Genomic DNA, 144,179 nt, shown 5'->3' on the forward strand with positions numbered 1-144,179 from the left:
GCATACCAGGGATCATGGATCAGTTTGGATACATCAGAATACTTGAAGAGGTCATGTTACCTTATGCTGAAGAGGAAATGCCCTTGAAATGGGTGTTTCAACAAGACAACGACCCCAAACACACCAGTAAGCGAGTAGCATCTTGGTTCCAGACCAACAAGATTCAAGTTATGGAGTGGCCAGCCCAATCCCCGGACCTTAATCCAATAGAAAACTTGTGGGGTGACATCAAACAAACATCAAAAATGCTGTTTCTGAGGCAAAACCAAGGAATGCAGAGGGATTGTGGAATGTAGTCCAATCGTCCTGGGCTGGAATACTTGTTCACAGGTGCCAGAAGTCGACTCCATGCAGCACAGATGTGAAGCAGTTCTCAAAAACAGTGGTTATACAACTAAATATTAGTTCAGTGATTCACAGCAAAGCTAAATCTTGAAGCATTTTTCAGTTTATACAGTAAATGTTTGAGTTTGTAAAGACAAATGCAGACAGTTTTTTTGAACAGCCTAATATTCCTTTTTCTTCACTTTCTGTAAAGAAATAACAAATTTAATAAAAGTTTCGTCATGTTTTGATTTGGAATAGAATGTGCAGTGTTCCCAATGCATTTGCGTGTATGGAAATAAAAGCTATTATAAGGATTTTGAGCTTTACTCACTTTTGTAAACACACTGCTATTATTTTGAACACAACTGTACAGCTCCTGACCCCCCCCCCCCCTCACCCTCCAACACACACACACACACACACACACACACACTCCCCATGTCAAGGAAGCACAGCTGGGGAAAGTCTGTCGGTGTGTGGTCAGGCATGACCATGGTCGTGGTCAGTGTGTTCAGGGGGGTGGGCGGAGCTTATCATATCCATTACTACATTCAGTAGAGAGGATCATGTCCGGTCTGTTTGTCATCAGAGGGAAAGCTGAGGTGAATAGGAAAAAAAAAAAAATCCCACTAGATCTGTGGGATTCGAGTTTGCTTTTCCTCTGGATTCAGTCGGCTAGAGGAAAATAACACCAACAACAAGGGAATAACTGCAGAAAAATATCTGAATCTGATTCAGAATCAGGTTCCAAGATGCTCCCTCTGGAACCAGAGGAGCCTGTGCTGGCTTCTCCAGCCATGGTCGATGTTATAGGGAGAGTGAGACGGCTGCTCTGTGTTCCTGAGATACGGGTCTTTGATCTGACTCTTATCTGACCGCCAGCCCTGTTGAGTAGACCCAGCTACAACACCACACCACAGCTGTTACATTAGGGAGAGAGACTGTGGTCAATGAATAATAAAGAATAACATGAATATTCTGTGGGATGTACAATTGATAGGCCAGATTGTACTAGTTACTGTTATAAATGAGTAGTAGTACTAGTTACTGTTATAAATGAGTAGTAGTACTAGTTACTGTTATAAATGAGTAGTAGTACTAGTTACTGTTATAAATGAGTAGTAGTAGGAGGAGGAGTAATCTTCACCCCCAGCCCTGAGTAGTGAGGTGGACCACTGCTGTGCTGCCCTCTCTGCTCAGATGTTTATCACCCAGGGGACATGTTTTCTCACCACCGTCATGCCGACCCCCCACACCCCCCACACCCACCACACACACACCCTGCTCCTCCTCACCCACTCCCTCTGGAGCAGCCATTGTTTAACTTTAACATGAGGGACGAAGCATGGCACACAAACCACAACCAGCGCTCTTTGATGTGTTTTATGAGAGGGGAAAACCTTATGGGCTGGGTCCTCCTCCTCCTCCTCCCTGTGTAACCCAGTTACCTAAACTACTTCCATCACTCACACTGACCAATGTGTAAAGTGTATGTGTGTACCTACCTTACAGCTCATTACTGGTGTGTAGTGTGAAAGAGAGCCAAGCAGCAGAAGGGCAGGACTGTTTACAGATCGGGGGGCTGCATGAGACTGCTGACCTCGCCCGACACGGGGAACACAAAGCTAACGTGTAATTAGCCGTTGCTATTTTCATACAGCACAGCCCCCAGAGCTGCACGAGGCTGCTGTTTGAACTCCCAGTGCCAGGAAACTTTGAGGCTGTCAGTTTGGCTTTTGGTTATTATGCTTAACTTTAGACGCTCCTAACCCGCTCTGTGGAAAAGCCTGAGGACAGAGAGGGGGTCTGTCCCAGCCAGGGTCCTCTCATCCCTCTCAGCACCCACAGCAGGGAAACCCGTTTGGTCAAGGGAGCAATTTCCCAGAGTGAAAAATGAGTGGCCATTAGTAGAAAAATATAATTAGGTATATGAAAAACATGCATGTTGTAGTGAAGTAAGTGTACTGCTATTATGTAGTCTAAATCATAAGAGTGTGGTTCCCAACCGCCTCCAATACAAGACAACTGCTGTATCATCTGACTACAATTGCATGGTTTCACTCAGAAACAACCAGGGACCTCCAAAGTTTACTTCTGTAGTCTTTTTTGGAAGAGTTCAGTGAAAATTAAGTTTAAAGACAACTTAACTCTTCTTGCGCGACATTTGGGTAAGTTTGAGGTAAAAACTCTGTTCCCTCCTTCCTAAACCCTACATTCAACATCCTTTAAGCCGAGAGCTGGTAAAACCCTGGCAGCACATCAAAGCAGTGTGAGTGTCTGCCTCACTTCCTCTCTCCCCTTCCGTTTGTTGTGTCCATCCCTCGAGGTGTTGGAACAGAGACGGAGGCGTCGGGGAGGCCTAACCTGCTCTAATCAGATGGGCCTTGTTCTTCAGTGTGACGAGTCAAATCAGACTTGGCACTAGGAGTTGGCACCTTGTGTTATAGACAAATAAAACACAATGGCACACGTCACTGACAAACTTGCTGAAACTGTGTGAGAGGCAGGACTTGCAACTAACTTCACTGCAGTCATTAAATATACATTTTCGCTTTTCCTTCAACACAGATGTTGATATTTGCTACAACTTTTGCAACAATTATCTTTTACAAGTAATTACTAGCTGTTTATTTGACATCGGTGGCGGTTGTCTGAGCTACAAGACAAATTAAATCATGAATATAATCAGAAAATAATTGTGTAGAGCAGAATGTAAACCGTGACAGACCAGTTGGGCAAGTGAGAGTGTGTGGAGTGACAGTTGTGTGGAGATGACTGCTGAGAACTTAGTATGCAGATGTTAATAGATAGTATTTTATTTAAAATTAGGAAATTGACAAGCACTCATCAATCAACATATTAAAACATGTGTGCCATCAGTTCGAACAAGCTTACATGATGGCTCCTCAAAATAAATATTTTAAGAAGAAATAATACAGACAGAATAAGGTGAGATCCAAACCCCCAAAAAACAAACTAATAGCTCAGATATCGGAGGCGAAACATAAAAATGGTCCACAGAATTCCCAAGCTCAATCCTCCAACTAAATTGTTGTATAAAACATTTAAGTACTTTGCAAAATACAGAATCTTACAAAAGTTTTCTTCTTTTTTTAACTTCTTAAAATCACTGTAAAATGTTGGCTGGTATTATAGTTAGAGACCAGGAATTTCCATGTAGAATAAAAAGACAGAGAATGTGCTTCTGCATTTTTACATTTGTATTCACATACATGAGTGTGTAATCAAGGTGTATCTGACAGGTGTATTGCACAAGGCTGCTCTTCTTCAACCAATCACCAAGGCCCGCCTGTGTCTACTGAGGTGAAGATGCACACCTGTAACCACGGTAACCAGGGCCACACTGTTGAGAGGCAGTCAGTCCCGAGGCGCCCACGTGTCTTCAGAGTGACCAAGGCAGAAACCACTATCAACACATCCTCTGTGCCCAGGCTGAGGTTAAAAACAATTCACAGCCAAGAGATCAAGATCCTTCCAATGTTCTATCTAATTAGTACATGTTGTTATCAACAAAGTTGCTCACATTTTTCACATAAAAAAAGGATTTGGTTCCATTAAACAGTTCCTCCACTGCAAAAACACGAGAAAGCCCTCTCGGGGAGAGGATTTCAAGAATACAGGTTACAGTACAAAAATGTGGTCCAAGTTGTATCGCATGAAACATGCTTCCAGTACATCCCTCTACTAGCGAAACCCAGAGGAGTCAACAGGCCCAGGCCTCATGGCTTTTCCTTCAGCCTCAAGTACACATGTACCATATCTATTCTGATAGGACTGACTTGGCTTAGATGGTCAGCTCTTCACAAGCATCTTTCACTGACAACACTTAGGGAGCTTTCTGAGCACCCAACAGGTATCCACAACAGTATTTTACATGCAATCGCTTAGAGGTGTTTTTTGGGGGGGGACATTAGGGTCTCTGTATACAAGTCGTCAAAGACTGGGATATCAACTAAATAGTGGCTAGAGGATACTTCATTCACAGCTGTAATCTTACTTGCTTTAGCCTTACCAGCCATTTTGAATGTGCTAACCTGTAAGAGCATGTCAACAAAAGGCAGTTGGGCGTTGAGCTACGAACTGTATATGTAATGAGCTCTTCACTCCTTAGATCATTGTGATCAGATTGGTGATCCGATCAGTGGGATGTTTCCAACCGAATTCCACTATTCTTTCTACTGCAAGTGCAAAGGCTTAACAAAGCCCCTCACCCCCACCTCTCCTCTCTTCATCTGTACATCTGTGGTGCAGGAAAAACAAAACAAAAATAGAACTTAAAATAAACTCTTTCTAGGCACTGTTGATTTCCAAGGCTTTTTGTTGCAGATTGTGAAAACAAGGTTAGAAAACAAATATAAAAACTCAATCCCAGAGTGGTGGTTCTGCATACCAAACACTTTGTCCTCTGTTTCGGGATCCTCGCTGGTCAGCCAACACAACCCAACAGACTCGCGCCAAGTCCCGCAGTGGGGAGACTATGGCCAGTGAGTGTGTAAAGGATAAGTGTGTGTTGAAGTCCTCACGTTTTAAGTGTCCATGTCAGCCCTAAACCTGTCTTTCAGCCTTACTCTACAAAACCTGACCCTTTAGGCCATAATCTTCTGGGGGAACTCTATGGAAGCTTTGAGGAAGACGGAGTTGTCTCGGATGTAGTTCCTCTTCTTGATCTCCTCGTGGGAGATGAACTTGGGGTAGCCGAAGCCCAGGGTGCTCTCGTCCAGCGAGTTGCGAGCGGTGCTGCAGGGCTTCTGGAAGTTCTTCCAGTTGGGGTCGGGGTTGAAGGTCTCGGTGATGTGCTGGGGCTTGGACAGCGAGGGGTCGCTCTGGTCCAGGATGGAGAAGGTCACCTTGTAGGAGAAGGGCCACTCCAGCAGGTTGTCGTACTCCCCCGGCAACACGCGGATATAGATGGACAGGTGGGAGCCCTCCCCGCTGCCGTTCCCGTTCAGGAAGGCCGACACCTGCAGCTTGTAGCCGTAGCGGTGGGTGTAGAAGGGCGGGCTGAAGAACTCGTGGTTGTTCCGGAGCTTGGCCTCCTGGAGCTTGCGGGAGTAGTCGCTGAGCTTCCAGATGAGGACGCCGTCGTGGCTGACGGACAGCTCCTCCATCTCCCTCCGCAGCTCCAGGATCTCCTGGCGCTGGCGGCCCACCAGGTTGCACATCATGGTCAGGTGGGACTTGGTGGTGTCCTCCAGGTGCCGCCCGATCGCCAGCTTGGGGCACTGCCGGGGGGGAGGAGAGAGCGGTTAGGAGGAGTACACCGTGTGTGTGTGTGTGTGTGTGTGGTAGGTAGTGGTAGGGCAGCGGGGGTGGTGACTGAGCACATGTGCAGTGCATTGTCAAAGATGTCTGATTTCACACATACAGAACAGCGCAGTCATCTCGACGCGGTCGGCGAATGTTGTGTCTGTTGATCAGCTGCCCCGCTTGGAGCCTGTGCTGAACATCTGCACGCTTGCATGTGCCCTGCGCTGAAGCCTTCCCCGTCGGGGGAGGGGCACTTATGCATTTTGTCAGAACCATCTGCATTGGTAACACGCTCTGAGTGTTTCAGAAGCCTTGCTATTTGAAAAGCAGTCCTGGAGCTGACGGCAAAATGCCTGGTGCTCGTCTGCTCCTTCGCCATGAGCTCGTTTTGTATTCTCTCGTACTCACGTCGGTTTCAAAAATAGACAGAAATCTGCCGTCAGACGGTGGCAGAGTTGTGATTCTCGTTAAAATAAAGCCCACAGCCGCAGCTGCTGCTCGTCTGAGACAGCCAATAACTAACAGTGCAGTGCTGCGATGCAAAAAATGGCACAAAAGACAAAATAAAAACATGATGTGAGAAACGTTAAAACAAACAAGCTAGTAATGGAGGGAAATCAAACTTGATAACACCGTCAAGAACGATGACTGTAATCCAAAATAGAACGAAGCCTCATGTGAGCAAATAACAATGCATGAAAGAGGGTTTGATGGGAGCAGAGGTAGAGAGTGAAACTCTGGAGGAGGGGGGGGGGTCAACCTTACCCTGTGTTTGCAGCCGGCGTCTTTGAAGGGGCAGAGGACCAGGGCACTGCCACAGTTCTCCTTCACGTGGTTGGCCAGATCCTCCCTGGCGATGTTGGGTGTACCACACTGGTTTGGGCACTGGACAGGGAACCGTGGACAGTGGTACTGGTGGTTCTGTGGGGCAGAGAGAAAAATAATCGTTGAGATCTATTTCTCAAAGAAAGCCATCTCAGTGCCGTGCTTTTGTCACTGCCAATACGGTAAATTGACAAGAAGCCCTTTGGCGCCTTGTAGACATTATGAACCATTAACAACACACAGTGTATGTAGTGGAACAAATGGTCGTCTATAAAAACGTATGAATGGAATAATTAGGTGATTGTGGACCTGATCGAGGAACCATAAAACCTGGTCCCACCGAGGGGGGGCGTGGCTTGTCTGGGCTCATGAATCAGCTGAGTGTAGAGGAAGGGAGGAGAGTGTGATGGGTCTCTGTGCCTGCAAACAGGCTGTGTGTAACGGCAGGTGGTGCCGGAGTGAGCCCTGCCAGCAAACACAGCTGTGGGAGCCCGCAGTGAGCCGGCGCGGGGGGCAAGGGCGCCGTGAACGCCAGCGTTCATGCTGCCACCCCGCCTCTCTACAGAGCCTGGAAACCCTGCTTCATCTCCAACTGAGGCTTCAGTGTACCATCCACTAAACACAGCACTGACACCCCGAACCTTTGAGGTTCTCACGGCTCTGAAACGAGCTTTTAATAGCCCAGTCTGGCCAGTGGTTATTAATATACAATACTCATGGGAGAGAATCTACCCGTACATTTCACGTTATGCAATCTTAGAAGATTCGATTGTGAGAATGTGTGTGTGTGCGTGTGTATGATGTCTGACTGACCTGGATAGTGTCGAAGACAAACTCCTTGCCACAGTATTTGCAGGGCTGCGTTCGTTTGGGACACTCGGCCACGCTGTGCTGGGACAGGAGCCGGCGCATCATCCTCGCCCCGCACTTATTCTCACAGTAGACACTCTCCTGGGGACAGATGCCTTGGTGGTTCTGAGGGACAACAAAACACACACACACACTCACAGGTCACAATATTGGAGAGACACTACATCTAATAATAACTTAATGCATATCATACCCTTTCAGCTTTTTCTAATTAGTTGAATAAAATTGACTTCATAACATTCCTGGGGTAAATTTATGATCTGCGGCTGGGAATGGGTGAATAAGTCCTATATAAAAGCTGGAGGCACATTCATTATTCTGTTCCGGTATGCAGATAGAGGCCACGTTGGGCCTGTGTAAACAGAGGAGGGCCTGGCCTATTAGGACTAACAGAGGTGTTAGTGAGACCAGCCCTGGGGCACTTCTGCTCTGGGACTGAGAGAAAAACCCATACTGTACAGCATGAAAGGATCACAGTTCTGCTCTTTTCCCTGACGCCAACACGTGCGTGAGCGCGCTCGAAAACACGCTGCCGCCCTCCCGAGCCGGAGACACGAGCCCGCTGGGCGTCCTGCAGCTGACGCTACAAAGAGTCCCTTTCATTTGACCGTGGAAACCACGCGGCGTCCGCTCCTCTCCGCTCGCTCGCTCACCTCGTACGCCTCCCCGGTGAACTCGCTGCCGCAGAACTCGCACTTGACCTTGCGCTTGGGGCAGTCGTGCTGCAGGTGGTCGGGCAGGTCGCGGCGCGTCAGCTTGATGGGGCAGCGGTTGGGGCAGGGGATCACGTTAAAGGCGCAGGTGGAGAAGTGGCCCTGAGGGAGAGAGAGAGAGAGAGAGAGAGAGAGGAATGTGTGAGCGAGCGGCAGCCAGAACACCGTCGGCTCGTCCGTCATTTAACTAGGCAGGCCTCAGCCATGACGCACCAACGAGCAGGCAGCAGGAAGGAGACGAGGGTCAGAGACCGGCTGGACAAGAGAGTGAGAGAGAGACAGAGAGGGGAGATACCAGGACAAACAGAGTCTGGGAGAGAGGAGGAGATCCATGTTTTGTTTTGGGGAGAGTAAGAAGGGAAGACTTGACTTACAGGGACAGAGAGGCAGCCGGAGCGAGGACAGAGACGAGACACAAACCACCACCAACCTGCAGCTGCTTCATCTGGCCGGTCCAGCGACAGCCCTCCTCACTGTGGATGCAGCGGATGGGCAGAGCCAGGATCTGCTGCTCTAGCTCTGGATCTGGGTAGATCTGAGGAGCACAACCCACACCACAGGGTCAGCCCTGGGTCTGCGCACTGGCTCTCCTGATACCAGACTTTCAAGGTCTCCGCCTCCGAAAGTCTGGAGACGTCTCCATTGAAAATTGTTGCTAGAACAGCGTTGAAAGCAAATGCTACCAATCAGAACCACTGCCTACAGTGAAGGACCCGCCTTACCGGAAATGATGCCCTCCAAGAAAACTGGAGAATCATTAGGAAGGACCGCCTTTTAGACATTGGATTGGTTCTGCAATGCAGGTTTTTTTCAATCTCTCAAATTGTTTCCACCCTGTTTTAGCAACGAAACCTGGACTTAATGTCTTCAGTCTTTAATGTCTTCAGTCTCTAGTTGAGCGCAGCGTTTAGAGACTGACTCGTGAGTCTACTGTATGTACAGTAGGTCTGCGCAAGCAAGATCCGCACAACCTCTGGACAAACACCCTGGAGGTCAAACACCCTGGAGGTCAAACACCCTGGAGGTCAAACACCCTGGAGGATGTGTCTGGAGAGGGGGAATAAGAGGCTACAACCAGGTTGGTGCTCAAACTATAGGCTAATAGAATGTAGCCCTAGTCTTATAAAACGGAAGATCATCTGGTACCACAAGTGAACAACAAAGACGTTTCTACCAGTCCAGTACTGAGGAACATGTCAATGCTGAAATACATTGACTATTCAATAAAGCTTTAGGCAACGAGGGTCATGCAACAACGATATAACATTAGAGGACCTTCAAAAACCGTCATGAGACTGATGATTAATACATGCACCAACCATCAGCCATTTTATAGAATCATATTCGGTAAATGAGGGAGTCAGAGCAGAAGAGACATGTCCAATTCAATTCCCACAGTCGCTGATTAAGAGGGATGAGGCCTGTTTCTATCCAATCAAGCCAAATCCTCTCCCTATAGGACTGGATCCTCTGGATTTACACACACACGTGTGCGCGCGCACACATACACGCACACACACATGCGCGCACACACACACACACACACACACACACACACAGTATGTCAACACGTGAGGCTGCTCTGCATGCATCCCGTCCCCCATGGCGTACAGGCTGCCTATCACATGAGAGTACTGAACAAACAAGTAAAGTCACTTCCTCAAAATGTCGCGGCAGCCCCCAAAACAAACTGAACAGCTCAACTAGACACACAGCTCTTTCTTTGTAGCACATGGATCAAAGCATTGATATGTTATTTAAGTATTTACAACACACACTATATACATTGTGAATGAATAAGAGGATCTTAGGAAAAGGGTACTGTATACAGTATGTCCGGGCGCAATAAATATGACAATGAGAGTATCTATACTGGATCTCTGAGGTAAAATGTTTCTTGTCTAACTTAATTGTTCTGTTAACCATTCAAGTTTAAACAAATACAAAGAGGGTGGTAATTCTTACCGGTGATGTTTAGTTTAAATCTTTATGTTAAAATCTTCAGACTTCAAATCTGAGAGAAATTAAACAGTGATGTGTCTAGCAGCCTAGCCAGCCGGTTATCCAAATGGCAATGAAAGAATTTCCAAGCATAATCACGTGCTCTGAGGCAAGAAGACGAAGGAAAAAATCATCAAAAGTAAACCCCAAACACTCTTTCATTGTTCCAGCCTTGGAATCCGCAGGGACCGCAATAATGACATTTTAATAACATGGTCTTGGGCAGATCAGGGTAGTAAGCACTTTGGAGCTCAAACTTGGTTTTACTCTGTCTGTGTTGGCCAGTCAGCTGCAGCCAGGTCCATAGTAAATCCCCCTCATAACAACAGTCTTGCTTCTCTCTTTCAGCTGAGACATGTTTGAAATGCATGTTTTGCACTGGGTGACACCACAGCATCATTCTTACTGAGCCTGTTGATGGGAGGCCAAGGCCGGTGTGTGATGAGAAGTGCCCAGAGAGCTGCTCACCAGCAGGGGGTAATTTACAGGCGACTGGGAGCCTGTCAGGCCCAGGGTAAATAACAGTGTCTGACAGGTGTGCGCGAGCATTATCCTCTCTCTGTGTGTGTGTGTGTGCAGTGTGCTCCATCCTGACTAGCTCATAACAGTCCTCCTCAGGGCCCACGGCTCCACAGAGCGGGACAGGCTAACCAGCCCTAACCCACCGACCCCCCAGCCGGGCCAGATCCTCTCACTAAGAACCGCCTCTCAACTCTCAACACCTTCATTATGATAGAGGAGACTGTGTGTTTAACTGAGGAATCACTGGCATCATGGAACCGTTTGAAAATGAAGCCAGTGCAACCGCACACAATAACCAAGATGATAGATTACTGGTCATTGGCTCTTTGGATACTTTTGTTATGCTTGGTCTCATGCACAGTGAAGTATTAAGCTCTTATCCTTTCGCTGAAGGGAAATCAAGTCTGAAAAAGACGATTCTTTTTACATTTTCATCACAGTCAGCCACCATCAACTACAATCTGATTAAATGCTTAAAACAGAAAAAAGAAAAGAAGTCAAGAGTTCAATTAAAGAGATTTGGATGCGGTATTTTTACTCTGGAGTGGGGAAGAGATTTAGAAAAACCTCTGTTTGAAAGTGGTTTCCCAGATTATCTTTTGTACCAAACCAACCTAATGCTCAGCTTTCCCTCTGCAGTAAAATACGTTAAACTATTGTATTGTAATCTTTAGCTTTGGGCAGCGAGGAGAAATATTGCTTTTATACTCTACTCCAAATCAGCCACAACACAGTCTAGTGTTAACTTATACGTAGCTCCATATCCACACCAGTAAAACAGCCAAACCCCTGTTTGCTGTTGTTGTCCCAGAAATGGCTGTTTTGTCAAAGTCAGCAGCACCCAAAAATGGATCTCCATCGACAGCGACATTCCAGTGGAGATGAGCAGACCGTGGTCCTTCGTTAAGAAAATGACTGGGCCTCTCCCATAGGATGGCTAGTAGTCTGAACTCCCTCTCTCTCTAGGTCACTGTGCAGCCTGGGGCGAGGGACATGATGATGACTCACATGACCCCCTGATCTGCAGCTGCGGCCTCCTCTTAGGCCCCCTGAGCAGGATATGTGATGGGACAACATGTGACCCATTAATAATCAGAGTATGTATCCATGAGGATGTCCTGGGGACAGAATTTAAATTCTCTTTGGTTTTTGGAATGGCTCTACTGTCTTAAACATATCTTCCAAAATAGTATGACCAATTGTAACAGGGTCGCCAAGTTTGACCAACCAGCATGGAGTGAAATGTTGCTCTGAGGCATGTGTGTGAATGTGGGTTCTGACAGGCAGCTATGTGTGAATATGAGTGTGGTTTTGACAGGCAGATGTGTGTGAATATGAGTGTGGTTTTGACAGGCAGATATGCGTGAATATTGAGTGTGGTTTTGAAAGCACTACTGTACCTTAGCATAGTCTAGGGGTAACTGGTCCTCCGGGCACTTGAAGACCCCCTCACTGTAAGACACAAAAAGGAGAATACATGTTAATAACGTAATTGGATGTATTAATGTTATATTAACGGTCTGGTCAGCCTTCCCTGCACAGATCTGCAGTGCCCTTGCCTTTCCTGTTTCTACTGTACATCAGAGCAGCTCTGTGACTCAGTCCACGATGGACCCCCCCCCACCCCCCCGACCCTGTTCTCACACACACACACACACACACACACACACACACACACACACACACACACACACACACAATCCAAAGACATACAGCCAGATTACTTTCTCTGAGCCATTGGCTTTTATGTAGTTGCCCTTGCATCTCTCTTCCCTCCGAGGATTTATTTCCACAAATTCGGAGTTTTATTACTAGTGAGGAAAAGATCCCGTTCTGGAGCCTGATCTAATGGGGGCCCACGCTTCCCCATCCCTCCCTCATTCCCCCATTTTCCTGCTCTCATGTCTTAAGATAGGGGGGGTAGGGAGTCTTCCTGCTGCCTGTGTGGAGCCCTAAGCCCAGTCTTTGTACTCAGCTCTCCCCTCTCCCCCAGGACGGGAGATATTGATTGGTGATTTGTCTGTCTGTAGAGCGAGGCTGGTGGCGTCTGGGCAGCTCTCTCTCTCTCTCTCTCTCTCTCTCTCCCTCTCTCTCTCTCTCTCTCCCTCTCCCTCCCTCCCTCCCTCCCTCCAATTTCCCTAGCAGCAGCAGAGGCAGTAAAAGCCCAAATTAAGATCCGAGACCTGTTCTTTTATCCAGCAGCCACACAAAAGAGCAGCAGTCTAACTGCCCTGGTTTAGGGCTGTTTTTTGTATCTTTTTTTTCCTTTTTTTTTTTAAGAGGCCAGATGAGTCGGGCGGCACGGCTCATTAGGGCAGCCCCCTGGCAACTCGGCACGTCCCGAGCCCTGATGTCATCATGAAATATTCACTCTGGTAAATAATGGAGTTGACTGCAGTAGGCAGGCAGGAGGGGCGGGGGGGGGGGGGGGGGCAGCCAGGCAGTCAGCCAGCGACACGGAGAGAACGTTAAAAAGGCCATCAGCGGACGGTCCCCGGAGATGCATTAATGAGACTTCTGTCTGTGGTGCTGTGATCCTCTGAGGCCCCTGCTGTGTTGTAGGGCCCCGCCTGTTATATAGGTCAGGGGTCGGAGGGATCGAGAGGGGCGGTCAGCTGCGCAGACATGCTGACCTCGTGTCCCATAAGCCTATTGCGATATCACTGCGACAGACGGGTCCATCATTCCAGCACCAGAGTGAAGATGCTGTAACTCTGAGATCCTACTTCGCATACTGTAGCTTTTCATGAGCACACTGGAGTTACAGACTAGTAGTCGTAATGTATTTTGGGTTAACGCCCTATCTGTCCTACAATGGAGAGATAAACAGACAACATTTAATGGACCAATTTTTCCTGACCCCGCTGTCCCTGAGGTAAATAAGTAGGCTAATGTAAAATTCTAGTGTGTGGAGAGTAGGGCAGTGAGTCCCTATTGACCAACCAGGGAGCCATAGTGCCTTCAGCTGATTGGCCCCAGTGTCACCTGACACCGGGCCCCCGGAGACACACGGGTCATGTGATCAGACCCATGAGGGCGTGCGCTGTACTCTCTGGCCCAGCCCCCCAGCGGCTACCAAATCAGCTGCACGGAGAACAGACCGGGGAGCGGGCAGGGAGAAGGAATGGTGGAGAAGAGGGGTGGAGGGAGAGGTTAATGCATGAAGAGACAGCAGTCATTCTAGTCTATTAGGGTCACTGTGTCAGCAGGGAGCCGCGGACAAATGAATAACGACAGTGGGGCAGGGGGGGAAAAGGGTCAATCGATTAGCCGAAGGAAAAGCCCAGTCGGCAGGACGACTCACAGCCTGCCTACTGTGACATCATGTACTCACCTCCGCCGTTACAGACCCATCTACTCTACAGTGAGGATGACGGGACTAGTTACAGAGACACAGACCTAGTGTAGGAAGGGACCGAAGATTGGACTCTTCCCCCGATACAACAGGAAGTGGGCTCTCCTGTGTGTGAGCAGGGCTACAGCTGGAGGCCCCATCCAGCCCTGGTCCCCTCCCTGATCCACAGAGAGGCAGTCAGGCGAACCCCCCCCCCCCTGAGTTGCAGAGGACGTCCTGCAGCCACACACTCATCTAAGGCCCACTGTTGATAATCCCTCCTGACCCTGCTGCCTGCTCGTTAGTAGAGCTTGTTGCCTTTATGTGACAGCGCATTAGCAGTGAAAGGTGTGTGTGTGTGGGGGGGGGGGGCATGGAAGCGTCTTTACAATTCTTTACAGCTACCCTCTTCACTTTCTGATGGTGTGTTTGTGTGTGTGCAGTTCTATGAAGCACTGTGCAATTGTGAGCGGGTAAATCATACTATTGTCATGACGCTGACTCGGAAAAGGTAACGCTCCTTTACGCACAGCCTCATGGGAGGGACCTCGTACTTTATCCACTGAACTCAACAACAAGCAACAACTAGCAACAACGACGCTAGCACTGATATACACTTTCACAGCAGCTCCGGTGTCACCTCAGAGAAACATACGGCTGTGATACTTGGGACAGAGACAACGGCGCTCCCAGCCCAGTCAATGATTATCCAGGGAGAGAGGGGCTGATAAGACGAGCCAACCGATCACTCTTGTTGGGGGACACACTGCAGAGTAGCCTAGTTGTAACCGCACGTGTTTAATGCAGTCACCCAATTAAAATTTCAATGGCCTCCTCTGTCTTCTCTCACCGTGAGAGCAGGCTCCGCAGCTGTTGTGGCACAGCGCAGGCCAACGTGAGATCCGGACCCTCGGACCAACACAGCAGCAGGCTGGATGGGCACGGCCCAAAGCTAATTACATGTTCAAATCACCCCACTTTCACAGGCAGACTAAGGCTACCGTCATATTGGCCGAGTTAGCGCGTGACAAGGTACATGAACATGACACTAATTAGGCACATTTCCCTGCTATGGGGGCTAAAGGCGTCCCACAGCATGGCCGATGATGCCCCCCCCCCCCACCCTTCCTCCGCAGGGTGCATATTAAACAGCCATCCGTTCACCCAGTGATAGCAATGAGGACAGCAGTCCAAACACTGCTCCGTCACACCTTCTACAGCCCCTGACAGGCGAGACAGTGAGAAGGACAAATCCCCCAGGTTGGACCCTGGTGTGTTACGGTGTGTGAAGCAGAGGATCTCTCTGCAGTACAGGCATGGCAACCACACACGGCGAGAGCGTCGGAACGACTGCCTCCTCACCCTAGAGTGACTTTGGGACCTGCCATGCTGCCGAATCACAGCAGGGACTGCCAATCGAATCCCCAGTGTTTTTCACTGTAGACGTCAGGGCTGTGGTTGGAACGTCATCAACATCATGTAGAGTGTGAGCATGAGAAGGGCTCGTCTGTAAGATCATAGGACGGGTGTGTCTGTGACACATTAGCACTCGAAACAGACTTCAGCCAGCCTGGTCGTAGGAGGTATTTCCTCAGAGAAACTTTGACTGGGTCGTCTGGTGGGCTTGCCTATCTTCTCCGGGAGCTTACCACAATGTTTTATGTTCATCCTCTGGCAAAATCCCTTTCTTTTCAAGTAAAGAACTGGATTAACTTCTGTACACAAACAGAACCTTAAATGTCATCAGCTGTCTCCATTCAGGCTTCCTGGCTCTTATGTCTCCCAGCTGATCCCAATTCCATGCTTTTTTATTCTCAGGATGTTTAGAGAAAACGGGAATCTTGTTTCATCTCTGCAGGGGTTCCCATAATCCCTTAAACCCAACCATTTTTTCTGTTTATCTGTGTGTGTGTGTGTGTGTGTGTGTGTGTGTGTGTGTGTGTGTGTGTGTGTGTGTGTGTGTGTGTGTTTATCTGTGTGTGTGTGTGTGTGTGTGTGAAGGAGGGTATTCTTGTCTAATTCCCACCTTCTAGTTTCCGGCAGTAGTGAGAACTGCCTCTGTTGTTCTTCCCACAACTGAATTTCCAGCGATATCAATACATTGACGTCCATTAGTAGTCTACAAACAACAGGGTAATGAATGACGTTCTTATGTTGGAGCCAAGACAGGCAGAGGGTATTAGAGAAGCTGGGGGGTTGAAAGAAGAAGGGAGGGTTGTTCATCAGTGAGCAGGTGAAGGAGTGCACTAGCCTTCCATAAAGGGAGGAGTACCTGTCTGAAGTGCAGTGCAGAGTAGGGGTGTGCCGGTAGCCCACTATTTAGGGGCCAGGCAGCATAGCTGCCGGAACCCTATTGTATTTGCCTATATTATTATTCTCCATCTTCCACTGAAGTCTAACTTCCCGTGGACAAAAAATCACCAAAATTTGCACATAGCTCCAGTACTATACCCAAAGTCCTCAACCTGCATTGTAGGTCAATAAACCTCAAGGTGGCGCTACAGCAACAGTCTAAAGTTTAAAACTTTAAAAAATCATAACAAATCAGCCATAGGTGCTATCACTGTAAAACCGCCACGTGAATGTAGTCCCAATTGAGACAAAACTGTCATATGCTTTGACCTTGCAGGAATTTTGAAGTCCATCACTCTGATTTCTTCCTAAACTGTAAAACCTATCAAACCTTTCTCCTCCCACATTTTTTGTTCAATTGACACCAAAATTGATCTACTGTATCGTCAGACTGTCCTTACCAAACGATCCTCACAGACTTTTGAATTATGAAAAATTGAGCCCACAGCACATCAAAAAGTTTTACTGTTAACAGTTCTGTATACAGTTCCTATTAATTCTCGCCAAATCAATGTCTGATCATCCTCATAAAAGGTGACAACATTGGCCACATATCCAAGATGTAGTATGATTTTTTTCAGAATTTTTTCTCAAAAATTGAATTTTTTAAAATATGTTTAATTCTGTCCTCTGAAACCAACACTTCATACAAAGAAAACTGCGTTACCCACAATCCAACGCAAGCTCCACGAATCTGAGACATCGCTGTTGGCAATCCTACCCAACCCCCGCCGAGGATTACAATGACTAAATCGATTGATTGGCTACTGACTGAGCACACAGCTGCTGAAGTCAATGTTCAAATATGAAGAAAAGCAAACAAAACCTGTAAAGATTAATAAACATACCTCATCCCACATTTTTCAATCAATTAACACCAAACTTGCTACACTGGATCTTCAGACTGTAATTCACAAACTCATTGACCAGATTATTGAATTATCAAAATCGAGCTTACAATGCATCAAAAGGTTTTACAAATGTTTTACTATACCATATGAATGTACAAAATGAACATTGGAATGTCAACTTTCTTGTTGTCTTCCTATTCTCTCGCTTATTGCTCCTAAACTTGTCGGAAATTGCCTGGCCCCGCCTCATCGCTGCGTAGCAGCTTTAATTGTATTTGTATTTGACAGCTAATTATTCTTATTCGTATTCGGAAGTGGGCGGGGCTTAAACAGGAAGTCGTTTCAAAACGGTTTAAACTGAGGGGAAATGTCACTTCTTTAGCCTAATATTAATTGGCATTGTAATTGCTATGCTTTCAATGCATCAGAATTGCTGTTTATATATTATTATTATTATTATCATTAATTATTAAGTATAATTCCTCCTCATCATCATCCTGTATGTTTTTATTTTAACAAACTATGAAGTGTCAGAACCCCACCACCACCCTTAACTGGGGGACATTCTATATTTAGTTAGAAACTGAAAAACATTTTTCTAAATCAAAATATAAGTCCTCATAGCAACTTTGCTAGAACAGCTATAGTAGCTCTATTTCTCCCGTGTCATAATATCTAATATATTATCTGCAACCATGTGACACAGGCAGCAGTAATGGTTTTCACAAACCCAGCAATAAACATGTATTACTATACATATAATTGAAATTAATTATAAAATAAAATGTAGCCTAGGCTATAGGCTAATAAGCCGAGGAACATGACTATAGGCCTAATTGTAGGCCTATAGCCTACTCAAGTTTCAACAATGCTTAAACCATGGGTAAGGATATTGTAGTGAAATTATTCTTATTATTTTTTTACATCTGTTTAAATAGTTTAGTATTGTTATATCAGACATAAGGACTTTGATTATAGCCTATCTTAGGCCTACACTAGACTACTCTGTTGTGCTGATAACTGAACGGCATGGATCAAACATTTGATCAGTTGTGTTTCAGTTGTTAAAATGTACTTTCATAATTATTTCATATTTCAAAATAGCCGGATATTATATAGGCTAGTGAGAGGCTGAGCATGCGTAGCTGAAATAACTAGCGTTAGCTATATTACACTGAGCTAACAAGCTAGCTACCGATGCTCCTCTGCTCAAACAAACGCTACAGTTCACATAGGCTATTGCAGCAGGTAGGCTACGACAAGAAAACAAAATCCACTAACTGTCTCAATCAAGAGACTAACTTTAACTAGGGACAAAAGCCCTCGGTGCTGCTTACGGTCGCTGCCTGCCTACTATCTGGCTCCTCAGCGCGCTCCAAACTTTCTCTCCCTCTCCGCGTTGTCTAGACGTCACAGACAGCAGGTGCGAGACTGCAAGCGCGTGCGCCTGTCTCTCTCTCCCTCGTCGCGTCATGTCAACAAGCAAACAGAACGTGCGCGTATCGCTCGCTCATACAGTATTTGACTGTTCTCCCCCCTCCCAAATATTTATTACAATATTCGTACGAATTTACTATTCGGGAAAAAGCGACTATTTGTGCTCATCCGAATACCGTATTCGTATTCGGGCACACCCCTAGTGCAGAGGTCAAGCAATCGGCCCCTTCCGAACAGGCGTGTTTTGAACAGGCACTGCACTAGTATCATGAATGGGGTGGAGACAGAGGGGGCGGAGCCGGTGTTTTAACCTGTGACACGTGATACTCTGGGAGGGTAGAGCTCCCTGCTCTCTTCTGCAGGTTCAAATTTCAGTTGGGACAAAGGCTCCCTCACCTCAGCTCCTCTCATTTGTCTCTGAGGGGGACGGGCAGTGTCTTTCTCTACTTTCTCTGTGGATGATGTCACCCTGACACACAGGCGGATTAGCTCCCCCCCGATAGGTTGGGAGGGTGAAGGGGTGTTAGTTTGTGTTTTTGTTTTCTCACCAAGTAAGCTTTATTCCAAGCTGTGAATTCAGACGGTGTGTTTTGGACTTCTGTGTATCTGAAACTTGGTTGTTGTTTGATGGAATCAGGCCCCCTGGCTATGCTCTTGCAGAAAATGCCACCTGTAAAATCCTATCTGACTCACATCATAAAGGTTTTCCAATGACCACTGACAGCTTAATGTGAAGCCACCATGCCTGACTATCTGGAAGTCACGGTCGTCTACAGGAGAGCAGAAAAAATAAGCCTGAATGTCTGTCAACCATAAAGCAGGTGAGACACACTAAGATTAGTGCAATGGCTTAAAATTCAGTTTGGCCATGCCTGTCCAGATTGCATTAGGTCCCTACAGCAGACTGGCTTTTTGGAGGAACAGATGCTTTCAAATGTATTTTTACTGTTCTGCTCTGCCAGATCTGGCACAAAATGATGCAAGTGGAAGAAATCGTAATACTACAACGACGGGTGTGTGGACAATTGTCTGGCAGCCTTCTCCTAGCTCTCTTTCCTGCTCATCCTGAAACAAACTCTCCTCACTTGCATGAAATGACTGACTGAGAATGCTATGGGTAAAAGGTACAGCTGAGAGCTCGTACAGACACAGGATTCAGATAAACATCTCAAAACCAAGAGAAGAGCTTGAAATATGAAGAAAAGAAATAGGCAAGCAGGTTACCCATTTCCTGGTTCGGACGATGGCTAGCATTTGAAGATATAATTTAATAAAAGATCATAGAGCCTAATCTGAGATCATACAGAACAGGATTGGGGTAAAATAGTTTCAGTTCCATCAATTCAGAATTCACAATAACATATTTTTGGGGGAATTATTAATCTTCGGCGCTGAATAAAATTGTACAATTTGGTAATTTAAAGTGACTGTAAAGTGAATTCCAAGATTTGTTTATATGTGTTTTGAACTAGGTTTTCGAATAGTTGTGAATGTTTATTTTCACTCAGATTATTGTGGATGCTGAATTAGACACTAAACTTTGACATCATATGCACCAAGTTACAGTCACTTTAATCCCTAATTGACCTTAATCCTACTTTAGAATGTGCTTATTTTGATACTACAACCCAGGTTTCATTACAGTACTTATGGCTTACTAAATTATATTAATTTTTCTTTGCAGCTCTCCTCGCACTCACAGTGCTGACATTTGAGAGCACAAGCCATCTGTGAGCTAATTCACACAGTCCTGCCACGATCAAAAGGTTAGCAAAATATCAATTCATTTTTCAAATGTCAACTTTGTTTCTCAGCACTAACGCAGGCAGTTCTTAAAGGGTAATAATGTGTTAAGGTATACATATTCTCAGAGTATAACAATTACATTTCCATCAGGAATTTAAATTGCATACAGAAAAGTTATTTTATCTTGGGAATGCTGAAGGGAACAAGTTAACACATCAAAACATGACATTTATATATATATATATATAAAAATGTTGTCATGTTTTGATGTGTTAACTTGTATATATATATATATATATATATAAACCCATGACAAAACCATGTATGCTGATATTCAAGAAGGAAAAGGCATAGCCTACACAAATGTTCCTGAGGCACAGGCAATTGCTGTAAGAATAGGTTTTGGAATAGGTTTTGTGCACAGTTGAAACGGTGACCTGAGGTACACAATGTGGTGCTACACAACCAACACAATAATGACTCATCAAAATGCTAGTGGCCCTGCTCTGATTCAAGAACACCTGTGTTCTGCCCTCACACCAAACAATGTCTGACCCCCCAAAGAGGTGAGCCACCTGCCAGCATCAGGCACAAAAACAGAGGAGAGGGCAAAAGAGCACAGCAGAGGGTAAGAGCAAAGAAGAGGATAGAAGAGAATAGAGGAGAGGTGCGGCCATCTTGGGCTCAAGCCTCTGAGATGTCATAATCCATTCTAGAGTCAGAGCTTACACTCTCACAATCCATTTGGCCATTCACCATTAAATGACAGGACAGGAAGAAAGGAAGGTCCTTCAAATCAAAATCAAATCAGTTCTCAGCAAGCCTAGAAATATTAAAGGCATTCTTGTCGACTTCGTATTTTTCTAATGATCAGCTGGAGGAAAACATTGATATACCCTCAATCATTTTACAGTATGGTTTCCTCAAATGCCCTGACCTTGACTAGTGACCTATAGCTTACTGATAGGGTCATGTGCTCCACAGTTTTGACCCAATCACTGTCCTGCAGAAGAGTGAACACAAGACACAGAGTAAATGTTCCATTTTCACAGATTGCATTGTATCATTGCATACACACAGGCCTTGGGCGGTTCTCTTATAAATAAATGCACAAATGTAATGCATTCTCTGATAATTCTTCCAACCGATTCCATCCCCATGGATCATGCACTTCTTGCAGGAGGTACAGGAAAAAATCAATTCAATTTCATTAACTCCTGCTGATCTGGGCCCAGGGTGGGGGTGGAGGAGAGCGGCCCCATCAATCCCACAGGGAGCTGAGCTCGCCCTCACACTCACTGCCCAGATTAAGTAGAGGCAGGCTAGGAGACCACCGGAGCCAGCATCACTCCACTGAGCGCGTCAGATGAACCCAGGAGAAAGCGTCCCCAGAGAGACGGTTGTGGTGAGGGCTTTAAACAAGAGGGGTTTACTGTATGTTTGGATCTAGAGAGCGGTGGTTCCTCGTCACCCATTCGGGCCGTTGAAAGCCCTGCGGTTTTACATGACCCACACGTGGGTAGGGGACACTAGTGTCTGAGAAGCTGCTAAAAGCTGCGGTCAAGGTATTGGATGGATGGACACACACACACACACGCACACGCACACACACACACAGTGGCAAAGTGGAGCATGGATACGAGAAGAAGAGCCAGGCTGATAATCTTTAGTCATCCATGATGGGACTCAAATTAGGGTCTGCGCTAAATGCATTTACCCCCAACATATGTGAATTAGGGCCGTTTTAATTACAGATGGAGGATCTAATTTTAGCTTTGCTTTCCGGGGCCAGATGTCTGCTGGGGGGTGATCTGCTGCCACAGCTTCTGCCTTTCAAGAGCTGCCGTGCCGCCACACTAATCCAGAGGAATGCCAGCGTTTGGGCAGAAAGGCTTTGAGAGCGCCAGAGTGTTGACTAGCTTTTCAGAAGTTGCGCTCATCATGCAGACAGTCAGGTCATCCCTTCTCAGACACAGAGGGAGCGATATTAGCCGTTCTCCTCACGAGGCTGAGCATGAGATTCAAATACCGCATATCTGAGAGGAAAATGTTCTGTTTCTCCCCCAAATTTCACTGGACTGGAGGTGTTTTGTCCAACCGTCTCCTGACTCATGTCAAGTATTACCGGCAGGAGATCTGGCAGACTAGGGGGGTTCAGGTTGATCATGTTAATCCTGAGACGAGAGAAACGGGGATAGTCTTTCATCCCTGGAGGATAAAACACTGATTCCTAAAGCACTGCCTGGTTAACATCCTGCCTGAGGATTCAGCTTTGTACACAACCCAGAGGTACAGTAGGACTTCTGCTCTACACAATAAGGACACTATGGGACCTCTGGAGCCTTTAAAAAAAACAAAAACAAAAAAAAGATCAAATCCATGCACACTTTCAAAATCTTTTGAGAGTGGAATGGATTAAATATCATTACTTTCAGACCTCAGCACTAAAGTTACACAGGCCAAGTGGGGGGTAGCCTACAACATACAATTGGCACTCAATAAATAGCCTTGAATAAGTGTAATGTCAATCATTTATTGACATGATGAATGAAATACGTAAGTGAAATACAATCTCGACTAAGTCTTAAGTCAACAGCAATAAACCAAGCCCACTGATAATACACAGGGGACTGAGTGATAAATATGCCCCCGGCCAGTGAGTCTGCTACCTCAACACATTCCCAGAGAATCATCCTCCCTCAGCTTTCCCCAGCAAGCCTTTTATGAGTTTTAGAATCACTGCAATCTGTTACTCCCAGGAGCCAAGAGAGAAGGTTCTCTTTCAAGAGCATTACTGGAGGCTCTGCCACTTGAAGCAAGGGCTCAATCACTGGCCGTTTATCAGAGCAATTTCTCAATCTGGCATTCTGGAAGGGTCTATGGTAACTATATCTAAGGGTGGACTCGAGCAGTTAGCCACTGGACCAGGGCTGAATGCACCCTGGAGCTTTGTCCCCATTTACCTGCTCACCTAGATCACAGACCACATTTTACAGTCATTTACTCTTTCTGTTGGTTCAGCACACTCTTTAGTGAGTCCATTATTTTGTGCTCACTGAGGCACACGGCCGCCGGGCACAGCCCTTCTGAATGCATGGACGACCGTCCCCCGTGGGACAAGGCTGCACTAAAACACTGCCCCTCTCAGACATCCCTGAGATTATGCACTCATCACAGTGGCCGTCACTCCTATAGGGCTAACCGGCAGAAAAAGGAATGAGCCATAAACAAATGCTATTTCCACAGAGAAAGGAAAAATTACAGAGGAAAACATGAAACAAGATCTCACATGTCCCTCCCACTATACTCCCAAGGCCCAGGGACTTCCCTGGTTGAGGAAAAGCTATGCAACAACGACAGAAGCTGACAATGATTGTGCAAACAACAATTCCAAGCAGCCAGAAATCGCAGGTCCACGTTAGAATTGTGCTGTTAATCCAGGGAGTGGGTTGGGAGTGGCTAAATGCGGATTACGTGGCCAGCTCCACACTGCCTGTTCCCGCTCTCCCAGGGCAGCAGGTGGGCCGGCCAGATAATCCCTGCAACCAATAACGTCTTATAGACAACGGATCTTTTGATTAGCCTGCATCTGCCCTGTGCCGATACTAGTCATGATGTGTAAATGTCGACCAAAACACTATTGAGAGAATTCAGACAGGGACTCAATCAGACAAGCTTCACGGTGTACTTCTAAAGAATGTCTACTCTGTGAATACAGCAAAAGGTTTCAACTGAGGTCCTACCTGAGTCTGACAAAAATAATGTGATGTCTGGAGTAGAAAGAAGGAACAACACAGCTTGAAGCTTGAACAGGCTGTGACGCTTTCCAATGAATTACAGAACTGTGTTGTCGGCTAGTAATAGCTTTCTTTTTTCACATTTTCAACAAACAAGATATATATAAACAGGGCTGGTAAAGGCATCGTGTGCTGAGACTGGCCAATGATTCACCACCATAACTCTCCAGATTTATAATGAATGCTCACGCAACCATCAAAGCCTTTTGAACTCTGTAAAGACTGCATCTGCGTCAGCCTACAAAGGAGACAAGGAAATGTCCTCCTCGTCCCCCATGGCACTTCTCTGCCCACACAATGGCCTGTCTGGGTGCTCTGAATGGAGAATCTATAGATATTCCATGGCTAGTCATACTGAATAAAGTACCTACAAAGTAATGTGCCGCAAACTCTTGTCTTCCTTGCCCTTGGCCAAGGTAAGAAGAGTGTGTGTTGCTGTATCTCAATGATTTAACAACAGCGAGGCCATGCAGGGGTAGCTCTGCCTGCCCTTCCAACGCAGAGCTGACTTCCTGTACGACTGCCTGCGTAAGACAAGGTGTGAGTGCGCTACGTGGGCCCTGTGTGGGAGGCTTAATTTAGCTCACTCCCAATGGAACATCTGTGGAAAAAATCCTGCCACGCCCCATGCGGTGCCAAGTCTGTTAATTAGAGAGTATTTAGGAGAGATGTCTCAATCCCGCAGCAGTGACTGAAAGACTGAAAAATGTGAATAGCTCATAAACCATGACGCCTACTGTGAAATCGATCGTAGTACTTTGAAAGTAACTTGCAGATAAGCAGCAGGTTTATCTGTTCCCTCCAACTTCCCCACAGAGCTGTGAAGAGCGCGTGAGGAACGGAGACGACACGAAGAGGTGGAGAAGTTAATGATTTGATTCCCTGTAGATTCTCCCTTCCCTAACGGTGTGACCTGCCTCCGCATGAGTCATCATCATCCTCGGATGGCAGGAGACAACCACGCGTCTTACATGACTCACAGGCTTCCTCTCAGCCGCAAAACTGTCCAAACTTTCGTCCTCGTCTTTTCAAAAACACTAGTTAACTTGCGCCTTCAAAAAGATGCCTACTGCGGAAGTTTCCTAGGTGATGCTTCAAGAGGCAAGACGGCATAATATCATCTACATTTATATTTCTGCCTCACCTGCATTCCTGTTGAAGTGACAGGGCGGAAGCTCTTTTCCTTATTTGTTAGTCAGTTGGTTTTCCTCTGTGCCTCTGAGCTGTGCACCTTACAGACTGAAGTTTGGAGAGGCGCCATGTCTGTGTCCATGGTAACAGTGAAGTAAGGTGAGGTTCGATGTGTGATGGAGGGAGAGAGAGCAGTACACAAATGGGGGGCTGCAGTTTAGCCACCAGCGATTACACACACACACACACGCACACACACACGATAAGGCCCGGAGCTCGTCTCCAGACATGCTATGGCTCCCGTTCTCCTTATCAACCAGAATCTGAAGCCCACATGTAGGGGCGAAAACAATCTACCAGGGAAATACAATCCTATCCTCCCTGAACGCTCCTCCTCCTCCTCCTCCTCCCATCTCCGCCTCCTCTGCCGCGCATGTAGGCGGCCAGCCACGCCAGCATTCAGCTGCAGCTCGTGCTGCAGTCTGCTCCTTTATATGGCGATGCTTTTTCTTTGTTTAGCCAGGCGAGGCGATCACGTCCGGGAGGCTTCTTTGTCTCCTAAAGCCCGGGCTGCATCGCTCCTGTTGCATGCAGTCGTCAGCCTGCTCCTTGTTGAATGACGAGAGCTTTCAATGAGCCAGTGAACGAGTGCAACGAGGGAGAAGAGAGAGGACAATTAGCCATGTGGATTTAGCAAAACAAAAACAACCCACTGTGACCCGGTTTAGAGTGGTTGTCTGGGGTCGGTCTGTGTTTGTGTCTCTGTCACTCAGGGGAGAGCAGCAGAGAACGGGAACACACTTCAGCAGGTTCGCTCGGCTCAGATGAACAGCGTATTGATTGGGGAGTCTGGATGAGAGCGACATCCAGCCACAGTCGAATTGAAAGAGGGTGAGATCGGAAATGAACAGAACGGCGAGTGAGACACGGCAGGCTGCGAGCGAGACAAGCGCCCTCTCATCCCTAACGAGCCTGGTGAATGATGCATCTGGACACGCACGTGACCCAGTCACTTCCTCCGCTTGGTTGTATCAAAGGATCAATAGGCTGTTTGGGGGGAGCCGGGGCTCAGGGCTTTGTGCCTTGTTGACATATATGAAACTGAGCTATGCAAGGATAGCCCCCCCCCCCCCCCCCCCACACACACACACACACACACACACGCAGTGCAACTGGTGGAGCTAAGAGCGTCATTGAGCTGTTGGTCAGACCAGAGGGCTGGACAGATCTGATGAGAGGGGACAGAGGGTGGGTGAATGTGGGAAGCAAGGAAGCGATCCCCACAGGCCTTTCACTGGGCGGAGGACGCGACCGGAGAGGCTGGAAGGACCAGGGGTGAATGGCTAATGACCTTAATATTGATTGGGCCCCCAGGAGTAAAGACTATAATTCAGTGTGTGTGTGTATGTGTGCTTATAGTAAGGAGCTTAACTGCTCTGCCAACACCTGTTCTGCCCCATAGTAGGGCCTTTCACTGAAACAGGTGCCTCTGCGGAACAAGACGCCCCCCTCTCCCCATACACACTCTACTCGCACCGTGTATCTCTCCCTCTCTCTCTCCCCATCTCTCTCTCCCTCCATCTCTCCCTCCATCTCTCCCCCTCTCTCTCCCCCTCTCTCTCTCTCTCTCTCCCACTCTCACAACCTCCTTCTCGCTCCAACCCAGCTGCTCCCCTTTCAGATCCAAGACACAGATTCCTCACATGCCTGCTTGGCCACTCAGCAACCAGAGCCAGTGGTCACTCAGCTGCCTAGTTCTACTGACCCCTCTCCTAACATAATCCATCACACACCCTGCAGTATTCTAACAACTCCTTAAGAAGAGACAACTGTTTAGAAATACATTAGCGAAATGCATTTTACTCAATATCTGTGAGAATCTGAACGTGTGTGCGCGTGTGTGCGTGCGTGTATGTCTGTGTGACCATGTGTGTTTGTGTGCAGAGGGGCTTTCAGCTTTTCAGCCAGTGCAATGACCTGTGCACAACAGAGACAGATTGGAGGGAGTCAATTGGAATTATCACAACAGGGAGCAGTGCGCAGATGTAGTCAAGCTGAGCAGTGGGATGGTTTGAAACAGCTGAGCGCAAGCTGCGCCCCGGCAGACTAGGCCTACACGCTCCCATATCCGCCGCGTGACCTTGAATTAGTCGCCGGGTTAATCGTCCCATCCATCCACTCCCGAACAGCCATCATCGCTTCTTACAATCCTTAGCTCCAACTTCCTCGACTCCACATCGTCCATTAATCCCGATCTAAATGAGATGTAGAACCGTAAAATGTGCCGGCTTGGAGAAGATGACTCCCGCCGCACCAGCTGCTGGAGAGCGACTGCTATGGCGGGGCTACGGCAGATTACACACGTCACGGGGGTTCCAGAGTAGCCTGAAGGGGCTTTACAGTACATGTGTTCTGATAAACGCGGTGTTATCTAAAGTTCTTTCGCGTAACATACATTACCCATGCGCATGTAGGCACCGGCCAACCATGCGGGCGGCAGGGGGCCAGCTGGCTGAGCTCCAGGGATAGGGCTGGGCTGGGCTTCGGCAACCGGGCCCAAGCGTGCTCTCTCTGCGTGAGAGGGGCAAGGTGCTCCGTTGCATAGCTGGAATGTTTTCGACTTTTGTTTAACTCTCCAGGCTGGGAGAACCGTTTGAATAGGCCTCCTATAGCCAAGGACAAGTTGAGGCAAGTCTCAGTCTTATTTTGTTTGTAAACTCTCCCTTTGTAGAGCACAGACGACGTCACTAAGAGCTGACATAAGAGAGAACGGGGGCCTGACGCTGGAATGTGTCCGAAGTGTTGGAGGGGCTGGATATTTCAATGGGGGAGAAAATCCAGCCAAGAATTTTAAGTGCCCTCTTTTTTTGAGAGGTGTGAATTTCACCTGTTAATAAGTGCTTCCGCTCACATTGCATATGCCAACAATACACACTGAGCCCTTAAGCCTGGGAGATGCTGAAAATTGTTGATCCTGATCATTTATCATTTAAAAAGAATGTAACTGCCCGAAAACACACAGGCATGCGTGCACACGCGTACACAAACACACACACACTATAACAACTGGTTCATCCATGTGGTAGAGTCTGAGTGTGGGACCACCACAGCTGTGTGAAACGGTCAGAAGACTTTCTCTCAGCGATGTCATCCCTCACAGCTGGGTCTCTAAAGCCCCTCCGCTTCCTCCAGTGAGACCCTCACAATGACATCATCTTGCAAAAAGACCTGGCTCACATCCATCTCCCTTCCCCGTGGGACGTGGGTCCTCTGGGAAAACGGCTGAGGACAAGGGATTAGATTCTACCAGCGTCCTGAATGAGAGAAATGGTGCCCTGGAGTTAAAGTGACGTGTGACTTCTCCAGTTTCAGCACATCTATCATTCAATGCGATGTGAAACATAAACATTCATACCCCCGGAGTATACGTCAGTCACACAAACACTAGTCTAGACACTCACACTAGCACAAACATAAACACTGACACACACCATTGGAACCTTGGAACCATTGGAACACCTTGTCTGACGCCCAAACAGAAACCTCTTATCGGGGCAATAGAAATTCCATACAGGTTGTCAGATTCCAAGGAGGCTGACAGAATACAACCATCCGAGTTGGACTGTTATTCTTAGTTTACTGCCTTTTAAAACTCCCCACATCAAGAACATATGTTTTCCCTTGTTTATCTTAGGCATTCTCTGAAGCAAGTGCACATCAGCAGTATGCAAGGCATGGGAAAGGACCGTTAAGGACATATCCATTCATGTATGGAAACAGCCACTTCGTCAGTTGATTAGATGAATGAGCTACAGATAAGCAGTCGTCCTGACAGATGCACCATACCTGTAATTCAGCTGTTTACAGAGTTTTTTTTTTGTAATTCAGCAGGTGCTGCGTGTCCCTCTACTGATCTACCGTTGAAAGGGTGAAGTTTAACAGCCATGTTGAACTTTGAAGATCAGCAAACTGGCGCACAATGGGGGCTTGTTCAAAGTCCACGCACGTGTGAGGAAGTACAAGGTCTGCTGGGAACACACATGTCAATGCTGTCGACTTTAACAACCCTTGTGGCTAAAACAAGTGTAGGCTACAGCTAGGCCCCAAGTCATACAGACACAGGCAACGCATAGTCTCATAGGATAGTGCATTTCAAACAATACTGGTAGAGCTTGAGGCACAGCATGAAAATACAAACTTTAGGTACTTGGCTACAGACATACTGGTTGGGATGGATAATCGTTTCTGGGATACTCTTCAGGGCCTCCTGATGGTCTTTATCTTAACAGTTAAAGGTACTGTGCTACTACTACTTCTGCTGCTGCTGCCTCAGTGATTCCAGGCCATTTCCAACGATCACTTCCAGTAATACATCCGCTGACAGCAGCAGCCCTGGAGTCAGACTCTGAGAGGCCTACAGTACCACCACCAGCCGGAGTGCAGTCCAGGGGCCCGGAGCTCTCGCTCCGCTGACAGAGACCCCCTTAACGCAGCTCAGTGACCTCCCTTGTAGTCAGCGCTGGAGGGAGGATGGAGTGAAAAGCCTCTTCCTTCCGGACCGCCTCCTCCTAAGATCAGGTGCAGCATGAATGCCTTCGGACACCTGTGGGGGACTATAAGGCCTCTGTGATGGGAGCGAGGGCTGGATATGGGGATGCACAGACAGCTATTCATCAGGAACCCAAGGCACAGGTCCTACTGAGGAACCTACACACACACTCTCTCTGTCTCTCTCTCTCTCACACACACACACACACACACACACACACACACACACATACACAGACAAAAGGTCCAGCTGCCAGAGCACGCCTGGCGGACATACAGGGCGCACTGGGCACCAGTTCTACCGAACCCTATTTACTCCTTTAAGAGACACTCACTGTCTCACCAGTCAAAATGCCTCTATTCTGCGTTTGCCAATCAATTGCACAAACAATGGACAGAAGTCAATTCATCTGCCTTTAATGGAGAGAAATGCCTCTCAACTCAAGATTTCCCCGGGCTGACGAGAGCCGACCTCTCTCTGGTCCTCTGTCGTCTGAGACCGTATCAGTCATCCCCTTTCTTTCTTCCTCTAAACTCGTCTCCGCTTTCGCAATAAGGTCTTTGTGCACTTGCTGCAAAATCTCTCCCCCAGACAGCGGAGGAGACAGGGGGACGAGGAGGAGGGGGGAGCGGACCGAGGCGGCGGAGGCAGCGATGATGCCTTCTTCCTGATCAGAATAAAAATCTGAATCTATTTGTGAATCGGATGGAGCCTCAAAGGGCCTTCAGTGTTGCTCGGGGTGTGTGGGAGAATGAGACGCCGTGCAGGAAAGAGGGCAGATAAAACGACTAATAGCGCCGCATCAGCAAAAAACTGATGTTGGATGCGTCACCATCAAATGAATCATCATCCCTCCCATAACACACTCGTAAGACACATGCTGTACATTTCCTGGCCTGTGGGGATGAGTAATCGCCCCCCCGTGGATAATTCCCGTATTAGAGCTCTATGGGACGCCGGAGGAAGTCAAACGTTACAGTGGCAGTTTTGAGGCCCAGGAAGAAGTTATGGAGCAGAACAAACCAATTACAGCCCTTGTCAAGGCCGGGCCACCGCACTGGATCATTCTCACAGAGACGGCACACTAGCCCGCCTGACACTGCTTTGGCTCACCAGCACTAACCCAAGATTGATCTCTGTATGCGCCGTGGCATGTGCGTGGTGGGGTTCAGCCATGGCACCGGACCTGCACCAAGGGGAGAGTGGTTCTCAATAACCATTTGCGTGTTTATTCTCCTCTGCTAACGAGGCAGTGCGCTAACTCGCCCCTATGACGAGGCGGCGTTCGCGCTAGCGGCGTGGCTTGCTGAGGCATGTGGATCACAGTAGATTGTCAGCAGCGATAAGCTGCAGGGCTGGGCTCCCTCTGCCACATGACTTTCCCTCAGATCTGGGTGAGCCTTCAGGACTACTGTTGCATTTACACATTCCTCCCCCAGCGGAAACACAGCCTATTAGACTCACATGTTCACACACCTGACAGACTGACAGGCTGGCCAGGCTGAGGCATTTCTTAAAGGCAGGATTCTGCAGAATCACTCAGGTCAGCGTGTCTCCTGAAAAAGACTGGTTATTCCTGTATCAAGCCACAAAGCCACTTTGGAAAATGTTTCTTATAGGCAAATTTGATATAAAGGCGCGTTAATCCCCATGCATTCAATAAAGTGATTCATGTTCTTATTTTCCAGGAGGCATATTGCAAAAGTGTGGAAAAGGGGGTGGGTCCTGGAAAGAGAAGCTGTCAGAACTGTCAAGTGTGAGAATAAAAGCCGGCTGGCAAGCCTGGACTGGAACTCACACAGTCCTCACCACTCATGGGAGGGGATCTAACCATGTTTCACAATGGGGAAAGTCCTCTGCTAGTAGGAATCCTTGCGGATACAGTGCACTCTGTTACGGTGCACAGATGCTTTTTTATGCCGATCAATCGCTTATAACGTCCAACACGGCTACACCAGGAGTGCACTGTACTGCAGGCTGATCAACAAACAAATACTCCATTAGTCACTTAATAAAAGGCATTTGAGAGATGATTGCTCTTTGACATTGTCAGGCGTTCATGTCTTTTGAACACGCTGGTGAATATAGAGCTGGTTGTTCTAGTAGGCTCAGGAATGAGATTGTCACAACCTCTCAAAATGTCTGGTTATTCTTTCCATGCTGAACAATGAGTGCTCCTGCTGTAAATCTAACAATCAATGACTGTTTAAAAAAAAAAGAAAAGAAAAAAAGAGGCCTTGAGTCGGATGTAAAACATAACTTGAATTCACTTTTTACTGGGCATGAGAACACGCAGGGGCAGGCCTTTTATAAGGTAGACAAAATAATACTGCAGGTTATTCATTGATCAGAATGATCTCTCACTCTTCCCAGTCTCTCTCGTACTACTTGATTTTCTCCACATTTGAGCTTGGCATCTTGATACAGTGATAAAGGCTATTTGTTTTAAGCCTACTAAAATGATCTAAACATTGTGCAGTCAAGTGGGCTATGCCTTGATCATTTGATATGAGTGTGTATTAACTCTTTTCATAGGTATGGCATAAAAAATGTGTGCAATACTTTTTTGGTATGGGGTCAAACTGTCTGTGCATACCTGTAGAGCTATATTTTCTTGAACAAAACGATCAACATCTGCCATGTTTACAGTGTGCAGCTGACAAATCATCCCCAGACGGTCTAAATATGTGTGGAGGAGGACTAGATAAGACAATGGATATGTGAGAAAACTAAACATCTTTGGTGAATGAGGAAAATCATTGTCTTCTCAGATTGATGCGAAGAACAACAACATTTTCTTCCAAGGTTATGGAGCACAGTTCAGATAAACTGAACATTTGCTTTCTTTCTGCTGCAGTAATTGCATTTCAAGCAAGGCAGGCCAGAGGCTTGGGTGGTGTAGGGGTGAGCTCAGGTGGCTCACATATGACAGTCTCAGACACACAGGACCTCTGTAAGGACCCCCTGTTACCCTGATTCCAATAGAGGAATCTCTCTAATCCCCCATCTGAGACAGTCCCATACTGCCCCTGTGGCCCACCCTCCCCCTGACCCAAAACCCAGGCACACAGCCACAGCCTTAGGGCAAAAAGGCAGACAGGGCAGGAGGTCTGGGTCCCCTCCGTCAGAGTGAAAACACACACACATATTTATCATGCGTGTTTGCACACTTACATATGTGGACACTCGGTATTTCCAGACAGGCAAAAACACACAGGGAGCACACATACACAACCTAAACAGTAAAAACAGTAACTCTCCAGGCTATCCTTGACCCCAGCTTGAGATAACTTTACATGTGACACAGAACAGATAAACACGCAAGGTCTGCAAAAACAAGACACTTATATGTTGCTCCCAGTCCTCAAAGCCAAATAAACTTTAGATGCACACAATAATATCATAGCAATTTGCTAAATTACGATAGTAAGTTATTAATTTCACAAAAAAACAAGCACTAGCTCTTCAATCGTGTAGTATTCTTAATCTTCCTTTACACAGTGTGCTAAGGAAATAAATGATTATTTGTGATATGGTTACAGTGCTAATTATCAGAGGTGGAAATCTGCCAGTTGAAATTTGAATTCAGTTGTGAGGAGGGGTGAGGGTGACTATATATTAAGTTTGCATAGGAACATTGCCTTTGGCAGTGGGAAATTTGAATTCAGTTATGGGGTGGGGTGACTGTCAATATGAAGTTTGCATGAGAACATTGCCTTTGGCAGTGGTAGCATACTTTGATGTCAGGTGTTTCAGGATGAAACAGATTTTGCACAACACAGTATCAAGAGCAAAGCAAAACTTTAAGAGTAAATCTGCTAGTTCAAATAACAGTTAATGCAAACATTGCACGATCAATGGCGTGTGTCACCTGTCCCTTTGTTAAGGTAAAGGGCACACCTCCAGCTCCTCTGTTTACTGTTGCTCTACCGAAACTGGACATGGTTGTACAGCAGTTTCTGTGTATCCTCTCTGTTTACCTCCGTGTGGCTGTATCTCTGTTTATCTCACACACATGCGCGCGCACACACACACCTTACCTTAAAAATTCTTGTAGACAAGTGTCACAAAATCGATGGCCACAGGTTGAGACTTGAACAGGCTCTCGCATTGCTTTACTGCACAGGGGACATTGGAACCTTCTCTTCGGCTTCTCTAGAAACTTGTAATCAAACCCCGGCATTGCTGCGGGATTCGTAGAGACACTACAGGTACAAGTCTTAGCCTCAATGTCCTTAGAAATCGGGGGTATAATGGTGCGCTGTTGGTGCTGATGGCCGCCGTCAGTGCGATGCTTCGCTTTTCATGTCCCTTCGTTTGCGACCGATCGGTGTGAGACTGGGGGATTGACCGTTTTCAGCTCCGTCTCTTCAGCAACCGAGTGCATGGAAACAAAAGGAAGCCTCGACAATCCAAACGTTGTAGCAATAAAAACCCGGCCACAGAATGTAGTCTGTAATCTAAAGATGACTCGGCTGGTACTGGCTCCCTCCTTGGCGGTGGCAGTAGGCTACTGACAGATAGCAGACAATGCTTTCATCCCATCTGTTTAGGTATATCTATAACCCCGCCTACTGCTAGTGGGAGGAGTCTGAATGGGAGAGTGTGAAATACCATAGGCTACCATTCCATATTAACTGCCTCTCCTCTTCCTTTAAGTTGATATCAACTATCAATCTCCTTTATTGCTTTTATTTATTAGATGGCTGTTCAGCTTTCTGTAGACAAGCAGACATACGAAACACAAATTTGGACGTATACAGCTACGCAAGGATCACCTAATTAGAGAGGGCCTAATTACACTACTTACATCCCCTTGTAGCTACTCATCTTGTAAGTAGTAGTAATAGGCCTATATCAGATCTTAGAGGCTTTGCAAAAAAAAAAAACAGTGACTTATTGAATGTATGGACTTATATGTATGGACATATGATCTACAATTAGGGACAGATGCCCTCTGGTGGCCAGTATACTTCTGAATCAGACAAAGGAGCCAGATACCATGCAGGGATATAGATTGGCTGTATTACTTCACATTTAAAACAAACATCTGAATAGACATAATGACGAGGGACCTCAGAAAATGGCAGACCTAAAATGAAAATGAACATGTCCCTCTAGCTCTACAATCATTGGATGATTTCATCCACCTTGTTGCCTTAGCATTACATCATCGGCACACAGAGTGTGTGTGTGTGAGTGGGGGGGGGGGGGGGGGGGGGGGGGGGGGCTGTCGAATGGAGCATGAGAAAAAGCACGCAAAATGCAAATAAACCTACAAAAAAACATTGTAATAACATAGTCATTATAGTACCATTACAACATTGTACATGTTGTGTGCAATGGGTATGCATAGTTATACTCATAGGTATATAAATATCAGTAATTAGGATTATTCAGACGCATCATACTGAAACTCATTCATACTGTAACTCTTCAGAAAGTGTAATCATTGACTCTTGTGTGTAATCCCTGCCTCAGTTTCTCACACCGCTGTCATGCTTTGGATACACTTTCACATAGCAATGAGAGACCACTTGGGCTGTGACTGTCTTTAAAATGTCATTCAGTAAACGCCCCCAGACAGTCTAGGGAAAGTATATGAGATATAATGCTAGTAATAACATTGAACCAATGGTTTGCAGATCATCTGTATCTAAATTGACAACTGTGTATTTACTATAGGAACTGGTTTGACATGCCATCCTTTAATCAACAGCCACTGTCATGTAACACACTCAATTCAATCTCACTGATAAAAAAAAAAAAAGGTTAGGTTCCAAACATACATTTCTAATCCCACTGGATGTCACACAGCCAGAATGCCTGCACTACAACATCTGTAATGTGAAAGGACAAAACCTTTTTTGCATCACCACTATCAAAAAGCATGAATATATTATATATAAACTGAATACAGGAGTCACTATTCCATTGAGGAGGAGTGAAAAAGCACAACAGAGCAAATAGTAAATGTTCTTGAGTGTTCTAGTGGCCTGCGTCAATTGACGAATGAGTCAGTGAGTCAGTAGCACTGAAGTGTCAGTCGTAAACTATTGTTTCACCTCACTCAACACTTGGTCAATGTAGCTACCAAACCAGTTTGACTTCCTACGGGGAATGTTTCGTCACACTAACCTTTTCTCGCACGAGAGGACCTGGAAGCTCTTCTCATCACAGCTGTCAAATTTGAACACAATTTGTTTTGTACATTGCACTACTGTTACAACACCACTATTTCCTGTAACTCATACAGGAACTGGCTGTCTGGGAACTGGTTGGGAATAGGCTTGAGAGAAAGAGCAACTCAAATGGTTTTGGATCATCTGCAGTTTGAAGACGAATCTTTCAACTCCTCTATGGATGGGCCTCTGGGAGAGGTTATCCAGAGGAAGCTGTCCTTCACCTTGAACCAGTGCCTGGTCTCATATGACATCCACAGAGAGGGTGGAGGGGGTGTGATGGGGGCGGGGTGGTTGGATGGCTTTCATGACACAATCATCTGGGGACAGGCTCCTCCAGAAAGGCTGAGAAAGAGAGAGAACGGTAATCAGATGAGGTATCGACGTATCACTTACAGCAGCACCAAAGAAATACATGAATAAAATGCATTTGTGCCATAACACCATAAGGTGTCCCAAATTCATTTCTCTCTGGGAGTATAAGAAAAGGACCCGGAGACTAACATGGGAGCATGCTTGTCCTATCGTCAAGTCATACACATTCACTTCCCATCGCCAACACTGTTTATTTTATGGATTATTTTATTTTATGCAGTCATATCTAATGATATCTGGCTATCAGGTTAGGCCATATCTGGAATGATGTATTCATTCCACACACTGATCCCTGAGCATAAAACATTCAACAGAAAAGCTCTCTTGTACTGTAGAGTGGATGAAATGACCTCTACTCTGCCAGGGAAAACTGGCTCCCATGGTGCTTCTCAGGCTCCCGTCACGCGGTTCCAGGTCATCGTCCCATCCCACCGGGACAGCACCGTAGTCGGTGATAACCCTTCCAAGGATTATCACCTTCTCTCTTACTGATTCGATTCTCATGCCATTTAATCTCAACTAAATCTGTGTCTGTTTTCAATGTAGGAAAGGATGGGTGGTGGATGGGCGGAGGTCACATTAATCCAGATATCGATTCAATAGATATTGTTTATGTATATTGTACATGCCTCCTTTTGTTACAGTAAAGGAACAATGCTCAGTACATATCCATCCACCAACTGCATTCAAGCAATCTGATATCAATAATGAAAGATGATCTCATCACCAGGGAATATAGATGGGGAGGATTGACAACACAAGAGATTCTTATTAGTTCATCTGAGGCATACAGATGTAGCAGGAAGGGCACACCCAACTCCAATACCTAACGAGGGAACAAGGAAGGCCCTCTTGTTCATTTTATTGCCTGTAGAGAGCCAGGGACAACAGATTGCCTGATCCCCAGTTAATTAGGCGCTGTTAGTAGAAAGCCCCAGGCTATGGGGGAACACAAAGAGGCAAAGATCAGGCTTGGTCATTTCTGAATGGACTGGGCAAGCGAGACGGAAAGATCTGCATTGTAGGGATAATTATCAGGCTTTTTACAAATAGGCTATTTCAGTCTCTCAATCCTACACAGCGAAACATCCACCTCTGTCAGCATAGTCGAGGGGAGTTCGTCTCAAGCTTCACTTTTCCCTCAGCAGAGGATTAGTGATTCCTGTTCTATTTCACCACATACAGATCATACTGTCATTTCACAGCAGTTAACAAAAGGTAAAATAGGTAAAGTATTACGTTTCACTGCCAGCAGAGTGTTGCCATGACAACAGGCCACCGATGTCACCGTGAACGGGTGGCTCTCGTCGAGCTGCACTGCCTTCGGTATCCCAGAATCCTCTTCTTTCCTTCCGAGGCGGCCACGGGCCCCCTTTCCCCAGGTAAACACCTCCCCATCTGCCAGGAGGGGAGAGGAGGAGCACAGTAGTTAGGCTAACCGATTCCTCACTGCACCCCAAGGATTCATTAATCCACACAAGCCTTAACTGACAGCCCTTGCTCTCCTGCCGCGGCAGCATAACGGCTCCATCCCCGGGAGAGCCAAGCTGAACAAAGCCAGCCCTGAACAATGAGGCTCTGCAATGGCGGCTGGGGCTGCCTGCCTGCTATCTCCCAATGGGAGGCAGAGCTCATCTTTGACATCTTCGATTACTCATTCAGCATCGTCTCATCCACTGCTAGTCTTCTCTGTCTAGTTACAAAATATTGTATTAGTAAAATATGTATCTCGTAAATTTGGATAAGTAACATTTGTATTGTAGTCTGTGTACATCTTCTTCTGATGCTGTAACAATACAATCCCCCCCCCCTACTACTACTACTATAATAGCCACATACAGTACAATGAAGACTACTCTGTGATTGCCTTCTACTCACCTGGTCCAATGGCCAAAGTGAAGGCATCCCCACAGGCTGCCATGGTGATGCCCTGTAGCCCTGGCACTGGGTAGGGCGCACGGCTAGTACGGCGCGAGCTACAGCCCAGCTGTCCATGCTGGTTACTGCCAAAGGTGAAACACTGACCCCTGTCTGGAAATGTAGACGTGCGCATTTGAAGATGTTTAATGAAGTTTATTGAAATTCACTGATACAGGACACAAATCCTCTACATCAGTCTCAATATATATCACATCATGTACAAGATGTTGGATGACTTTCCATGAACAGCATTATTTTATACATGCTTTGTTTTGAAACAGTGAAATTTGGTGAAATGGCAGCTACTGTCTAGGACAGCTTACAGGAAATGTTGGAAGCAAGAGCCACTACTGAAACGATTGTGAGTCTGTGTGGCCGATCAGACAGGCACACAAAGGAGATGAGATTGACATTTATTTCACCTGTGACTGCAACCGAGTGGGCTGTTCCGATGTCAATGTAAGCAATCTTCTCCACGTTCAACGGTGCCGATTGGACAGGAGTGAAAGAGTGGACATCTTCTACCTGGTCAGACAGAGCGGGCTCCTCCCCAGGCTTGATCCTGTCCAACCCAAGCTTATTGAACCTATAATAGAAAATATAGCATTCTTTTGATTTTGCTAATGAGAGTAGGAAGAGTCCTATTCCATCCAATACACTGTATTCACTACTAATCAACTAATTGCGGTGCTGTAGAATAATAACAGTGACATTGTAAAGCCATTCAGCAAACCTCACCGACTTATGGCTTATATAAAACGAGGGAGCTTCCTGTTCTGTTCTGTGTACGATATAAGCAGCGAGTAAGCGATGAGAGTGAGGAAGAGCAGGAAGAAGCTAAACCACAGGTATCTACAGTACTGTTTCCACTCAGCTCTGGACTCCTCTCACCCACACTACCATTCAGAGGTCTTTATTCTGCCCACGATGTTGGCGGATGAGGGGTTAACAATGACAGCGTGTTTGTCATAGGGAGAGAATGCTGTCTCACTGGATGTGGACCTGCAAGATAATGTTACTACACCTCGAGGAATCCACGCACTGGCACAACAAAGCATGTCAATTACAAGCAATATTTGTGCTTAAGCAGAGTATTAGGCCAGAGGATATCAAGGTGTATTTTACCTTAATGTTAGTATAGCTTTGCAGATTGTGTCACATGCATTAATTACAGCCTCTTCGGGGTGTGTAGCTGTGTAGTGTCACAGCACTTTCTGTAAATAGGAATGTTAAATAAGTACTTAACTGATGAAAGAACATATTGGCACTCAGGCGAAATCCCAAGCATCGTAAAACAGTGTGGACTAGATCTTAACTGAGACTCACGTCTTGCTAGATAAGAATGTTCGGCGCCAATGTTGTAATTTACCGGTTGCTTCCGCTGGCCAGAATGCTGTGCTGGGTGCTAATAATCATGGAGCAGTCCACCCCACACAGTACCCTTTGAGCCTCAAACTCAACCGGCACAGACACTTGCTGAGGAGAGTTGTAGGAGTCCTGACTGCCAAGCCCAAGGCGGCCTGTCAGAGAGGAGAGTAGACAAAGGGAACATGAGGGAAGAGAAGTCTGAAAAATCCATTAAAATGTTAAGATGGCCCTCAGGCATTACTGTCATATATCAAGAGTGAAACGAAAGAAGAGTGAAACATAAACAATAAGTTGCTCCTTTACCATTATCCCCTCTTCCCCAGGAGAATACTTCTCTCTCATTGGTCACAGCGAGGACGTGGGAAGCCCCACATGACACCTGGATCAACTCATACCCCAGTAGAGCCTCAACGATCTTGGGCTGAGCATTAAAACATAACAACAAACCTTATGACCTTGATCACTTATCCTTACAGCCAAAATGTATTATATCTGTGATGAATGTCTTTCAGTGCAGTGTGTAGATATAGGTAGAGGATGCCTCACCTTCACACAAACTCAAAAATATGTATTCATTTTGAGTAGGTGTTTTGAAAAACCAAAGATAAAGTAAAAATAAAATATGAGGTTTTCGCACACTTTTTTTACACATTTTCTTCCTCTTTCAAGGGTGTTTTAAGTTCTTTTACTACAAAAACTACCAAGAAGAGTTGGAATCTGCATGTTCTGAGTGAACTGCGAGCAAGTAGAAGATATTTACCTGAGTAACATCATTAGTATTCCCATGTCCGAGACAGCCATTGCTTCCACTTCCAAACGTCATAATAATGCCTCTGTCTGAAAAGCGAAAAATAAATAGAAGATATTACAGGGACTATTAGTTGGGTGGGTGCGGACACATCTCAACATAGGCCATCAGGAAGGCTAATCCCTAACAAGGGAATAATAATCTACTCCACCACGGTGATAAATAGTGATGACTGAGAGGCAAGTGAGCTGGGAGACAGGTTTTTAAATCCTGCGTTATCTGCTTTTGGTGCTGGACTAATGATGGTTCCCTCAAGGCGACAGTGTGTAGAACAATGTATCACTGTTTGAGCCTTAGAGAAAGTGCACCTCCAGAATGCCAAGGCAGCATTGAGGAGATTAGATTTTGCACGGAGGACAAACACTGATGAATGGCTTCATGTCAAAAGTGCAGTAAAAGAGGCAATTACAGCCTCACTTTCAAATCCAGTTTACATTGGGATTCTGCTCCAGTGCTTTATGTGTCGAACTGTACTGCAGTGTGGTAGGTAAAAGCTGAAAATAAACATTGATTTCCAATACCAAAACTCCCTTCTAAGGCTGATTTTAGCTGCCCGGCAAGCTGAGTCTGGCAGAGCATGAGACTCTTAATCTCAGGGTCGTAGGTTCGAGTCCCATGTTGGGCGCAGCTCATTATTTAATTGTACATGGGTACCCGTATCATGTTACATATAAAAGAAACCACATTTTTATGACTTGACGTGGATGCTATCTCTATGATGGCTGTCTGAGGTGGCCCACCTGTCATACAGGTGGTGAAGAGATCTCCACAGGAGACAGACTTGATGGTGACACCAGACTGGCCCTCCAGGAAGCGAGAGATGAACTGGGGCTGCAGCTGTTCCACTGACCCTGGCAGACTGGGCTCTCCAGACCCTACTGACGGAGCCTAAGCACAGCACATCAGTGCACAGCGGTTAGGACATGTGAAAGCTCCTGATTTGAAAGACTAGATCCAGATAATGGTCTTGTTATTGTTAAAATGGGAAAAAAAACAATTATCTCACACTGCATAATCTGAGAAAATTAAAGGTGGGGTAGGTAGTTTGACGTCAACAAGGCCTCCGATTGGTCATATTTTTCAAAAGAACCCGCCCCTCCCTCCTGTCAATCATGATGTAGTCCCTCCCTCCAAACATGACTGGTGAGTGTGGCGAGATAGAGACCCTGATTGGTCAATACATTCGGGCACGGTGCATTCTTTGAATCCAAAATACAGAGGCAGCGGTAAACACGGTGGATGGAATTATTCTCAGAGCACTTCTGTTACTGATAGCTGAAAGGATATTTTACCAAATAAAACCAAAAGCAAACTACCTATCCCATCTTTAACAGAGGCACCTAATAATTAGATATGGAGTTTGATCTTCTGTGAACACATAATCAAAAGAACTAGCCATAATTAGACTGAAAACAGATAAAAAGACAAGCAGTCAGACAAGCACACAGACAAGACAGACAGCGAGGCAGACAAGTAAGGAGACACTTACCTCCCAGGTGATGAGCCGTCCTGACTTTGTGACTCCCATCTTCTGAGTGCGCCCCAGGGACACTTGCAGCACCTCTGTGTTGAGCATAGGCAGACGTAGAGGAGCAGAGATACCACTGCCCCACGTGTACACTGATGACAAGGGGAGGGAGTGCACCTTCCCTGACCCTACGCCCATCAGTCCATCTGGAACAGGACAGCAATATGCATACAGAAATAGTGTCATTACTGGTCGATTACACAACAGACTGAATGAAGGGTGAGGAGGATGGAAACTGTGTCTGACCTCTGGATCTGGTGCTGGTAACTCTCCCTCCTGGTCTGCCATGAGGACCAGACTGCACACTGTACAGTGGCTTCTCAATTCTGGGCCAAAACAACAACAAAAAACCTTCCTATGAATTTTATGGTCACACTGTGCAATGTGCCTGTGTTTAATGATGTTGTACGGTGAAAACTGTTAACAATGCTATTATTATTATTATTGAATTGAATTGAAACCTTTATTATTAATAATCTTGTCAAGATTACAAATAGAAATATTATTTGTATTTACAGTACCTGCGCATTTTGACATTGCCAATATCGGTGTAGAGGTTGAGCAGGGGCCTGATGCATATGGGCAGGGCCATGATCTCATTGAGCTGTGGCCGTTTGGATGGGTCCAGATTGAGCATGTTGAGGATGAGCTGACGAAGTTCTGGGCTGTAACGGTCTGATATTGGAGCAAAGGTACCACTCATGATCTTCAGGACAAGGGCAGGAAGGTTCTGAAAGACGAAGAAGAGTTGAGCTGAGCTCACATACCGTTTCTCTCTGCAGATCAGTCTGGACTTCCATCTATCTCAAACGATTTCTAGAAATTACATTGTGACCGGGCCAATCAGGAACAGTATTCTAATTGCTGTTCTGTCCCCCAGTAGAACGCAGCCCCTGACTGGTTCCCGTAATTGATGATGAGAGATACAGGCCGCTGGCAAATCAGTAGACTAATGGTGTCTCCCGTAGTGACGAGCGGTAATGTTAACCTTAGTAGAATAAACATAGCCATAAGTTCAGTTACTGTAGAAATACACGCAATAACAACAATTAAACAAGAACAAAAGTACTGTATGCACTAGCAGAGTTTCTCAAAGGAAATGACGTTTTCGCTGTTCGTCAGACTGGATTTGACAAACGTTTTGTTACACTGATTGGCTGAAGGAGTTTGCCTGTCAAGGAAATTACTAATGCCCACTGAAATCGATATGAGGAAGGCCAGACTGATCTACAGGGAGAAACAGAATGTGAGGTTGCAAGATCAGGATGGTCTCACGAGGCTAGATAAAACTGTTAAATAAAACAGATTATTTGAATTTACATTGAAACTTAGTGAGATTTTGAATTTACACCGGTGGCATCTTAAATGAGATTCATTTTTACAAAGAGATGAGCAGATAAAGAATCAAACGCTGTGAAAGACTGTCAATGAAATTAGGGAGACAGTCCTACAGTATGTATGCAGCAATTTGAGAAAAAAAAGTGTCTCATACAGCAGCTTCGAAAGCTCTTTTGAGGCTGGCCAGTTCATAGAGCACGCAGCCCAGGGCCCAGATGTCACTCTTCTGGTTGTAAGGCTTTCCCTCACAAAGCTCAGGGGAGATGTAGCATGGCGTCCCCACCACCTGGACAGAGAAAAGAAGGAGAAGAAAAGGTCAAATCAACACCACTGGCCACGGCATTAGTATGGCAACAGGTTAGCTTGTCAGGTGTATCAATCGACCACTAAAAAGCTGTGCACCCACAGTGTACGCTTTGCTCTTGCTGACAAGGATTTTGGATATTCCAAAATCTCCAACTTTGACAATCATTTGGTGCTTGTCGAGCAGAATGTTTTGGGTCTTCAGGTCCCTGTGTAAGATGAGCTTGTTGTGCACATGGTAGAGGGCCAGGAGGATCTGGACAAAGAAATGCAGAATGGTGTCCTCGTCCAGCAGGGAGTTACAGCGCTTCTGAATGTAGTCGGCTAAGGTTCCACCTACACGAAGGTAACAGAAGGAGCACAGATAATAGTCTCTCAGTGTTATGTTTATTGCAACATAGCCTACTGCATCACAGTATTCCCCAAGGCTTTCACACAGGAGATAAAAGCCCCCCCAAAGGAAGGGGAAAAGATACAATAATCTGCTGCCCTAAGGCACTGCATGATGGGAACAGTGAACTGTGCATTCAAGTCTTATGTAATGAACAAAAGGGCGTTAATGTAATGTGATAGCTCTACCTGGAGCATACTCCATAGCGATCATGAGTGCCTTGTCCTCCAGGAAGTTCTCATAGTATTCTATGATATTGGGATGGTTGAGCAACTTCAGCACCTGGCACTCATTTTGGGCCGCAAGGCGCTCATCACGAGACATCTGCTCCACTGGGATCTCCTTTAGGATGACAAAGGCCCCGTCACTCCGCCGCCGACAGAGGTGTACTATGCTGTATGACAGACAGGGGAGGGAGAGGTTATGGGACAGAATTCATCACGCTCTTTATTAACATAACTGTAGACTGCTGAGACCTCCAGTGCCATGAGTGGGCATCGTGGGTAGGCCTGCCTTGGGCATCATTGGATATGCTGGACTTCAAAAGCTCCTTCCCATACTCTTTTACGGTGTCAGTAACGGTACAGTTGTAATGTTGTAATGTGTTGCTAATGTGATGTAATCCATTCTCAGGAAGAATTCACTAGCTGCCTATTTACACATACTGAGAATGTCTAAACTTTTATATTAGGCCTATATGACTAGTCTAGAATACAGATAATGGATTGCGCAGCGAGGGTTAAGCGCAGTAGTCTCTCTTCGCCAACTAGTTTGGAAATATCCCCAAGCTAGCTAGCTAGGTTAACGTAACTGAATGTAACATTAAAAGGAAAATCATCAAACTGAAACTTTCAAAACATTTCCACATTTCGTTCGAGATAGAGGCTCAAAACAACCGAACTCACTCACTTTCGTGACTATCGTGCAAAAATGGTTTAATTTAAAATGGCATGTGCAAAGTGATAAACGTCTGCTTTACCCGAAAGCTCCTCTTCCAACCACTTTGATTTTTTCATACTTCTCCATCTTCTGTTACCATCAATAATGAGACGACAGCGAACACAAACATTCACCGTCGTCTCCAGGCAACACTTCCTACAGGGAACAAGTAGGGACAAAAAGCCTTTCGATTATTTTAGTCCGCAGCCTAATGTTATCATGGGCCCAGAGGATTGTGCAACATTTACTAAATGATGCCTCCTCAAGTCACATGTCAACATCAACTAATTTTGCTGTGTGTGTGTGTGTGTGTGTGTGTGTGTGTGTGTGTGTGTGTGTGTGTGTGTGTGTGTGTGTGTGTGTGTGTGTGTGTGTGTGCGTTCGTGCGTTCCCACTCTGTCTGTCTCCAGGCGGCATGCAATTATGAAATGCCTTCCACCTCATGGAGATAAGCAGTAGTTCCTATCCTCTCAACCCCTTCTCTGCTGTAATATGGGCCTTAACAAACCCATTGTGCTCTGATGAGACCCCATATATGCAATGCAATAGCCACACATATTAGGCGACAGCCATTATCATGGATCATCACACTCATGGCCATTATTATAATCCAATTATCAGACACTGTGGCACACTATATTTCCCAACGCACTTATCCTGACTTTCTGTCAGCATAGAACACATTTTAAAGTGAAATGTCATGGATAAGGAATATTGTTATGAAGTCATAATTCCACAAACTAACAGAAGGCCATCAATTACCAAGTAGCCTAACTATTAAGGAAGCATATTTCCAGAATAAATTCCACTGTGAGCAGTTAGGCTCCTCGCTGTTTCACTGACTGTTGATCTATAGTGAACCTATTTTGGTAACGTCGGTTCATCTCATGTTACAGTATGATATTTACCTGTCTATCTGCATACAGAAAAGTTTGGATAGTCAGTGTGCAGGAATGCACTTGTGCAGGTTGCTCATCGAAACTGGGTAAAGCCTGAGGTGTGCATCTGTCAGCAAGAGCAGCCAGATCACATTAGTGGTTGTAAACCGGTCAGTCATGTCGTAAAGGCATGGAAAACAATAGGGGAGAGCTTCACACAATCAGAAATATCCTGGCTCTTCAGTCTCCCTCAAGGGCGTTTGAGTAGCCTACTGTATTCAGGATGTCTTGGATGTGACTGTGTCCCCTGACTGAACCAGACAATGGGTATGTTGTCTGGATTTTGTCTACAACTTTGTTTATAGGGGACTGAGGTTAAGTCTTCAGTGGTGCTACGCTGTAATATTAGCAGGAAGTCCTTGTGCAGGACTTCTATTGAGTTGATAGCTCTAAGGCCATGTCGAAACTTGCTCCTTGATTTTTTTTCTCAACTATGGTGATACGTATTTGTTGAATTCTTTATCAGCTCAACTCAGCTCTACTGAGTAGGCCTACAGTACAAGATACATAATACTATATTAATTTCCATGAAACATTGTTTTGAAACCCACTGCATAGTTTTCTGCATTGCCAGTCAGTGTTAGAGATACAGCTAATTTTCCTGTCAGAACTGGGAGGTGTATCGAGGTGTATCGCCTGTTGTGCATTTGGATGAATCGTCCCCATCCTCCTTCAGTGCAGACCTATGTTTGTTTGTCTATTTACAATGCATTCACTGTCCCTCAGAAATCCGTGAACGCTTAGATTTCCCCTTATAATTGGTCGATCAAAGACTCCTTAGCCGCCTTTCCTAACAGCCTTAAGACAAGGACTGTGACTTTGTCAGATCAATACAGCCCAAGTGAGTACCGGGCTACGCACAAAGATCTATTCAGCAGCATCACATGATATTGCACCCATAGTCACAGTGAGCTATTTCTTCCATTTGCCTCTTGAAGTAGGCAATACTGAATATACACCTGTACTGTAATATCCCTTTTCCTGCCCCATTCATTCATTGAATGTTAGATTGAATGGAATGTCACTTCCTGTCCTTGAGCCATTGGTGGTGATGACACTGGACAGACTGCACTAGTAGGTTGCTGTGATAAAATTACTGAGATGACATGTGTCAAGAATGATGCCTCTGTTCTCACGCCTACATGAAAGCTGAAAGTCCTCCTACGACAAAATTAGTATTGTGCAATAAGACTGGAAACAAAAGCACCAGCCTTGAGTTTCAATAATTTCAGCAGTTAGAAATGATTGTATGACTGAGATCAGTGCTTGTCCTCTGAATACAGATCCCTGCAACCTATCATGTTGTGGGTATAAAAAAAACACCATGCACATTGACCACTGTGTACTGTATGTTGCAAAGCTTCTTGGTAAAACAACACAAGATTGGACCTGAAACAGTGCACTGCAGTGTGTAACTTAAAGCTGCACTCAAAGCCCACAAGTTGCTAACCCAATAAAGGAAATGGATCACAATCAATAGGTGACACACACTGAGCCTGGGTGAGGCACTAGCACACATGTACACACCCATACCATTGTGAGTGACTTTTTGTTCTGGTTGAACTGGGTTGAAAAACAATGATTTTAACTTACCTGATCTATTGTTTTCCTTTTCACTTTGGGTTTCTGTCGTGTGTGTGTGTGTGTGTGTGTGTGTGTGTGTGTAGTGGCGGGCAAGCAGAACAAATTGCACATTCCCTCTGTAAGTATAAAACACTGTACATATACACCTTTTTACTGAGGGCCAAACTGATGGTTTGACAAAGCCTCCCGTTGCGTATGATCGCAGTGTGTATTCCCCCAAGTGGTTTGTTTGCGAATTTTTCAAACAAAAACCACCAACATCACATTTACCCCATGATACATTGCCTACTCCTCACATGAGCGTTTGCCGCCATCTAGTGGTTATAGAATACATCTATTGTGGTTTAAGACCAGCGATTCAAAAGCGTTTCTGTGCAAATCATGGATGTGGTGCAAATGCAAGTGCATGAGTGTCCTTCCTGCCTATTATGGCATCTTTGTTCTATGAACCGTCGCGTTACTTTCTTCTTTCAGATCGCACATCGTCACCAAAATTGTCCAGTGCTCGAATGATCGCTGTGACAGGTCATATTTGTTGAGGAAAGGGAAATGTACTGAAGTGTGGAATACTGGGCCGTGTCCGAAATGCATACTACCTGCTACCTGCTATATAGTAGGCACTATATCGTAGGCATACTACATACTATATAGTACCTACTGTTCCACAAAACGCGTGTAGTATGCGAGAAAATACAGCATATTATTTTGACATGACACGATCACGATAAATTTCGAACGTAAGGCTGTGGCATGTGCCTTTGCTGTTTACATCCGGGATACCCAATCGGCTTTCGTTTCGCAGGACGCGTCATCCAGCATCACTAGTTGGTCCAACCAATCAAAGGCGAGAATTGACAGTCACCGCCAAGCTTGTGTGCGGGCTGGAAGTTCCTCTCGGAAGGAAGTGGGGGACGCAACATACTGGGCTTCGTTGATAGAGAGGAAAGAAAGTATTCACACTGTTTCAAGCCGTTTGAACAGTAAATGCACGGATTCCAGCCAAAGGTAATTGAATCTATAATCTGTTCTGCACATGCCCACTCATTATTTCGCTTTTTTGTTAGTTTGTGCGAAATGTACGCTAACGTTGATAGCTGCTCTTCAGATAAGCGAAGGATCAGATTATTTCCTGGCGCAGATGATGGCGTTAGCGAGCAACAATCCATTTCATTCACTCTTTCATAACTGTATATTTCATGAGCATGTACTTTTTATTTGGAAACTATTACTAGCTAGATAATAGCTAAATAAATGGTCCACTGACTACAAAACTCTTAACGTTACATGCTTGCCTTTGTTTATTAGTATTAGTAACATTAACTACGTTAATGTTTACTAACGTTATCTATCTTACATTTACACTCAAAATGAAGGAAGATGAAGCGTAGCTGCTAGTATGGGTTACTACTCTAATTTTGCTACAATTTTGTAATGTTAGCTAGTTTGAACTCTTAGCTAACGCTTGTCAAAGTAGCTAGATAGTGACAGCGATAGCACTGCTAGTTGAGCTGGCTAGGTCACGTCACGTAGCTAGCAAGCAGAATTACTTACTTTTAGAATGTATTTAAATAAAAAGTTAGAATAACAAAATGTGCATCTTAATTATGAAGTGGGGAGCTAATGTATGCCATGGCTAGCTAGCTAAAAGCTAACTGGGCTTTGAACAAAGAGCTTGAAACACCAGCAGTAAGATAGCTAGTTAAAAATAGGTTCATGTTTATTTGTTTAGAAACACCGCTCTATTCCAGCAATTAGACGGGGTCTTTGATATCTTTGGTGCATCTTTTTGGAGAGGTTCACTGTCGTTTAGCACAGGGGACCATAATCTTTAGCTCTCTAACGAAATGTGTTTAGATCTAGTTATTCAAAGGGACGAGACGAAGTAGCTAACGTTACAGTAGCTAACATCAATTAGCAACAAGCCATAATCTGCCATGATCCTGTACTTTTCCGGTCTAGTGTCGTGACCCAAATTCGCCAGAAACGAACTGGTTGACTGAGACAGTCGACCACCCAGGAAGGACATCATATTGAGAAGATCGCATAAGCGCACAGCCTGCACAGTTCAGTTAGCTTCTGTGTGATAAATCTACTTTAGAGAGCAAAGCTAGAAGATGTTGTGCAAGCTGTGCCACTCATATTGAGGACGGGACAAGCTGACAGCATTCAGCGTGACATCTGTTGTTTCTACACAAGCAGCTTGAACATAATCCCGTTTGTTGGAGGGGAGGGGAAAGGGGGAGACCCCGGTATTTAGGCTCGCTAGGTAGAGTTGTGTGTTCAAGGGTTCAGGATGTGTATTTGTCTAATGTACAAGATACAGGTTCCTACCTACCATGTTCAATGTGTTGTATTTGGCAGATGGGGAGAACATGGCCGCCTCTCTTCAAAGTTAAAGGTTCCGTGGTAATTAAGCAGCTCTGTGTGCTTTACAAGATTGTGTAGAATGAGTTGGGGAGAGGGGAAAGGGAGGGGGAAGTCCAGCACGGGTGTGTTTACCATTTTGTCTTTTGCGCGCCACTTTTCCCAGCTGTCTTGTGCACACTCTGTGGCCCTCTGTCCCCGGGGCATCCCCAGGGACAGTAGCATATTCACTAACATGAGCAGGAGGAGTCATGGGTAGTGGTATTGCGTCCCCAACCACTAGAGATATACCTCTGACTGAGGTAGGCAAGCTAGGCCATGTCTGAGGAATCCGTGACCCATGTTAACTGTCAATCCAAGGGTCCCCACCTTCATCAGACTTGATTAGGCAAATTGAAGTGCATGGGCAAATATATGTGTATGTACCATACATCTATTGAAATGTTAGATTTTCAATAAATTGGTTATTGAAAATGAATCAGATACTAGCCTGTGCCTGTGTGATGCAGCTACATCATAACCCTTGAGCTCTTCGTTTAGTAACATGGTGACCTTGTTGTCTCAAGGGGGATGGGAGCCATGGATAATGGGGTTGGTGACAGACGGAGTGGTCACAGTTTAGAGTGTCAAATACGCCTCATCTACTAGTCAGCCCACCCCCCTTCCTGCCCACACCCCAACGCCAGCATTGTTCTCTGCCTCTGTTGCGTCAAGATGATGCTTGTAGGGAACCACAGATTCCAGGTCAGTGGCCTTTATTCTTGAGTTTGAGGCTATTGGAGGTGGGGCCTATTAAGGGCATTTAAATGGATCATGGCTGGTGTAGTGCACTCCCCATTCTCTGCACTGACATGCCTGTTAGTATTTCTGGGCTGGGTCACTTTAATTTTTATTTTTAAGAAAGACATTTCATACTCATTACTTTTAAGTTGGCCCTTACATTTGCTTGATAATGCAAGCATAAACCAGACCTTTTACTTGTGGAACTGGCTTCAACCTGTTTTATTTTTAGTGTCTAGACTACTGTTCCACCTTTCCTTACCAGTACTCCATTAGGGTTATTGACTACTAGTGTGATTTGATTGATTGAGGGTTCCTTACATCAGTCTAAGGTGGCTTTTACTTTTATCCATCAAATCAGAGAGAGATAGAGAGTAGAGATGGAAAGTAAGAGACCCCCAGCTACTTTGAACCTTCTCTGGTTCCTGTATGGACCCTTCCCATGTTGGACAAAAGCTCATTATGTGGGGTGCAGCCTGGGGGCCACAGGGGGCCATTGTTGGCTGGAACATGGGCGGCACCACCCTTTTCTCTGCCATTGATCCATTGAGTGGAGGCTCCCTGGCCCTCTCTGGCCCAGCTAGGCTCGCCAGCTGTCCGCTTTACGGCCTTCCTGGGGTCCTCAACAAACAGTGGCGACAAAGGCCGGCACTCACACATGCTCAGAAAGCCTTCGACAACATTGTGACAACGACTCCTGGCGTGCGCATTCAGCGTTGTGATGACACTGTCATTTTTTGCCAATGACCTATTGAAGTTCATTGTTGAGGGGGACTTGGTCAGTGGTTCATAGAATAGGGATGTGTGCAACTCACATTTTTAATGGTCAACTAATTAATGGGTGGTGTTAAAGCAATACATCCCGATATTTGGACCTTTACAATGTCTGGTGCTAATTCTCCAATTAGATTGACTAAATGTAAGCTGAATCGTCCAAACAGTCTGCTCAGAAAGATAATACATTGACATTTATTACCTTCTAAAACTCGCGCCCCCGTCCCGGGGCATTCAGTCGAAGTGCGCATGCGCAACGTTGTGCTTAGACAACACAGTAGTAGCTAACTATTCCGGCGTCTATGGATATCATGTGTTTTTTAGCTCAATGATATCATGGCGGAGGTGAGAAAACCGAAGCGAAACATCACAGAGGAAGCCAGAAAAAGAAAGACAATCTGATGACGGTACGACAGTACAACAGTGCACTTACTCGCAGAGCCTGTGGGGGTGCAGTTCCGAGAGAACCCGAGAAAATGCTATGTATTGCTTTAACGATTAATCGATTAGCCTAATTGTTTTTTTGCTGACAATTGATTGCGGGCAAAACATTGTTTGCAAGTTACTTATTCAAATTTAAATTCTCATGAATTTCTTACTGTAAACTTAAATCATAAGCTACTGAAATTAAAGGACAGGGCCAGTATTATGCATTAGAATCCATGTTATAAGATTATTTACGATCATATACAATGGCCCATATCAAAGTTTACTACAAATGTTGCACTTGTGAGATATGACCTGTTGTCCCTAACGCACACAATGGATCAATAGGTGCATCATTCATTTCAAACCTTTATTTTAACTCGTAAGGCACTGAGATTTCCCTCATTTACAGTGACGACGAGCTTACATAAAAACAAAGACACAGAAATCATAAAATACATTCAATAAACAAAATAAGTCAGAATAAACAAAAGTCAGTTAAAACAGCTACAAGTTGACACAGTGAGTGGAAATCATACTTTTGAATTGGGTAAATGATGGAAGACCCTCCAACTTCAGAGTAATTTGAAGGACATTCCATGTGTTTGGAGCATCAAAGAAAAAAGCAATTTTTCCAAGTTCAGTGCATCCAAGGCCGATAGACTGAGTCCAGACCGAGACCAGTTGTATCAGAGTTCAGGCAGCAGCATGTCTATAAATTATATCACCATAGTCCAAAACTGATTTAAAAACTGCTTCAACAATCGCGTTCCTATTTATCAAAGGATTGCTAGATCTCTTATACAGGAATCAAATTTTCTGTTGCAGCTTAGAGGCTAGGTTATCCACATGAATTGAAATTGAAAATGAAAAAATTTCAACTTCAGCTGATCAGAGATTTCGTTAACAAGTGATTAGCAGCAGCAGCTTTGGAGATATTTGGACTGTATAAAAAAAACGCTGTATGAAGAGATCCCGGGAGAACTTGAGCAATTGGAATGGATGCAAGCGGATCATCGTCTTTCTCTATGGAAGGCGCTTGCAGGTTGGTGTTTAACTCGGCTTCCACAGCATCCTTAAAGTCCCAGTTAACCAAAATCAGAGATTTGCTTGAAAACACATTCTATGTGTTAGTGATGCATTGCTGATAACATGTAAAAATGGGATGAACCGTGTAGTACTGAATTGTGAAGTTAGACCAGTTTTGTGTTTTTGACCAGTTTTGATTTCTGGATTTTCTGGGCGGGCTTAAAACGGTACCGGATGACGTAGAGCGGTGTTCTTAGCATATCCCCGCCCTAACACTATATAAAGCTAGAACGGATTTGAATCTTCGGTTCTCCTGCTCAATCTTGAGTCTAGAATTAGCTAGTTTTAACCAACAGTCTAGAATTAGCTAGTTTTTCTTAGTTAGCAATGCCTATGCATAAAACTAAACGAATATGCATCCTTCCTGGATGCCAGCAGGAATGGGATGATAAGATCTCCTTCTTTCACTCCCGAGTAAAGCTGAAATGAGAAGCAAATGGTTAGCATTTTTGAAGAGCCATGGTGTTACAGAGGAGTCTGTCACCGCTAGCGCCCGCCTCTGCAGCAAACATTTCACTCCCGAAAGCTTCTGCAATTATAATATGAGGCTTTTGGGTTTCACGGACTCACGACTGGTCCTGGTGAATTCGGCGGAGCCAACCATCTCCCTCCCCGGCCTCCATTCTCCTCCTCGCATCAACCTTTGGTGCCGACACCGCTGCCTTGTGTGCTTATAGCTAATTAATGTTATAACATTAGCTAGGTAACGTAAGCAATAGGAAAATACACTGCTACGTTAATATACAAAATATGTGTCTTGACATTTATGTGGTAATATCAGCTATGATGAATTATATGTAATCTTAGGAGGAATTATAGCTAACATTAGCTATGTAGTTTGTTGCAGATGGGAGTGTGTATATAACCTTAGTCTAGCTAACATAGCTAGCAGCACCGACCAGGCGACCACCCACCAAATAACGTTACGGATGATATATTATGACTATAAGCGTTAACTATACAGAAACTGCCTGCCATATTTGTGGCACCTGATGTGCGTATGGGTTCACCGGTAATGGTTACAGTATATTTCTCCAGCGGGAGACCGGGAGGCGGGAGCGAGGGGGATGGTTAGGTAGACCAGCTGCAGCTGGAGAAAGACGCACCCTCTCCCAGGGAAGCGGTGCTCGGCGGCTACTGGCTGAACATTCCAGTTCTGTTGGATATGAGAGGGAAAGTTGAAGCCGAGTGCTCGTTATTCTCACACATAACATTGCCAACGAGAGTGGATGAGTCTGTCCCGATTATCAACTCCGGTAGTGTACGCTTCTTCGCGCTATCAGCGCTGTTCAAGCCAGTGACTAAAAGGTACATTTTAAACAACTTTTTCCATTGATCCCAAGGGACGACAGGATCGCCTGGGAGGGATAGGAATGGGTCCGGAGGTGGCAGGGAGAAAATAGGGACAGACTCATACATTCCTCGTTGCCTGTTTTTGTATTTTGCATCTAAGGGCAGTAACACTGACGCGTTGGTATAGAGTAGCTACAGTTTTACCTGTGTTGTTTGTCAGGAGGTAGGTTAGGAGGAAGCATCTGTACGTTTGACTCATTAGACAAGTGTAATTTCAACTCCTCTCTGTTTTCACAAAGCTGTGCCTTCCTACCACAAAAGAGACGGCGTGCCAGTGTGACAATATGCAGACCAGAGAACGGTACTATTTGACAGGTTCTTCCCTCCACACCCCCTCCCCACGCAATTGGGTGTGGCTTCGGTGCCTTCAGCAGACACGCCCCCACGGTCTCAGACCAGAGAATGCTGCTGATTTTTAACCGATTTTTAAGCCTTATTTTATATACTTAGCGACATTTTTAATCACTCAGATTTGGCTGGGTGGTTAATGACATGTTTTCCTGTGGTGTGTGAAGCTCATAAAAAAAAATTGAACTGGGTTAACCTGGACTTTAAGGGTCAGAGAGGAATTACCTGTAGGGATGAGAATTGGAAATGTTAACTCAGAGAATCAACATTGTATGCCTCTGAACTTATAAATTCCTTTCTGCCAGTATGTTTTTCTGACAGTTACTCATTACAAAACAATGATGTCTCAGAGATAACAGTTGTGTCTGTGTAATGTTGGGTTCCTCAATAAAGCACTCTTGCAAAATCAATAAAATCTTATCAATTTCCATCCCTAATCACCCGTTGCTGCAGCGCTGCTCTGTTTAAGGAAACTTCCCAGTGACTTCTTGGCTTTCTTTGCTTGGGCTGTGCTGGGCTGAGTGTGCTCCACTTCAGTGTTGCAGCTTGGCGTCTCCTGAGACTGGCATTCCATCATCTCAGTTGTCACTTTGGCCTTGACTTGGGGCTTGTTGTCTGCAATGATGAAGTCCATCTTGAACCGGAGGTCCAAACAACATGCCATATCTAGCAGCTTCTGCGTAGCTTCATCTTTATATTTCTCGTTGATGTACTTTAACAATCATTCTTCAGCATCTTGGTCAGGTCTGTGTTTTCCTCTTGCCTTAGCAGCATTGAAGTGTTGAAGAGGTTGAGAACTGGCTTCACATAGGAGATACTGACGTAGTCTTCTCCTGAAAGTGCTGTGAAGTCCAGCAGTGGGCACAGGGACTTGCTGATGGATTCCATGACATCTAGATCTTGCCAGGTTGGAAGTAGATGCTGCGCTTTCTTGTCAGTAGACAGGACCTGAGTTAGAGCCTTCTGCTGCTCTAGTATCCTAGAATAGAATAAATAACTTATTTTTTCTTTACATAGCCATTATGAGTACACTGGGATTCTTGCTATCACTTACGGTTCTAAAACAGTTCCTTTTTTTTTGCCGTTCTTAGTTTGACAGCTGAACGGTTTGAAAATTCAACAAACTGTACAGTAATCAACAGTCAGCAATCTGGTGACCTCTAGCAGTCTATCATCCATCATCACCTGCTGATCATCTGTCTGGAACCCTGGAATCTTGTTTGGCATTCTGATATGAGGGCATGCGATGGTAGATTGAGATCCTTCTGGGCTGTTTCGGGCTTTTCGCTGTTCTTCTGACTGGATTTTTCAGAAGTTTGATCTATGTTTTGTTATGCTGATTGGCTGAAGGAGTTTGTCAAGGCAAGTACTCCCGCTCACTCCGCTCGTTCTGGGCAGCTGGAAGTCCAGATTGTATTGTGAAAACCTTTTTGCGAGGAAGTCTGGCTTCGAGGCTAATTTTCCATGGGATTGGGATGTTGACACCGTTGGTCTCTGGGATGCTCTCTGCTGTTCTGTGGGGATGATCTTTGAGTTATATCCAGAGCAATATCCAAAGGGGGGGTACCAGGGGGTAGTCGTGGGGGCGGGGTGTTGACTCACCTACAGTCCCCCTCTCCAACCTCCTCCCAGGACCCCACGTCTGGTGTCTTCATCATGGCTTCCTCTCCACTCCCCTGCCTGCCTCGCAGATCCCCAGACCTCACTGAGGTCTCTTAACCACAGGGTGGGTGGTGGTGTGAATGTTATTACATTGGGTTTCTGTTCTGTGCTTGTAGGAATTCTGTGTGTCCTGAGAAGTCCTGTGCTGAGTGCTGTTCAGGGAGAGGAGCTGTCCTGCTATATGATGGCCCACACTGTAAGTAGAAAGGTGGAATAGGTTGAAATGTCACACGAGAACAAAGCCACGAGCGTGTGGCTGTTTATTTCCGATTTCAACACTTAAGTTTGCTATCCTCCATCACTGTAGTGTGGCCTTTTTATGTTAGCCTACAGTGTATCTCACCTTCATACCTAGTGGTATGTGTATAGCCCTTAACACACATAATTCCCTGTACATTACTGTGATATCCTACCCGGGGCCGCTAGGGATTCTCACCATTCATACATGAGCCCATGTTGCGCCTTCACAAACATGCCAATCCCGAGATAGAATGCAAGGCACAGTCCAGCAGATGGTCTTGGCCGAGCAATCGCAAAGCTTATTGTTACAAAAAATATACATAGTATATAACACTAATAAAATATACTAGCAGGTGTTTCTTAACTGATATGGTTTATATTAAGACATCATTTGTATTGCAGAAGGCACCATTTATTTTAACAACATGACAGAAGCACAGATGAACCAAGAAAAAATTTGTATAGGCTAGTATTATTCTTACAAATGGAAAATATTGTTATTTTAATCTTTTTTTAATCATGTTGTTTTTGTTGCTTTTTAAGATCAAAATCTTAATAGGCCACATTTTGTAATGCAGAGCACATTAGCCATGATTGGGTACATATGTTTTTTGTTTTTTTTTATTTGGATTATTACCTACTAGGCCCACAATAAAGATGATTATGATACATTTAAATCATCATTTGGATGGATGGATTGTCCTGAAAAGGGCTTCGGCAAGCCCTTTGGAAAAGGGTATCGGCAAACTATAGATCGGAGCCGGCCTACTGAGCCTATAGGCCAACATAAAAAATCCTAAATTAATATCCTAATAAAATACTATAACGTATAATTTATGTCGAATAACAAAGTTAGTTGCTGAATAATCTGCCAGTTTGGAAAGGTGCCCAAAACCAAAAAATGTTGTAGACTATGTCAATCGACCAAGATTTTCTTTGGTTGATGACGGCCCCATTTCGCTCATGTAAAAATTATCAAAATATAATTTTTCCTTTGGGTAAATTTTTGAACTTCCAGTGTCACCTGAAATCCCTAGTCTTTCGCCAGACTGACCTACCCTGTAATTTAAAGGCGTTTGTTCACCACACAGCCTTCCTGTCAGTTTCCAGGGAATTATACTAGACCTTGACACAGGGAATTGGCTGTGCAGATTTCCTTTGAAATCCCGTTCATACATGCCCCCTAACAGGTCAGTTCCATAAAATGTAATGGGAAAGCTTGTATGTGTGAATGTGGTTCATGAATGATGATGCTGCTCTTTGCAAGTTGATTCACATTCTGTATTATTCATGAGGCCAAGTGGGTTTTCACTCCTTCTGCTCTCCATCTCTCTCTCTCTCTCTCTCTCTCTCTCTCTCTCTCTCCATCTCTCTCTCTCCATCTCTCTCTTTGCTCTGGGCTCTCAGTATATTCTCTTACTCCTGCCCACTATCTGTAGCAGGGGGCGTCTTGGTTCATCTGTCTGTCCATGCAACCCTTTTAGATAAAAGAAAATGACTCAGCCTAATGTATTCATGCATGCATAGGCCATGTCAGCCTTGATATGTGGGATGTTGCATTTGTTTTGTTAAAAACAACCTGTAGCCCTAGTGATGCTGAACCATATTAGGCTAGTTTGCGTAGATTCTTATTATTTTGGTATGAAGCCTAAATTTATGTGGCACCTGTGGGTAGAGGTTACCATATCCATAGTTGAACATTTGATATTGTCTCTTATGTACAATTATCACGTTCAAGTAGGCCTATAGGCTGGGTAGTACCTGCCCATGACCAGCTTTCAGTGTACATGATTGGCATAGCTTTGGCGTGGATATGTCTCTCTTTGACCGTACTGTCTTTCAGGTGGGTTCTGCAACTATCTATGGTGATCTCAAAGCATTCCTAAACAACAACCAAAACCTCCCAAAAGGTAAGATGTTATGTTATGTTATGTTAATTTTATTTATAATGCACCCCCCAACCAACTGTTACATCAGCCCGGGGCACAGCCCGGGTACAAAAAGAGACAAAGACTGCAGAGACACAAAATAATCTAGCAACTACATTTAAGACACGACAAGGACATCAATTATATCTCATCTGCTATATATATTTATAAGATATAAATCATTCCTTATAATTATGTTGGCCTCAAGTTGAGAGATGGATTTTGCTTGTTGCAAAACTTGGAATGATTTACTAGGCCTAGTACACACACATGCTGGGTACCCCTTCCCAAGTAAGAATCATACTTGTTGTACATAGGCCAAGATTTAGATTAGAATTAGATTGATTGGTTTTAACAGTGAACATTTATAATGACAGTAAGAAGTAGCCTATCGATTACTCTGCGTGCTGTTTTATAATATGTCATTCATTTTGTTTTATGTTTTAAGCCAACACTTTCTCCATTACAAGTAGTGTTTTTTCCCTTCTTGGGTTATCCTAGCCTTATGCTGCTGTAAGTGAGTTGCAGGCGCTGAAGCGTCTAATGCACTACCCCCTCTCAGCTTCAGAGAGAAGCTATATCTATTGCTCTGCCAGCTCTACCAGGCCAAAGCAAGTGATTACCCATCAGCCCAGGATCTCTCCCTTTCAGCCTGGCAGCAGCTCCACAGTGTGGTGCCTGTGTCGCGGGCCTGGGCTTTGTGGTTGGGCTCTGATGGTGGCTCTGAGGGTGCAGGCGTTCACCCCATGAATAGGGGCCGTGTGTTCCCTGCAACGTCTGTGTTCAGACGGGTAGACCATCTCTGTGCTCGTGCGGCAGTGCCTGGCTGGGTCTCTCAAGTTTCCATTGAATGGTAACAAAAGAGGCAGAAAGAGTGAGCATGTGTGAGGGGGGCACTGGATCCCAGGCTGCACGAGCTGAGAGGCATGTGCTCTTCACTTCAGGTAAATGAAAGCGCATTTCCTTCTGTCTGCGTCTCGCCCTGTTCTAATGGGTTTTGTTCTGTGTGTCTGGGATTAGCTGGTGAACAGGGGAAGGCAACGTGGGGGGAGTGTTGTGGGGGGAGTGTTGTGGGGGGGCCAGTAAAGAAACCCCCCACCTCCCGCCCTACTGGAAGTTGTTCACTAGCTACATGCCTGCTGGGGGAGGGGTAAAGTAGTCTCTCACTCTGGGACTGGGTCTGGGGCAGAGAGGGAGAGAGAGCCATGGAGGTTTTTCTGGTTCCCTTCCACAGAGAGACAGGTAAAGAAAAGCTGCTGCACCAACCATAAACATTAGGAACTCTTTTATGGGTTTCTTCATGTTGTTATTCAGAGAGGACTGTTGTGTTGGCTAGTTCTGTCTTTGTGCGTGTTTTCTTCTTAAACTAGAAAAAAAAAAACGGGTCGATAGCTCATATTGAATTGCTCATATTGTTATTCATAAGGCTATCTCTTACCCTTAACTGGTTTTGTCAGCCATGTAACACAAATGGCATAGTTCAGTGTAGTTTCCCTCAGGATCTCTTGTGTTTCTTTCTATAGTAGTGCAGGGTGCTGTAGTTTAGTTTGGGGTTGTTTGTTTCTATAGTAGTAGTACAGGGTGTTGTAGTTTTGGGGTTGGGTGTCTGTGTTGCTGTGTTGGTCTCTAGCAGTACAGGGTGTTGTATTTTCGGGGTTGGGTATCAGGGTGTTTTCCACATGCTGCAGGGGACAAGATTACTGTCCACATTGTTGACCTCTTTTCTCTTACCTCTGAGGGTCAATATTATGGATGACGACAAACCCCGTTGTCAGATTATTGAATTAAGATTATTGAACTGTCTAAATGTCTAAATGTTTTGCCAATGGTCAGCCCTACAATACTCATTTAATTTATGGTTTCCTTCAAAAAAGTTGTTGATTTGTGAATAAATGGACAATTCACAAATTATCAATTCAAACTTCCTCTATGCCAAAAATACTCTTCTCAATTAAACTCTGAAATATGTCCATTGAAAAATCTGGAGATCATAGTTGGTTTGGTGTGTGTGTGTGTGTGTGTGTGTGTGTGTGTGTGTGTGTGTGTGTGTGTGTGTGTGTGTGTGTGTGTGTGTGTGTGTGTGTGTGTGTGTGTGTGTGTGTGTGGGGTGCGCGCGCGGAGACTGCAGCAGCTCAGCTGTATTCTAATGAAGCAGCCCTTATTATTGCTCCTTAAAGAGAGCAGGCAGTACATTCCAGAGCAGAGCGGCCCTTTGGGGGCCTGAGGAGGAGAGCCTCAGACGGACTCTACCGGCCAGCCTGGACCTCCCTGGCCTGGCGGTGGTGCTGGATGGCACAGGGCCAGGGAGGTAGAGAGACACAGCCTGCGTCCCACACTCCTCACTGCTGCCTTGCTGGGAGGGGGCTCCTCAGAAACACCCGACAGTACATGGGTTACTCTCTACAGGCCCAGCCGGAGTTAACAATAGGAAACTGTCTGTGGTGGGACTTGAGGGGTGAACATGAGGACGTTTGGTGGGTCGGGCGATCTGTGTAGGAGGAGGTGGAGGGTTCATCCAGATCTGTCAAGAATCTCCCCTAGCATTGAACTGGGACAGCACTGTCTGTTCGTACGTCTAACTGCTGGAGTGCCGTCAGAAAAGCCTTTGCATGTATTAACTTGCGTCAAACCCCAAAGACATTTGCATTTTCGTACAAATGGCCATTCCAAAGCCCAGCACAAGCCTCCATCCCACAGTGTTTTGGCAGTAGGAATGTCCATCAGACGAGCAGTCGTACAATAGACGAAGGAAAGATTTTGAATTAGGTTTTATTATGATTTCAAAACGGGTGGTTGTTGTGTAGCTTATTCGTGGTTTCCCTCTCTTCCCGGTTTTGCAGGTAACGTATCATTAGTGACGCAGACAAACTACAGCCCAGCAACAAAGATCACACTAGGAGCTGTCAACGCGAATGTGGGAGCCCAGATGGTGAGTATATTAGAACTTTGTCAACAGTCCACCACAGTGTATAATGTGAGTAAGCTGGAGCCTGAATATACTCCCCAATGGATGGTAGGCAGCAGGGCCACTTGTAATTGCCCCTATTCACCACATGGGGGCAACATAGGACAAGGCTATGCAGTGCACTATTGAGACGCTGTACACTGACATATGCAAGCTCAACAGAGAAAGGTCAGTCTAGTCTTGTGTTTTGGTGCTGCAGTGACTGAGAGAAAGCCTACCTCTAAGGGATACATTTTTGTGTTCAGGGTGGGGGGCCAGTGTAGCCCACCATCTAGCTGAGGGAGAACAGAAGCCTGCTGTCTCTCTCAAGCCTTCTTAATGAGCTCGTTAGCCATTAGGTGTCACACAGAGCCTCATAAAACGGCCTCCGGCTTGTTGGTAACTGGCATGCATTGAGGTTACATTTCTTACCCAGACGTGGCATAGCTTTGTTCCTGACCTCAGCCTCTGTCTACAGTACACCAGCCGCTGGGTCTTCACGCACTTATTTTCGACATCGAACATGCTGAGTGTGGAAGTGTAACCATTGCTGCATATTGATGCCAGCTGTGAACAGGGCCTTCTAGAGTCTGATGAATATTGATGGGAGGCCAGAATCACCACAGTGGCTGGGGGTTGCCGAGTGGAAGCAGGCAGAGGCAAGGAGGGAGGAGGGCCTGGGTTGGGGGAGGGGGCGGTAGACTAGAGGCCAGGTTTTCTGTGATTTTTCCATCACATCGTGTCATATCAGTGTGACGGAGGTCTCGGTTGCAGCCGATGTCGTTGTGTCAGATGGAGGCTGTGTGCTGTTCCGCTAACGGAGAAACTCAGGTTGACCTCCTGAGAGCTAAACAGGGGGTAGAGCAGGGAAATGAATGGTAGGAAATGGAATACGGAAGAAACGAGCAAGGAAAAAAAACTTTGTCTGCGTCTACTTCGTGTTTTTGGGCCATGTACTCCGGGGTTCTATGGTGAGCCCAGAGTATTATTAACCGCATATGCCGCATCCAGCCGACCTCTCCAGAGATCATAGGAACACCTCTGGTTCCTGCTGACTCAACCCCCGAGCCCGTCCGCTCTGCCACCCGACAAACAAACAGCTGCTCTACTGTATAACACACAGGACAGTGTGAAATAAAATCAATATATGTTAATGTATTGATCAGAGAATAAACGTATTTGAATTTCTCTATTACAAGATCCTCAGCACGCCTCAGAGAGTTCCACACCCAGGCAGCGTCCTCATAGGCAGCCCCTTCACACACACTCCCACCATGGTGGCCCCGGGACGCACGCAGGAGGCCAGCGAGTGGACCCCAGGGTTAGCTGCCCCCCCATCTGAGACACACACACACACACACACACACACACACACACACACACACACTGATTTTCCTGTGTCAGAATATAAACAAATTGGATTCTGGATTCAGTGTATTCTTTGTGCCTTTGTCAACCGTATCACCTCTGATTTTCAGGGCCAAGAAACGCACCCATGATTACATGGACTCCTATTTTTCTGATCGGTGAGTTTGTTTAATTTTATTTCAAGTTTCTGCTGATGTGTGCTCGCACACAGACACAGCTTTATACACATGAGTGATATAGAAGAAGTGTAGAAGCCAGGGATTCTCGAAATGTAAGACCAGCCAAATGTGTTTATTGCGCGGCCAATTAGCCTAGCCTTAGACACCAGGGCTGGGATAGAGAGGATCTGAGGATGACTCGGTCAAACAAGTCAAAGACAGAGAAATGCGTGCCATAAAGAAATATCCTCTCACAGCACTGGGTCTCATTAGTTTCACTGTGAAGAGCCTCATTAGTTAGTTAGGCCGGGATTGCGATTGGGCAGGCCCGTGGGATCATCACAGATGCTGCTTGCTATTGATTTTCTCTCTCTCCCCCTCTCCATCCCTCTCTCTCCCTCTCCCTCTCTGTCTGTCTGTCTCCCTCCCTTTCTCTGTCTCTCTCTCTGTCTGTCTGTTTCTCTTTCTCTGTCTCTCTCTGTCTCTCTCTCTGCTGCAGGGATGGGCTTTGCTCAGGAGACTCGTCTACCAGGTAACAGTTTAGTCTCACTGCACTTATGCTCCGGGAACTCTGTGTGTGTGTGTGTGTGTGTGTGTGTGTGTGTGTGTGTGTGTGTGTGTGTGTGTGTGTGTGTCCGCCTTGTGCTCTGAAGGCCATGTGTAAGGGCTGTTAAAGAGAGCACAGCTGCAGTTCCAGGGCTTTTTGTGTTTGAGTTGGTTCAGAGTGCATCTCAAAAAAACACCCCCAAGAGATCAGACCACTGCTGACTCACTACAGCAAAATGCTCTCTCTCTCGCTCTCTCTCTCTCTCTCTCTCTCTCTCTCACTCCCTCTCTGTCTCTCTCTCTCTGTTTTCTCTCTCTCTCTCTCCCTATCTGTCTCTCTCTGTTTTCTCTCTCTCTCCCTCTCTGTCTCTCTCTCTCTTTTCTCTCTCTCTCCCTCTGTCTCTCCCACTCTGACTTTCCCGTTGTCTCTCTCCTTGTCATGCTGTTTGTTGCCTTTCTGTCATCTCCTCTCCATTCTATATTGTTCTTGGAATGTGCCGCCTGCCTGTTGCTGTCTCTTAGTCTCCCACTAACAGCTACTTGAACCTTAAATATCCGCCCCCTTATGTAGACAATTATTTGGTAATATTTGACCATCCATGTCAAAATAAACACACTGATCGTGGTGGGTGTTGATGTAATGAACTGGCTCATAACCATAACATTACATGGTTTGCTGCTGCCCTATTCACTTTAATCACACAGCTGCCATATTGGTCAAGTCTGACATAATCGGGTGGGAGAATGCGGAAGTGCCCGTTGACTCCAATGTTAAAAGCTCACAATAAAAACACCACTCCAAGAACCAAAATCAAAATAACAGGCTGAATACACTATCGGAATTACAAACTCATCATTACTAGACTCTGATTGCTTTTCATTGCCATAGTTTTTGCATTTGTAAATGCATGGATGTGAATGAGCCATAGTGAGCCGTCAGCTGCATTCACTTCCATGCATTTCGAAATGTGAAAACTATGGCAGTGAAAAACTATCGTAGTCTGGTAATGATGAGTGTGTAATTCCGATAGTGTATTCAGCCTGTTATTTTGACTATTTTGGTTCTTGAAGTGGTGTTTTTATAGTGAACTTTTTACATTGGAGTGCCTTCTCCCACCTGATTACGTTAGACTTGACCAATATGGCAGCTGTGTGATTAAAGAGAATAAGCAGATGAGTGTGTGTGTGTGGGTGCGTGGGACGAGCTACAGGCAGCGGGGGTGATGATGGAGATGGATTTTTTAGCATTTCGTGGGTTGTGGGCACTGAAATATTGAAGCCGCGTGCGAGAGTCCCTGGTTCCCGTGAGCCACGTGGTCAGCAGTGAATAATTCAGCGCATAGTGAGAGTGATACGTCCGACCCCGCTCATTCTTCTTGCTACTCTACACAGACCGACACGCTCACTCTCACTCTGTCTCTCCTGCACACACACGTGCACACACGTGCACACACGCTGCCGCTCCAACTTCCCCTCAGCCTCCCACTCAAATCCGGGATATCTCTTGTTTTCCTAAGCTCCTCTCTACGTTGCTTGTTCTCTGCAGTCTGACCGTTCTCTCTCATTCTCTCTCTCACTCTCTCTCTTTCTCTCTCTGTTTCTCCGCTGGTCTGTGCGTCTCTTTCTTCTCTGGCGAAACACGCCAGGTGAGAGGACCTCTTTAGTCAGCCCCCCTCCCCCAGTGTCATCTGTGGCAGATGTGTCCGCTGTGTTCCATGAAAGGTCACCCGTACCCCCCCCCCCCCTCTCTGGGGCTCTGCAGATGCTCTGCTCTGAAACACTGTTCTGACTAGCGGAGCCTCTCTGTTGCTAGGGAGAAAAACTGTATCTGTGCTTCCGCTTTCACACGCACGTGTGTGTGTGTGCGAGGGTGTGAACGCACGCGCGCACGACGGTTTCTCCACCCCACGAGCGTTCCATGTCCCCGTTTCTCCACCCCCATTATTCCAAAATTTCCCAAGCTGAGGGTCTGGAAGTAATTTGCGCTGACAACTGGAACCCTTGTCTTCCACTGTGCCCCCCCCCCTCCCCCTGTTACACACACACACACACACACACCACAAGCCCCTTCTCCCCCTCCTCATGTGCTCCTCAGAGCCCGGCTTACGTAACACGCAGCTCTGCAGTTGTCTCTCTTGCTGTGTGTAGAAATTGCTGCACTGTATGAGAGAGTATGTTCCCCAGCGAGGGTGTTTGTGTGAATGGACACTCCACTGCTCGCCCTTATCCGTGAGTGTGTGTGTGTGTGGCCTGGCCTGGTCCGCTCGTATCTTCTCCGTCCTGACCCCTCTCCTCCTCTCCCTCCCTCACGCCTCTCTCTGTGCCCTTCCTATTGTCATTCTCACGTTTAAAGCGCTCATGCGTACGTACACACGTTCCGCCTGCATCCTTTAATGTCTGCCATCATAGCGCGTTCAGCCAATTACGTTTCACCGTTTGCGGTACATCTGTGTGCCCTGTGACGGTGAAATTACCCTCTGGTGGTTATATAATCTGCTCAACTGAACACACACAGACACCAGCTTAGTATCTATGAAACTCCTGTTTTTTCCTCTATCACTCATTCATTCTCATTTTCCCCTGCGGTTCCTCCCTCTTCCTGTCTTCCCCCCCCAGTACCCTCTCCCTCCCTCCGCGCTCAAAGCCGAGCCCGGGAACGAGCCTCTGAATGACTGATTGTGTCCCTCCCGTGTGGGGGTGGCGTGTCACGTGGAGCGTCCCGATTCATTTCATCATGTTCTCACACGTTTCTTTCTCTCTGCTGGTTTACCGAATCTAATATTCACGCAGTGTAACGACGACCATCGTATGTGAATCCAATATCCACAGTGTGATGATGAGCATCGTATCTGACAGTCGGGTGCTGTTGTGAAATAATGAATGATGGTGGTTGAGCCATGTGGAGCCGACTAGGGTAATGAAGTGAGAATCCCCCTCTCCTCCCCCTCTCCCTCTCCCTCTCTCTCCCTCTCTCTCTCTCTCTCTCTCTCTCTCTCTCTCTCTCTCTCTCTCTCTATCTCTCTCTCTCTCTCTCCCTCTCTCTCTCTCTCTCTCTCTCTTTCTCTCTCTCTCTCTCTCTCTCTCTCTCTCTCTCTCCCTCTCTCTTTCTCTCTCTCTCTCTTTCTCTCTCTCTTTCTCTCTCTCTCTCTCTCTCTCTCCCTCTCTCTCTCTCTCTCTCTCTCTCTCTCCCTCTCTCTCTCTCTCTCTCTCTCTCTCTCTCTCTTTCTCTCTCCCTCTCTCTCTCTCTCTCTCTCTCTCTCTCTCTCGCGCTCTCTCTCTTTCTGGGGGAGGCCTACAGGGAGCCACACAGCCATGTTACACTGCAGTCTTGTGAAGGAGGACATGTGTGCGCTTTCTATACAAATGCCAGAGGATGCCGTGACGTGCCGTGATCCTCGTACCGCGAGCACGTCAGCAGCAGACTGCTCTCTGTGTTCGGCTCCAGCAATACTCGGGCTTTATGGTCCAACTAACAGTCCCATAGAGGGGACATGTGGCAGAGAAGGAGGGGGAGGTGAGGTGGGGGTGATGGTGAGGTATGGGGGGCTCCGCTGCTCTGGAGAGGCACAGAGTTGGCCTTGTGCACCGTCAGTCTTGTCCTTCTAAAATCAAAATAAAAGCTCTCAGTTTTATTCCCCCTTGGCAAATTAATATGAACGTGACCGGGTGAAATAACGGAAGCGGGACCTCTGCGCAACCCATGTCATTTCTGTCAGGCTGAGAGGGGTTAGAAAACGCTGCTCCCACCAAAACCATGACCATAGCGTGACCCTCTTACCCTGCTTTTTGGATAGTGACCCCTCGACCTCCAGTTCTTTTAATATAGCACAGACTCTAAAAACGTCTAGGCCTCGGTTTAAATGGAAAGCCGTTGTTTTGAAATGTGCCATGAGGCGAGGATTCACAGGTCAATGTAACGAGCTGACCGCCGTCCTAATATCCGGCCGGTGTTTATTCTGTTCCCCACAGTAAGCGGATGAGGAAGGGGGACAAGAACGGGAAGGGACTGAGGCACTTCTCCATGAAAGTGTGCGAGAAGGTGCAGAAGAAGGGGACCACGACCTACAACGAGGTGGCAGACGAGCTGGTGGCGGAGTTCACCAACGCCGGGAACGGGATGCCTGCAGACTCGGTACGTCTCCTCTGGGCTTTGTGGTCAGGAAGAGCTCGATTCACATCGACAGACCGCTGTGTTCAGTCTTCACAGACGAAGCTGAACGTGCAGCGGCAAACAGATATTGAACCGCAAAATCACAAAACAATCCCTCGCTCTTTGGTGAATACTTTCCAGTATTAATCATGACAGGGCTCTCAAAATAGCCTAATCTGATTTACTTCTCGAGGAATGCCAAAAGCATAATTCATTAAAAAAAGATTTAGCGCTTGGCTCAGAGAGCACTGCTGAGAGGACGTCCAGGCCGCATGGACACGGACCCCAACACTGGCGGGTGGGATGATGTCCTTCTCTGCCTCCCCTCGCGTCCCCACAGCAGGTGTACGACCAGAAGAACATCCGCCGGCGTGTCTACGACGCGCTCAACGTGCTGATGGCTATGAACATCATCTCCAAGGAGAAGAAGGAAATCCGCTGGATCGGCCTCCCGACCAACTCTGCCCAGGAGTGTCAGAACCTGGAGGTGAGCGCTGACACCCGGTGACGCAGAGCACCCTTGACATCTGTCACTGTCACCTGGCAGGCGGAGGAAGGGGGAGGGGGGGGGGGGGGGAGTTAGGGGAGGAGGGGCGCTGGGGGAGGAGAGGGGAGCTGGGGGAGGAGAGGGGATCTCGGGGGAGGAGAGGGGAGCTGGGGGGAGGAGAGGGGATCTCGGGGGAGGAGAGGGGGGCTGGGGGGAGGAGAGGGGATCTCGGGGGAGGAGAGGGGAGCTGGGGGAGGAGAGGGGATCTCGGGGGAGGAGAGGGCAGCTGGGGGGAGGAGAGGGGATCTCGGGGGAGGAGAGGGGGGCTGGGGGGAGGAGAGGGGATCTCGGGGGAGGAGAGGGGAGCTGGGGGAAGGAGTGGTGAGCGGGCAGGGGGGGGGAAGAGGGAGGACTAGGGACCTTTTCAGTTCTCTCTGTCATGTCACCCTCCTGTGCCTCATTGCGAGGTTTGTCCACATTTTCACAAATGTCTGTGCAACACACACACACACACACACACACACAGATTCCTCCCAGTAGAGGAACTGGGATTGATGGTGACAGGGGAAGTAGGTGGAGGGGGGATTCAGTAATCCTGCTGCTGCTCTGCTTTCACAGAACTCTTAGGGGCTCCTACATTGTAGGACATTACCCAGCGCCGAATATCCAGGTCGGATTGAAATGTTTGTTCCTTTCAGGTGGAGAAACAGAAACGCTTGGAGAGAATCCGACAGAAGAAAGCCCAGCTGGAGGAGCTTGTACTACAGGTATTAAACACATGCTGTCAATATTTCCACTGTCGTGTGTTTACGTTAGTGTGTGACCGTGTAACGGCAACAGAAGCCTCTGCAAGTTGTCAGACCCCGGAAACCGAGATCCCTGAGAGATGCGCTGGGCAGTTACCTGTAAATAGAGCAGATATTTTCATATCGTTAGCACATGAAGAGGAGCCAGTTATCCTTAAATAAAGCAGATATTTTCATGTCATTAGCATAAGAAGGATAGCCTTCCTCTCCCCTTTGAGTGACCCCACATAGTTTCCTTGGCGACGGAGGGGGGAGGAGGGGGGAGGGAACCATTCAGCAAGTGATAATGTATTCCTGCAAGAAATCACACACATTGTTTCAGAATTGTATACTGCTGCCGTCACAGTTACTGTGGAAGGAGGGATTGGTGATTTGCCACAGGATGCTGTTTGGTTGCATTTCTAAATATTTCTTTTTTCTCATGTGACTCCTAACAGCAAATAGCCTTTAAGAACCTGGTTCAGAGGAACAAAGCCAATGAGGCTCTTTCCCAAGCCCCTCCCCCTTCTGGGTCAGTCATCCAACTGCCGTTCATCATCCTCAACACAGACGTCCGCACCGTCATAGACTGCTCCATCTCCAGTGACAAGTATGTGTCACCCCCACCTCAATCCTTACTACAAAGACCACAGGCCAAAACTCTATGCTAGTGCGGGGTCTCAACTAGCCTTGTGAGACCATCCTGATCTCACAAGCTCACATTGTGGGCCAGACTGATCTGCAGAGAGAAACAGAATGTGAGTTCTCTAGATCAGGATGGATTCACAAGGCTAGATTTCAACCTACAATACAGTACAACAAATACAAAACAATGCAATACAAAACACTCCCTGCGAAGCCAACATTAACACCACTAAAGCCTAGTACACACCAATGAGTCGAGCTGCGACTTGCAACTACTTGCGACAGATACCGTGGCAACATTCTAAAACTGGACAGTTCACACCAAAACAACAAGCTGCGATCGTGCACCGTTTACATAGTAACAGCTATTGTCACGTCATCGTACCATCAGCGACAAACCAACCGCTACTTCTCGTGCCAGATGTCCAGCACAAAATTATTCAGTCTCTGATTGGTTAGAAAATCGTAACAATGGCCTCGACACTATCCTGCGTTCTAAAACTGGTTGCTGCGATTTGACAAGTTCAATCTCTTGCAACCCACTGAGACGTCTTGATTCGACCTGCAACGGGGTAATACACACCGCTGCAACTTCTCTCTGCAACGTTGTAAAACTGTTTCGTTGCAGCTCGACTCATTGGTGTGTACTAGGCTTAAGAGTAAACGCTCAGAGGGTAATGCTCACGCTTCTAGTTTAAGATGAGACATTTTGTAAAAGCCTATCTCCTCACCTTTTTTCTCCTTGACCCCCCTTTAGATGTGAATACCTCTTCAACTTCGACAACACTTTCGAGATCCACGATGACATTGAGATTCTGAAGCGTATGGGCATGTCACTGGGATTGGAGAGTGGAAAATGCACTCTTGAGGGTATCAAAGTTGCCAAATCTCTGGTCCCCAAATCTCTGGCGTCCTACGTCACAGGTAGGAGTGGGGAAATGGAGGGCCCAGGTTACAGCTCTGTACAGTGCGTTGGGGGGTGAAAAAGCCCCCGTCCATGGTGAATTCTAATATGTTGTCCACTTCTCCCCACAGCCATGGCCAAGGGCACCAGTCAGCTCTCACTCCCAGGTAGCGTAGACTCCACCTCTCTGAATGGGAGGAGGAGCTACAGCCACAGTAGCGCCGCCCACTCCTATGCCTCAGAGTCTCGTGGCCAGACCCCTAGCTCCTTTAACGAGGAGGAGGATGATGATGATGACGATGATGATGATGACGACGACGAGCCCTCCTCCCCAGAGTGACTGACAGTATGTTGTCAGTAAGGCTCCATGCTTCTCCATGGGGCAAGGATTCTCCGCCACCCATCACAGGAAAAGGGCTGATCCTTTGGGGAGGTGGCAAGACACAGGACATAAGCTGCCATTCAGGTCTATGATAAAATATTTTAGAACCATTTATCTCTTTATTATCTCCCTTGTAGTTATTTTGTAAATGATATGGCTGCTCCTGTATTTGCCGCTGCTGCAAAAAGGTTGTGCACCGTTTTCTGCAGCAACAAAGGTTGTAGATGCAACCTCAGCTCCCAGAGCAGCTCTGTTTAGGAGGAGTGCTATGCTTTGTAGTTGCTTTCTACTGAATAAGAGCTTAAGAGTTTTGTCACTTCTATGCATCCAAACAGGCAATAGCTGACGTTGACTTTGCCTCGGAACATCACAGAGTCAGCACTCTTTGTCATGAACATGTCTTTGGGATTGTTAAAGATGTCTTACATGGAAAGCTGAAACCATATTATGGGTAGTATGTGTGTTGATATATGCTAGTGTTTATCTTCATGTTCCTCCTTTATGGCAAAGTTGATCCGGTCAGATCCTATCTGATGCCACTTAAGTTAACATAAAATTGAAAATCTTAATTTAAATTGTGTTTAGATCACCATAATAGGAGGGGATTTCTAGGCTTCTTTGACAAAAAAACATTTTGTAAAGACGTTTTAATGTTACTTATGATGCTTGCATATTTCAGTTTACTACTTTCCATATGATGCAACTGTAAGGAAAATTGCCAGCAGCCCTTAACCCAGGTATGCACCCTGCATTGTCTCAAGAGGGGTGCATGATAAGTAATGTGGATTTCTTTTTTTAGTGTGAAACCTTGGTCTTTCTCTCCTGAATACCTTTAATATGAACCCAAAGCTGATATGTAAAGACCTTTTCTTGAAATGTTGCCCTCTGAGACCCAGTGTGTCTTTAGTCAAATTACTTTTGAACTCCGAGCTCTTCAGGCTGTCAGGGGACATTCCACCTGTGAAGATGTGCTCTTTTTTTAGAGGGTTCTACTTTGTGGTTGCAGATATAACTGTATGTAAATATACATAAATAAACATATAATTTTGGTTACACCTGTATTTGTGTGGGGTATTTACATCATCTGTAAAATGCACTTGCATTAAGCTGAATTTGGTGTTTGGTGTTCACAAAAATATTATACTTATAGAGCTTATTTAACGTCCCATTGTGAGAAAATGTGTGGTGTGCATACATGGCCCCTGAAATCACTATCGCAATCGAAATAATGATTGTGTTGAATAACCTTTTTTTTTTTTTTTACATCGATATTCTTGCCATTTGACCATTCTGTTGCCAAAATCTGATCTTTGTCCACTATCTCGGACCAGTTTCTGAGTTGGACGCTGTACAAGACCGTCAACGCCAAGTATGGCTGGTGTGGGTATGCGGAATTATGTCCAATTTGCATAAATCTGCATGACTTAATCTGGCCGACCAATAGTGTAACTTCATCACTCAGTCAGTTAGTCAGTCAGTCAGTTACAACATTCGCTGTTGGGGGTCCTATAGGGGGAGACTGCAGCCAAAAAAGAACTGCGCTTGCGCTGCAATGATTTGAACTAGAAATATCGACAAATGTTCGGGTGCTGAGATAGTGAACGTTTGTGGATACCGGGAATTGTTGTCTGACGGAAACATCAGTGAAGCCACTTTTGGTCAAGAAAGCCGTAGCCTACAGATAATCATAGGGATCACAGGACCATTTCATACATTCATTTACGACAGCCTTTTTGGTTTGCCATCCCAATATAAAGTATGTCGAACAAGGAGGAGAGAGCCGACGGGAATTTTATCTGCAATACACGAACAGGAGAGTTTATGGGTCGCACTGCTTCCAGCTGGGGTAAGATATTGAATAATGGTGTTTGGTAGCCGATCTATTTCCCACTATGCACAACGTCCAGTTCATCAAGACTATTCATTTAAAATTCATTAAAATTAGGCTTCCATCAATGTAGATCATCATAGAAATGTGCTGACGTTTAATAGGCTACCCTCTGCGCTTCATGAAGCCACAGACAATCACAGAAGCTATAACGGTGTTGAAGATTGTCCACAGTGGTACCCACCCCCCATTACATTTCTATTCCTTCCTTACAATTCCTCATTTATTAGCCTGTGGTAAGTTATCTAGTCATGGATGCTGTTAAGCCCTTTTCCCACTTTGTATTTGAAATGGCATTTACAGTATGGCTGTTCTCGGCTATGACATGCTCGACAGGTTTAAAACTTAAGAATGCTATGTAGGTTTCTCGAGTAATTAATTCGCCTAATTATTAGGTAGCCTTCTGATTCTAAATTCAAGTTAATGTCTGAGCTGCGCAGGCCAATCCTCCTTGTCAGCAATATTGCCATAAATCATTGCAACTGTCCTGCAAATATGGCATGTATAGCCTACATACAATAAAGAGTCATTATTGCCACAATTATCACTATATATGATATGTTTGGCTATTCTGTCCATTTTCTTGGGGAACACAGACCAGCAGCACCCGGCTGAGGGACGCGCGGGTTGGGGAGAAGGGGGGGGGGGGGGTTGGTGTGTGTAAATGGACTGCAGTTATTTATCACTTTTCTCCAAAGCGCTTTACAACGGCATCTCATTCGCCCGCTCACATACACATTCACACACCAATGGCGGCAGTTGCCATACAAGGTGCTAGCCTGCTCAGTTTTGCCTAAGGACACTTCGGCATGTAGACAGGTGAAGCCGGGATTCAAACCACCGACCCCGAGTGCGTGTGTCTACCGGCCAGCTACTTCTCAACACTCGAACTCCCAGAAGACCTCTCTCTCTCTCTCTCTCTCTCTCTCTCTCTCTCTCTAGTTCAAATCGATACGCACATTTATTTAGGTTATGACAAACAATTTTAGTGTGACATGCAGCCAGAGAGAAGGTATCTGAGATTTATCCACCTTTGCAGAGCGTATACCTAAAGGCCTCATATGTGCTCAAACTCTTGCCCTGTTTTTCAGCTGTAGATAATGGAGGATGCTTGTGCACGTGTAAGTGCATCTCTGCATGCTCATTTGTGCATGTTAACTATGCCATGGCATGCTTATGCACAGCTGATTCCTTCACCACATGCCTTTACTAGGTCAAGGGCTTCTAAATGGGCCATTGCACAGGAGAGGGAAGGCACTCTCATGGTGTTCCTCAAGATATGTGTGAAATGCTACCATTTCCGGTGCTGTTCTGATGTATGAGATTTTGTTTGTGTGGAAAATTGTCTGGCAGGCAGCTGAGACAAGGTTGTCTGGGGGAGTTGAGTGTCTGGGCTACATCATTCATAGCAGCATAGGCGCCCTTTATTCTGTTGTAAATGCCTATTTTTTGTCCCGGCTTTCATCAGAATCAAGAGTACTTTCCTGTTCTCCTACTCAATCCCCTAACTCCAGAAGACAACCGACTCTTTGACAAGAACTCTGTCTGTCTCTCTATGTCTCTGTCTCTCTCTCGTTAAGCACATACAGTACAATGAGAAGATTCAGAACTGAGAGTTTTTGTTTCTACAAAGCCCCCCCCTCTCTCTCTCTCTCTCTCTCTCTCGCTCTCTCTCACTCAGCACATACAATCAGAAGATTCAGAACTGTGCATTTTTGTTTCCTCAAAGCTGTTTCTCTGGAAAGTTTGATCCTTTCTCTGGGGGCAAGTCTCAATGAGCTAAGAGTTCAGGGAGAGAGCTGAAGCAGAGAATGGACAGCCATGTTACTGGCTCTGTGTTTACCACAGGGAGTTTGAGAGGATGAGTGGAGAATTGTTCTCTAATAGGATCGGCCAGTTATGTTGCTCTTTTTATGTGGTGGTTAGTGAAGGGGTGTGAATGGCCCCAGGTCTTAGCTGTGTTTCATCGGATACAGATATTGTGCTATTGTTATGTCTACAGTAATTGGACCTCCATGTTGGAGGTAGAAGATGAGATTGTTGTTGTACTATATAGTGAGGGAACATGTGAGTCCTAGTGGGAGCTGGGCTCTACAGTTTACCCTGAGGTGGAGACACAGCTGTTACAGCCTAACCATTACTATCCCATTATCTCTCTCTCTCTCTCTCCTCTCTCTTCCTCTCCTCTCTCTCTCCCTCCCTCTCCTCTCTCTCTTTCTCTCCTCTCTCTCTTCCTCTCCTCTCCCTCTTCCTCTCCTCTCTCTCTTTCTCTCCTCTCTCTCTTTCTCTCCTCTCTCTCTTCCTCTCCTCTCTCTCTTCCTCTCCTCTCTCTCTCCTCTCTCTTCCTCTCCTCTCTCTCTTCCTCTCCTCTCTCTCTTCCTCTCCTCTCTCTCTTCCTCTCCTCTCTCTCTTTCTCTCCTCTCTTTCTCTCCTCTCTATCTTTCTCCCCTATTTCTCTCTTTCTCTCCTCTCTCTCTTTCTGACTCCAGGGAGATGGATTGTGTGACTGAACCAAGCAGAGAGGTGTCTGGTGCTACGCTACTCCAAGGTTCTGAGCTGCCCTTGAATGGCTCTCGGCTGATTGGTGGGATGGATTTCCTGCACGACACAGGAGCAGGAGTGAGAGGCATGGGGACGCACACCTTGGCTATTAGTTATTAGTTATTGCATGTGTTTCTTCACATGCGTGGGCATTTCTGTGCACGTGGCTACAAGTGCCACTGCGTGGGGCTAGCTTTGCCCCCCCACGCACACACACACTCTAATTCTGCTGACATGTGTTCTTGGCATCCCCTGGGTTCTCTAAACTACACCTCCACATCCCCGGCCTCACCCTCACTGGGACGCACAGGCCCTCTGGCCCGTCGCCACCGGGGTATTTATAAACCCCCGGGCCGGACAGACTAGAGAACCACAGTGAAGAACGTGAGACTCTAAAAGCTGCTAAAGAGAATGTCTCTATCCCACTGGTCCTCCCATTGAGTGGGCTGGCTGGTGGTGCTGGTGGTGCTGGTGGTGTTGGGGGTGTGGGGGGGGGTCAGGGGGTTCAGACTCTGTGATGGGGAGCGCATCTGTGGCAGGCTGCATGGCTGGTGGATAACGAGTGCAGCGGCGTAGGACAAAAGATGCTCTGTGAGGGAAACGAGCGAGGACCGGCAGAGGGGACACTTTTATGTGGTGGAAGAGGAGCCTAATTGCCAACAGTGTAGCCTTCTGTACAGTGACTAACACGCGTGAGGATGGGTAGGGTAGCGCGAGAGGATTGGGATTACATGCAACGGCGGGGAGTTTTAGCTCGTGTGGTTGTACAAAAGGGTCTCTTTCAGTGAAGAGGGTAGTTGGAGCACCTGCACTAGGATTAAGACCCGCTGGGACGGGACAGACTGATCTGTGATGGACAGAGAGCCTGGATCAACTGCAGAGAGGACGCAGACAGGCGATGACAGGCTCCCCCTGGCTACAGAGAGAAGGCTTTCTGGAAGGTCCAGCCTTTTAGGGGGGATAAGAGCACTTGACGTCCGTCTCGTTCACCATCTTAACAGCTGCTCGATGGCTTTCTAATGGATGCTAGCTAATGCTTTCAGGGCTGTGTAGTTAGCTAGGCTTATAGGCAGAGAGAGTTGGGGGGACTAACTCATCTGATGCAACATACCAAATGAGATCCTCTCCTGCGGCCAGTGCTGTGCTATTGCACTGTCCTCCCCCATAATCTATTTTTAGTATCATTCCACCTCAGAGACTTTAGGGAGGAAGAAAGACATCTATAATTAAACTCATCTCAATCTCTCTCTCTCTCTCTCTCTCTCTCTCTGTCTTTCTCAAAGGCCCTCTCCATCACCCCCTGTCACTCTCTCTCTCTCCTCCATGTGTTTACTGCAGCCTTCTTTTCGTCCATCTCTCTGAAAATGTTCCCTTCTTACACATCCTGTCTGTTTGTCTTCACCATTTATTTTCTGCTCTCTCTCTCTCTCTAACTCTAACTCTCTCACTGTCTCTCTCTCACACACTCTCTCATTCACACACACACGCACACACCAGGAACATTTCCATTCTGTCAGCCCTAGGCGGACGACTTTGGGAGGAAGCAGGAGAGGAACTACACCACTCTAATCATCAACGGGACCCTTGTAGAGAGAGTAGACAGCTTCAGGTACCTTGGCGTCCAGATCACCAAGGACCTGACATGGTCAACACACACAGACACTAAGGTGAAGAAAACACGTCAGAGACTGTGCCACCTCAGACAACTGAGGAAATTCAGAGCGTCCCACCAGATTCGACAGAGCTTCTACTCATGCATGATCGAGAGCATCCTGACTGGGAATATCACCACCTGGTACGGGAACAGCAGCTCTCAGGATCGCAAGGCCCTACAGAGTGGTACGGTCAGTTGAACGTACCTTGGAGGGGGGGTGGGGGGGACTCCCCCACCTCTAGGAGATCTATACCAGAAGATGCAAGACCAACAGAAATGGAAATGGGCTGTTCTCTCTGCTACGGTCAAGGGAAAAGATACTGCACTAACATGGCGAGCACGGAGAGACTCAGAAAGAGCTTCTTTCCGCAACCACCCGGCACCTGAATGACTATCTAACGTATAGTACAGTAACTAGTACCGTACCACTATCTAGTGTATAGTACAGTAATTAGTACAGTACCACTATCTAACGTATAGTACAGTAACTAGTACAGTACCACTATCTAGCGTATAGTACAGTACCACTATTACATGACATTACATTGCAGTCATTTAGCAGGCGCTTTTATCCAAAGCGACTAATAATAATTGTATTTAATGTAGGAAAAGCCAAGGTACTACTACTAGCCAGAACTCACAAGTACATCTCCTTTCTAAAACAAGTGACTAAGAGCATAATCTGGTGCTGAAGGGAAAGTGCATGAATAGCAATCTAAAATAAAATAGGTGCTTAAGATTGGTTCCTTGTAGTACTTCTTGAAGAGATTACTTTTGAGCCTGCGACGAAAGATAGGCAGTGACTCTGCTGTCCTGACGTCAGTGAGCAGTTCGTTCCACCACTGCGGGGCCAGGACAGAGAAGAGCCGTGACCGTGTCAATCGACCGCAGGGGCCTGTTGCCCCGAGGTAGCAGAGCGTAGCGGTCGGGAGGGAGTGTAGGGTTTGACCATGGCCTGGAGGTAGGAGGGGGCTGTTCCTGTCATTCCCCTGTAGGCTAGCGCCAGAGTTTTAAACTGGATGCGAGCCGCTACAGGGAGCCAGTGTAGGGAACAGAGAAGGGAAGATGTGTGGGTGAACTTGGGGTGGTTGAACCCCAGGTGAGCAGCAGCTTCAGGGGTTTAATGGCTGACGCCGGGGCCCCAGCAAGGAGGGAGTTGCAGTAGTCCAGACGGGAGATGACCAGGGCCTGGATGAGTACCTGCGCCATTTCATCAGTGAGGAAAGGGCGAATCCTCCTGATGTTGTAGAGCTATATATCCACTATATCCAGAGGACCAGAATATCTAGTGTATACAACATAACAACATGCAAATGCAAATGTAAATAACCCCTCCAGGATTATATTTTATAGCTATAATATGCACATAACATTCTCTCCCCCTCTCTCTCTCTCTCTTCTCCCTCTTTTCACCGATGATTGTAAACCAGTGTTGGGAGGCAGCGTGTGTCTGCAAATTAAAGGAGCTGCCAAAGAATTATGCGACAAAGAATCACGTCACGTGACCACGCATTTCTCGGAAGAATGCCTTTGATCTGTTGAGCCAAGATTGTGTGATTAACAGAAAATGATTTGGTCTCTCTCTCCCTCTCTTTCTCACTCCCTGTCCCGCGGTCTCTCTCTCCACCCCCCCACCCCCATCTGTCTCTCTCCCCCTTCCTCCCTCTCTCAATCCTCTTCTCCCCACAGCACTGATCATCCTCTTCTACCTGGTGTTCTATGGGTTCCTGGCTGGGATGTTCACACTCACGATGTGGGTCATGCTCCAGACGCTGGATGAAAACGTTCCAAAGTACAGAGACAGGGTGGCCAGTCCAGGTAACGCGCAGCACACTCCCATTCAATTTAAAACCACCCACAGAAAATGTTGATGTATACAGGGGCATCACAAAAAAAATCAATATTGTGAAAAAGTTCATTCTTTTCCGTAATGTATTCTAGATCCATTACACAAAGTGAAATATTTCAAGCCTTTTTTTTTTCTTTTTTTTTAAATCTTTGATTGTATTGTATGTTCAGTATGTTCATTTATACACTCAATACTTGGTAGGGGCTCCTTTTGCACAAATGACTGCATCAACGTGGAGCATGGCATGGAGGCAATCAGCCTTGAACTATTTCACTATAGGTGTAATGACTCTATAATATATGAAAATTTCACTTTTTGAATTAAATTACAGAAAATAATGAACTTTCCACTATATTCACATTTTCTGAGATGCACCTGTAGTACAGACCAATTTTAACAGTAGTATTACCAATATGTTGGCTCTTGGCAGATATGCACACACACACACACACACACACACAAACACAAATTACTTAAGAACAAATTCTTCTTTACAATAACTGCCTGGCAAGTGGTTGGGATTAAAATAAAATGGAGGACAAAAAGGACAAACTCAGACACACTGGCAGCAGCAACAAGAAGTGGGAACAAGCACATCACAAAAAGAAGAGATGCCACAAACTGCATGAGGATATACCTGAGACAACACAGCATGACAGCAGCACATATGACAGAGGGCGCATGGCATCATGGTATCAGGACAACATGGCAACGATGGAAAAAGAAAACTTTTCTGAGACAGGAAGCACAGGGTGTAATCATCTTACCGGTCTCAGTATGCTCTTCTATGGAATTTATCATAATCTGAAACTGAATGTTGATAGAAAAGCTACATTTGAAATGTATTTCTTGACCTCACTACCTCATACCTTTTGCGCTGTAAACTCAGTACATTGCAGAGAGGTCATTGTGATCAAGCGACCCTCCCCCTCTACAACGTACTCTGAAAGTTTACAGTGTTTGTCGTCTCCCCTGTGAGCATGTTCTCCTGAGGCACTGGTGTCACGCCAGTCTGGTCTTCGGCCATCGCACTCTGGGACACTGTCCAGATTTCTGGTCAGCTAGTCGGCCAGCCAACCAGCAAGTTCTCTCGGCAGGAGCCTTGTGTGTGTGTGTGTGTGTGTGTCTTGTTCAATCCAGGCGCCTGGAGCAACATTGGTGTGGTGTGTGTGTGCGCGCGTGCCTGCGTGTCTCATTCAATCCCGGTGCTGGCATCACCTCTGGCGTGTGTGTGTGTGTGTGTGTGTGTGTGTGTGTGTGTGTGTGTGTGTGTGTGTGTGTGTGTGTGTGTGTGTGTGTGTGAGAGAGAGCGAGAGAGAGAGAGAGAGAAAGAAAGAGTCGATGCTGTGTGACAAGAGAGATACTGACATGCGTGTTCAGGAGGGAGGGGGCATTCTGTAGTGTCTGTTTACGCGCATGAACCAGTGAGTAAGACTGAACAAGAGACAGAGAGGATGGAGACTGTTGATGGAGACTGTTGATGGAGACTGTGTGTGTTGTACAGACATGAGGTGTGACTCCCAGGCTGTGCAGGCACCGTCATGCCGGGCCACCAGTACAGCGCCCATCTGCTCCGTTCCCAGAGCTCTCTCTGTGTCCTACAGAGAGCCCCACTGAAAAACAGTTATCTCCCGGAGAACCACGGTTCGCAAGTGTTGTTCTCTGGTCCACACACGCATGGGGGACACGCTCACTCACTCGCTCACTCACTCACTCACTCACTCACTCACTCACTCACTCACTCACTCACTCACTCACTCACTCACTCACTCACTCACTCACTCTACCATCCTGAGGGATATTCTATGCAATTTTCACATCCCATTACTGTCCTCCTCACCATGCTCGCAGATTGTCTGTCTTGATGGTCACAACTGACTGTCTTTGCTAGCAGGCTCTTATCTCTAGAGTGTTAACAGCATTGGCTTTTGTCAATATTCTCCTCAGTACAACAAAGTCAACCAATGTACACTGTCATATTAAGAATTTCCCTCAACCGTTATCATTAAACTAAAAGGAGTCGTCGTTAGACTGAAATGATGTTTTTTTCCCCCTTGCCTACAGGTTTGGTGATCAGGCCTCAGTCCTTGGACATTTCTTTTAACCGCTCAAACCCAGATGAGTATCGCGAGTACGTTCAACATTTGGAATGGCTATTGACGCGTAAGTGATCACCCTCGCTTCAGACATGGTGTTTAGAAAACGAGTTTCTCAGTCGATGACAGTAACCGGGGCTAGATACATGATACAGAACATGGGGCTCGTCATTTGGCCTAGCAGGAATATGGCCTCTTGTTAGCTTATGGCATTGCTATCACACCTAGCTAACTCAGAACTGCCTTGTCTATGGTCCCCTCAGGGTACGGCGAAAGGGAGCAGGAGTCCAACGAGCTGTGTTTGGTGGGTCAGTACTATGAGCAGGACCAGGAGCCGAAGAAGGTGTGTCAGTTCAAGCGCAGCCTGCTCAGGCAGTGCTCCGGGCTCGCTGACGACACCTTTGGCTACGCCGAGGGGAAACCCTGCATCCTGGTCAAGATGAACAGGGTAGGTCCAAATACATCCCTCCGTCACGACCGGCAGAGTGTGGTTAACCTGAGACCAACCATACATGGAAATGTTCCACCCTTGGAAAAAGTGATTCTAAAATTGGTCTTCTTTTCACCCATGAAGGTCATAGGTCTGAAGCCGCGTGGAGACCCCTATATCAACTGCACAGTCAAGGTAAATCAGACAGATACACGACCTATGAGTGTGTCATTGTCTTGTTTAAGATTGTGTGTGTGTGTGTGTGTGTAGTTTGTGTGTGCGTGGTTTATGTTAAAAGGATTTTGTGAGACAGGTTGTGTTCTCCCCTGTGTTTGTTCATGCTTATTTTTTTCAAATGAACTGAGTGTGTTTTGTAGTGTGTACACATTATGAATGTAAGCACTAGTATGTCCCTTTGTTTTCACACACATGTCTGTATTTGATTTCTCTCCATGCTGCCTGTAGGGCCAGCAGTTCACTGGTGGGTAAGATGTCGGGTTCTGCCCCCCATGTTTCCCCAGGGTCCTAGCCCTAGCTCCTCTCCATGTCTCTGCGTTGCTTCTGTCCAATTCTGTGATGTGACGCTTTGTCTCTGCTGCTTTTAACAGCATCCATAGCGGACGTGTTGTAGTGCTTTTTACCCCCCTGGGTATGGGTTTGGCAGAAGATCACCAGCAATCCCTAAATCCAGGCAAACTGTAATGGGTCAAATCACTGATTCGATCTGAAATTCACTATAGGCCTAGTAGGTAGTGTGTACAGTATATGGTAAGGGGTTTGGAACCTTTTCAGAGGTTCCTAGCATTGATCTAGAACCCTGCTCCGCTGTGCCAACTGTCCCTGCTAACAGCATCACCATGGTTCCGTCTCTGACATCCTAACACTCCTCCCTCCTCTCCTCCCATTGGCTACCACCAACCATCCCCCAGCTGAGACCGCCCACTCTGACTCTCTGACCTGAACCGTTGCAAATGTTTGAAGGTGTACAGAGGACACTTTCTATCTTTCTATTGCTCTGCTCTTGGGGGGTGAGACAGAGGGCGTCTACCCTGTCACTCGTCACCTCACCTCTGGTCACCTGGACCTGCTGGTCTTCCTCGCTATAGATGACCGTAGCAACCGCCGGAGCTGATCGTGTTTCTATTTTACATGCCTCTAACATGTCAAAGCAATGCATCCCAGCCCAGAGATGCACTGGACATTTAGTACAGAGGCAATGTGTATATATATATATATATATATATATATATATATACCGTATATATAATGAGGCAAACTACTGCTTAAATTGTATAGAGAACCAGCAGATGTTAATGCTCTTTGTGAAGTCTCTTCTTAGACGTGCTGTGTGTGAGAGAAGGTGATGTGGGTCATGTGGAAGCAGCAGGACAGTAGCTTTGATTTACAGTGATAAATCGTTCTAGTGCACCAAGACTAGCCCATGTGTGTAATGGAGGGTGTAATTGCCTGTGCCATACCAAACATTGATTTCTCTCCTCTGACCTCATTCAGTTTTATCAGATTATTCTGGGTTTATTTGCCGTTTTATTTTTTCTAAATTTTAACCCATACGACTGAGACAGCCAAAGTCAATGTGAGAAGTGTACTAAACAAACGAACCAGCACTCTTGAGAGTCCACAAAAAGGATACTGTGTTTATTAGCTTATAGCTTATTACACGGGCAGCTCAACCGACGCCACGAATGAACGTTTCAGCGCGAGGCTTTCTTCAGTGTTTTCAATGTGAGAAGTGTCTCAGAAGGATGCTGCGCTTCAGGTATACTGTATTATGGGAAAGTGACAGTTTCTTAACGGTAACAATAAGTGTTATCTGCAGCCCTGATCAGGAAGTCAAGCAGGGTGGCTTGCCATCTCACATAAATGAAACACGATCATCCTGTTGCAGGAAATCGAATTGTGTGTGTGTGTGTGTGTCTACGCGCGGTTCGTAATGACCATGACAAACAAGGGGAAGTCCACACAGGAGAGTAACGGAATAACAAATATTTAATAATAAACAGAATCAAACAAAGCAATGAAAGAACGGCTCAGGGAGAGAAACTTGCACACTTGAGAGGGCAGCTGGTCTCTGTATCCCCAGACCACACCTGGACCCAGGTGAGCGCCATCAGCCTTAACGACCCTCCCAGCTCCACCCTCCAGCACTGCTCTGCAAAGAGAAAACACCTACACAGGAAGCGCAGGCATAGTGGGAGGGCCGTCACAGTACATTTTCCTGTTTGTGTGTTATTGACTATATCAGTGACTATTGCTTTGAGAGGGTGTTGTGTGATCTATCTCCATAAGACGGCTACACCATTACATTTTGAACATCAGAGGTTATCGTTGTCTTTGTTGTATGAGTGTGTGTGTGTGTGTGTGTGTGTATTCTACTGCTTACTGTGAAAGTCACGTTGCTGGTCAGAGCAGGGCGGTGTTACGATGGCGCGGTTCTCAACTTAACCATCCCCGGAGCAGGAAAAAGACCACGAAGGCAGCGCCATGTGATCCCGTGTATTCTTGTCTGTCAACGTGTCTCTCATCCCTTCCTCTTTCCTCCCACAGCGAGAAACCCCTCTGCAAATGCAGTACTTCCCCTCTGAAGGACGAATTGACAAAAGTTACTTCCCGTACTATGGGAAAAGAGCCCAAGTAAGTTGAACTATGATATAATACTCACAAACATGTCAAGACTAAACAACACATCCATTGTCAGGTGAGTATGAATGAGAATGCCTTAAAACTGTGGAAAACAATTGCACGATGAACCTGTCGTCCCCCACCCATGATGCATGTCGTCAGCATGTACAGGTGTTGAATGTGTAAGTGGAGTGGGCTTTTCTAGTTTAGATGTATCTATAGACCTGGCATATAGGACCATCATATTTTTTTGATTGGTCTACAACGCAAGCATTTTCTTTTGTACAAGGACGTTGTTTACTTTGACATGAAAACACTAGAGATGGCACTATCAATGTTCTGTCAATGTTTGAGCTAGTCTACGCCTCCCTCTGCTATCCTTAGTGTTACTGCTGCCATAGGGAAATGCTCAATGCATTCTACAGGGTCTATGCACCAAAAGAGCTACTAAACACCTCAAACTCTGAACTCTGTGGATAGACTATAATTTTACTGAGAGACCAAGCATGTTTCTTTCCATGTACGAAGCAAAAGGTACTTGGCAATGGGAAAAACAAATTGTGGAGACCGCCCTCCAGTGGTGGACTGTAGTACTGTACATGTGATGGACAAACGCACGCAGGAACGCATGCCCGCACAAACATACAGGGGTCAAATTTATAACCCCCACTCCTCGATTATATATCGGGTGGAGGACAACGTGTTCATGAATTTGATATGTATGGTGGATCCTCCTCACCCTAAGGCACTCGGCTAGCATCACAATGATAGCTACTGTAATGGCATGACGTTGTTGTGTGTGTGTGTTCCTCTTCCAGCCATACTACGTCCAGCCCCTGGTTGCTGTGAAGCTGCTGCTGACCAAGGAGGACTACAACACAGAGCTGGCGGTGGAGTGCAAGGTGGAAGGCTCAGACCTGCAGAACCACAGCGACCGGGACAAGTTCCTGGGCCGGGTCATGTTCCGGATCAAAGTGTCACAGTAGTATTTAGAGAGCAACAACAGAGCTGCACAATGCCAACATGGCGTATAATCAAAGCCCTGCCCTCCTCCTCAATCCCCTCGACTTGAACCCCTGTCGTCTCCACCCATCCGTGCTGCCCCCCCCCAATCCTGCCAGTACCCAGCGACTGAGAGGGTGTGCCTGTGGAGGCTATTGGTAGCATGGCAGTATGCCCCTGATATTAGTTTTGGACCCCTGTCCCATATCATTTAGTGATTATGCCTCCCTGCCCTCCATCACTCCACAGAAAGAGATGCAAGAAGAGACCTCCCCCCCTTAAGTCAGTGATGATATGGTAATAATGTTGCAAAATAGGGACCTGTATATAGCCGTTGTATTTGGAGCATTGAGTTGATGTGTGGTATTTCTCCTATAGTGCTGTGCAGTCTGCTGTGTGATGTGGTGTTTCTTTGTACATAGCCTACTTGATGGGTATAAACACTGTTTCTGTCTGAACGCTGTAAGAAATCAAACTAAGAAATAGTTAAATAGCTATAATCTAAGGTTATTGTTTAAGAGAAAACATTAAAGATGAAGTTGCCTATATAGGCCTATATACATATATCTCAATCAACAAAATGTCAACCAGTCCCACATCTAAGGGAAGTGTTGTTTTTTTTAAGTATGAGAACAAAAATGGAAATAAAGATGATTTACAAAAAAAACGAAAAAAAACAACAACAAAAAAAACATCCCTCTGTGTTTGATGTCAGTTAGGCTTCTGTAAATCCAGTATCGTTTACAGGCAGTCTGTGCGGAGTTGAGGGAGAACAAGCTCTGCTGTCTTCCGTTGACTTGCTGCCCCCCTGTGGTTGGCTTGGAAATAAGCACCCGCATCCTCCGTTACCTCCATCCCAGCTCTACTCCAGCTTCACAAAGGAAACGCTGAAAGTTTCGAGAGATGGCTACATTTTCATTCTTAATTGTTAACCGTTTCAGAAAGATAAACTCTGGTACTAATGTATAAACTGATACCTGAAAACCCGAAAACTGCGCTGGTCAAAGTAATGTCTAGGTCAGCGTGTCAGTTGAATTTGTAGTCCTGACACGTTTTCTTTGACCCCCTGCCCTGCTCTTCAAACCCTTGCGACTGACACAGCATGAGAAAGCAGCCGTGATAAGCATGGCTGAAGGTGACCTCCAACTGAGTGTGTGTGTGTGTTCTTTTTAAACTACCCTTATGGGGCCATCCTCCCAAGGATAGTGGGGGAAAAAATGTATGGTTAGGGGTCAAGGGTTATGGTTAGGTGTAGGGATTTTGACTAAATTATTTGCGTTCTGACTCGGACAGCAGTAGCCTAGGCTAGCCTACCCAGCTGCAGGTTCTGAGAAGATACATTCTACGAAGGACTTTACTAGGCTACTTGGAGACAGCTTCCATCCCACACACCTTACCAGACGTCTTCCTATTAGCCAGTTTCATCGGGCTAGGAGAGTCTGCAGCTCAGACACTGTTCAACAGACAAGCCATTGATCTAACAACAGATTTCTGTACAGAAATTACAAGAAAATAATGGATAGGCCTCCATATGGCTGTAGAACGCTTCAGTACCGCTACACAGGATGAGTGCTTACAACTCAGAGTCAAGGCTACTAGAAATCACTCCATTATGTTTCATAAAATACCCTGGTGCGTTTTGAGTTTAAAAAGATTCTTAACTAACCCTCCCATTGCTCTCTGTAAAGCGCATTGTGTTGGCTCTGAATATGAAATGCGCTAGAAATAAAGTTTGATTTGATTTGACTTAAGAAACAGTGGCACATAATCAGCTCTGACCCAAAACTGAGGACCACATTTAAGGAACCCCTGTCTGTTATCTTTAAGCGCCCACCTAACCTGAGAGATCAATTGGTCAGGTCCTACACACCAGAGAAACCAGGCCAGGCCCAGCCTGGCTTATGTGCGTGGCTGGCTGGTTTCTGTTCAGGACTGGTAGGATGGAAGCTAGTCATGCCACTGAAATAGTTGTGAATTGAAATTACATTAAATAATGTCTGAAATTAAGATAGGTCTTGTCACCTACCCATCAGTTCCAATGCTTCCAATGCTAATGCAGCACAATAAGAGCGGGATAGCCAGTTAGCTCATGAGCTCACAACAACTAGCAGCAGCTTCCATAACAATAATGGTAGCGGTCAGTGGCTAAAGCAGTTACACTGATTATTCCTGTAACGTTAGCTATTTTGCTGCAATTGGTTCAACTTCTGTTGAACAAAGGTAAGGGATAAACCTAGATAACACAAGGCTAGTGGACCTACAGCGGCCCCCGATGGACGAGTTGGCGGACCTCCGGCGGAATATAACACAAGGCTAGCGGATCTACAGCAGGTTCTCGACAAGCTGGTGGACCTCCGACGGAATCCACTGGCGGGTTCCTGCCCATTTGCACATCGAATGGCAAACGGACCTCTGGTGATTATTAGCCAGTAATCCGAAATGCTCTCGCTATCTCCACCACCATTCCACCGGTAGTTTATTGTCTATATCCTAGGCCCATTGGCCCTAGGCTTATGGATCCTTTTGCTAAATTAACTTACTCTGAACATTTTTTTGGTAACCCTTCCTTTCATAGTCCCCCAATTACTAAACATTTACCTGGTAAATACATGCAAAGTATAGCCTAATATAAAATGGGTTATTACTGAGACACCTATACTGTAGGTATAATTTTAGAACAGGAGTATTTCAAATGTTCAATTACTGCACATAAATTCAATAACTGACAGCACCACCAGGTAACCACATTTTTACATAACTTCTATAACATCCAGTGACAAACACAAATGACAAATCACAATGCTCATTTATTAAAATGATTTGAATTATATTAATTATAACTGGATCCACTGAGGAATCTGTGAGTGGGACCGAGAACAGGAGGAGCAGAAAACAAAACACAGAGTTGCATACACAGAGAAACATAACAGTAAGCACAAGTCTAGTATATCAATTGTAATTGGTCACTTAATTGGTCACCCAGTTTCTGCAATCAGTTTGACACAGTTAATTCACCTGCAAGACTGTACATTTCCTTAAAAAAAAAGAAAAAAAAAAAGTTTTGTTCCCATGAGATCTCTCCCATCCGTCTGTAAAAAGGGGGCAGAGAGGAGAGGAAGAAAGGTTGTGGCTAAAGTTAGGAATCAAACAGATTCGTACTCAACCGGGGATCGAACCCCTAATCTCCCGCATGGGAGTCGGACGCTTTATCCACTACACTACCGAGGAACTTTGAAATATGGTATGTCATAGTGTTGCTGTTCCTATGAAATCTCTCCCATACTTCCCCAAAAAATGGGAAAGGGACTATTGCCTCTTGTGGTGGCAACATAGAAATGCAGGTCAACAACGGAACGGAGGGAGGGAGTGAGGGAGTGACAACCCGACAAATGCTATATATGGAGCGCTGCCTTACAGCCATCTTAGATCACATCTCTGAGGGCAATTACAAATGCGGCAACTGTGCTCGGTGCGGCTACACCACTAAAACATACACACACACACACACACAGTGGAAAGCAGCTGAGCTCAGTGGTGTCAATACCTGCAACACTCCTTTTGTTGTTTATTTGATTAAGTGCCCATGTGATCTTGGAGTGGCTGCACATTTTTAAAAGGCTGGACACAGATCTCTCTCAGATAGGCTACATGTATTGAGAAAGTGGATAGACCTTCTAGAGGTGGTAACCACAAGCATTTCCTTTTAAAGTCTATTTATAAACTACAGCTAACTCAGAACTCTGCAGCCAGACTTTGAACCAAAACAAGGAAGAGAGAGCACATTACTCCCGTTCTAGCCTCCCTGCACTGGCTTAATTATCTAGCTACATTGCTTGAAGCTGTTTTTATCCAGCCTTGTGAGACCATCCTGATCACGTGACCTCACTTTCAGTTTGATCTGCGGAGCTCGCTAGATCAGGATGCTCTTATCAAGCCTAGCTTTTATCTACTATACTGCATCTAAATTATGGAACACCATACCAAAGAGTATTGGAGAAGAACAGCAATTAAAAACACAGCTTTTTAACCTAACTTACAATTAGCAGCACTTATCTTATCCTTTTATCGTTGTATTCCTTTTATTACTTGAATCATTTTGTCCATAGTTTGTAACTATGTTTGTTTTATTATATGTTTCATATCATTGTTATTGTTCATTTTATTGATCGCTATTGTTCTCATTGTTTTTCATGCTATGCACAGAAATGTTAAAGCATTTTGAGCTGCAATGTGAAATGGAATGAAAAGTGTTATACAAATAAAGAGAATTATTTATTGTATTTGCACAACAATAATACACAATATACTTTCTTAACTGTGTAATAACCCTTAACAACATTTTAATGACTAGTCCAAATTGTACCACTGTAGTTGAGGTCAAGGGAAATATTCATGGAATGATTATAATGGTCTCATGAGTCATGACAGCAGCTGTCGAATCCAACCAGACAGTTTATAATGCGACATTATAAAGTTTGGTAGGTGCAAGACACCCCTGTCTGACACAAAAGTGTTGACAGTGACATTATTTATGTCCGTCGAAAGTATACAAAGTATAAATCATTAATGACAACAGTCATACGCATTCATGAAGATTAGCCTACTTAATGTGTCATGGCATTGTTATGACAGTGTCATGTTAGTCTTATGCACACCCCTTTTTGATAATTAGACCTGCTAGGTCATGTCTAAGACAGGTTATGTTGTCTTGGTTAATGTCAAGTTGTCATAAGGACATCTCAAATAATGACAGCAATCATAAAGATGCATGTGTCATTGTTATGACACTGTCATGTCAGTCTTATGCACACCCCTTCAATAAAGTGTTACTTCACAGGAAAATAAGTACAAATGAGTGAGTAAAAGTCTTAAAGTATCTGATATTTATTAAGTATCAAAAGTAGTTTTCTTATATTAAATGTAGCCTACTTAAGTAAATGCTGTTAATAAAAAACTGAAAAAACAAAATGTTTATTTACATTAATTTGCATATGATATTATTTACTTATTCCTACTATTTCAGAAAATAAGGTGCTTTGCCTAGGTAATAGGCCTACAGCCATACAAATTAAATAACATGTTCACCCTTCACATAGGCCTAATAAAAGGGAAAATGGGTGAAACATTGCAGCCAGTTTATCCACTTGCTAACTGTGACCTATCTTCAAGAGTTTTGCTTTAATCAATTCTGCCAAAATTCATTGGTAAAAATTGGTAATATTATCTGTGACCTCGTTTAGACTTGGTTTAAAAAATTGTTTAGGGCGATCAGATCACAAGTAGACAGTGCTAAACACAAGTGTAAACGTCTAAACACTAATGCGTCCTGATGCATCTCTGACAAGGAAAATATGAAAGGATGCAATCGTTTTTTGGTGTAGGTCTAGCTCACTTCATAACCTAATAGCAAAAAATTGAATATTTAACTATATAAAAAAGTTTATCTCGTGCAGATTTAAAGATCCAGTGATCCAATTCAGAACGAACAAGAATAAAAACATATGATACAGTCACAGTCATAAATGGCTGAGTTTCAGGCCATGAACATACATTCACAGGCATAGATTTTCACTGGGTTACATGGACTAGTTTGAGCAACAGAACTGTGCTCTTTTTCATTGACTAAGTAGAAGCCAGTTCATACCAGCAGCATGAAAAGATCACACATTTAGGAAGTTGACTGGTTCAGTAAAGGTTCTGAGTCGTTTTGAGATTATTTAGACCGCTCACTTAATTTGGACTCTGCCTCTGATGACTGGTGATCTGATTCAGATTCAACTGCTTGGGACTCAGATTTCAACTCAACCAGTGGACTAGACAGTCTTCACCACTTAGGACTGAGGACTCAACTCTGATAAGACTTGGTCACTCAACTATGACTAGTGGAGTTAATTTACAACTACTGTAGAAGAATGGAAAGAGTTTCTCCTTGTTGAATGTGCAGCCAGTGAAAGAGTAGATATGAGACCTGGCCTCCACATTGTAGAAGGACACCTTACCCTCCTCATAATCCACAAACACCCCCACCTTCTGGGGCTTTTTACTCATGGGGAGGCGGACATGAGGGCCAGCCAGAGCCCTGTACTCAACACTGTTTGTCACATTACTGTATGCCATGTCAATAGTCCAGTATCCATAATAAGGCCTCACAGTAATATTCCCCTTCCTGTAGATGGAGTCACTGACCACTCCTAAAACCCAAACATCTGTGGTGTCCTTCACCTGCACCTCATAGTAGGATCTCCCTGAGGAGAAGCCCTCCTTTCCCAGGACACACTCATCTCTATCAAACCTCTCTGGGTTATCAGGGAGGTCCTGTCGTATGTCTCCTAATCTCACTTGTTTCCCATTATCAGACAGGATGAGTGAGGGATGTGCAGTATCAGGGTCTAGAGTCACCTCCACTGTGGAGAGGAACATACACTATGGTGAAGTCAATGAACACATGTCATCATAAAAAATAAAAACAATCCATGGATGTCATGATGACTGTAGTTTTACTGTAGTATTCTGTAACAGAGTTCTGTTGTCAACTATTACTGTACAATAACTTGTATGAGACCTGCTTTTGTGGGTAAGAATCATAGCAATCACAGCAGTGATAATGTCAGTGACGGTCAATGATGATATGGGATTAGAATAATCTCTTATTGTTTAGACATGATTAAATGTGATTGACTATGCTTATATTCATATATATGTGATTGCTCATGAGTAAAATAAGTTGAATTATGATAAGATAATGTTCAGAGTCTACTTCGACAATCTACGAGGTTGGCTAGATCACCAGGACTCTCCCACATTGGAACACTTTGAGAATCTTATAGAATAAATGCTGTAAATCACACTGACCTGCATGTTTTCTGATGGTTTCATAATCTGAAATACCAGTATAGAGAACATTTTAAATTTACAAATGGGGGATATCATTATAGTGATCATTATATTTTTTTGCTATTTTACAGAAACGAGGAGAGTAATTAAGTAATTTCATTAAACTACCATTCTGTATCTTTCATTTACCTAGGCAACCTCCCATGGTCACCAAATCTGGGTAAAACAAAAGCAAGATGTGACCATAACAAACAGACAAATCATTAGACAAAAACTCACGTTTTACTCACTATTCATGGCAACATTCATCACAACATTTATATGGGTTTAACACTAATCTATATCATACATTGTTAATTGTTCTAAAAGGTTTATACTTGTACTTACCCAGCTGTTCTGCAAGGAAATCTGTAGATATAGATAGATAGATAGATAGATAGATAGATAGATAGATAGATAGATAGATAGATAGATAGATAGATAGATAGATAGATAGATAGATAGATAGATAGATAGATAGATAGATAGATTATTGATCCCCCAAGGGGGAAATCTGGAAATGAAAACACTAGATGCAAAGTAGTAAGAATAAAAGATGCATGTCTGATGTCACATGCCAGTTTCTTCAGCTCTCAATGTCACAATCTGCCATGACCTCATTACCCATACTGCACTACTGTGTCAATGCTCTTCCACAGCTTACTACAGCTCAAACACTCAGCAGGTCTACCTACACGTCCTTCCTCTCATACTTATAACAGTCATAAAGTATAAGCAGCTGTATATCGCCTACAGTAACACTGTATTCATTACAAATTTTCATTGTGGAATACAAGCAAATTTACATGCATTTACAACACATCATAGTGTGTAGTGGGCAACACAGCATAGGGAGTAATATTGTAGATGTAAAGACAGGTGGAGATGGTAAACAATGCTTTCTGTCAGATTTGTGGTCAGACCAGAGATACTGATGTGAAGAGATACAGAAGTATATCATGCTTTGTAGCAGCCGTGTAAATGTGACAAACACTCAGGGTGGTGCTGCAACTATGTATGCCATCAAGACATCAAGTTCATTAGCTGTCTTCTAACAACACCTGTAGAAGAGACATTTTTTGCAGCTACATCCACTCTGCAGGGATCCTTCTGACTGTTCCACCAACTGCACAACTTTTGTACCATGAAACACACTACGACTCTTCTCTGCTAGAGACACGATAGGCCTACTTATATTTCTTCTTAGACACTACAGTATACTTACATTTCTCCATAGTGAGGTCACCTGTACATGAAGAATGAATGAAGCAGTGACAACATCAGATCATTTGGAAGAAGGAACTATAACCCAAATAAACACATATATTTACTCTCTCCTTACACTACTTACCCTTCTCCTTAGTGAGTTCATCTGTAAACAAATTATAGATGAAGCAGTGAGAACATCAGACATATGAACACCAGAAGCTGTATGGGAACTACAGTATGAGCTAGTGATGAACTAAATAAACACACTACCACTACCCACTCTCCTCTGCTGAATACACTATACAGTACTGACCCTTCTCCTTAGTGAGGTCATCTGTAAACAAACAGTACATGAAGCAGTGAGAACATTAGACATATGAACACCAGAAGCTGTATGGAAACAATAAACTATTGTGATAAACTAAATATACACACATACTTTATGTAACCAAACTGAGTCCTTGTAAGTCCTCAAGTAGGTGGCAAGTTGTTGGTTAAACTCCCTCCTGAGTATAAATACCATCCAACCATGCCGATGAAGAGCTCGACGGTGTATCTTGTTAAAACAGTATCTGAACCCACACAGGGCATGTTGAAATGTATGGGCTACACATATACCCAGTCTCCTCTGCATAATAACTTAGAGTATACAGTCCGTGATATAGTACGTACCCTTCTCCTTAGTGAGGTCATCTGTAAACAAACAGTACATGAAGCAGTGAGAACATCATACATATGAACACCAGAAGCTGTTTGGGAACTATGAACTATAGTGATGAACTAAATAAACTAGGGATGCACGATATATCGGAAAATATATCAGTATCGGCCAATGTTACTGTAGTCATTTTTTAATATATCAATATCGGTCTAATGTGTAAAACAGGGCAGATGTGAACAATTATTTCTGTCTAGCTGCTGTTGACTGTTGTTTTTGAGAGGAAACTGTGTAAACCTGTGATTTATCTGCTTTTCCAAATGTTTTGGAAATAGAGACAGTGTTTACAGTGTTTTTCAGTATCTACAAAATTGTATTATCATAGAAGCTTGTTTTTATACAGAACATATTGACATCGGTAAATGTCGGCCATAACAGCAATATTAAATCTGCTATCATTATCAGCCAAAATGTTCATATCGATCCCTAATATAAACACACTACCACTACCCATTCTCATCTGCTGAATACACTATACAGTACTGACTTTTCTCCTCAGTTAAAAGCTACTGTAATAGCAACACAGCACACAGAATAATAGGTGTATACTGTAAATCGGTGGAGACTGTAAATAATGCTTTCAGTCAGATTTGTGGTCATACCAAATACAAATGCAATTCTCCTGCTCTTTGAAGGTAACTGACTTCAAAATGTGCACTTTGAATGGTTCTGTAATTGAGATAGTATCCTGTTACAAGTATCTTGAGATGATTATTGATGAAAAGCTGTCCCTCAAAAAGTCAAGGTTAAAATGATGACAGTAAGCAGTACTGTCTACTGTTCTTTCTTGCTAGTAATCGACTAAGGCAACATTATTTATTTGCATACTGCCTACAACCATGTAAATGAGACTCAACCATGTAAATGAGACTCAGGGTAGTACTTCAACTCTGCATAGCATCAAGACATCAAATTCTTTAGCAGTCTTCTAACAAAACCTGTTCAAGAGGAGACATTCCTGAACATGCTCCTGTCCTTACAGCCACTCTGCAGGAACCCTTCTGACTGTTCCACTGTACTGCTCAACCTTTGTACCATGAGAACTGTGTCCTCAAGAGATCTCAAGTAAAATGAACATATTATAAGACATTTCTCCCATGGGTGGTGTTATTTAAATGAATGATAGGTGATAGGTAGTGAGAATATCCCCAAAATTCTTTGTAAGTATGGGAACTAGGTATTAGAGTGATAAGCTGAATAAACACACTACCAGTACCTAGGCTACTGAATAAACACACTACCTACAGTACTCTTCTCTGCTAGAGACACTATACTTACTTTTCTCCTTAGTGAGATCAACTGTAAATGAAGAATAGATGAGGCAGTGAGAACGTCAGACACATGAACACCAGAAGCTGTATGAGAACTAGGAACTATAACATAAATAAGCACACATACCTATTTTCCTACTTTCTGCTCTGCAGAATAATTTATACAGTACTTACCTTTCTCCATAGTGAGGTCATCTGTAAATGAACGGTAAATTAAGCAGTGAGAACATCAGAAATATGAACACCAGAAGCTATATGGGAACTAGGAACTCTAGTGATAATCTAAATAAACACACTACTAGTATGATGAAGACAAAATACAGTACTGACCCTTCTTGTCAGTCAAGAACTAACAGCAATGCAGCACATGGAGTAATGGATGTAAAGATGTACATTTGAATGGAGAAGCAGCTTCTCCATTCAAATAAAAACCAACCAGTTTATCATGTTCAGTGGTGACATCATTAGGACCATCCTTGATGTTCACAAAATAACACAAAACATGGTTTTGAATATAAATAAGCTCCATTATTGGAATGTAAATTAAATTATGTACCATTAAGATCTCAAGTAAAATGAACAGCATGACATATTTCTCTGAGGTGAGGTAATCTGTACATAGAGCTTAGATGGGAGGCAGTGAGTACTGTATATCCTCTAAAGTGTTTGTAAGTATGAGAACTAGGAACTGTAGTGATAAGCTAAATAAACACACTTCCTAATATCCTCTGCTGAAGACACTATAACTTATTTCCTCAGTGAGTTCATCCGTAAATGAAGAATAAATGAAACAGTGAGAACACCAGACATCTGAACACCAAAGCAGTATGGGAACTGATCAACTCAATAAACATATCTCAATCTCTATTGAAATCTCAATACTGTGGCTGGTAAGATGACTGAATTGAACACATTCCCCTGTATCAATATACAGTGTACAATGTACAGATTTGCAGGATTTGAGATTTATTCTTGTCTTGTATCAACAGTGTAAGTATGACAGCATTGTCTGTGTGATATTAAATGGCTGTGTGCATCATGGTAAGTAGCAGTTCTAACAAATCCTCTGGTACTCTTGAACATGCTTCTGTCCTGATATTGCAGTTACATCCACTCTGCCACAATTCTAATGATGCTTACCTCTTTGGACTTTGAGGTGATTTGCCTCTCTGTCTGCAAAGGAGACACAGAAGGTTTTTGTGTTTATACCATTGTTAGTCTCACTGTGTAAACACAACCGTTGTTTACATTTAGTGGAAAGCATGTCTGTGAGTCTTCAAATCATCTCTATATTACCTTTCCTTTTCAATCTTTTCACTAGGAAATAGAAGCTCACAGCTGATCCAATGACAAAGGCACAGAGAAGCACAGCCAAGGGCACTCTCCATGGGTCCCGATGATAAAACAGCTCATCTGAAACATACATTACTCAAATCAACATCATCAACTATCTATTCTGCATGACAGGGAGAGTAAAAACAAAGCAGACATTCAATTAATTGATTTTCACGTTAGCTGTCTCCCATCCTTTGGTAGAAACCCACACCTAAATGTTATGGAATATTACTCAGATGAAGATATAAGGATGAATAACTCACCAGGGACATGAACCTCTGCCTCCATCATCTTAGTGATTTGTCTCTGTCGAACTCTACAGGTGAAGCGGTTGGTATCTGTCTTTTCAACAATGACATTCAGTTTGACTGAGTAGAGACCCTGCTCAGGGTCTCTATGTATCTCTGGAGGTCCAGCAGAGAGATTGACCCCTTTACTGTCCTGCCATACCATCTCAGGCTCTGGGTGCCAGCCTTTCGATTCACACATCAGCCCCATCCCTGACTCTCTGTGTCCCTCAATGGAGATCACTGGCTGAGATCCTACAGCTACACACACACACACACACACACACACACACACACACACACACACACACACACACACACACACACACACACACACACACAGATAAACTGGAGATTAAATGCTGTTTGGAAAATAAGTCAATTTGAATACAGCAAGTTAATGATGGTACATTTGACTTCACTGAAAAAAATTAACTTTACCTTTAATAGTGACTTGAATCCTGGAATCGTCATACCATTTCAAGGTCAGTGACCTAACAAAACATTTGTAAATTCCTTCATCGTAGCCGTTCACCCAGAGCAGTTTCAAGGAGGTGTTGCCCTTCTTCAGTTCCTCTTTAAACAACGCTGTTCTCATTCTGTAGGAAGGATTCTGTTCTTCATAATTGTCTTGGCCATCTTTGTAATGATGGACACGAGGGTCTGGCAGGTGGAGTTTGAACCACTCTACCTCCATGTCCTCAGCGCTGAAGCTAGGTTTGAGGTACGATGGCAGAATGACTGTATCACCAACCACCACAACCATTTCAGGAGTTGGAGTTAGAACCTCAAACTGGCCTAAAGAGAAAAGAATAGATAAAAAGTGAGTCTCAATAGTCTAACTGTCCTCATGTCTCCCCTATGCTTCACGGTCTGATCAGTCTCGTTTTTCTTCTCATCAGTGCCGTTGAAGGGAAAGGGAACACGACCGTTCTTTTCTTTTCATTATTTTTAATGGCAAAATATGAAATTCATAAAACATACATTATCTATAGCAAGATCGTAATACACACACGCACACACATACACACACGCATTCACGTACGTAGCCTACGCGCGCGCGCACACACACAAAATAAAATTATTTCTGTAGCCTACCGCAGTCTGCTGTGTGGATAAGCAGAATCACACAGACGTCTAGCAGAGTCACCATCATTCCTGAGGAAAACGACTTGTAAAGTATCAACAATGTCTAAAATATCTAGAGAACACGTCCTATACTGTAGACTCACATAGCCTAAATAAAACTATGATGGCCCTTAAGTGTCAAATCAATTGAGGTGCTCAACTTGACTTGCAGAAGATGGCGCATTTGACTTAATTTAAAGCAGTTAAATCAAATACAAATGTTTACATCAACCATCTGCTATCTAATCGACTAAAAGCATAGGATTAATCATTTTGCAGACCCCTACCTTTTCGACATGTCCACACAAACGGAAGTTAAAGATTAGGCTACGTTCACTTTTAAGAACTTGGCACTTTCACTTTAAAGCCTCTGGAAACTTGGCTTGAAATAGTAAAAATGCATATATGATATCAAATGTTAGTGTCTCTTTAAGCATCCACAAAAATCTGAGTTAAAATAAACGTTCAGAACCATTCGAAAAAAGTGTTCGTAAACGGCTCATTTTGCTCTCTAGACCATTTCTCAGGAATGTGTGGGCGCGTCAGATCAGGATTTCATTGACATTTTGATCCGCCAATGACAAACAATCTCATCAAAACTAGCAACGCACTCCGCGATCTGACGCGCCCACACATTCCTGAGAAATGTAAGAAGTGCCAAGTTCTTAAAAGTGAACGTAGCCTAATGAAGGGGTCTGCAAAATGATTAATCCTATGCTTTTAGTCGATATCATTAGATAGCAGATGGTTGATGTAAACATTTGTATTTGATTTAACTGCTTTAAATTAAGTCAAATGCGCCATCTTCTGCAAGTCAAGTTGAGCACCTCAATTGATTTGACACTTAAGGGCCATCATAGTTTTATTTAGGCTATGTGAGTCTACAGTATAGGACGTGTTCTCTAGATATTTTAGACATTGTTGATACTTTATAAGTTGTTTTCCTCAGGAATGATAGTGACTCTGCTAGACTGCGTCTGTGTGATTCTGCTTATCCACACAGCATAGCACTGGTCTCCAAACGGTCTTCATCCAACCTGTTTTGGTTGGGTTCGCGGATGTTCAGGGACTGAGGTAGGCCTAATGTTAACGGAACAAGACAAGTAGCCAAACCGTTTCGTCAGCACTTTGAGGTTGTGTCTCAAAGTAGGCTACTTTATGAATAGAATAACAGGACCCGGGGGGCTTTAATCGGCCACACGACACCGCTCTCTCTCATCGGATCATGGGCTGTGCACTCGGGGGTCAGGAGCGCAGCGCGCCTCTATCGTGGGCTCCTTTCAAATCCTACTGGCCTACGAGTATCGTCTTCAAAATAACAAAACGCCCTTGAATATGAATGATTCATAGAGAGCGATTACCCTTATTTAATATCGCCAATAATGCCTATCCATCTCTATCGAAAACGTGGACAATTAACGACTGCAGCGCTGAGTGACATACGGACACTATGCTATCTGTTATCCGACCAGCGCTCCTATTTAATTCTGAATGTCGGAGTGTATTAAATAAGGGGTATCGTTGGGTCTTAAGCAAAAAGAAAATAGCATAAATCTATTTAAATCTAGCCCTACATTTATTTCAATTATAGCCGCCTGGACTAGCCGTCAAGTCACAGTGTTCTATCCGCTCTGTGACATCACGGGCACTACGGCGTAACGTGTACACGTCACAGCGGCAAGGTACATATCTGGACTAGCCGTCCAATCACAGTGTTCTATCCGGTCTGTGACATCACGGGCACTACGGCGTAACATGTACACGTCACAGCGGCAAGGTACATATCTGGACTAGCCGTCCAATCACAGTGTTCTATCCGGTCTGTGACATCACGGGCACTACGGCGTAACATGTTGACGTCACAGCGGCAAGGTATATATACTGCTGTAACAAGTGAACAAGCCTCAGTGCGGTGTTCGCGATGAGAAGAGCATGTTGTTAGAGATGTATCTTTGACAATATGTTTGTTAGTGGAATAACTAATGTTTTTAAAACCCAAAGGAGGGTGCCGTGTGGACATGTAAACCATGGTCCTAAGGCGACGCCCTCTCAGACAACCCCGTTGGATCTTGATCTGTCATTCGTCTGCATGGCAGTTTTGTTCGCTCTCTCTGTGAACCTGGTCTTTTTTTGGCTATTAGATCAATGGAGAAATCGCCACAGACACATTAAGGTTGGTAATCAAAGTTTCATTGTACTTTAATCATTTACAATTCAAACAATAACAGAAGCTGTTCTGTCTTTGTGAAGCCTTAATGACCTAAATTGAGCCTAAATACCATCTTGTATTTCCTTTATAAATTAGGATGATGATGAAAACCTTGAAGACATTGATTGGTAAGTTGATAATGTTTTTTTCAGTGTATCCAACCATGTGTGTGTGTGTGTGTGTGTGTGTGTGTGTGTGTATGTGTGTTTGTTTGTGCGTGCGCGTGTGCATGCATGTATGTGTGAGATGTGTGTGTTTATGTGTAAAATGTGTGGTATGATGCATTTTGATTGTACAAGTGTACTGAAATCATCAAAAGTCATTTTATTTTATTTTATTTTGTTGTATCTCAAAAGGGCCCAGAGGGACAGTGTGACAGTCCGGGGTGACAGCTGCCCTGACCATCTGGAAGTGCTAATGCAGATGCATGAGCGCCATTGTGACTGTCGAGGACAATACGATTCAGGTTCTAACTCCTCTGATCCGGGGGGCTGTGGACGAGACCCGGTGTCTGAGATGAGCAGAGGCTTCGCTCCCGTGCCACCTGGCGGCGTCGCCAAGCCCTTTCCAACACGCAAGGGCAAAAGTTCAAAGGGCAAATCAGAGCTGAACGTTCCTCGCTGTCAGAGGCTCTGTTGCAAGAGCTCAGACTCTCTGGTGAACAGGGCAGCTGTCACAGCTCCATATGACACAGCACTGTCTGTCACCGGTCCATTTGTCACAGCCCCGTCTGACACAGCCCCGTCTGTCAGACCACCATTCTTGATCACCAGGACCAGTAGAGTTGACAGCCCCGCTAGCGCCTTATCCACCCCCATGGCGTCTACTGGTGTGCTGGTAAAGGGACAATCTGACTCCGATGTTCCACGATCACCCGAGCGCCACTGGAGACAAGATCTGGAGCTCTCTCAGCGTCGGAGGGTTTTTCGCAAGAAGTGGGAGGGAGTCTATCAAGGGTCGGCCATTTCCACCTCGGACTCTCTGATGAAGAGGACACCTTACACAGCCCTGTCTGACGCAGTCCCATCTATCACAGCTCCATCTGTCAGACCACCATTCGCGATCACCAGGACCAGTAGAGTTGACAGCCCCGCTAGCGCCTTATCCACCCCCATGGCGTCTACTGGTGTGCTGGTAAAGGGACAATCTGACTCCGATGTTCCACGATCACCCGAGCGCCACTGGAGACAAGATCTGGAGCTCTCTCAGCGTCGGAGGGTTTTTCGCAAGAAGTGGGAGGGATTCTATCAAGGCTGGAGACAAGATCTGGAGCTCTCTCAGCGTCGGAGGGTTTTTCGCAAGAAGTGGGAGGGAGTCTATCAAGGGTCGGCCATTTCCACCTCGGACTCTCTGATGAAGAGGACACCTTACACAGCCCTGTCTGACGCAGTCCCATCTATCACAGCTCCATCTGTCAGACCACCATTCGCGATCACCAGGACCAGTAGAGTTGACAGCCCCGCTAGCGCTTTATCCACCCCCATGGCGTCTACTGGTGTGCTGGTAAAGGGACAATCTGACCAGGACGTTCCACGATCACCCGAGCACCACTGGAGGCGAGATCTGGAGCTCTCTCAGCGTCGGAGGGTTTTTCGCAAGAAGTGGGAGGGAGTCTATCAAGGGTCGGCCATTTCCACCTCGGACTCTTTGGTTAAGAGGGCTGCTGACACAGCTCCATCTGACACAGCTCCATCTGTCAGTCGACCACTTTCCATGACCAGGATCAGTAGAGTTGACAGCCCCGCTAGCGCCTTGTCCACCCCCATGGCGTCTAGTGGTGTACTGGTAAAGGGACAATCTGAGCCGGACGTTCCACGATCGCCTGAGGCCCACTGGAGGCGAGGTCCGGAGCTCTCTCTGCGTCGGAGACTCTTTCGCGAGAATTGGGAAGACGTCTGTCAAGGGACGAACACTTCCACTTCGGACTCTCTGATGAAGAGGACACCTGACACAGCCCTGTCTGACGCAGTCCCTTCTATCACAGCTCCATCTGTCTCTCCTCTTCCCCCTACTCCACCACCACCATGCCCCCCTACTCCTCTTCCTCCTCCCCCTACTCCACAACCACGCCCCCCTACTCCTCCTCCTCCTCCCCCAACTCCACCACCACGCACCCCTACTCCTCCTCCTCCACCATTCGCGATGACCAAGACCGTTAGAGTTGACAGCCCCGCTAGCGCCTTATCCACCCCCATGGCGTCTAGTGGGGTGGCGCTAAAGGGACAATCTGACTCCGATGTTCCACGATCACCCAACTGCCACTGGAGACAAGATCTGGAGCTCTCTCAGCGTCGGAGGCTCATTCGTAAGCAGTGGGAAGAAATCTGTCAAGGGGCGACCTCTTCCACCTTGGACTCTCTAATGAAGAGGACACCTCACACAGCCCTGTCTGACGCAGTCCCTTCTATCACAGCTCCATCTGTCTCTCCTCTTCCCCCTACTCCACCACCACCACGCCCCCCTACTCCTCTTCCTCCTCCCCCTACTCCACCACCACGCCCCCCTACTCCTCTTCCTCCTCCCCCTACTCCACAACCACGCCCCCCTACTCCTCCTCTTCCCCCTACTCCACCACCACCACGCCCCCCTACTCCTCTTCCTCCTCCCCCTACTCCACCACCACGCCCCCCTACTCCTCTTCCTCCTCCCCCTACTCCACAACCACGCCCCCCTACTCCTCCTCTTCCCCCTACTCCACCACCACCACGCCCCCCTACTCCTCTTCCTCCTCCCCCTACTCCACCACCACGCCCCCCTACTCCTCCTCCTCCTCCCCCTACTCCACCACCACGCCCTCCTACTCCTCCTCCTCCACCATTTGCGATGACCAAGACCGTTAGAGGAGACAGCCCCGCTAGTACCTTATCCACCCCCATGGCGTCTTGTGGTGTGCTGGTAAAGTGGCAAACGTTACACGATCTCTCCAGTATCCCCCAACACTAGCCACTGAACAAAAACAAGACATTCAAGGCAATACATAACAAATAACCCCACGATGACAGACTGACCAACACCAATCTACCCAACCACCCACCTACCAACCACCTCTACATTGATCTACCTCTCCTGACCACAAAGATACATCAGTGGAGACTGAGGATAGCCAGCCATAGGAAACGCCCTCCTGACCTCATCACTTCAAACCTTGTCCTCTGGGAACCCAAGCATGGTCAAGACACACGTGGTGCTCGAAAGACAACATACGTGGACATGCTGAGGAAGGACCCTGGCTACAGTGCTGATGAACTAAACTCTGGTATGCTGGACCAGGGTGTGAAGAAGTGTCATCTAGACCATCACCATCTACCCCATTGGCCTCAAAATTAGGTTTGTTCAGTTTGGGGTTACTTGCTATTATGTCTTGTGCTTGTATTGATTTCATTCATGAATAAAGTCTCTGAACATTCTCTGCCTGTGTTTGGGTTCTATCTCCACTGTATACTGATGCGCGTTAATCAGTGCCCATCCCACGGCTATGCTCAGTGAGCTGCCTGGACTAAGAGACTTTGTGGAATAAAATGTGTAATAAAAATCAAATTAAAGCCGCCGTAGGTAGTTAGGTGGCTAGGTAGGTAGGTAGTTAGAGAGGTAGTTAGGTGGATAGGTAGGTAGGTAGGTAGGTAGGTAGTTAGAGAGGTAGTTAGGTGGATAGGTAGGTCGGTAAAGAGGTAGATAGGTAGGTAGGTAGGTAGGTAGATGGGTAGGTAGGTAGGTGGGTAGGTAGGTAAGTAGGTAGAGAGGTAGGTAGGTGGGTAGGTAGGTAAGTAGGGAGTTGGGTAGGTAGGTAGATAGGTGGGTAGGTAGTTAGCTAGGTAGGTAAATAGGTAGGTGGGTAGGAAAATAGGTAGGTAGATGGGTAGGTAGGTAGGTAGGTAGGTAGGTAGGTGGGTAGAAAGGTAGCTAGGTAGATAGTTGGGTAGGTAGGTAGGTAGGTAGGTAGGTAGGTAGGTAGGTAGGTAGGTAGGTAGGTAGGTAGGTAGGTAGGTAGGTAGGGGGGTGGGTAGCTAAGTAGGGGGGTGGGTAGGTAGGTAGATGGTTAGGTAGGTAGGTACTGTATGGGTAGGTAGGTAGGTGACTAGGTAGGTAGGTAGATGGATAGGTAGGTAGGTAGGTAGGTAGATACTTTAGATGGGTAGGTAGGTAGGTAGATGACTAGGTAGGTAAGTAGATGGTTTGGTAGGTAGGTAGGTAGGTAGGTAGGTAGGTAGGTAGGTAGATGGGTTGGTAGGTAGGTAGGTAGGTAGGTAGATGGATAGGTAGGTAGGTAGGTAGGTAGATACTGTAGATGGGTAGGTAGGTAGGTAGATGACTAGGTAGGTAAGTAGATGGGTTGGTAGGTAGGTAGGTAGGTAGATGGGTTGGTGGGTAGGTAGGTAGGTACTGTAGATGGGTAGGTAGGTAGGTAGGTGACTAGGTAGGTAGGTAGGTAGGTAGGTAGATGGGTAGGTAGGTAGGTAGGTAGATGGGTAGGTAGGTAGATGGGTAGGTAGGTAGGTAGGTGACTAGGTAGGTAGGTAGGTAGGTAGATGGGTAGGTAGGTAGGTAGGTGGGTAGAAAGTTAGCTAGGTAGATAGTTGGGTAGGTCGGTAGGTAGGTAGGTAGGTAGGGGGGTGGGTAGCTAAGTAGGGGGGTGGGTAGGTAGGTAGATGGTTAGGTAGGTAGGTAGGTAGGTACTGTAGATGGGTAGGTAGGTAGGTGACTAGGTAGGTAGGTAGATGGATAGGTAGGTAGGTAGGTAGGTAGATACTTTAGATGGGTAGGTAGGTAGGTAGATGACTAGGTAGGTAAGTAGATGGGTTGGTAGGTAGGTAGGTAGGTAGGTAGGTAGGTAGGTAGGTAGGTAGGTAGGTAGGTAGGTAGGTAGGTAGGTAGGTAGATACTGTAGATGGGTAGGTAGGTAGGTAGATGACTAGGTAGGTAAGTAGATGGGTTGGTAGGTAGGTAGGTAGGTAGGTAGATGGGTTGGTGGGTAGGTAGGTAGGTACTGTAGATGGGTAGGTAGGTAGGTAGGTGACTAGGTAGGTAGGTAGATGGGTAGGTAGGTAGGTAGGTGACTAGGTAGGTAGGTAGGTAGGTAGGTAGATGGGTGTGTAGGTAGGTAGGTAGGTAGGTAGGTAGGTAGGTAGGTAGGTAGGTAGGTAGGTAGGTAGGTAGGTAGGTAGGTAGGGGGGTGGGTAAGTGGGTAGGGTCTATGCCTATCTCTTCAGGTCCAAGACGTCTGGTGGATGCAACACATGAACAAAGTTGACCTCTACATTGATCTACCTCTCCTGACCACAAAGATACGTCAGCGGAGACTGAGGATAGCCAGCCATAGGAAACGCCCTCCTGACCTCATCACTTCAAACCTTGTCCTCTGGGAACCCAAGCATGGTGAAGACACACGTGGTGCTCGAAAGACAACATATGTGGACATGCTGAGGAAGGACCCTGGCTACAGTGCTGATGAACTAAACTCTGGTATGCTGGACCAGGGTGTGTGAAGAAGTGTCATCTAGACCATCACCATCTACCCCATTGGCCTCAAAATTAGGTTTGTTCAGTTTGGGGTTACTTGTTATTATGTCTTGTGCTTGTATTGATTTCATTCATGAATAAAGTCTCTGAACATTATCTGCCTGTGTTTGGGTTCTATCTCCACTGTATACTGATGCGCGTTAATCAGTGCCCATCCCACGGCTATGCTCAGTGAGCTGCCTGGACTAAGAGACTTTGTGGAATAAAATGTGTAATAAAAATCAAATTAAAGCCGCCATAGGTAGTTAGGTGGCTAGGTAGGTAGGTAGTTAGAGAGGTAGTTAGGTGGATAGGTAGGTAGGTAGGTAGGTAGGTAGGTAGGTAGTTAGAGAGGTAGTTAGGTGGATAGGTAGGTCGGTAAAGAGGTAGATAGGTAGGTAGGTAGGTAGGTAGATGGGTAGGTAGGTAGGTGGGTAGGTAGGTAAGTAGGTAGAGAGGTAGGTAGGTGGGTAGGTAGGTAAGTAGGGAGTTGGGTAGGTAGGTAGATAGGTGGGTAGGTAGTTAGCTAGGTAGGTAAATAGGTAGGTGGGTAGGAAAATAGGTAGGTAGATGGGTAGGTAGGTAGGTAGGTAGGTAGGTAGGTAGGTGGGTAGAAAGGTAGCTAGGTAGATAGTTGGGTAGGTAGGTAGGTAGGTAGGTAGGTAGGTAGGTAGGTAGGTAGGTAGGTAGGTAGGTAGGTAGGTAGGTAGGTAGGGGGGTGGGTAGCTAAGTAGGGGGGTGGGTAGGTAGGTAGATGGTTAGGTAGGTAGGTACTGTATGGGTAGGTAGGTAGGTGACTAGGTAGGTAGGTAGATGGATAGGTAGGTAGGTAGGTAGGTAGGTAGGTAGATACTTTAGATGGGTAGGTAGGTAGGTAGATGACTAGGTAGGTAAGTAGATGGTTTGGTAGGTAGGTAGGTAGGTAGGTAGGTAGGTAGGTAGATGGGTTGGTAGGTAGGTAGGTAGGTAGGTAGATGGATAGGTAGGTAGGTAGGTAGGTAGATACTGTAGATGGGTAGGTAGGTAGGTAGATGACTAGGTAGGTAAGTAGATGGGTTGGTAGGTAGGTAGGTAGGTAGATGGGTTGGTGGGTAGGTAGGTAGGTACTGTAGATGGGTAGGTAGGTAGGTAGGTGACTAGGTAGGTAGGTAGGTAGGTAGGTAGATGGGTAGGTAGGTAGGTAGGTAGATGGGTAGGTAGGTAGATGGGTAGGTAGGTAGGTAGGTGACTAGGTAGGTAGGTAGGTAGGTAGATGGGTAGGTAGGTAGGTAGGTGGGTAGAAAGTTAGCTAGGTAGATAGTTGGGTAGGTCGGTAGGTAGGTAGGTAGGTAGGGGGGTGGGTAGCTAAGTAGGGGGGTGGGTAGGTAGGTAGATGGTTAGGTAGGTAGGTAGGTAGGTACTGTAGATGGGTAGGTAGGTAGGTGACTAGGTAGGTAGGTAGATGGATAGGTAGGTAGGTAGGTAGGTAGATACTTTAGATGGGTAGGTAGGTAGGTAGATGACTAGGTAGGTAAGTAGATGGGTTGGTAGGTAGGTAGGTAGGTAGGTAGGTAGGTAGGTAGATGGGTTTGTAGGTAGGTAGGTAGGTAGGTAGGTAGATACTGTAGATGGGTAGGTAGGTAGGTAGATGACTAGGTAGGTAAGTAGATGGGTTGGTAGGTAGGTAGGTAGGTAGGTAGATGGGTTGGTGGGTAGGTAGGTAGGTACTGTAGATGGGTAGGTAGGTAGGTAGGTGACTAGGTAGGTAGGTAGATGGGTAGGTAGGTAGGTAGGTGACTAGGTAGGTAGGTAGGTAGGTAGGTAGATGGGTGTGTAGGTAGGTAGGTAGGTAGGTAGGTAGGTAGGTAGGTAGGTAGGTAGGTAGGTAGGTAGGTAGGTAGGTAGGTAGGTAGGTAGGGGGGTGGGTAAGTGGGTAGGGTCTATGCCTATCTCTTCAGGTCCAAGACGTCTGGTGGATGCAACACATGAACAAAGTTGACCTCTACATTGATCTACCTCTCCTGACCACAAAGATACGTCAGCGGAGACTGAGGATAGCCAGCCATAGGAAACGCCCTCCTGACCTCATCACTTCAAACCTTGTCCTCTGGGAACCCAAGCATGGTGAAGACACACGTGGTGCTCGAAAGACAACATATGTGGACATGCTGAGGAAGGACCCTGGCTACAGTGCTGATGAACTAAACTCTGGTATGCTGGACCAGGGTGTGTGAAGAAGTGTCATCTAGACCATCACCATCTACCCCATTGGCCTCAAAATTAGGTTTGTTCAGTTTGGGGTTACTTGTTATTATGTCTTGTGCTTTTACTGATTGCATTTGAGAATAAAGTCTCTGAACATTCTCTGCCTGTGGACTAAGAGACTTTGTGCAATAAAATGTGTAATAAAAATTGAATTAAAGCCGCAAGCAACAATGAGACGAGGTCCTACGGATACACCCCCTTAAAGCTCAATGAGATTTGAGAAGAATGAGAAACTTTTTTATGGTTCAATATTCACTTTTACTTACTATTAGTTTATGAATTGGCCTTAGCAAGACCCCAAAAATAATTTTCGTGACATGTGACTGCATGAGACCCTGTGAATTTATTATTTTAGTATTTCGGTATACTGGTTAGTACACTGGCGGGAAATCTTGTGGTGGAAATGGAAGTGACACGTTTCGCGTGTCACAATATCAGGAAGACAACAAACCTTTGCCCAGCGAAAATCTACATGCACATACTGTACAAGAAAGAAGACTGGTATTTACCTGCATTGAAGACATCCTTCCACAAAGTAGCTACAATCTTCTGATCCAGTCTGCGCACGCACGTTTGTTACCATTTTCCCCCCATCATTACAGCGAGTGAGTGGGGGATTGTGGGAAGTGTGGTTAAAACGCAGTGCCGATTTTATCACGACCAGAGGGGCTGCCAAAGTGCCGAGTTATCTCATGTAGCTTTAATCAAATAGAAAATGTCTTAGTACATCTTTGCAAATTATTAAGTACAGTAGCCTACACGTAGCACAATTACCAATTGAATATACCTTGCTGAATGAAACTGACTGTTGCTTCTCAGTCAAATGGTTGTACTCTCCAAAACATGTGAGCATCTTTTCATTGTGTGAGTCATCACATGCAAAACAGTCCATTCAGTTGTCACAATTTGTCAGTAACATAATAGCATGAATATCATCACATTACATTATATGAATCTCTTGTAGAACATTTGCTAAATTGATTACAGTAATTGACTGCCAGGTGAAACTAGAACTTGACTAATGAAGGGTGAGTGTCACACATTCTCATTTCATTCTCAGATGACCAATCAAACACTATGTTTAGTTACCTGACAGGTGCTATCCATGAGTATGATTTTTCCAAACATATATTAAGAGCAAATCAGAGAGAATAAGAGAGAATCAGTACAATTAGAATCAGAATCTGAACATGGAGGCACCTGGCCAGGTAAATGAACAAGGACAACTGGCTGCTCGAGGAAGAGCAAGAAGAGGAAGAGGAGTAGGGGGAGGAGGAGTAGGGGGAAGAGGAGGAGGAGTAGGGGGGCGTGGTGGTGGAGTAGGGGGAGGAGGAGGAGTAGGGGGGCGGGGTGGTGGAGTAGGGGAAAGAGGAGGAGGAGTAGGGGGAAGAGGAGGAGGAGTAGGGGGAAGAGGAAGAGGAATAGGGGGGCGTGGTGGTGGAGTAGGGGGAAGAGGAGGAGGAGTAGGGGGAAGAGGAGGAGGAGTAGGGGGAAGAGGAGGAGGAGTAGGGGGGTGTGGTGGTGGAGTAGGGGGAAGAGGAGGAGGAGTAGGGGGGCGTGGTTGTGGAGTAGGGGGAAGAGGAGGAGGAGTAGGGGGGCGTGGTGGTGGAGTAGTGGGAAGAGGAGGAGGAGTAGGGGGGCGTGGTTGTGGAGTAGGGGGAAGAGGAGGAGGAGTAGGGGGGCGTGGTGGTGGAGTAGGGGGAAGAGGAGGAGGAGTAGGGGGGCGTGGTTGTGGAGTAGGGGGAAGAGGAGGAGGAGTAGGGGGGCGTGGTGGTGGAGTAGGGGGAGGAGGAGGAGGAGAAGGGGGGCGTGGTGGTGGAGTAGGGGGAGGAGGAGGAGTAGGCGGAAGAGGAGGAGGAGTTGGGGGGAGTGGTGGTGGAGTAGGGGGAGGAGGAAGAGGAGTAGGGGGGCGTGGTGGTGGAGTAGGGGGAGGAGGAAGAGGAGTAGATTACAATACATTCCCCCGACTGTTTCACCTCCCTCTTTGTTTTTGTGGCAACAGTTATTTCCCCTATTATTATTAATTATTAATTATTATTATTATTAAAACGGCCTGCTGGCCAAACTCTCCCCTGGTTTCCGTCTGTACAGATAGTTCCATGCATGTTCTGTGCCTTGTGTGATGCATGTTGTTGGACAGTGGTGATGCCAACGAGGAGACATATCATATATTGTATCATATCATTCCTATCATTCTGTTGTTAATGTGTCACCTTATGTTATTGTATTTTGTATTTGTATTGTATTATTTTGTATATTATTGTATATTGTTTTGTAGGCTTTATTGGGCGGCTGTATCTCAGGAGGTAGGGCAGGTCATCATCCAATGATCAGGTCGGGGGTTCTAATCCCTGCTCTTCCTGTCCACATGTAGAAGTGTCCTTGGGCAAGACACTGAACCCCAAATTACTTCCAATGAGCAGGCTAGTGCCTTGTGTGGCAGCTTGTCGCCATTGTGAATTTGCGTGTGAATGGATAAATGAGAGGCCATTGCAAAGCACTTTTGGATAAAAGCATTTACGATCCATTATATTGTATTTGTATTGTACTCTAGCCTATGTGTCACTTGTATGTTACTGTATTTTGCTCTGGCCTGATTTGTCCTAGCACTATTAATGCACAATCAGACCAAAGCAAATTCCTTGTATGTGAACGCCTACTTGGCATAAACCTGTTTCTGACTCTGATTCTAAAGGCTTCTGATTCATGTTCCTCTAATCCCCTTGGATCATGAAAAAATGGGCCCCTGGGCCTGAATGTGTAGAGGGGGCCCCCCTCCTTACCAGACCCCCCCCCCCAAGGAACCTGCTGTAAAGCATCTTACTGCCTTGACTCTTTTTCTTTTCAAATCTTTCGTTTTGCCGCTCTGCTTAATATGTGACGGTGCTCCATTTTACATGTACGGTTCTTTGTCAAGATCAAACAGATTGAACCAATTGACCTTGTGACCTGCACCTGTGTGATCTGTCTTGAGTTCACAAACTTTAATAGTGCCCTCTATAGACTAATTTTATAGCCTTTTCATGGATCTATGGTAGCCTACATTCCACCCATTAGATTAAATAGTAGACTATAGAAAATATGTAGCCCACACAAGCTTCTCTCTTTTTTTAAAAGACGTGGGCCCTTATAAACTGTTCAAAATATAAATAACAGATTATGAAATGACTGAGTATACACTAGACGAATGGCTTCTGCTGATTTTTGTATGTCAACTGAAAAACTGGGTATCGCACATTTAACGACTGGACGAGTTTACACTACACAATTGTGTCCAGAATCTGCTAAAAAATATCAAACGTTTGATATGCTACGACTTGCTCCGACTCGGATCGGGAGAAGTCTGTTCTCATCATACACTTGCCGATTCAAATCTGTAGGCTAGGCTACTGTGCTATTTTTCGATTGCACAGGGACGTGAATAACATAAAGTTAAGTGTTTAAGTTAAGTGTTTTTCGTACTGGTACTGTTTACATAAGCTCTGTTTGCATACATGCTGTTCAAAATCATGAATCATTATTCTTAGAAAATAAATGGCTGAAATGTATTGATTACTGTACTTTCTCCACACAGAGTAATATGAGGAAGCCACCCAGATAGCAAGCGGATGTGTAATGATTCTGGGCCATATATGGGCCGGAACTAAGCCACAAGGGCCAGATCTGGTCTGTATATGGCCCAGATCCGCTTGCTATCTGGGCAGGCTCTGATATCGGGGGCGGGGCTGGGGTTCTTCAGCTGTGGGGAGGCAGGTGAACCCAGTATGGACCCTATGAGGGAGAGCTGACGGAGAAGGACGAGGCCATCGAGAGGATCTCCTGGGTGGTGGGTCGAAGGGTGTGTGTGTGTTTGTGTGTGTGTGTGTGTGTGTGTGTGTGTGTGTGTGTGTGTGTGTGTGAGTGAGTGTGTATGAGGGGGTGTTTTGATGATGCTATCATGAATGTTCAATAAAAAAATTGATCTTGGGAGTTTTTTTTCCCTTTGACATTAGACTTCTGTGTTCTCAGATACACGAGAACAAAAACGGTGACGACATCGACGCCAAAAGAGAGACGCACTCCACCTGGATGAGGTGAGAAGCCGAGTCAAGTGGTTTCTATCTACTTCCTCTCCCTCCCTTCTCTCTCACTCCAAATAAACCATCTCTCCAGTCTTGAATCTTTCCCTCCCTCCCTCCAGTCAGTCCCTACACCTCCCTCCCTTTCTCTCCCTCCCTCTCTTCCTTCATCCTCCCTTCCTCCTGTCTCTCCCTCCATAACTTCATCTCACCTGTTTGTTTTTTGATAGTGACTTCTATGTGGTCATGTTGATTTATTTTGGGAGCAAACAATTTAAGGAGAAGGAGTGTCATAGGGCCAGATCTGGCCTGTATATGGCCCAGATCCGCTTGCTATCTGGGCTGGCTTTTGGGGAGGAGCTGCTGGTCTGGTTTTGGAGAGGAGATCACCAAAGATCATATTAGAGACTACAGGGATAGCTAACACATAATGGCCGACCATGTAGGAAACTTCTCTGTAACTATTTGTGCACTCTCCTGTTAGTCATGTCTCTCTTATGAAGTATCTAGCCCATGTTTACTGCTCTGTATACAGTATGTTCTTAGCCAATAGACTAACATACTCCAGGAGCTTGTTTGATCGTCTCATTGAGAGAGGTCAGGGAAGAATTTTTACAGCTCACTTTTCTGACCCCTGGATGAAACTGTTTTTTTTGCTTCCCTCTGGAATATGTAGGGGTGGGTCGTATGCCCACCTCCCATTGCTCTCTGTAAAGCGCATTGTGTTGCCTCTGTGTATGAAATGCACTATAGAAATAAAGTTTGATTTGATTTGAAAGATCTTGGCCAACAAGAGCACTGCTGGAGGTAGCCATCCTCAACTCTCGTTCCCTCTGTCTTGTCCTCCATCTCTCATCCCCCTCTTTCCTCAGTGGAAGAGGTCTGCTGGTCGTAGTAGGAGTAGCTGTTCAAGTAGCTCTCCTCTGTCATCCTTCCATCTTTCCTCCTGTAGTTTTCATGTCTTTTTTCTCTTCTCTCTCTCTCCTCTGTCGCTCTCCCTCTCTCCAGCTGAGCCTGAGGAGCGATCTTTTACATCTCTCTCTCCTCAATCTGAACTTATGGTGTCGTTGTTTTTGTTTTTTTACAGTTTAACCTGTGTTTTGTTTTTCCTCTGTACTGTAGATGCTGTCATCACATACTGTACACAATAACACAAACGTCATGGAGACCATGATGAAATTCCTGCCCAGATAGCAAGCGGATCTGGGCCATATACAGGCCAGATCTGGCCCTTGTGGCTTAGTTCCGGCCCATATACAGTATGGCCCAGAATCATTACACATCCGCTTGCTATCTGGGTGAAGTCTGCCCCAGAGAGGATGGGAGATGGTGGCTGTGAGAAATGAAGACGACCTTAAAGACCCACGCCACTGCCTGGAATGGAACCTTGTTTGCTTTGTTACAGTTTCATGTTTTACACAAAATGTTTATGCAACACACTTGGGCGGCTGTAGCTCAGTTGGTAGAGCGGGTCGTTCAATGATCGAAGGGTCAGTGGTTCGAATCCTAGCTTCCACTGTCCACATGTCGAAGTGTCCTTGAGCAAGACACCTAACCCCAAATTGCTCCCAATGAGCAGGTTAGCACCTTGCATGGCAGCTGCCGCCATTGGTGTGTGAGTATGTGTGTGAATGGGTGAATGAGAGGCCATTGTAAAGCGCTTTGAGTGCCGCTAAGGTGGAAAAGCACTATATAAGTGTAGTCCATTTACCAACCTGTGGGACCCAGGGGACCTGGAAGGGGGGGACCTGGAAGACCACAACATCCACAATGGCCGTGGCACATGGACCAGGGCTCGGCCCTGGCTGACCGCTCATGGAGCTGAGGTGTGGAGGATCCACCAAGCGCCCTCAGCTCCCCAAACCACCGCCTGAAGGATCATGGGACCTGCAGTCCAGGCCGGCGTCCATCTTGTGGCCATCTGGTCGGGATATCAACGTTGATTCACCTTTCAAAATCAAAACCAAATCCGACGTTGATTCACGTCGTCCCATGACGTTGAATCACCTGTGAACGACGTTGAAACGCCAACTGGGTGTTGTTCTCTTATATGTTCCCAATCTTTGGCCTACTGGCTCTGGAACTGCTAGTGAATTACTGATATGTAGCCTTCGTTCAAGCAAACAAAGTTTTCTCAAATAACAGCGGAGGGACCCAATCCATTCCACGAAGAATTCAGGCGTCTCTGGGGGCAGAACTCGCTCTTATAAACGTGGGCCCGTCTCTCTCGTCTAGGATACTGTCTGATTTTGATTGAAGCACCACTTCTGTGATCCGCTGTGAACATCTCTCTTTCTAAAAACAGAAGAAAAAAACATATCGCAGCAGCATATTAAATGATATAGAACGAGTCTCATTATCCACATGAGCGTTGGCACACGCGTCCTTCAAGCAGCCGGACTGAACACCGGGCAACTTGAGTCTTTAATGTTACTTTGAACTTTACTGAAGGATAAACCTCTTGAGATGAATCATCTCGCTTTCAAGGGGGTCCTTGAAACACAAATACAACTGCAGGACAACTCAAAGAAAATTACATACAAAGCCTACATACATAGGCTACATACATATCAATTTCTTTATTGGATTTTCAATCAAAGATACAAATCAATATCAAAATCCAACAGTAGCAGGAGTCACACAATGCAGTGCAAGATCACATTCACATAATGTCGTCCCAGCAGGGAGATCAAAGCTATTTATGGATGTAGACAGCAGCGTCTTTTCCATATGAAATGACTGCCAATGATGGCAGAACAGAACAGAACAGAACTTAACTAACTGCTTTGATGATTTTTTTGCCAGTCCAGCAAGTTGGAGTCCTCACACACACATTTTATGTACGTGCCCTACGTGCCCTATAGCCTACATACATACATACATGCATGCATACATACATACATACATACATACATACATACATACATACATACATACATACATACATACATACATACATACATACATACATACATACATACATACCTTGAAACTGGACGTTATCGGGGGGTTACAGAAGAAGAGCGCATTTGTATCTACTGTAATATTGATATTGAGAATGAGTTCCATTTTGTGTTTTATTGCCCCTTATATCATGAGTTGCGTCAAAAATTATTTGAGAGATGTAAAAATATTGATTTGATGTGGTTGAGCGATGCAGAGAGACTAAAATGGATGTTTGATCATAGGGTATTTGCACTTGCAGAATATTTAGAAAAAGCTTGGGACAAACGAACAAAGATAACTTATATTTGATGCATTTATTTAGGATTTTGACGAAAGACTGTTATTTTTATTCATTTATTTTCTGTTATTGTTTGGATACATTGCATAGCTTACAAACCGTGAGAAGTGTATGTGATATAGTTAATTATTGTTTACTGTTTATGGTGTCTTATAATCCCGTAAGGGATGGGTCCTCGGACATGACACGAAAATAAATATTCATTCATTCATACATACATACATACATACATACATACATACATACATACATACATACATTCTATATCCTTTTGACTTCATCTTAGTTTATTCACTTCTCTTAGTTATTACTGAGTAGTATTCTAGTTCAATATAGGCCTACACATTTCTCTATCGTTGTAGTCAAGCAATTCATATGGCAATGATGGGTTTGATATGGACACCTCAGAAGAAATCTACACCGGCTGTTGTATACTACATGTAGAGAATGAAGATGTGATTCAGAGGGCTTCTGATAAACAATATCTGTAAAATTGAGAATGGTTAAAACTAATTCAGAAAGTATTATTTTTCTTACCTGAAGAGTGAATCAATGGTATTGGGTGGTATAATGTACTCAGACTGCAAATTATTTTTTTAAATGACAGATTTAATATGAGGCCTAAAAGAAAGATCCAGCCATACACCCATATATTTAAATACATCCACCTTCTCAAGTGATGACCCATCACAGAAGTTAATACTGAAGTTGTTATATGTAGGCCCTAATATTCTACGATGTACAATATCCCAATGTTGGTCTCAAGAAAGATGCCCTTTTCAGGTATCATTGGGCTTCACCTTTTAGCCATTTATTTTACACCATGAAGTCTAAATCAGTGAAATGATGATTTTCAGTCTAGTTGTTACTTTTGGGATTATAGGTTCAACACCGCCCCCTAGTGGGGAATTGTAGACTACACTCCACTGTGCTTTCCTCCCTGGTCCTCGTGGTAAATGGATAAATGGATCTTCATGATGAAGGATTGATGGTGGTCCAGACAGGACAATCAGACAACAGCACATCATACTGTATTGTGCATATATGGTTCCTTCAAATTGTTTTTACAGCTTTTTTTATATATATGTGAATTACTATATATATGTGTGTATGTATAGGCCTATATGTATTGGTAGGTATATCTATACGGCCTGTATGTATGTGTACTCCAAGACATATATATTTATACAGACTTGATGTATGTAGGCCTACATATATATGTTATCCTATTCTCTAGTGCACAGGTGCTGTTCATATGGATGTATATAGTCCCTGTTCATATGGATGTATATAGTCGCAGTACATTACATTAAATTACATTTCAGAGTAAGAGAGGCTCAAAAAGCATCATAGGAGAGACATGGCAAATACTGGTGTGTGTTTGCTATGGCCCAGGCCTAAAGCCGGAAGTGGGCTGGTGTATGTCTGTGTGTACGTGTGTGTGTGTGTTAACTAAATGCTACGACATCCACAGCAGACACAGGGGTATCTGTTGGACTCCGGGAGGTCTGCTGGTGACAGTGGGGCATCCACTGGACCTGGTTAGAAGATAGGAGGGAGAGAGAGAGGCACTAGGGAGAGGGAAGGCAAAACAGGGTTAGTAGGACACAGAGCCATAAAAGCAATACAGATATTAAAACAGGCAACCTGGAGCAAGCTCCTGGAATATATTTGTCTAACGGCTAAGAACATTTATAGAGCAATAAATTACATTAAATTACATTTTCAGAGGGATAATAATGTGTTATATACAGTATGTGTTGTGTGTGATATAGGTATAGTTATGTGTTGTATACAGTGTGTGTTGTGTGTGATATAGGTATAGTTGTGTGTTATATACAGTGTGTGTTGTGTGTGATATAGGTATAATAATGTGTTATATACAGTATGTGTTGTGTGTGATATAGGTATAGTTATGTGTTATATACAGTGTGTGTTGTGTGTGGTATAGGTATAGTTGTGTGTTATATACAGTGTGTGTTGTGTGTGGTATAGGTATAGTTGTGTGTTATATACAGTGTGTGTTGTGTGTGGTATACTGTAGGTATAGTTGTGTGTTGTACCTATACAGTGTGTGTTATGAGTGGTATAGGAATAGTTGAGTGATACAGTATGTGTTGTGTGTTACAGTATATTCAGTATGTGTTACATTGCATTACAGTCATTTGGCAGACACTTTTATCCAAAGTGACTTATTTCAATAATTGCATTTAATGTAGATACTGTAGTAAACATACTACTACTCGTACTACTGCGGGGGATATGGGTGGGGAGAGAGAGAGAGAGAGAGAGAGAGAGAGAGAGAGATAAATAAACTAAGTTTGATTCAAATGCAACTTCGTGATGTTGAATAAATGTAGTAATTCTGTTATAAGTGCGCCCATCTGTGTTATGATGAATGATATGGTCAGACTAGGCTGCTCCTGCAGCTGTTGGGTGTCATGACTGAACAATGAATTCATACATTTTCAACGATGATCACATGAATGAGAAATGGGTAATTTTCAATAGTATACAGTAGGGTGCTCCTACATCCATAGCACTGGTCTCCAAACGGTCTTCATCCAACCTGTTTTGGTTGGGTTCGCGGATGTTCAGGGACTGAGGTAGGCCTAATGTTAACGGAACAAAACAAGTAGCCAAACCGTTTCGTCAGCACTTTGAGGTTGTGTCTCAAAGTAGTCTACTTTATGAATAGAATAACAGGACCCGGGGGGCTTTAATCGGCCACACGACACCGCTCTCTCTCATCGGATCATGGGCTGTGCACTCGGGGGTCAGGAGCGCAGCGCGCCTCTATCGTGGGCTCCTTTCAAATCCTACTGGCCTACGAGTATCGTCTTCAAAATAACAAAACGCCCTTGAATATGAATGATTCATAGAGAGCGATTACCCTTATTTAATATCGCCAATAATGCCTATCCATCTCTATCGAAAACGTGGACAATTAACGACTGCAGCGCTGAGTGACATACGGACACTATGCTATCTGTTGTTATCCGACCAGCGCTCCTATTTAATTCTGAATGTCGGAGTGTATTAAATAAGGGGTATCGTTGGGTCTTAAGCAAAAAGAAAATAGCATAAATCTATTTAAATCTAGCCCTACATTTATTTCAATTATAGCCGCCTGGACTAGCCGTCAAGTCACAGTGTTCTATCCGCTCTGTGACATCACGGGCACTACGGCGTAACGTGTACACGTCACAGCGGCAAGGTACATATCTGGACTAGCCGTCCAATCACAGTGTTCTATCCGGTCTGTGACATCACGGGCACTACGGCGTAACATGTTGACGTCACAGCGGCAAGGTATATATACTGCTGTAACAAGTGAACAAGCCTCAGTGCGGTGTTCGCGATGAGAAGAGCATGTTGTTAGAGATGTATCTTTGACAATATGTTTGTTAGTGGAATAACTAATGTTTTTAAAACCCAAAGGAGGGTGCCGTGTGGACATGTAAACCATGGTCCTAAGGCGACGCCCTCTCAGACAACCCCGTTGGATCTTGATCTGTCATTCGTCTGCATGGCAGTTTTGTTCGCTCTCTCTGTGAACCTGGTCTTTTTTTGGCTATTAGATCAATGGAGAAATCGCCACAGACACATTAAGGTTGGTAATCAAAGTTTCATTGTACTTTAATCATTTACAATTCAAACAATAACAGAAGCTGTTCTGTCTTTGTGAAGCCTTAATGACCTAAATTGAGCCTAAATACCATCTTGTATTTCCTTTATAAATTAGGATGATGATGAAAACCTTGAAGACATTGATTGGTAAGTTGATAATGTTTTTTTCAGTGTATCCAACCATGTGTGTGTGTGTGTGTGTGTGTGTGTGTGTGTATGTGTGTTTGTTTGTGCGTGCGCGTGTGCATGCATGTATGTGTGAGATGTGTGTGTTTATGTGTAAAATGTGTGGTATGATGCATTTTGATTGTACAAGTGTACTGAAATCATCAAAAGTCATTTTATTTTATTTTATTTTGTTGTATCTCAAAAGGGCCCAGAGGGACAGTGTGACAGTCCGGGGTGACAGCTGCCCTGACCATCTGGAAGTGCTAATGCAGATGCATGAGCGCCATTGTGACTGTCGACGACAATACGATTCAGGTTCTAACTCCTCTGATCCGGGGGGCTGTGGACGAGACCCGGTGTCTGAGATGAGCAGAGGCTTCGCTCCCGTGCCACCTGGCGGCGTCGCCAAGCCCTTTCCAACACGTAAGGGCAAAAGTTCAAAGGGCAAATCAGAGCTGAACGTTCCTCGCTGTCAGAGGCTCTGTTGCAAGAGCTCAGACTCTCTGGTGAACAGGGCAGCTGTCACAGCTCCATATGACACAGCACTGTCTGTCACCGGTCCATTTGTCACAGCCCCGTCTGACACAGCCCCGTCTGTCAGACCACCATTCTTGATCACCAGGACCAGTAGAGTTGACAGCCCCGCTAGCGCCTTATCCACCCCCATGGCGTCTACTGGTGTGCTGGTAAAGGGACAATCTGACTCCGATGTTCCACGATCACCCGAGCGCCACTGGAGACAAGATCTGGAGCTCTCTCAGCGTCGGAGGGTTTTTCGCAAGAAGTGGGAGGGAGTCTATCAAGGGTCGGCCATTTCCACCTCGGACTCTCTGATGAAGAGGACACCTTACACAGCCCTGTCTGACGCAGTCCCATCTATCACAGCTCCATCTGTCAGACCACCATTCGCGATCACCAGGACCAGTAGAGTTGACAGCCCCGCTAGCGCCTTATCCACCCCCATGGCGTCTACTGGTGTGCTGGTAAAGGGACAATCTGACTCCGATGTTCCACGATCACCCGAGCGCCACTGGAGACAAGATCTGGAGCTCTCTCAGCGTCGGAGGGTTTTTCGCAAGAAGTGGGAGGGATTCTATCAAGGCTGGAGACAAGATCTGGAGCTCTCTCAGCGTCGGAGGGTTTTTCGCAAGAAGTGGGAGGGAGTCTATCAAGGGTCGGCCATTTCCACCTCGGACTCTCTGATGAAGAGGACACCTTACACAGCCCTGTCTGACGCAGTCCCATCTATCACAGCTCCATCTGTCAGACCACCATTCGCGATCACCAGGACCAGTAGAGTTGACAGCCCCGCTAGCGCTTTATCCACCCCCATGGCGTCTACTGGTGTGCTGGTAAAGGGACAATCTGACCAGGACGTTCCACGATCACCCGAGCACCACTGGAGGCGAGATCTGGAGCTCTCTCAGCGTCGGAGGGTTTTTCGCAAGAAGTGGGAGGGAGTCTATCAAGGGTCGGCCATTTCCACCTCGGACTCTTTGGTTAAGAGGGCTGCTGACACAGCTCCATCTGACACAGCTCCATCTGTCAGTCGACCACTTTCCATGACCAGGATCAGTAGAGTTGACAGCCCCGCTAGCGCCTTGTCCACCCCCATGGCGTCTAGTGGTGTACTGGTAAAGGGACAATCTGAGCCGGACGTTCCACGATCGCCTGAGGCCCACTGGAGGCGAGGTCCGGAGCTCTCTCTGCGTCGGAGACTCTTTCGCGAGAATTGGGAAGACGTCTGTCAAGGGACGAACACTTCCACTTCGGACTCTCTGATGAAGAGGACACCTGACACAGCCCTGTCTGACGCAGTCCCTTCTATCACAGCTCCATCTGTCTCTCCTCTTCCCCCTACTCCACCACCACCATGCCCCCCTACTCCTCTTCCTCCTCCCCCTACTCCACAACCACGCCCCCCTACTCCTCCTCCTCCTCCCCCAACTCCACCACCACGCACCCCTACTCCTCCTCCTCCACCATTCGCGATGACCAAGACCGTTAGAGTTGACAGCCCCGCTAGCGCCTTATCCACCCCCATGGCGTCTAGTGGGGTGGCGCTAAAGGGACAATCTGACTCCGATGTTCCACGATCACCCAACTGCCACTGGAGACAAGATCTGGAGCTCTCTCAGCGTCGGAGGCTCATTCGTAAGCAGTGGGAAGAAATCTGTCAAGGGGCGACCTCTTCCACCTTGGACTCTCTAATGAAGAGGACACCTCACACAGCCCTGTCTGACGCAGTCCCTTCTATCACAGCTCCATCTGTCTCTCCTCTTCCCCCTACTCCACCACCACCACGCCCCCCTACTCCTCTTCCTCCTCCCCCTACTCCACCACCACGCCCCCCTACTCCTCTTCCTCCTCCCCCTACTCCACAACCACGCCCCCCTACTCCTCCTCTTCCCCCTACTCCACCACCACCACGCCCCCCTACTCCTCTTCCTCCTCCCCCTACTCCACCACCACGCCCCCCTACTCCTCCTCCTCCTCCCCCTACTCCACCACCACGCCCTCCTACTCCTCCTCCTCCACCATTTGCGATGACCAAGACCGTTAGAGGAGACAGCCCCGCTAGTACCTTATCCACCCCCATGGCGTCTTGTGGTGTGCTGGTAAAGTGGCAAACGTTACACGATCTCTCCAGTATCCCCCAACACTAGCCACTGAACAAAAACAAGACATTCAAGGCAATACATAACAAATAACCCCACGATGACAGACTGACCAACACCAATCTACCCAACCACCCACCTACCAACCACCTCTACATTGATCTACCTCTCCTGACCACAAAGATACATCAGTGGAGACTGAGGATAGCCAGCCATAGGAAACGCCCTCCTGACCTCATCACTTCAAACCTTGTCCTCTGGGAACCCAAGCATGGTCAAGACACACGTGGTGCTCGAAAGACAACATACGTGGACATGCTGAGGAAGGACCCTGGCTACAGTGCTGATGAACTAAACTCTGGTATGCTGGACCAGGGTGTGAAGAAGTGTCATCTAGACCATCACCATCTACCCCATTGGCCTCAAAATTAGGTTTGTTCAGTTTGGGGTTACTTGCTATTATGTCTTGTGCTTGTATTGATTTCATTCATGAATAAAGTCTCTGAACATTCTCTGCCTGTGTTTGGGTTCTATCTCCACTGTATACTGATGCGCGTTAATCAGTGCCCATCCCACGGCTATGCTCAGTGAGCTGCCTGGACTAAGAGACTTTGTGGAATAAAATGTGTAATAAAAATCAAATTAAAGCCGCCGTAGGTAGTTAGGTGGCTAGGTAGGTAGGTAGTTAGAGAGGTAGTTAGGTGGATAGGTAGGTAGGTAGGTAGGTAGGTAGTTAGAGAGGTAGTTAGGTGGATAGGTAGGTCGGTAAAGAGGTATATAGGTAGGTAGGTAGGTAGGTAGGTAGATGGGTAGGTAGGTAGGTGGGTAGGTAGGTAAGTAGGTAGAGAGGTAGGTAGGTAGGTAGGTAGGGAGTTGGGTAGGTAGGTAGATAGGTGGGTAGGTAGTTAGCTAGGTAGGTAAATAGGTAGGTGGGTAGGAAAATAGGTAGGTAGATGGGTTGGTAGGTAGGTAGATGGGTTGGTGGGTAGGTAGGTAGGTACTGTAGATGGGTAGGTAGGTAGGTAGGTGACTAGGTAGGTAGGTAGATGGGTAGGTAGGTAGGTAGGTGACTAGGTAGGTAGGTAGGTAGATGGGTGTGTAGGTAGGTAGGTAGGTAGGTAGGTAGGTAGGTAGGTAGGTAGGTAGGTAGGTAGGTAGGTAGGTAGGTAGGTAGGTAGGTAGGGGGGTGGGTAAGTGGGTAGGGTCTATGCCTATCTCTTCAGGTCCAAGACATCTGGTGGATGCAACACATGAACAAAGTTGACCTCTACATTGATCTACCTCTCCTGACCACAAAGATACGTCAGCGGAGACTGAGGATAGCCAGCCATAGGAAACGCCCTCCTGACCTCATCACTTCAAACCTTGTCCTCTGGGAACCCAAGCATGGTGAAGACACACGTGGTGCTCGAAAGACAACATATGTGGACATGCTGAGGAAGGACCCTGGCTACAGTGCTGATGAACTAAACTCTGGTATGCTGGACCAGGGTGTGTGAAGAAGTGTCATCTAGACCATCACCATCTACCCCATTGGCCTCAAAATTAGGTTTGTTCAGTTTGGGGTTACTTGTTATTATGTCTTGTGCTTGTATTGATTTCATTCATGAATAAAGTCTCTGAACATTATCTGCCTGTGTTTGGGTTCTATCTCCACTGTATACTGATGCGCGTTAATCAGTGCCCATCCCACGGCTATGCTCAGTGAGCTGCCTGGACTAAGAGACTTTGTGGAATAAAATGTGTAATAAAAATCAAATTAAAGCCGCCATAGGTAGTTAGGTGGCTAGGTAGGTAGGTAGTTAGAGAGGTAGTTAGGTGGATAGGTAGGTAGGTAGGTAGGTAGGTAGGTAGTTAGAGAGGTAGTTAGGTGGATAGGTAGGTCGGTAAAGAGGTAGATAGGTAGGTAGGTAGGTAGGTAGATGGGTAGGTAGGTAGGTGGGTAGGTAGGTAAGTAGGTAGAGAGGTAGGTAGGTGGGTAGGTAGGTAAGTAGGGAGTTGGGTAGGTAGGTAGATAGGTGGGTAGGTAGTTAGCTAGGTAGGTAAATAGGTAGGTGGGTAGGAAAATAGGTAGGTAGATGGGTAGGTAGGTAGGTAGGTAGGTAGGTAGGTAGGTGGGTAGAAAGGTAGCTAGGTAGATAGTTGGGTAGGTAGGTAGGTAGGTAGGTAGGTAGGTAGGTAGGTAGGTAGGTAGGTAGGTAGGTAGGTAGGTAGGTAGGTAGGTAGGGGGGTGGGTAGCTAAGTAGGGGGGTGGGTAGGTAGGTAGATGGTTAGGTAGGTAGGTACTGTATGGGTAGGTAGGTAGGTGACTAGGTAGGTAGGTAGATGGATAGGTAGGTAGGTAGGTAGGTAGGTAGATACTTTAGATGGGTAGGTAGGTAGGTAGATGACTAGGTAGGTAAGTAGATGGTTTGGTAGGTAGGTAGGTAGGTAGGTAGGTAGGTAGGTAGGTAGGTAGGTAGATGGGTTGGTAGGTAGGTAGGTAGGTAGGTAGATGGATAGGTAGGTAGGTAGGTAGGTAGATACTGTAGATGGGTAGGTAGGTAGGTAGATGACTAGGTAGGTAAGTAGATGGGTTGGTAGGTAGGTAGGTAGGTAGATGGGTTGGTGGGTAGGTAGGTAGGTACTGTAGATGGGTAGGTAGGTAGGTAGGTGACTAGGTAGGTAGGTAGGTAGGTAGGTAGATGGGTAGGTAGGTAGGTAGGTAGATGGGTAGGTAGGTAGATGGGTAGGTAGGTAGGTAGGTGACTAGGTAGGTAGGTAGGTAGGTAGATGGGTAGGTAGGTAGGTAGGTGGGTAGAAAGTTAGCTAGGTAGATAGTTGGGTAGGTCGGTAGGTAGGTAGGTAGGTAGGGGGGTGGGTAGCTAAGTAGGGGGGTGGGTAGGTAGGTAGATGGTTAGGTAGGTAGGTAGGTAGGTACTGTAGATGGGTAGGTAGGTAGGTGACTAGGTAGGTAGGTAGATGGATAGGTAGGTAGGTAGGTAGGTAGATACTTTAGATGGGTAGGTAGGTAGGTAGATGACTAGGTAGGTAAGTAGATGGGTTGGTAGGTAGGTAGGTAGGTAGGTAGGTAGGTAGGTAGATGGGTTTGTAGGTAGGTAGGTAGGTAGGTAGATACTGTAGATGGGTAGGTAGGTAGGTAGATGACTAGGTAGGTAAGTAGATGGGTTGGTAGGTAGGTAGGTAGGTAGGTAGATGGGTTGGTGGGTAGGTAGGTAGGTACTGTAGATGGGTAGGTAGGTAGGTAGGTGACTAGGTAGGTAGGTAGATGGGTAGGTAGGTAGGTAGGTGACTAGGTAGGTAGGTAGGTAGGTAGGTAGATGGGTGTGTAGGTAGGTAGGTAGGTAGGTAGGTAGGTAGGTAGGTAGGTAGGTAGGTAGGTAGGTAGGTAGGTAGGTAGGTAGGTAGGTAGGGGGGTGGGTAAGTGGGTAGGGTCTATGCCTATCTCTTCAGGTCCAAGACGTCTGGTGGATGCAACACATGAACAAAGTTGACCTCTACATTGATCTACCTCTCCTGACCACAAAGATACGTCAGCGGAGACTGAGGATAGCCAGCCATAGGAAACGCCCTCCTGACCTCATCACTTCAAACCTTGTCCTCTGGGAACCCAAGCATGGTGAAGACACACGTGGTGCTCGAAAGACAACATATGTGGACATGCTGAGGAAGGACCCTGGCTACAGTGCTGATGAACTAAACTCTGGTATGCTGGACCAGGGTGTGTGAAGAAGTGTCATCTAGACCATCACCATCTACCCCATTGGCCTCAAAATTAGGTTTGTTCAGTTTGGGGTTACTTGTTATTATGTCTTGTGCTTTTACTGATTGCATTTGAGAATAAAGTCTCTGAACATTCTCTGCCTGTGGACTAAGAGACTTTGTGCAATAAAATGTGTAATAAAAATTGAATTAAAGCCGCAAGCAACAATGAGACGAGGTCCTACGGATACACCCCCTTAAAGCTCAATGAGATTTGAGAAGAATGAGAAACTTTTTTATGGTTCAATATTCACTTTTACTTCCTATTAGTTTATGAATTGGCCTTAGCAAGACCCCAAAAATAATTTTCGTGACATGTGACTGCATGAGACCCTGTGAATTTATTATTTTAGTATTTCGGTATACTGGTTAGTACACTGGCGGGAAATCTTGTGGTGGAAATGGAAGTGACACGTTTCGCGTGTCACAATATCAGGAAGACAACAAACCTTTGCCCAGCGAAAATCTACATGCACATACTGTACAAGAAAGAAGACTGGTATTTACCTGCATTGAAGACATCCTTCCACAAAGTAGCTACAATCTTCTGATCCAGTCTGCGCACGCACGTTTGTTACCATTTTCCCCCCATCATTACAGCGAGTGAGTGGGGGATTGTGGGAAGTGTGGTTAAAACGCAGTGCCGATTTTATCACGACCAGAGGGGCTGCCAAAGTGCCGAGTTATCTCATGTAGCTTTAATCAAATAGAAAATGTCTTAGTACATCTTTGCAAATTATTAAGTACAGTAGCCTACACGTAGCACAATTACCAATTGAATATACCTTGCTGAATGAAACTGACTGTTGCTTCTCAGTCAAATGGTTGTACTCTCCAAAACATGTGAGCATCTTTTCATTGTGTGAGTCATCACATGCAAAACAGTCCATTCAGTTGTCACAATTTGTCAGTAACATAATAGCATGAATATCATCACATTACATTATATGAATCTCTTGTAGAACATTTGCTAAATTGATTACAGTAATTGACTGCCAGGTGAAACTAGAACTTGACTAATGAAGGGTGAGTGTCACACATTCTCATTTCATTCTCAGATGACCAATCAAACACTATGTTTAGTTACCTGACAGGTGCTATCCATGAGTATGATTTTTCCAAACATATATTAAGAGCAAATCAGAGAGAATAAGAGAGAATCAGTACAATTAGAATCAGAATCTGAACATGGAGGCACCTGGCCAGGTAAATGAACAAGGACAACTGGCTGCTCGAGGAAGAGCAAGAAGAGGAAGAGGAGTAGGGGGAGGAGGAGTAGGGGGAAGAGGAGGAGGAGTAGGGGGGCGTGGTGGTGGAGTAGGGGGAGGAGGAGGAGTAGGGGGGCGGGGTGGTGGAGTAGGGGAAAGAGGAGGAGGAGTAGGGGGAAGAGGAGGAGGAGTAGGGGGAAGAGGAAGAGGAATAGGGGGGCGTGGTGGTGGAGTAGGGGGAAGAGGAGGAGGAGTAGGGGGGTGTGGTGGTGGAGTAGGGGGAAGAGGAGGAGGAGTAGGGGGGCGTGGTTGTGGAGTAGGGGGAAGAGGAGGAGGAGTAGGGGGGCGTGGTGGTGGAGTAGTGGGAAGAGGAGGAGGAGTAGGGGGGCGTGGTTGTGGAGTAGGGGGAAGAGGAGGAGGAGTAGGGGGGCGTGGTGGTGGAGTAGGGGGAGGAGGAAGAGGAGTAGGGGGGCGTGGTGGTGGAGTAGGGGGAGGAGGAAGAGGAGTAGATTACAATACATTCCCCCGACTGTTTCACCTCCCTCTTTGTTTTTGTGGCAACAGTTATTTCCCCTATTATTATTAATTATTAATTATTATTATTATTAAAACGGCCTGCTGGCCAAACTCTCCCCTGGTTTCCGTCTGTACAGATAGTTCCATGCATGTTCTGTGCCTTGTGTGATGCATGTTGTTGGACAGTGGTGATGCCAACGAGGAGACATATCATATATTGTATCATATCATTCCTATCATTCTGTTGTTAATGTGTCACCTTATGTTATTGTATTTTGTATTTGTATTGTATTATTTTGTATATTATTGTATATTGTTTTGTAGGCTTTATTGGGCGGCTGTATCTCAGGAGGTAGGGCAGGTCATCATCCAATGATCAGGTCGGGGGTTCTAATCCCTGCTCTTCCTGTCCACATGTAGAAGTGTCCTTGGGCAAGACACTGAACCCCAAATTACTTCCAATGAGCAGGCTAGTGCCTTGTGTGGCAGCTTGTCGCCATTGTGAATTTGCGTGTGAATGGATAAATGAGAGGCCATTGCAAAGCACTTTTGGATAAAAGCATTTACGATCCATTATATTGTATTTGTATTGTACTCTAGCCTATGTGTCACTTGTATGTTACTGTATTTTGCTCTGGCCTGATTTGTCCTAGCACTATTAATGCACAATCAGACCAAAGCAAATTCCTTGTATGTGAACGCCTACTTGGCATAAACCTGTTTCTGACTCTGATTCTAAAGGCTTCTGATTCATGTTCCTCTAATCCCCTTGGATCATGAAAAAATGGGCCCCTGGGCCTGGATGTGTAGAGGGGGCCCCCCTCCTTACCAGACCCCCCCCCCCCAAGGAACCTGCTGTAAAGCATCTTACTGCCTTGACTCTTTTTCTTTTCAAATCTTTCGTTTTGCCGCTCTGCTTAATATGTGACGGTGCTCCATTTTACATGTACGGTTCTTTGTCAAGATCAAACAGATTGAACCAATTGACCTTGTGACCTGCACCTGTGTGATCTGTCTTGAGTTCACAAACTTTAATAGTGCCCTCTATAGACTAATTTTATAGCCTTTTCATGGATCTATGGAAAGGTAGCCTACATCCCACCCATTAGATTAAATAGTAGACTATAGAAAATATGTAGCCCACACAAGCTTCTCTCTTTTTTTAAAAGACGTGGGCCCTTATAAACTGTTCAAAATATAAATAACAGATTATGAAATGACTGAGTATACACTAGACGACTGGCTTCTGCTGATTTTTGTATGTCAACTGAAAAACTGGGTATCGCACATTTAACGACTGGACGAGTTTACACTACACAATTGTGTCCAGAATCTGCTAAAAAATATCAAACGTTTGATATGCTACGACTTGCTCCGACTCGGATCGGGAGAAGTCTGTTCTCATCATACACTTGCCGATTCAAATCTGTAGGCTAGGCTACTGTGCTATTTTTCGATTGCACAGGGACGTGAATAACATAAAGTTAAGTGTTTAAGTTAAGTGTTTTTCGTACTGGTACTGTTTACATAAGCTCTGTTTGCATACATGCTGTTCAAAATCATGAATCATTATTCTTAGAAAATAAATGGCTGAAATGTATTGATTACTGTACTTTCTCCACACAGAGTAATATGAGGAAGCCACCCAGATAGCAAGCGGATGTGTAATGATTCTGGGCCATATATGGGCCGGAACTAAGCCACAAGGGCCAGATCTGGTCTGTATATGGCCCAGATCCGCTTGCTATCTGGGCAGGCTCTGATATCGGGGGCGGGGCTGGGGTTCTTCAGCTGTGGGGAGGCAGGTGAACCCAGTATGGACCCTATGAGGGAGAGCTGACGGAGAAGGACGAGGCCATCGAGAGGATCTCCTGGGTGGTGGGTCGAAGGGTGTGTGTGTGTTTGTGTGTGTGTGTGTGTGTGTGTGTGTGTGTGTGTGTGTGTGTGTGTGAGTGAGTGTGTATGAGGGGGTGTTTTGATGATGCTATCATGAATGTTCAATAAAAAAATTGATCTTGGGAGTTTTTTTTCCCTTTGACATTAGACTTCTGTGTTCTCAGATACACGAGAACAAAAACGGTGACGACATCGACGCCAAAAGAGAGACGCACTCCACCTGGATGAGGTGAGAAGCCGAGTCAAGTGGTTTCTATCTACTTCCTCTCCCTCCCTTCTCTCTCACTCCAAATAAACCATCTCTCCAGTCTTGAATCTTTCCCTCCCTCCCTCCAGTCAGTCCCTACACCTCCCTCCCTTTCTCTCCCTCCCTCTCTTCCTTCATCCTCCCTTCCTCCTGTCTCTCCCTCCATAACTTCATCTCACCTGTTTGTTTTTTGATAGTGACTTCTATGTGGTCATGTTGATTTATTTTGGGAGCAAACAATTTAAGGAGAAGGAGTGTCATAGGGCCAGATCTGGCCTGTATATGGCCCAGATCCGCTTGCTATCTGGGCTGGCTTTTGGGGAGGAGCTGCTGGTCTGGTTTTGGAGAGGAGATCACCAAAGATCATATTAGAGACTACAGGGATAGCTAACACATAATGGCCGACCATGTAGGAAACTTCTCTGTAACTATTTGTGCACTCTCCTGTTAGTCATGTCTCTCTTATGAAGTATCTAGCCCATGTTTACTGCTCTGTATACAGTATGTTCTTAGCCAATAGACTAACATACTCCAGGAGCTTGTTTGATCGTCTCATTGAGAGAGGTCAGGGAAGAATTTTTACAGCTCACTTTTCTGACCCCTGGATGAAACTGTTTTTTTTGCTTCCCTCTGGAATATGTAGGGGTGGGTCGTATGCCCACCTCCCATTGCTCTCTGTAAAGCGCATTGTGTTGCCTCTGTGTATGAAATGCACTATAGAAATAAAGTTTGATTTGATTTGAAAGATCTTGGCCAACAAGAGCACTGCTGGAGGTAGCCATCCTCAACTCTCGTTCCCTCTGTCTTGTCCTCCATCTCTCATCCCCCTCTTTCCTCAGTGGAAGAGGTCTGCTGGTCGTAGTAGGAGTAGCTGTTCAAGTAGCTCTCCTCTGTCATCCTTCCATCTTTCCTCCTGTAGTTTTCATGTCTTTTTTCTCTTCTCTCTCTCTCCTCTGTCGCTCTCCCTCTCTCCAGCTGAGCCTGAGGAGCGATCTTTTACATCTCTCTCTCCTCAATCTGAACTTATGGTGTCGTTGTTTTTGTTTTTTTTACAGTTTAACCTGTGTTTTGTTTTTCCTCTGTACTGTAGATGCTGTCATCACATACTGTACACAATAACACAAACGTCATGGAGACCATGATGAAATTCCTGCCCAGATAGCAAGCGGATCTGGGCCATATACAGGCCAGATCTGGCCCTTGTGGCTTAGTTCCGGCCCATATACAGTATGGCCCAGAATCATTACACATCCGCTTGCTATCTGGGTGAAGTCTGCCCCAGAGAGGATGGGAGATGGTGGCTGTGAGAAATGAAGACGACCTTAAAGACCCACGCCACTGCCTGGAATGGAACCTTGTTTGCTTTGTTACAGTTTCATGTTTTACACAAAATGTTTATGCAACACACTTGGGCGGCTGTAGCTCAGTTGGTAGAGCGGGTCGTTCAATGATCGAAGGGTCAGTGGTTCGAATCCTAGCTTCCACTGTCCACATGTCGAAGTGTCCTTGAGCAAGACACCTAACCCCAAATTGCTCCCAATGAGCAGGTTAGCACCTTGCATGGCAGCTGCCGCCATTGGTGTGTGAGTATGTGTGTGAATGGGTGAATGAGAGGCCATTGTAAAGCGCTTTGAGTGCCGCTAAGGTGGAAAAGCACTATATAAGTGTAGTCCATTTACCAACCTGTGGGACCCAGGGGACCTGGAAGGGGGGGACCTGGAAGACCACAACATCCACAATGGCCGTGGCACATGGACCAGGGCTCGGCCCTGGCTGACCGCTCATGGAGCTGAGGTGTGGAGGATCCACCAAGCGCCCTCAGCTCCCCAAACCACCGCCTGAAGGATCATGGGACCTGCAGTCCAGGCCGGCGTCCATCTTGTGGCCATCTGGTCGGGATATCAACGTTGATTCACCTTTCAAAATCAAAACCAAATCCGACGTTGATTCACGTCGTCCCATGACGTTGAATCACCTGTGAACGACGTTGAAACGCCAACTGGGTGTTGTTCTCTTATATGTTCCCAATCTTTGGCCTACTGGCTCTGGAACTGCTAGTGAATTACTGATATGTAGCCTTCGTTCAAGCAAACAAAGTTTTCTCAAATAACAGCGGAGGGACACCTGGATCCATTCCACGAAGAATTCAGGCGTCTCTGGGGGCAGAACTCGCTCTTATAAACGTGGGCCCGTCTCTCTCGTCTAGGATACTGTCTGATTTTGATTGAAGCACCACTTCTGTGATCCGCTGTGAACATCTCTCTTTCTAAAAACAGAAGAAAAAAACATATCGCAGCAGCATATTAAATGATATAGAACGAGTCTCATTATCCACATGAGCGTTGGCACACGCGTCCTTCAAGCAGCCGGACTGAACACCGGGCAACTTGAGTCTTTAATGTTACTTTGAACTTTACTGAAGGATAAACCTCTTGAGATGAATCATCTCGCTTTCAAGGGGGTCCTTGAAACACAAATACAACTGCAGGACAACTCAAAGAAAATTACATACAAAGCCTACATACATAGGCTACATACATATCAATTTCTTTATTGGATTTTCAATCAAAGATACAAATCAATATCAAAATCCAACAGTAGCAGGAGTCACACAATGCAGTGCAAGATCACATTCACATAATGTCGTCCCAGCAGGGAGATCAAAGCTATTTATGGATGTAGACAGCAGCGTCTTTTCCATATGAAATGACTGCCAATGATGGCAGAACAGAACAGAACAGAACTTAACTAACTGCTTTGATGATTTTTTTGCCAGTCCAGCAAGTTGGAGTCCTCACACACACATTTTATGTACGTGCCCTACGTGCCCTATAGCCTACATACATACATACATGCATGCATACATACATACATACATACATACATACATACATACATACATACATACATACATACATACATACATACATACATACCTTGAAACTGGACGTTATCGGGGGGTTACAGAAGAAGAGCGCATTTGTATCTACTGTAATATTGATATTGAGAATGAGTTCCATTTTGTGTTTTATTGCCCCTTATATCATGAGTTGCGTCAAAAATTATTTGAGAGATGTAAAAATATTGATTTGATGTGGTTGAGCGATGCAGAGAGACTAAAATGGATGTTTGATCATAGGGTATTTGCACTTGCAGAATATTTAGAAAAAGCTTGGGACAAACGAACAAAGATAACTTATATTTGATGCATTTATTTAGGATTTTGACGAAAGACTGTTATTTTTATTCATTTATTTTCTGTTATTGTTTGGATACATTGCATAGCTTACAAACCGTGAGAAGTGTATGTGATATAGTTAATTATTGTTTACTGTTTATGGTGTCTTATAATCCCGTAAGGGATGGGTCCTCGGACATGACACGAAAATAAATATTCATTCATTCATACATACATACATACATACATACATACATACATACATACATACATACATACATACATACATACATTCTATATCCTTTTGACTTCATCTTAGTTTATTCACTTCTCTTAGTTATTACTGAGTAGTATTCTAGTTCAATATAGGCCTACACATTTCTCTATCGTTGTAGTCAAGCAATTCATATGGCAATGATGGGTTTGATATGGACACCTCAGAAGAAATCTACACCGGCTGTTGTATACTACATGTAGAGAATGAAGATGTGATTCAGAGGGCTTCTGATAAACAATATCTGTAAAATTGAGAATGGTTAAAACTAATTCAGAAAGTATTATTTTTCTTACCTGAAGAGTGAATCAATGGTATTGGGTGGTATAATGTACTCAGACTGCAAATTATTTTTTTAAATGACAGATTTAATATGAGGCCTAAAAGAAAGATCCAGCCATACACCCATATATTTAAATACATCCACCTTCTCAAGTGATGACCCATCACAGAAGTTAATACTGAAGTTGTTATATGTAGGCCCTAATATTCTACGATGTACAATATCCCAATGTTGGTCTCAAGAAAGATGCCCTTTTCAGGTATCATTGGGCTTCACCTTTTAGCCATTTATTTTACACCATGAAGTCTAAATCAGTGAAATGATGATTTTCAGTCTAGTTGTTACTTTTGGGATTATAGGTTCAACACCGCCCCCTAGTGGGGAATTGTAGACTACACTCCACTGTGCTTTCCTCCCTGGTCCTCGTGGTAAATGGATAAATGGATCTTCATGATGAAGGATTGATGGTGGTCCAGACAGGACAATCAGACAACAGCACATCATACTGTATTGTGCATATATGGTTCCTTCAAATTGTTTTTACAGCTTTTTTTATATATATGTGAATTACTATATATATGTGTGTATGTATAGGCCTATATGTATTGGTAGGTATATCTATACGGCCTGTATGTATGTGTACTCCAAGACATATATATTTATACAGACTTGATGTATGTAGGCCTACATATATATGTTATCCTATTCTCTAGTGCACAGGTGCTGTTCATATGGATGTATATAGTCCCTGTTCATATGGATGTATATAGTCGCAGTACATTACATTAAATTACATTTCAGAGTAAGAGAGGCTCAAAAAGCATCATAGGAGAGACATGGCAAATACTGGTGTGTGTTTGCTATGGCCCAGGCCTAAAGCCGGAAGTGGGCTGGTGTATGTCTGTGTGTACGTGTGTGTGTGTGTTAACTAAATGCTACGACATCCACAGCAGACACAGGGGTATCTGTTGGACTCCGGGAGGTCTGCTGGTGACAGTGGGGCATCCACTGGACCTGGTTAGAAGATAGGAGGGAGAGAGAGAGGCACTAGGGAGAGGGAAGGCAAAACAGGGTTAGTAGGACACAGAGCCATAAAAGCAATACAGATATTAAAACAGGCAACCTGGAGCAAGCTCCTGGAATATATTTGTCTAACGGCTAAGAACATTTATAGAGCAATAAATTACATTAAATTACATTTTCAGAGGGATAATAATGTGTTATATACAGTATGTGTTGTGTGTGATATAGGTATAGTTATGTGTTGTATACAGTGTGTGTTGTGTGTGATATAGGTATAGTTGTGTGTTATATACAGTGTGTGTTGTGTGTGATATAGGTATAATAATGTGTTATATACAGTATGTGTTGTGTGTGATATAGGTATAGTTATGTGTTATATACAGTGTGTGTTGTGTGTGGTATAGGTATAGTTGTGTGTTATATACAGTGTGTGTTGTGTGTGGTATAGGTATAGTTGTGTGTTATATACAGTGTGTGTTGTGTGTGGTATACTGTAGGTATAGTTGTGTGTTGTACCTATACAGTGTGTGTTATGTGTGGTATAGGAATAGTTGAGTGATACAGTATGTGTTGTGTGTTACAGTATATTCAGTATGTGTTACATTGCATTACAGTCATTTGGCAGACACTTTTATCCAAAGTGACTTATTTCAATAATTGCATTTAATGTAGATACTGTAGTAAACATACTACTACTCGTACTACTGCGGGGGATATGGGTGGGGAGAGAGAGAGAGAGAGAGAGAGAGAGAGAGAGAGAGAGAGATAAATAAACTAAGTTTGATTCAAATGCAACTTCGTGATGTTGAATAAATGTAGTAATTCTGTTATAAGTGCGCCCATCTGTGTTATGATGAATGATATGGTCAGACTAGGCTGCTCCTGCAGCTGTTGGGTGTCATGACTGAACAATGAATTCATACATTTTCAACGATGATCACATGAATGAGAAATGGGTAATTTTCAATAGTATACAGTAGGGTGCTCCTACATCCATAGCACTGGTCTCCAAACGGTCTTCATCCAACCTGTTTTGGTTGGGTTCGCGGATGTTCAGGGACTGAGGTAGGCCTAATGTTAACGGAACAAAACAAGTAGCCAAACCGTTTCGTCAGCACTTTGAGGTTGTGTCTCAAAGTAGTCTACTTTATGAATAGAATAACAGGACCCGGGGGGCTTTAATCGGCCACACGACACCGCTCTCTCTCATCGGATCATGGGCTGTGCACTCGGGGGTCAGGAGCGCAGCGCGCCTCTATCGTGGGCTCCTTTCAAATCCTACTGGCCTACGAGTATCGTCTTCAAAATAACAAAACGCCCTTGAATATGAATGATTCATAGAGAGCGATTACCCTTATTTAATATCGCCAATAATGCCTATCCATCTCTATCGAAAACGTGGACAATTAACGACTGCAGCGCTGAGTGACATACGGACACTATGCTATCTGTTGTTATCTGACCAGCGCTCCTATTTAATTCTGAATGTCGGAGTGTATTAAATAAGGGGTATCGTTGGGTCTTAAGCAAAAAGAAAATAGCATAAATCTATTTAAATCTAGCCCTACATTTATTTCAATTATAGCCGCCTGGACTAGCCGTCAAGTCACAGTGTTCTATCCGCTCTGTGACATCACGGGCACTACGGCGTAACGTGTACACGTCACAGCGGCAAGGTACATATCTGGACTAGCCGTCCAATCACAGTGTTCTATCCGGTCTGTGACATCACGGACACTACGGCGTAACATGTTGACGTCACAGCGGCAAGGTATATATACTGCTGTAACAAGTGGACAAGCCTCAGTGCGGTGTTCGCGATGACAAGAACATGTTGTTAAAGATGTATCTTTGACAATATGTTTGTTAGTGGAATAACTGTTTTTAAAACCCGAGAGAGGGTGCCTTGTGGACATGTACACCATGGTCCTAAGGCGACGCCCTCTCAGACAACCCCGTTGGATCTTGATCTGTCATTCGTCTGCATGGCAGTTTTGTTCGCTCTCTCTGTGAACCTGGTCTTTTTTTGGCTATTAGATCAATGGAGAAATCGCCACAGACACATTAAGGTTGGTAATCAAAGTTTCATTGTACTTTAATCATTTCAATTCAAACAATAACAGAAGCTGTTCTGTCTTTGTGAAGCCTTAATGACCTAAATTGAGCCTAAATACCATCTTGTATTTCCTTTATAAATTAGGATGATGATGAAAACCTTGAAGACATTGATTGGTAAGTTGATAATGTTTTTTTCAGTGTATCCAACCATGTGTGTGTGTGTGTGTGTGTGTATGTGTGTTTGTTTGTGCGTGCGCGTGTGCATGCATGTATGTGTGAGATGTGTGTGTTTATGTGTAAAATGTGTGGTATGATGCATTTTGATTGTACAAGTGTACTGAAATCATCAAAAGTCATTTTATTTTATTTTATTTTGTTGTATCTCAAAAGGGCCCAGAGGGACAGTGTGACAGTCCGGGGTGACAGCTGCCCTGACCATCTGGAAGTGCTAATGCAGATGCATGAGCGCCATTGTGACTGTCGAGGACAATACGATTCAGGTTCTAACTCCTCTGATCCGGGGGGCTGTGGACGAGACCCGGTGTCTGAGATGAGCAGAGGCTTCGCTCCCGTGCCACCTGGCGGCGTCGCCAAGCCCTTTCCAACACGCAAGGGCAAAAGTTCAAAGGGCAAATCAGAGCTGAACGTTCCTCGCTGTCAGAGGCTCTGTTGCAAGAGCTCAGACTCTCTGGTGAACAGGGCAGCTGTCACAGCTCCATATGACACAGCACTGTCTGTCACCGGTCCATTTGTCACAGCCCCGTCTGACACAGCCCCGTCTGTCAGACCACCATTCTTGATCACCAGGACCAGTAGAGTTGACAGCCCCGCTAGCGCCTTATCCACCCCCATGGCGTCTACTGGTGTGCTGGTAAAGGGACAATCTGACTCCGATGTTCCACGATCACCCGAGCGCCACTGGAGACAAGATCTGGAGCTCTCTCAGCGTCGGAGGGTTTTTCGCAAGAAGTGGGAGGGAGTCTATCAAGGGTCGGCCATTTCCACCTCGGACTCTCTGATGAAGAGGACACCTTACACAGCCCTGTCTGACGCAGTCCCATCTATCACAGCTCCATCTGTCAGACCACCATTCGCGATCACCAGGACCAGTAGAGTTGACAGCCCCGCTAGCGCCTTATCCACCCCCATGGCGTCTACTGGTGTGCTGGTAAAGGGACAATCTGACTCCGATGTTCCACGATCACCCGAGCGCCACTGGAGACAAGATCTGGAGCTCTCTCAGCGTCGGAGGGTTTTTCGCAAGAAGTGGGAGGGATTCTATCAAGGCTGGAGACAAGATCTGGAGCTCTCTCAGCGTCGGAGGGTTTTTCGCAAGAAGTGGGAGGGAGTCTATCAAGGGTCGGCCATTTCCACCTCGGACTCTCTGATGAAGAGGACACCTTACACAGCCCTGTCTGACGCAGTCCCATCTATCACAGCTCCATCTGTCAGACCACCATTCGCGATCACCAGGACCAGTAGAGTTGACAGCCCCGCTAGCGCTTTATCCACCCCCATGGCGTCTACTGGTGTGCTGGTAAAGGGACAATCTGACCAGGACGTTCCACGATCACCCGAGCGCCACTGGAGGCGAGATCTGGAGCTCTCTCAGCGTCGGAGGGTTTTTCGCAAGAAGTGGGAGGGAGTCTATCAAGGGTCGGCCATTTCCACCTCGGGCTCTTTGGTTAAGAGGGCTGCTGACACAGCTCCATCTGACACAGCTCCATCTGTCAGTCGACCACTTTCCATGACCAGGATCAGTAGAGTTGACAGCCCCGCTAGCGCCTTGTCCACCCCCATGGCGTCTAGTGGTGTACTGGTAAAGGGACAATCTGAGCCGGACGTTCCACGATCGCCTGAGGCCCACTGGAGGCGAGGTCCGGAGCTCTCTCTGCGTCGGAGACTCTTTCGCGAGAATTGGGAAGACGTCTGTCAAGGGACGAACACTTCCACTTCGGACTCTCTGATGAAGAGGACACCTGACACAGCCCTGTCTGACGCAGTCCCTTCTATCACAGCTCCATCTGTCTCTCCTCTTCCCCCTACTCCACCACCACCATGCCCCCCTACTCCTCTTCCTCCTCCCCCTACTCCACAACCACGCCCCCCTACTCCTCCTCCTCCTCCCCCAACTCCACCACCACGCACCCCTACTCCTCCTCCTCCACCATTCGCGATGACCAAGACCGTTAGAGTTGACAGCCCCGCTAGCGCCTTATCCACCCCCATGGCGTCTAGTGGGGTGGCGCTAAAGGGACAATCTGACTCCGATGTTCCACGATCACCCAACTGCCACTGGAGACAAGATCTGGAGCTCTCTCAGCGTCGGAGGCTCATTCGTAAGCAGTGGGAAGAAATCTGTCAAGGGGCGACCTCTTCCACCTTGGACTCTCTAATGAAGAGGACACCTCACACAGCCCTGTCTGACGCAGTCCCTTCTATCACAGCTCCATCTGTCTCTCCTCTTCCCCCTACTCCACCACCACCACGCCCCCCTACTCCTCTTCCTCCTCCCCCTACTCCACCACCACGCCCCCCTACTCCTCTTCCTCCTCCCCCTACTCCACAACCACGCCCCCCTACTCCTCCTCTTCCCCCTACTCCACCACCACCACGCCCCCCTACTCCTCTTCCTCCTCCCCCTACTCCACCACCACGCCCCCCTACTCCTCCTCCTCCTCCCCCTACTCCACCACCACGCCCTCCTACTCCTCCTCCTCCACCATTTGCGATGACCAAGACCGTTAGAGGAGACAGCCCCGCTAGTACCTTATCCACCCCCATGGCGTCTTGTGGTGTGCTGGTAAAGTGGCAAACGTTACACGATCTCTCCAGTATCCCCCAACACTAGCCACTGAACAAAAACAAGACATTCAAGGCAATACATAACAAATAACCCCACGATGACAGACTGACCAACACCAATCTACCCAACCACCCACCTACCAACCACCTCTACATTGATCTACCTCTCCTGACCACAAAGATACATCAGTGGAGACTGAGGATAGCCAGCCATAGGAAACGCCCTCCTGACCTCATCACTTCAAACCTTGTCCTCTGGGAACCCAAGCATGGTCAAGACACACGTGGTGCTCGAAAGACAACATACGTGGACATGCTGAGGAAGGACCCTGGCTACAGTGCTGATGAACTAAACTCTGGTATGCTGGACCAGGGTGTGAAGAAGTGTCATCTAGACCATCACCATCTACCCCATTGGCCTCAAAATTAGGTTTGTTCAGTTTGGGGTTACTTGCTATTATGTCTTGTGCTTGTATTGATTTAATTCATGAATAAAGTCTCTGAACATTCTCTGCCTGTGTTTGGGTTCTATCTCCACTGTATACTGATGCGCGTTAATCAGTGCCCATCCCACGTCTATGCTCAGTGAGCTGCCTGGACTAAGAGACTTTGTGGAATAAAATGTGTAATAAAAATCAAATTAAAGCCGCCGTAGGTAGTTAGGTGGCTAGGTAGGTAGGTAGTTAGAGAGGTAGTTAGGTGGATAGGTAGGTAGGTAGGTAGGTAGGTAGGTAGTTAGAGAGGTAGTTAGGTGGATAGGTAGGTCGGTAAAGAGGTATATAGGTAGGTAGGTAGGTAGGTAGGTAGGTAGGTAGATGGGTAGGTAGGTAGGTGGGTAGGTAGGTAAGTAGGTAGAGAGGTAGGTAGGTAGGTAGGTAGGGAGTTGGGTAGGTAGGTAGATAGGTGGGTAGGTAGTTAGCTAGGTAGGTAAATAGGTAGGTGGGTAGGAAAATAGGTAGGTAGATGGGTAGGTAGGTAGGTAGGTGGGTAGAAAGGTAGCTAGGTAGATAGTTGGGTAGGTAGGTAGGTAGGTAGGTAGGTAGGTAGGTAGGTAGGGGGGTGGGTAGGTAGGTAGATGGTTAGGTAGGTAGGTAGGTAGGTACTGTAGATGGGTAGGTAGGTAGGTGACTAGGTAGGTAGGTAGATGGATAGGTAGGTAGGTAGGTAGGTAGATGACTAGGTAGGTAAGTAGATGGGTTGGTAGGTAGGTAGGTAGGTAGGTAGATGGGTTGGTAGGTAGGTAGGTAGGTAGGTAGGTAGGTAGGTAGGTAGGTAGGTAGGTAGGTAGGTAGGTAGGTAGGTAGATGGATAGGTAGGTAGGTAGGTAGGTAGATACTGTAGATGGGTAGGTAGGTAGGTAGGTAGATGACTAGGTAGGTAAGTAGATGGGTTGGTAGGTAGGTAGATGGGTTGGTGGGTAGGTAGGTAGGTACTGTAGATGGGTAGGTAGGTAGGTAGGTGACTAGGTAGGTAGGTAGATGGGTAGGTAGGTAGGTAGGTGACTAGGTAGGTAGGTAGGTAGATGGGTGTGTAGGTAGGTAGGTAGGTAGGTAGGTAGGTAGGGGGGTGGGTAAGTGGGTAGGGTCTATGCCTATCTCTTCAGGTCCAAGACATCTGGTGGATGCAACACATGAACAAAGTTGACCTCTACATTGATCTACCTCTCCTGACCACAAAGATACGTCAGCGGAGACTGAGGATAGCCAGCCATAGGAAACGCCCTCCTGACCTCATCACTTCAAACCTTGTCCTCTGGGAACCCAAGCATGGTGAAGACACACGTGGTGCTCGAAAGACAACATATGTGGACATGCTGAGGAAGGACCCTGGCTACAGTGCTGATGAACTAAACTCTGGTATGCTGGACCAGGGTGTGTGAAGAAGTGTCATCTAGACCATCACCATCTACCCCATTGGCCTCAAAATTAGGTTTGTTCAGTTTGGGGTTACTTGTTATTATGTCTTGTGCTTGTATTGATTTCATTCATGAATAAAGTCTCTGAACATTATCTGCCTGTGTTTGGGTTCTATCTCCACTGTATACTGATGCGCGTTAATCAGTGCCCATCCCACGGCTATGCTCAGTGAGCTGCCTGGACTAAGAGACTTTGTGGAATAAAATGTGTAATAAAAATCAAATTAAAGCCGCCATAGGTAGTTAGGTGGCTAGGTAGGTAGGTAGTTAGAGAGGTAGTTAGGTGGATAGGTAGGTAGGTAGGTAGGTAGGTAGGTAGTTAGAGAGGTAGTTAGGTGGATAGGTAGGTCGGTAAAGAGGTAGATAGGTAGGTAGGTAGGTAGGTAGATGGGTAGGTAGGTAGGTGGGTAGGTAGGTAAGTAGGTAGAGAGGTAGGTAGGTGGGTAGGTAGGTAAGTAGGGAGTTGGGTAGGTAGGTAGATAGGTGGGTAGGTAGTTAGCTAGGTAGGTAAATAGGTAGGTGGGTAGGAAAATAGGTAGGTAGATGGGTAGGTAGGTAGGTAGGTAGGTAGGTGGGTAGAAAGGTAGCTAGGTAGATAGTTGGGTAGGTAGGTAGGTAGGTAGGTAGGTAGGTAGGTAGGTAGGTAGGTAGGTAGGTAGGTAGGTAGGTAGGGGGGTGGGTAGCTAAGTAGGGGGGTGGGTAGGTAGGTAGATGGTTAGGTAGGTAGGTACTGTATGGGTAGGTAGGTAGGTGACTAGGTAGGTAGGTAGATGGATAGGTAGGTAGGTAGGTAGGTAGGTAGATACTTTAGATGGGTAGGTAGGTAGGTAGATGACTAGGTAGGTAAGTAGATGGTTTGGTAGGTAGGTAGGTAGGTAGGTAGGTAGGTAGGTAGATGGGTTGGTAGGTAGGTAGGTAGGTAGGTAGGTAGATGGATAGGTAGGTAGGTAGGTAGGTAGATACTGTAGATGGGTAGGTAGGTAGGTAGATGACTAGGTAGGTAAGTAGATGGGTTGGTAGGTAGGTAGGTAGGTAGATGGGTTGGTGGGTAGGTAGGTAGGTACTGTAGATGGGTAGGTAGGTAGGTAGGTGACTAGGTAGGTAGGTAGGTAGGTAGGTAGGTAGGTAGGTAGGTAGATGGGTAGGTAGGTAGGTAGGTAGATGGGTAGGTAGGTAGATGGGTAGGTAGGTAGGTAGGTGACTAGGTAGGTAGGTAGGTAGGTAGGTAGATGGGTAGGTAGGTAGGTAGGTAGGTGGGTAGAAAGTTAGCTAGGTAGATAGTTGGGTAGGTAGGTAGGTAGGTAGGTAGGTAGGGGGGTGGGTAGCTAAGTAGGGGGGTGGGTAGGTAGGTAGATGGTTAGGTAGGTAGGTAGGTAGGTACTGTAGATGGGTAGGTAGGTAGGTGACTAGGTAGGTAGGTAGATGGATAGGTAGGTAGGTAGGTAGGTAGATACTTTAGATGGGTAGGTAGGTAGGTAGATGACTAGGTAGGTAAGTAGATGGGTTGGTAGGTAGGTAGGTAGGTAGGTAGGTAGGTAGGTAGGTAGGTAGGTAGATGGGTTTGTAGGTAGGTAGGTAGGTAGGTAGGTAGATACTGTAGATGGGTAGGTAGGTAGGTAGATGACTAGGTAGGTAAGTAGATGGGTTGGTAGGTAGGTAGGTAGGTAGGTAGATGGGTTGGTGGGTAGGTAGGTAGGTACTGTAGATGGGTAGGTAGGTAGGTAGGTAGGTAGGTAGGTAGGTAGGTAGGTAGGGGGGTGGGTAAGTGGGTAGGGTCTATGCCTATCTCTTCAGGTCCAAGACGTCTGGTGGATGCAACACATGAACAAAGTTGACCTCTACATTGATCTACCTCTCCTGACCACAAAGATACGTCAGCGGAGACTGAGGATAGCCAGCCATAGGAAACGCCCTCCTGACCTCATCACTTCAAACCTTGTCCTCTGGGAACCCAAGCATGGTGAAGACACACGTGGTGCTCGAAAGACAACATATGTGGACATGCTGAGGAAGGACCCTGGCTACAGTGCTGATGAACTAAACTCTGGTATGCTGGACCAGGGTGTGTGAAGAAGTGTCATCTAGACCATCACCATCTACCCCATTGGCCTCAAAATTAGGTTTGTTCAGTTTGGGGTTACTTGTTATTATGTCTTGTGCTTTTACTGATTGCATTTGAGAATAAAGTCTCTGAACATTCTCTGCCTGTGGACTAAGAGACTTTGTGCAATAAAATGTGTAATAAAAATTGAATTAAAGCCGCAAGCAACAATGAGACGAGGTCCTACGGATACACCCCCTTAAAGCTCAATGAGATTTGAGAAGAATGAGAAACTTTTTTATGGTTCAATATTCACTTTTACTTCCTATTAGTTTATGAATTGGCCTTAGCAAGACCCCAAAAATAATTTTCGTGACATGTGACTGCATGAGACCCTGTGAATTTATTATTTTAGTATTTCGGTATACTGGTTAGTACACTGGCGGGAAATCTTGTGGTGGAAATGGAAGTGACACGTTTCGCGTGTCACAATATCAGGAAGACAACAAACCTTTGCCCAGCGAAAATCTACATGCACATACTGTACAAGAAAGAAGACTGGTATTTACCTGCATTGAAGACATCCTTCCACAAAGTAGCTACAATCTTCTGATCCAGTCTGCGCACGCACGTTTGTTATCATTTTCCCCCCATCATTACAGCGAGTGAGTGGGGGATTGTGGGAAGTGTGGTTAAAACGCAGTGCCGATTTTATCACGACCAGAGGGGCTGCCAAAGTGCCGAGTTATCTCATGTAGCTTTAATCAAATAGAAAATGTCTTAGTACATCTTTGCAAATTATTAAGTACAGTAGCCTACACGTAGCACAATTACCAATTGAATATACCTTGCTGAATGAAACTGACTGTTGCTTCTCAGTCAAATGGTTGTACTCTCCAAAACATGTGAGCATCTTTTCATTGTGTGAGTCATCACATGCAAAACAGTCCATTCAGTTGTCACAATTTGTCAGTAACATAATAGCATGAATATCATCACATTACATTATATGAATCTCTTGTAGAACATTTGCTAAATTGATTACAGTAATTGACTGCCAGGTGAAACTAGAACTTGACTAATGAAGGGTGAGTGTCACACATTCTCATTTCATTCTCAGATGACCAATCAAACACTATGTTTAGTTTGTATCTCAGGAGGTAGGGCAGGTCATCATCCAATGATCAGGTCGGGGGTTCTAATCCCTGCTCTTCCTGTCCACATGTAGAAGTGTCCTTGGGCAAGACACTGAACCCCAAATTACTTCCAATGAGCAGGCTAGTGCCTTGTGTGGCAGCTTGTCGCCATTGTGAATTTGCGTGTGAATGGATAAATGAGAGGCCATTGCAAAGCACTTTTGGATAAAAGCATTTACGATCCATTATATTGTATTTGTATTGTACTCTAGCCTATGTGTCACTTGTATGTTACTGTATTTTGCTCTGGCCTGATTTGTCCTAGCACTATTAATGCACAATCAGACCAAAGCAAATTCCTTGTATGTGAACGCCTACTTGGCATAAACCTGTTTCTGACTCTGATTCTAAAGGCTTCTGCGCACGCACGTTTGTTATCATTTTCCCCCCATCATTACAGCGAGTGAGTGGGGGATTGTGGGAAGTGTGGTTAAAACGCAGTGCCGATTTTATCACGAC

General features: G+C 45.6%; 6 protein-coding genes across 7 annotated transcripts; 2 read left to right on the plus strand and 4 right to left on the minus strand.

The window, feature by feature from the left end:
• Positions 1–3,298: 3,298 nt before the first annotated feature.
• Positions 3,299–34,085, minus strand: traf4a (tnf receptor-associated factor 4a). Its single transcript, XM_084445812.1, has 7 exons — positions 33,764–34,085; positions 11,927–11,978; positions 8,434–8,538; positions 7,944–8,105; positions 7,234–7,395; positions 6,361–6,516; positions 3,299–5,570 (listed from the first exon to the last, which is right to left on the minus strand). The coding sequence occupies exons 1-7, from the start codon at positions 33,904–33,906 to the stop codon at positions 4,935–4,937; spliced, it is 1,416 nt and encodes a 471-aa protein (XP_084301938.1). The 5' UTR covers positions 33,907–34,085; the 3' UTR covers positions 3,299–4,934.
• Positions 34,086–36,221: 2,136 nt separating this feature from the next.
• Positions 36,222–44,962, minus strand: nek8 (NIMA-related kinase 8; the record flags this gene model as incomplete). The annotated part of the gene is made up of 15 exons (XM_084438050.1): positions 36,222–36,250; positions 37,520–37,678; positions 38,159–38,311; positions 38,623–38,786; positions 39,570–39,720; positions 39,872–39,989; positions 40,329–40,405; positions 41,117–41,264; positions 41,866–42,050; positions 42,151–42,230; positions 42,426–42,634; positions 43,397–43,528; positions 43,649–43,881; positions 44,125–44,330; positions 44,916–44,962. The coding sequence occupies 15 exons, from the start codon at positions 44,960–44,962 to the stop codon at positions 36,222–36,224; spliced, it is 2,091 nt and encodes a 696-aa protein (XP_084294176.1).
• A 3,334-nt stretch (positions 44,963–48,296) lies between these two features.
• Positions 48,297–71,066, plus strand: tfdp2 (transcription factor Dp-2). Of its 2 annotated transcripts, XM_084438308.1 has the most exons (13): positions 48,297–48,402; positions 56,310–56,389; positions 58,277–58,343; positions 61,202–61,290; positions 62,505–62,626; positions 62,784–62,831; positions 63,331–63,363; positions 67,347–67,509; positions 67,868–68,014; positions 68,713–68,781; positions 69,258–69,409; positions 70,202–70,368; positions 70,480–71,066. In XM_084438308.1, exons 2-13 carry the CDS (start codon positions 56,375–56,377, stop codon positions 70,686–70,688), a joined length of 1,281 nt encoding a protein of 426 aa, XP_084294434.1. In that variant the 5' UTR covers positions 48,297–48,402; positions 56,310–56,374; the 3' UTR covers positions 70,689–71,066. The 2 variants fall into 2 exon arrangements, with proteins under 2 accessions (XP_084294434.1, XP_084294433.1); XM_084438307.1 differs by lacking the exon at positions 56,310–56,389 and having other exon boundaries at positions 48,304–48,402.
• Positions 71,067–72,488: 1,422 nt separating this feature from the next.
• Positions 72,489–84,814, plus strand: atp1b3b (ATPase Na+/K+ transporting subunit beta 3b; the record flags this gene model as incomplete). Its single annotated transcript, XM_084436723.1, has 7 exons — positions 72,489–72,576; positions 78,503–78,631; positions 80,727–80,825; positions 81,022–81,206; positions 81,333–81,383; positions 83,754–83,840; positions 84,647–84,814. The coding sequence occupies 7 exons, from the start codon at positions 72,489–72,491 to the stop codon at positions 84,812–84,814; spliced, it is 807 nt and encodes a 268-aa protein (XP_084292849.1).
• A 5,881-nt stretch (positions 84,815–90,695) lies between these two features.
• On the minus strand, positions 90,696–95,085 carry LOC311307848 (zinc finger protein RFP-like; the record flags this gene model as incomplete). Its single annotated transcript, XM_084436734.1, has 2 exons — positions 90,696–91,234; positions 95,076–95,085. The coding sequence occupies 2 exons, from the start codon at positions 95,083–95,085 to the stop codon at positions 90,696–90,698; spliced, it is 549 nt and encodes a 182-aa protein (XP_084292860.1).
• Positions 95,086–96,027: 942 nt separating this feature from the next.
• On the minus strand, positions 96,028–97,220 carry LOC311307859 (butyrophilin subfamily 2 member A1-like; the record flags this gene model as incomplete). Its single annotated transcript, XM_084436746.1, has 3 exons — positions 96,028–96,074; positions 96,500–96,784; positions 97,028–97,220. The coding sequence occupies 3 exons, from the start codon at positions 97,218–97,220 to the stop codon at positions 96,028–96,030; spliced, it is 525 nt and encodes a 174-aa protein (XP_084292872.1).
• Positions 97,221–144,179: the final 46,959 nt, after the last annotated feature.

This window comes from Borostomias antarcticus, assembly GCF_949987555.1.
Source record: "Borostomias antarcticus genome assembly, chromosome: 1".
NCBI lineage: Eukaryota > Metazoa > Chordata > Actinopteri > Stomiiformes > Stomiidae > Borostomias > Borostomias antarcticus.

Coding starts and splice junctions, on each gene's coding strand:
- traf4a (XM_084445812.1), bottom strand. CDS start 33,906: ATGCCGGGGTTTGATTACAAGTTTCTAGAGAAGCCGAAGAGAAGGTTC. Junction 8,106..8,433: donor GCCAGATGAAGCAGCTGCAG/GTTGGTGGTGGT, acceptor TCTCTCCCTCAG/GGCCACTTCTCCACCTGCGC. Junction 6,517..7,233: donor TTGTCTTCGACACTATCCAG/GTCAGTCAGACA, acceptor TCTGCCCCACAG/AACCACCAGTACCACTGTCC.
- tfdp2 (XM_084438307.1), top strand. CDS start 48,382: ATGCACGGATTCCAGCCAAAG. Junction 69,410..70,201: donor TGCTCCATCTCCAGTGACAA/GTATGTGTCACC, acceptor ACCCCCCTTTAG/ATGTGAATACCTCTTCAACT. Junction 70,369..70,479: donor TCTGGCGTCCTACGTCACAG/GTAGGAGTGGGG, acceptor TTCTCCCCACAG/CCATGGCCAAGGGCACCAGT.